This window comes from Myripristis murdjan, chromosome 6 (genome assembly GCF_902150065.1).
Source record: "Myripristis murdjan chromosome 6, fMyrMur1.1, whole genome shotgun sequence".
NCBI classification, from domain to species: domain Eukaryota; kingdom Metazoa; phylum Chordata; class Actinopteri; order Holocentriformes; family Holocentridae; genus Myripristis; species Myripristis murdjan.
This window is the reverse complement of record NC_043985.1, coordinates 26,373,917-26,500,936: the sequence shown is the minus strand read 5'-3', so window position 1 is coordinate 26,500,936 and position 127,020 is coordinate 26,373,917. Positions and strand designations below refer to the sequence as shown.

The following is a 127,020-nucleotide window of genomic DNA, read 5'->3' as shown; positions in this document are numbered from 1 at the left end:
GGGCGTTTTGAGGGCAATCATTTTCACACGGTGTATAGTGCACTCTGCGGGGCTGCAGCTCATGGCAGTGGAGTTAATATGTTATGAGATTTTGTTGGCATGTCAGCTTCAATCATGGATCATGGAGAGGGCCTGCTATTCCTCCTCTCCTACCTGTCCCAATTTCCCCCTTTTTTCCCTCTATAGTTCAAAGCTACTGTATATTACAACTCAGCAAGCGCTCCTTGCAGCTATATACACTATGTTACTATTGTCATGATTTTTGTTTCATGTTTCGCACATCCCAAAAATAGACTTTGGCTTTTGGCTACCTCCCCTTGGCTCCTGTGGTGAGGCTATCAATAAAGAAATGCTGCTGCAGGCTTCATCCTAGCTTACTCTTGCTTTTGTGTGGAAACCTTGTATCTCCAGAATGTTACTTTCTCAGGAACTATGAAAAATAGCATTGTTTTCTTAACTCGACTGCAATGCACTTTTCCACATCACATAATGGATACTGAAAGGGTTTCAAATACACGACAGGTCAGAGAATTTTCTCGATGCATAGAGGACACATGAGAATTACTAAAAGTGGAGTTGGGAGATTTTCACATGACAGCCGCGACGTGCAACCAGCGAAGGACAGAGATTTAAATGGGACACAGATGTAACTGGGTGCTCCAAATTTAATGATGAGATCAAACGCTTGTGTGCCAGTAAATCCTCTATAATGGATTATATCAGAAGGTTTCAGATTGTGATTTAGTGCAGTAAATATATTTTTTCAACAGTCTCAGAAAATGTGATGTGGCCTGGGGTACAATATCTGCACACTGACAGCTCTGCCCTGGCTGAACACGGCTCACAAATGTAGTTCAGGTCAGATCAGGTCAGTTCACCTTTCATTACATAACTGTCAGAAAGTCTGGGATGAACATCAGCCAGTTCACTGACAACAATAAAACAGCTGCTCAGCCTGCATCACCCTAAAAAGCAGAAGTCACCTCATAATAGCCACAAATACATATTTCTCAGTCGTTTGTCACTGCATTGTGCCACTTACTTGCTGCTATTGTAATTTTATAGACACAAACACTGTAGTCGTTGTATTTATCACTATATTTTGATTTATTTCTAGTAAAAGAAAAAAACAAGCTGAATCCTACAGGTTAACACATTTTTGGAAATGAACTTTTCATTACTCAGCCTACCAGAGACTGATACATCCAATAGTGTTCTTCAAGCCATTTTTATGTAGTTACAAGCAATTAGCAACTTTTAACTTTCTTATTTCTTGTTCAGAGTTTACTCCACCAATCCCAAGCCCTCTCTGACAACCTGCTGTTATTTATCAAAGCACTAAAGACTTTGTCTGTGTTGATAATTTCTAGTTTTTTCAAATGACGACATGTGAGTTTATATGACTGCACAAGTTTTACCCGTCAAAGAGAAAATGTTGACTGAATCAGGGTTCAAAATGTGGACTATTGAATTGAAACCGTTAGGAAGGTCAAAGACACACTCCTGAATGTTTTGGCTGGCACATTTTACAGTCGCTGCCGTAGAGTGTTTTAATAATCTTGTCATGGAAATTAGAGATGATTTGGTGGGTGAGGATGCTCGTGTGTTACCATGGCAATGGCAATCATACAAATTCACGCAGTGCTGTTTCCTGTCCAAGCATAAAATGATGTTAATTTACATGACATTATCAAGACTCTGTGGAAATCCTGTCACACGTACCAAAGGAAATTACCATGGCACCCTATGATTAGGGTTGCAACCAACAATTATTTTCATTGTAACTATAATTAACTATTATTAATTTATTCATCATTAATCAATAATCATTTCATCATGAAGATGTCAAGATAATGCCAAATGCTCACCACAGTGCAGATCGCAAGTTTTCATTTTATTAGAATATAAAGCAAGTTGTATATGGCAAATGCTTTGAATTGATCAAATTTACAAGGTTTTAAAATTTCATTTTACAATTAATTTTCTGTTTTCTGCTGTTTTCTCTTAAGTAATTATGCATTTCTAAAATTCATAGATTTCCCTTGGACCTCCATGCTGGAAGGTCAAGGCAGGTGTGTTTTTTGTTTCTTTGTTTTTCCATCAGAGGTTATGCTGACATAAAATAAAATTAATTAAACCTGTCATAATCAGGATTAGAGCTGGACCCACAATGCAGACAAAAAGAACCAAAAGATTGATGCAAAAAGAGTTTATTGCAAGGAGTTCTGGTTGTCTTAGCTGGTGCTGGTGGTTATTGCTGGGTGGTGAGGACATGTAGAAAAACCAGGGAGAATCCAGGTGAATGAGAGGAAGCAGGTTCAGGGTCCAGTGAAGTGGTGGCAGGGAAAAACAAGAACGGATGACTAGGAAAAAACAAAAACAATATCAGGCCACAAGACCGAGAGCTTCAAAGAGAATCTTTCAAAAGATACAATGGGCCAAGGTGCACTACCACAGAGGTTAGCAAACAATCTGGCGAGGAGTGGAGAGCTGAACCAGGCTTATACACTCCTGATCAAAATTTTAAGACCAGTTGAAAAATTGCAAGAATTTACATTTTGCACTGTTGGATCTTAAGAAGGTTCTAAGTAGAGCTTCAAAATGCAAAAAGAAGAAATGGGAGTGAGACAAAAAAATTTTAGTAAGCAATTTATTGCAAACAACCATTAAACTGAAATAGGCTGTTCATCAGCTGATCAAAAGTTTAAAGAACATATCTCAAAAAAAAAAAAAAAAAAAAAAAAAAAAAACCTTTCTTGTTAATCACCTCAAAAATTCGTTTCGGCATGCTTGATGCTAGTGTTTCCAGGAGGCTAGTGGGAATGTTGCTCCAGGTGGTAAAGATGGCTTCACGGAGGGCATCCACTGTCTGGAACTGGTGTCTTTTTTTGTAAACTTCCCTTGCCATCTAACCCCAAATGTTCTCAAATGGATTTAGATCAGGGGAACACACAGGATGGTTCAAAAGAGTGATGTTATTTCTCTGGAAGAAGTCCTTTGTCAGGCGGGCATTGTGAACTGCAGCGTTGTCCTGGACCATCAAGGTTAAAATTTTTCTCATCAGAGAATAAAACTTTCTTCCACATTTCAATGTCTCATGTTTGGTGCTCTCGTGCAAACTCCAAATGGGCAATTTTGTGCCGTTTTTTGTTCTTAAAACCCTTCTCTCGCAGATGCTGTCTGATGGTTATGGGACTGAGAAAGTTTTTTTGCCTTTGCAGGTCATGACAGTGTGGATAGCTGACAGAAAATGACACTGAATCCACATTTTTGTGAAGATTTGGGCTTTTAAAGGCTGTGGTCTTAAACTTATGATCAGCTGATGAACAGCCTATTTTCAGTTTCCAACTAGATCCAACAGTGCAAAATGTAAATTCTTGCAATTTCTCAACTGGGGCCCGTTGCACAAAAGTAGGATTAAGACATCCGGGATAAGTGAGTGAGCCGAGCTCAACGAATCCAAAACACGAGCGTCCAGGCTCAATTGATTGCACAAACACCAAGCCAGGATCAGCAGACACGGATTCATCAAGCCAGCTGAAACCTATCCTGGATCAGTGCGCGCACGCGGCTTCCTCAGTAGACCCCGCCATCGATCACAGATTCACCGATTCACCATAGCAGCGAGAGCAGCGTATTTCTCCCCCTCTGAGGCAGAAATCCTTATGGAGGCTTACGAGGAGGTGAAAGATCAAATAAAAAAGAAGGACAACACCGCCACTGTTATCAAACAACGAGAGAAAGCGTGGAAAAGTACTGCAGACCGCCTGAATGCGTAAGTAGTGCGCAAATACACACTCACTGTTCCGCTGAAACCATCACAATTACAATCCAAATAGTTAATTAACATCTCCGAAAACGTAGTTGTCCTCTGATTATTAATCAGTTGAAATTGTAAGTGAAATTTACTGCAGATGTGAGTGAAATTGTGTAAATGTAACTCCTTCAGACTGTATAACAATTTGATAAATAGATGAGCTCACTGACTGAATTGAATTTCACTTTAGGATAAATAAAGTTCCTCTTATGTTATCCTTATATTTGCCCCTCATGCTCCCCTGCATGCACATCAAGATAAAATCCCCCTCAGGTGCCCATGAGGTGGGTTTTGTGAATAGGAAATCCTTTCACAGCATTATGTTCAGGTGAACATGACTTTTTGATATTGTCAATTAATGAACACTGTACACTGCTTGTGATGTCAGTTGATTGGTTTAATAGTCTTCATCTTATAATTTCAGATTCTGCAATGCTGACTGTCTGATCAGCAATGTTGTGGCAAAGTGGCCCGGCTCAGTCCATGACTCCCAAGTCTTTCAGACCTCTGGAATCTATCAGCGCCTATCACAAGGTGAGCCACACAACCTCTATTAATAACCACTTTTTACATCATGGCTGTGTCAAGAATGTCACTCTATTTATGAGGTTGTGATGACGAGATTTTGTATTGACAGGTGAATTCTCTGGTATGTTGCTGGGGGGCAGGGGGTCTGCCTGCCAGCCTTTTCTCCTGACACCACAGACCCCCAGGGAGCACAGCAGGCCTACAGTCCTGCCCATGCCAGGACAAGGGCCAGGACTGAAATGACCTTTGGCCTCCTGAAGGTGCTTTCACTGTCCTCAGGACTTAAGGGTCAGGACTTTGAGGGCATGTGACATCACTGTGGCCTGTGCTGTTCTCCAAAGTGTGGCCTGCCTGAGGAAGGAGAGGGCCCCCAGAGTGCCATCACACAGACTGGGACAATCCTGCATCTTCCCTGATGACGACAGTGGTCGGCTGCTCAGGGACCAATATGTGTTAAATTATTTTAGTTAACATGCATGCTTTAAATTTAAGTTAAATATGTCCTGCAGTGGCAGAGATACATGCTGTGAATTTCAGTTAAATATGGCCTGCATTGGCAGAGGAATTAAAAAAAAAAATGCTTAATTGTATTTAAACTGATTTGGCCTCTTATGTCGTTTGTGCTGTATACTGTGTGTATACAAGTTTGCTACTGCATCCATTCATTTGTCTGTTCATTTGTTGTGTATGGATTTGTCCTGCATTTATTTCAGTGTGCAGACATGCAGGGTGTATTACATACAGACCTTTGAATGTGTCTTTATTCTTGTATTGTATAATATGCTTTGATTCTGTGCTTTCTATCATGTAGAGTCACTGTGTGAAGGAGCTGATTGTTTACCTGCTTTGATTTATCCTTATTCAATAAAGGAATGTCATGTTACTCTTTGATGTGTATTTATATTTATATGGGATGTGTATTTTATAGTCTATGGGAAACTGTAAATTATCTAATATTGCAACATCTAAAATCATCATTTATCATCAAATTAATGATCACAAATGTTTAAATGACAGGGGGTCTAGTTTTGACACTTTCCTAAAATAATCGCCTAAGTTTTTTTTTTTTTTTTTTTGTCAAAAATGAGTTTTTTGCCTAAATCATCTCCTCTTGATGCTGGCCACCTCTGGTGAAATCACCAGCATCAGAACAGGTGATGCCATTCTACCCCTGAAGTATAACTGCCTAAATCACTTGTGTGCAAAAACTGTGACTTTGGTAGTTTTTATTTTTGCAAAAAAAAAAAAAAAAAAAAAAAAAAAACGTTTTCAGGCTATTTTAAGCATTTCAAGATGGCAGCGGTATCAAGAAGAAAGAAAATTTTCTCTGCCAGTGAAGTTATTTCAATGATCCAGGGCTCATCCTCAATTGGTAAGTGATGAGGTTTAGTATAACTTTGGCATATAACATATTACAATTGCCTAAGTCAACAAAGGCATGTTCAGAAATTTGCCTAAGTCATTTATTTCTGTTATGTTACATAATTGACTGACATTGTTTTTAGTATGTCAGTAGTCATTTTTTTTTATATAACATTTTTGAGTGAAATTATCAATAAATATCATAGTTAATTTTTTCGTGAATTTTTTTGTGTCTCTTGAAAAACCTGAAAAAATGACTTAGGCGATTATTTTAGGAAGGTGTCGATGTGATAACAATGCGTAGTGGGCAGTGGAATAACTTTTAGTTTCCGTTTGTGGTGACTGCTGACTGAGATAAGGGATAAGATTAAATAAATCCTGGAACTTAGCCTGGTCTGGACCAGGCTAGCTCCACAGAATATATCTCCATGGTAACTTATATCAAAACATATCCTGCTATCCACTATCCTACTTTTGTGCAACCGGATCAAGGATAAGTTAATCCAGGATAACCAAGATATCCCGGCTTAATCCCTTATCCTAGTTTTGTGCAACAGGCCTCTGGTCTTAAAATTTTGATCAGGAGTACATGCAAAGAGGCTTGATTGCAGATGGCTGGCAGGTGGGTTGACTGTAGAGGACTAGCAGGTGTGCAGGTGGGTTGACTGTAGAGGACTAGCAGGTGTGCAGGTGGGTGTGATGCAGCTACAGACAGACAGACACAGAGAGACAGGGGAAACCAATGCAAAAAAGGGTAGGAAACACTAGGATCCTGACACAACCATGCAGAACAGAAAGTTAACATTTACTCTCCGTAGTGCTGTGCTGTGTGTGTTTATTGTGTTTATCCTGTCAGTTTTCTTGTCATGAAACAGGGATTTTATAGTAGAGAAGGTTTCCAGATGAACTGAGTCCACCAGCCTAAAACTAGTGTGTGTTTCTAAATAACTGGTGGGCATTTATGTACATGCAGCACCGGTCACATGGTAATTAGGGAATTTGCAGCTGTGTTAATTTCAGTTTTTAGCGTGCAAAATCGGCAAACACCCACAGGTTCAACGTGGTGCAAAATTCAGGGAAAATGGCGGCTCTTTTTGTAAATCTGGACCAAAGAAAACTGGACATAATCTCAGTACTTTTTGCTTCAACAGTATGATGACTGGTAAAAAGAGGTGCTTACAAGTAGGTTAGTTATTTTTAGGTAAATACAGGCAGACAAGGGGGAAAAAATGTATGTCGAAGAGCCCATGCCTGTGTTAACCTCAGGCCCCAAAATCACCAAGTCTGCCCCTGGCTTCAGGAATTGTATTTGGAGGTTTGAAACCAACACAGACAAATAAATGATGTAGTATACAAAACATTAAAAGGAGAAATTAAATTATGTGTCTCTTAACCCTCCTGTTACGTTTAAATTCACATTTTTTTTATCAGTTACTGATAAAAAAAAAAAAATGGAAAAAATTTTATCATTGGAAAAATTATCATAATAAAATTTATGTTCCAAGTTTATACGTCAGGTAATTTATGTTTCTTGTTGACTAACTAAATAGCCCTTTAAATAAAACACCACAGCCCCACTATTCTCCTCTTATACATCAAAGTTGATGTGGGAATCATGTATTTTCCCTCCCAAACGCCACATTAACTATCAGTGGCTCTCACTCTGCCACAGGTGTGGTTATATTCAGTTGGGGCCCTCAAGCAGACACAGGTTTTTTGACAATTATAAATGGCATGTTGTAGTTCCTCAGTGTCATTCAAAACAACTAAAACAAATGTATGTAAAATGTTTATATTTCTTGTATGTTTATGTTTTGTAAAGCTAATAGAGTCATCTCTTGAGTCATTTGACCCCCAGAAACACTAGCGGGTACCAAATGTGTACAGGACACCGAAAACATATCATGTTCATTATATGTTTACCCACTTGTCCGCATTAAATTCTGAAAAGTGATGAAATACGAAGCAAAAAAAATAAACTATGTTGATCATGTATTTGGATAAACACTGAATGGGGTTAAACTGACCCTAAAGATAACAGGAGGGTTAACACTGAATATTTTGCTTTGCAGTGAATCTTGAACTTGACTTGGACCGCTTGCTTGCTGTTCCCTGCTGTGCCTGCGGGGGGCGCTCCAGCTCCCAGCAGGGGCCGGAGAGCCGCAGCGGCAGCAGCGGCAGCAACGGGAGGATCCAGTCCACTCTCCATGTTGAGACGGAGCAAGTTGTGTGTCCGCGTCCAGCCGCCTGCCCCCCTCAGCCCGGGCTCCTCACAGACCCCACGCCATGAAGCGGTGCCAGAGCAGCGGGCTGCCAAGGAGCCGCTGAAAACTACTGCATGTGCGCCGCCCTGACCGACACACAGTAAGTTTACCTTTATCTAACTGTCCATTTTAACGGCACCAACAAATCGGCGAGAGGAAGAACTTGCTGTTTTATTTTTTATATAACCGAGCTGAGGTTACTTGTTTTTTCTTGAGATGTTTTTGCAGGACGTGCTAGCTAACGTTAGCTAGCAGTGATCTTCCAGATAGCGCTGGCTGGCACAGTGATGATTGTTTTGTAAATCCGTCAGCTTTTGGCGTCGTTGCGTAAGTATTTGGCCAGTGTTAAGTCGTATATATATATTTCACTTAGGTTAACGTGAGGTCGGGTGACAGCTAGTAAGGGTCTTAGCGACAAAGTAAACCCACATTAGCGAGTTAGCTGAGGGGACGATGCCCCATGCGGTTGGTGCTTGCTTGGTTGTCACTTGTTTGCATGGCAACCATGAGCCAAGTCGATGTCTGGGCTGCAAAGGAGGCTATCCTTGTGGGGATTCGCTCACATTTTTGGGATTTATCTGTCTTGACCAGCTTTAAATGTGGCTCTTCATGAAGTGGCCAACAACGGAGTGGGTAGCCTGTGTGAAAAGGCATGTGACATAGCAGATTAGTCATAGGGAAGCTAACCATACTAATTAATAACCTCTACTAACCAATGGAAACACACTGGGGCACACCACGTCATCATAACAAGCAATGCATTATGTATGGCAGAGCCTAGGCATAATGCAGTGTTTAATTGCAGAGGACTCTTAAAAGAGACCACTGAAGGTTGTATACATTTCAATGTCATCTCTGCAGCAGTGGTGTGTGTAGCCCCTCTGTTGTGGGTGTGCTGCCAGAGCTGTAACCTTTCTCATGTTTTCATTACCAACACATGATGGCTGTCAACAAGCCTTAATGCATGGTCCTCACTCAGGATGCCAGGCCATTTTGGAGAGTGACATCTCAGGTGGTGTTGATGCTCGTATTTACTTCTCATGACAGCCCACACTGTCAAAATGTGGTCAGCATGACTAGAAATGAAGAGAGGGGGGGTTATAATCTCTTTGAGAACATGAACTTAAATGTGGAGGTTTCTCACATGTGGTCTCACCTCAGCCGCCTCAGCCCGCTGCAGAGATGGTGAGAGCTCATCTACTTTATTGTGTGGTATTAAGTGTACTTGGGCTCTGCGAGAGAGGAGAATAGCACGGTGATGCACTTTAGTTAATGGTTAAGGTTTAATTGGAGCGTGTTGCAGAAAACACTGGAAAAAAAAATAATCAGTGGAGATGGCAGTCTAAGCACAAGAGGAAATGATTACCCGAGTGCCAGAAGTGAAATGTGTCCGTGTCATTTTGGAAATCGCTGTTGAGTGCGAAAAACACAGTTTAACAATCTGGCTCTTGTTCCTCCATTTTTCCTGGTACAGGCTCTGCTAGGTTCTTATTTGCCTTGTCGCCCCATTCTTTCCACCCTGTGTTTGGGTTTGGGTGGTACACTCCATCTTCCAGAGCAGCGTACGCAGGCCATTTACAAGAGGCTTGGTCTAACTTTAGAATTCTCTGTCAGACTCTGACTTGCATTGGGGAGAGAAAAAAAGATCTGATATTGAATGACCGCAAAATGTCAGACTGCAAATAGTGTCAGTAGCAGGGCTGGTAGCACACAATGCATTTGAAAGTCAATTCTACTGACTGGCACTTGTAAATAGGCCAAGAGATCCATAAAAGCACTCATTTATTGTCTGTCCTCTTTGTTTATTGTTTCTCATGGAGTCTCTGTAGCTTTAACTATTTGTCTTTACTTTTGTTAGATTATTATTTTTTTATTTTATTTTCTATGGTGAATCGTGTCCATCTAGGCACAGTTTTCACTGGGTCTCTCATCTCAAATTCGGGATCATTGAGGTTTTGTATTGATTTGTGGTTTGGTGTGCTGATGTGCTCCCGTCCAAAGCCGCATTGTGCCGTGTGAGAATCTACGCTGCGCTAATCAGGCAGGGAGATTTAATGGTGTTGGTGCCTAAGCCTATCAACTAGAACTGTGGCTTTCCTCTGCCAGCAGTGACAAAGGGATAGAGAGAGAGAGAGACGGAGGTAGTGAATGAAGGAAAGAGAGGGATGATGAGAGAGTGTGAGGAGCTGTCTGAGTCACTTTGTGAGGGCGTTGAGCGCTGAATCTTTCATCATTGATTTTTTTTTTTCTAGTGCGAAGCTACAGCAACAGATGTCCCAACTTCCATGCTCTGTTTAGAGGAATGCTCAGAAAACACTGTGTCCAATCACATACTGGGGGTCTGACCTCTGCGGAAGAAGCCGCTCTTACAGTGAATGTCATTATTTTGGGGAATAGCTGATCTTCCTGTGGAACATTGGTTGAGCACCATTAAGTCGTTAACTTTGCTTGTGTAACTGACTGCATATTAAGCTTTATCTGTTCGCTGAGTCTATCATGAGCCAAGTTGGATGCCAGAGAGTCAATACGGTGAAACTAAGGATGCACTGATTGATTTGCCAGTGACGGGAACTGTTAGATTTTTGCAAAACTAAAGCGATTGGCGACTAGCTTTTGCCTAGCTGGTCACCGATTGCATGTACTGATTATTTTTTTTGTATCTCTGACAAGCCCTTTGATAAGGTTCAAAACAGAAAACAAGGAAAAAGATCCATCCGTCATGTGACATACCCGTCCTGTGACACACAACGTGTCTGCAGCTTTTAGAAAGTGTGTACAGCCAATAAGAAATTTGCAGTTTTGTAATCTGGATGACGGAAAACTTAGCTGTGGAGAAAGTCCAAGGACAGCCAAACATTTGTTATAAATACAGAGACTTCTAACTGTAATAAAATAAAGCTGAAATGCCCCAGTAGCTCACCAGATAACGGCGTGTACCGTGTTTAAGAGTGAGTCCTGATCGCAGTGTTCTCGGTTCGAATCCGACCTCAGGCCATTTGACCAGACCATCAGACCATGCTGAATGCTGTGAATAATTTAGCTGTGAGAACGAAGTCACACTGTCTTTGACCTCCAGCACTGGCTGTGCTCACCTCCTCCACATGCAACATTTGTACTGCTTTGCATGCATGTATTTGTACGCTTCTGTATGCTTTGTATACTTGTATTGGTATTTCTCGTGTGCACACCAGCTTCCTTTGGTGTAGGATAAACCATTAGTTTGAATCTGACAGCTCTTTACTATGGGAGTGTCCTACTCCAGGGTTTGATAAGTGGCTCAGTGCCGTTCCAGCTCCCTCGAGACTTAAATGCTTTCCCCGACATCTAGTGGGGGAATCTAGGCTAATACTGCTCCATATTGAATCTGTCTCTCTCTGCCCCAAGAGAGCAACCGCACTTTTAGCAGCCTCCATTGTGCCAAGATCCCCCCTCCCTCCCTGCTCTTGCAGTTCTTTTTTTCTTTGTCCTGAGTTACTTTGCAGTGGTTATTTGGCCTTTATCTGTCTAAAAGCAAGTTCCTCTCTCACAGAATGTCATTCTTCCCTATTGAAACAGGGTTCCCTTTGAATACAACAAGAAACACTGATATGATTTAACTGCATTATTAGATTGAGAAAAAAGAGAGTGCACAAATTAACATATGGTCCATTGCGGAGAGACTGTTAAAGGTGTTAAAATGCACACCTTGTTAATGCAGAGATCACAGTGTAAAAGCTGGATTATGTCATTGTGGGCTTTGTTGCACCTGTTTGTCTGGGAGATGCCAGTTCATTCATGGCTAACTATTATCATCCTACCTGCTTTCTGTGTGGACACCAGGATTATAACAGCATATAGCATCACTAAACGCTAAGCCTTTGTGTGTGCATCACATTACATTCTCTCCATGAGCACCGTCTGGTTTTTAATCAGGGATGTAAGGTCACACTTGTCACCACAACACCACTTCATGGCCTGGGATTTTTTCACACTGTGTTGAGCAAGAACTGAAATTCTAACAGAAAATTTCCCCTATTTTGTGAGGGAAAAGGAAAACTGAAGTGCAAAACATAAGCTGGTTGACCCCTCACTTACATATGTGAAGTTTACATTTTGTTTAGAAGTTTTGAATCTTAGTTGAAACAAAAATTAAGGCCAGTTTCATCCCCAAAGAAGTCTGAAAGGTAAAACAAACAAACCAAGACTAAAGTATACATCTACAGACACAAACCACAGACGTTTCTTGCTAGAAAAGCAGTACACGTAGTACACAGTAAAGCTATTGAAACCAAGACTCAAAAGCTACATTTAACCATATACGGGAAACTGCAGTCTTGATCTTGCCTGTTGTTTTGTTGCTGTTTTCCTCTTTAAATGGAAATTCAAATTGTTGCCCTACTGCAGACTAAGATCCAAGCTCCACTGGAGCCACTGGACCTCAGCCATGGAGTGAAGGTTTCATTTAAAACCATCTGACCGTGTTATGGCCGTGTTGTGTGCAGCCAGAGAGTATCTGGTCTCAGGATTCACCCAGATCTTGACAGAGTGTCCTCGAGTCCACTTTTGCCACCGACGTCTGTCCAGTACTGGGAATTCATCTGGGCTCACCTGATGTGTGATGACCCAAGCCAAAACCTGCTAGCCTGCAACTCTTTAGTGTTCGAGTAATGTAAGATGAAAGATTATTCTCTTCAAATCACAACCATTTTCAGCTCGATAATGCAGATAATCAAATTTTGGCTTTGCAAAATTTGTTGTCACAAACATTTGTTGCATCCCAATTCTGTTCCCTTTGTGGCTGCAACTGATTATTATTTTCATTATTGATTATTAATCATTTTTCTATAAAATAGAGGTAATGAGTATTACAAATAACTAGAGTCCAATTTTTTACTTACTTACTTCTTTCAGCTACTCATGCAAGGGGTCGGCACAGCGCTTTTGATTTGGCATAGATTTTTTGTTGTTGTTGTTGTAGTTTTATCCAGGCTGCCGGATGCTCCTCCTGATGCAACCCTCCACATTTTATCCGGGCTTGGGACCAGCACTGGCTTGTGCACCCTCAGTGGCAGGGGAATTAACAAGGGTATTATTTCGTGATTATAATGATATAAATCAGATAAATACCAGCATTTGCATTTGTGAGGCTCTACTTTCTGCCTGAAACTATTTCTCCATTATCCAAATGATAATTGTCTAGTTTTGTTTCAGTTTTGTTTCTCTGTCTGTTATTGTCTCTCAGTCACGGTCAGGGTGTACACCTAAACCCCTGACACCTGACCTCTGACATTTGTTCCTAGCCTCCTCGTTTGGGTGAGATTAGCCTCTGTGTGTATTTATAGAACAGCTTTAAGATGCTAGATCCGCTGCTCTTCCCTTTACAGTGAATTGAAGCGAGTTCTCACAGCAGTGCCTCTGCAATCGATATCCACCTCTCACTCAGCCCTGGCTCAGTGTACAGGATGTGCTGTTCGCGTAAATGCTGCCTATTTTACTCGGGGCCTTGTGTTTGATCTTTTGTGGAAATTGCCGATGGAATCACAGAGTCTGAGTTTCATGAGGGAATTCAGACAAGTGTAAAGGACTGCATGATTTTAATGTTTTGTGGAAATTGTAGTAGAAATGGTTGTACCTTTGGTGTTTTGATTAGTTTATATCATGGAATTGTTATTTAAAACATGGCAGTGGTTTGTGGTGGAGGAGCTGTGTAAGTGGGATGCTGTGTGAGTATGTTGTGTGTTTGTGCTTATACACATAGGTAGGGATAATACACACGGTTTGTTGTATGATGGTAAACAGTAATCATAGGACTTCATGCTAATTATGTTTTTATATGGTGGGGTCAGGGTATGCGTCTGTGCTGTGCTCAGTATTCATCTGCATAATTTGTTTTTTTGTACACCTGCTCAGTAATCAAAGATGGTACAAATTGTTTACAAGTACAAGGCAATGGCTCATCTTTCCCAGGCACTTCTTAGCTGTCTGTAACCAGTTCTCACCGGTGATGTGTGTTACAGACTCTGCATAATTATGCACGCCAGTGTGAGTGTGTGCATCGTCATCTCGCTACTAATCCTGCTTGTTTACTTCTTGATTTATACAGAAGTTTAATGTCATAAAATTAAAGCACCATCTGTGACATAATATCCGTGAACATGATGATTAAAGACGATGGGCTCAATATCAAAGGATACAATATGTGGTAAACATATTATAAGTAAAGATATAGACAAAATATGGGATTGAAAGTAGTGTTGATTGTCAAGGAGGGTGTCTAGTATCTGGAAAATAAAGCTGGGAAAAAATCTTAAACCTGCAGAGAATATCATGGAATTTGGGTGATATTAAAGTGACTTTTGCGAAGCTCTATTCACTATATCCAGTCATTTAGAGTAAAATGTATAATCTTGTAGACTAATCCCTAAGAGAGATTTCTATTTCCTCCTTGGCTGAAACACTTAGGTCTATCCCTCCTCAACATTATGCTGCTGACAAGGCCACCATTTAAAGCACAGCTCATTGTAGGGTTTCCAAATTGTGATGCTAATGCAGTGTCTTATTAGACCCAACTCTGCTTAGTAATTATAGAAAATACAGAAACATTAACGATGGCTAAATGACTACCAAGCTCGTCTGACATCATCTGTTTTCTTCATCTGTTCCGAAAGCTGTTTCTCAGTCCGAGAGATTTTGTCCTGTCCCTGAAAATGATTGGCACTGTAGACACTCTGTGTCAGATGCTGATAATCTGCAGTTTTTAGGGCTAAGCTGCAGTTTCTGTGAGTTTACAAGAGCTTGTTGTCAATGTTTGACACACTTTCAACAGTTTTGATGCAGGGAGAGTGTCTTCTTAAGAAAAGAGGTATCTCTGAGAGGCTTGATTATGTCACAGTTTTAACATTAGGCTGTTTAAGCCTCTTTGGAGGGTCATCGTGGGACTAGGTGGGGTTGGCTCTCATTTTTGGATGCGATAACTCATATTATTCTGGTGCAATCATAAGGAATCACACTATCATTGGCTACTGAGTAACTGATCAAAGCTAACTGGAATTAATAGTGTAACATTACACCTTTCTGCCACTTTATTAAGTTAATTTAGTTTCCTACCCACCTTCTAGGGTCAGCATTGATGCTTGTGTGCGTTTGAGTCGGCATGTGGTGTCGGATTTTGAGGATCAAGTAAGTGTGTTAGATTACACTTAAGGGAAACTTGTGATATCCAAGCGTAACAGTCTTTGCCAACCTCCTCTCAGAAAAACAAGCATTGCCTTAACCCTCCAGATAGACCTCAGGTTTCACAGCAGGGACAGTTTCCACAGCATGGGCCTGTCACCTGACTACAGTCTTAGCACACGCACAGGCTAAACATAAGTATTACCTCATCTCCTCAACCATTAAGATAGGACTGCTTAGTCAACCTTTATGCCAAAATGTGATCCTTTTGTGGACACAGTGTGGCTGAGATTGTAGCATAATCTGACTGGTCTCTCCTGTATTCAGGAAAAATCAGGGAATTTAATAAATTATTGGGACAAGTCATGGAATGTCATGCAGTTTTGACAGCCTCCTTTCTCAAAATCTCAAAATTTAAAATGTATAGTAATACATTTTAAAAAGACCTCTGAATTTGGACTGTTTAAATTTTAGTCAAGGAAAAAGAGTCATTACATCCGTACAGGTCATGGAATTAAACATTTTAGTCATCCAAAGTCATGGAAAGGTCAGGGAATTCTACATTTACTCACACTAAGTGGTAACCCTGATCCTGATCCTCCTGATAGTTCCCATAAAACAAGGCTTGTCATGCTTTATTGGCTGCTGTGTTGAGTCTTGTGGGACTTGAGTGATAATACGTGATGCTTCTGCTAGTTTTTCATTTATATGCATCCAGGCAACTTTGAAGAAAACTTTGAGTATTATATCATTGAAAGTGGAAGTTTTTTAACCTTTATTTAACCAGGTTTGTCCCAGAGGGTTCTTTATGCTTTTGTTGGCAGAGTCATCTCTCATGCCGTCAGAGTTGATAGAGTACAGTTGAACCTCAGAGACCCCCGATGGGTGTCAATGCTTATGTATAAGAAAGAATCAAATCTCTGTAGTGGTAAACACCCTGCCTCACTCCTGTTTGTTCTGGACCTGAACTGTGATAAAGCTTCTTTGGAGTTCTGTCTGTCTTTTATATCTTAAATCACACTATCTATGGGCCTTGAAAGGTCTAAAATGCAGCAAACATGTTAGGTTTTAAATTCAGTTTAGGAGGTCTTAAGGTCTGTTCTCACTCCTTTTCTGATGAGAAATTACTCCTGTCATGCAGGTCTGCAGTTGTTTTTATTTTTAACTTGCATTAAAATGTCTTATAAGTCGTAAATGGAATTGGTCTGCAGCAGCTCCTGATTTAGTGATTGCAGCCTAATTCAAGAGCCCAATCACCCACTGATCAATTATGAAGATGACTTTCCATTCACATTTCTTTTTCATATTTTGGTGATTGTTGCTGGTCTCTGGGTTCACATGTACCAGAGAAGGCTAGTTTAATTATTAGACTTTGCTCAAAAGGGCAAAATATGCTCACAAAAGTCATGGCCAATATGAAACCCCTGTAAAGTAGTGGTTCGTCAATAGCAAATCTGCATGTTTAGGAATGCATTTCGACAGCAAGCTCTTTTGCCAGGGATACAAAACATAGGCCAAACAAAGTCAGGACAAATGAGAGATTTTTATTTTATTTTGACCTATAGCCAGCACATTTGGCTAGGGCTGCCAAAATTCAAATTTGAATGAATTTAAAATGACATGCCAATACATTGGAGTATATTCAAGAGCCCTCACTGTCTGCTGGATCGCAAGGCAAACTAACTACTTCATACAGTCTGTTGCACCCATGGGCTGTTTAGAAAAGAAATACGAATTTGAAACAGGTAATTACAGTTGGAACATAAACCTTTGTCCCAAAGTATAACGTTTTTGCAGGAACTAGTGCCACCTGAGCAACATATTTTATAAAAATCTGTTTAATCTTTTCTGAAGCATGAAGTTCAGAGACCATCATCATCATTATCATAATCATCATCTTCACTGACAACAACATTATGTATTGCGATGTATGGTCTGTTAAGACGGTTGCTGCTGACTCTTTGTCCCATGCTGCAGGTTCTCATAGAACAGCTGCCTGCCAGTTTTACTAACCCAGAATAAAACCTAATGGCACAGACACCGGGCCCCAGGGGAGGGACGACATGCAAAGAGCAATAATTAGTCTGTAAGGCATTTGAGAGCACTTACTGTTAAGTGCCCTTAGACCCAGCACCGTTCCAAAGAGCACTAATCTGCCGCCATTAGGAACCGCGAGTGCTCACTTTGTCTCGCCATGTCCCGGTCTTCTTTGCAGGTTGTTCTTTGCTCAAGGAGGGAGAATGATTAAGTCATCGCCTATTTGTCCCAGCAGTGTCCTGGCTTAGCTGGGCAAACAACCCTGTATATCCAAGGCACTGACTTTGACTTGTAAATATCGACCCACATTATCCACTTGGATTAGGGCCTATCAGATGCAGGACCAAATGAAGGACTTGGCCTAATCATTCACAAATTGAAAAGACTCACTTTCTAAACAAACCCCGACCTTCTCACAAGTGACTTTTGAAGGTCTTTGGACAACCGATGTCCGCCTTCACAAAAAGATTCTTGCTGCCTACTTTGGCCTTTCCTAAGTGATTGCATAAGGGTAAGTGGGCAGAAGGGCATAAATGGCGACAAGGACGGATGAAGAGGGAAGTGGAGAGGGCCGCTGATGAAATGCTTGAGTTTGAAAGGCTTTTTATAAGCAGAAGTAAGTCTGTAATAATTGCCTGGCCTCCACCATGGACTGTTTGGTGCTTTCCCCTCCTTTGCCACTCATCTAGTATTAACCACTGACTACCAACCACCTCATTATACCTGAATGTAAGATAATTGAAGTTAGATAAAAAATTGTGTGAGAGAAATAGACATTTTTCCTTGCCTCTAATTTCGCAAGCACTTTTTTAGCGTATATATATTCATAGGGTTGCAGGAATGGATTCCCACATCTGTGGTGACCTGGACAAGAAGGCAGTCTCAATTATAACTATACTAAAATTTGCTGTCTGTCAACAGGATATGCCAAAAATTAAGGAATAAATTTCCATAAAATTCAGTTGACAGATTTTTTTTGGGCCAAAGCACAGTTGGTTAGGCGTTGGTCCTGATCCAGATCTGGGATCAGGGGATTTTTTATAAACCAAAACAATGAAACTAACAGGTGTAGATCCTTGATTCCAGCTCCTCAGGGGATGTTTGCCGGGTCAAGAAAAATCAACTGCATTTTAAAATTAAGTGATAGGAGTGATATCTTTGTGTGTATGAAGTTGCTGGTTTGTTCAGCTGTTGGAGGGTATTTGCTCTCCGAGTGCCTTTTTAGATTATTTTATCTCAGTGTGCTACCAGAACAAACATGAAAGAGATGTTTGAAACCGAGGCATTTTGATGCGACAGGAGTCGTGCTGCAGCAGTTAATTTCCTCTCTTTGTTTTACTTACATGCCTATATTGTTGACTCATACAAGGAGCCCACATTTTAGGTCAGCTTGTGTTTCCATGTTGAAGCAATTTGAATGTAAAGCCATTTTGATACTATTAAATGTTTGATTGCATGGCTTTACCAGTTGGCTTTGACAAAGAAATAATTTTTCATTTTAAACTGTTGTGACCTTTCTGGTTTACTCAGAATGTAATCCTAATCAATCAAGCTTTAAATCAAGCTTTATTAAATCTGTTGTGGTTATCATCAAAATAGATCAAAATGAAAAAACAAAGGGAAAAAAAAAACATTGTGATAATGTCTTTGACCATGTTATCCATCCCAGTTGTTCCATGGGTGATTTAAGGAGTTTCAGATTATCCCACTCTTATAGATGCCTCTAGAGTTTCAAAGCGTAAGGTGTAAATGTAAAAGTGAGTGACAGTGACAGATATTCCCTGTTAAGCCAAAATAAGTGAAAGGAAGGAAATCAACAGGGAATAGTTGGGAAGGTAACTGGAGGTCAGAAAGAAAATGTAGAGATGGAAATAAGGCGACAGAGTAAAGAATCTAAATACAAGATCTGCAGACCGACAAACAGGTCTGTTTAAAATATAATAAAATATATGTAGATATTTCTATATGCAGTAACTTTATTTTATTACAGCCAGGCCTGGATCTCTTGGCTTCAACTGAGAATTAAATCCTATCTCAAATGTTCAGAAACCTACTTACTTTGCCTCTTAGTGTCCTATTATTGTAATCTGTCTCCGTTTTCAGCAGCTACTGTATATTCTTGCATGGCAGGGCCGCTTGTAGCCTAAACTTATTATTCATGTCCTTCCCATTGTTTCCGTCCATTGAGCCTCAGACCCAACTATAAATCAGTGGCGAGGATCAGGCCAGGGCTCTCTGATCTAAAACCCCTACTATGAATCACTCTTGGCTTTCTGGTAGGAAACTGTTGGCTTGCTCACAATAGTCTGATGTAATTGTTTTTTTTATTGTATGCTTCCAGAGGAGCATGAAGTGCATTGATTACAGTGCCGAATGTATGCATGTGGCACAATGTCACCCACCCAGAACTGTACAACTAGCCAGTGTTCCCCTTGATTAAATTTTATTAGTCCCATGGGCCTAATGATGATTTTTATAACATTAAATACTACAAATGTTATTGGACAGCATTGCGGAAGAAGGACAGAATGCAGTGCAGGTCATGAGCCGAATGTAAACTCGCAGCATCACAGTTACGTGGCATGCACTGTAGTCCATTGCACTGTGGGATGGCTCGGAGCCAAGCTGCTTCAGGATCTGGTCTGAGGAAATGTAGGACAAGCCTAGGCAGCTATTCCTAGGCATGACTCGGTCTATGTCAGAGTCATTTTGGGACCGAAGTGGTGCTGGAGTCCCTCCCTGAACACCACGTCACCTTCTGGATCCTGATGTCTTCCCTCTTCCTGGAAGATTCACTCTTTGTCCTGCACACACACACACACTTAGTCTCCTCGTCTCCCTCACAGTGCTGTATGGTTCTTTCTGCCCAGACTCCCTCTGTCTGTCTTCTCCTCCCCTCCTTCCCTTGCTCGCTCTCCATGCCTTTCTATTTTCTTCTCCTCTCTTTCTCTCTTTGGCTCCCGTCTCCTCCCCTGCTCCCTCCCTCTTTGTCTTTCTCCCCCAAGCGCTGTCAGCTCAGGGATTCTCTCTCAGTTCACTTCTTATTTAGGTTAGATGTACTCAAGTGTTATGGCCTGCTCCTTTGCTCTGCAGTGGGATTTAAAGGCACAGATTCTGCCCTCTGCTTCCCAGACCATTTCACACTCTTTGGTTTGCTATTAGCTATACTTGTTCAGTGATGGTCTTAAGGGTCCAGACTAAATCATCTTTAGAGCTGCTGTTGAATTATGTGCAAGATCTATAGGGTAAAGCTTTGGAAAGGTTAAGGGATTCAGGTGGAAACTGGTGATTAGTTTCTTTGTCAGTCAGTCAAGTTTTTTTTTTTTTTTTTTTTTTTTGCCTATGAAGGACTAATGAGGCAGTGACACATTTCCTTGCTGCATATTTCTAGTGAAAACACTCACCATATTCTCACACACAATCTTCTATTGTAAATATTTTGTGTTATCGAAGTAGTCATTGAATAGTCACAGAGTAAAAACCCTGAGTGGGTGCAGAAATTTCCCTGCAGCAAAACAGATGCAGTACTGAAATGTTAGGGTTTAGTGATTACAGTATTTGTGGAAGTGATTCCATTTCTGTTTGCAATGATATGAGTGCATTTGGTGTATATTAACGGTATGTGTGTGTGCATGTGTGTGTGTTTTTGTTTTTTGGATTTGTGGCTTATCACACATCCCAGCTGTTCCAGCGTGCATTGTTCTTCGCACAGGCAGGATTAAGCAGTATTCCATGGGAAAAAACAAAAGTGAGATGAGGACGGGACAGCGGAAACTGAATTTCAAGCAGGCAACAGCAGAACATATGTTACGCTATGCCCAATGATAATGAGTGTCACAATTTGTAATGAAAATGAGCAGGGGTTGCACTTAGAAGGGACATCACCCTACCCGCAGCAGTCAGCCTGCTCCTGCTCTTACTTCGGATTTTCCTGGATTTACCTCCAACTGGGGTGTGGGTTTGTTTGGTTTGAGAGCAGAGGTGCTCTAGGAGGAGTGTGTGTGTATGATTGGCTGTAACTGCAGCCCTAGATCCGTGTGTTGATTCTGTAAACACTGAATAGAATCCTGTTTCCTGTCCTTGAGGCGGCACTAAAATTGAGCACCATCAGTTATACTCATTGTCACTTTTAATGACTTTTCCAGGTCCTTATTATGCAGAAATTGGACTGGATTTAGAATAAGGTTCGGCCTGTTGTCCTAATCCTGCACAATTTGCAGTAGCAGTGATTGACTGACAGTTGTTGTGTGAGCACGTGGTAAACAGCCTGGAGATGTTAGCAGCTCGTTCAGGACGTGGACTGGGTGGGGTGTGGTGGGCTCCTCCCTCTAACTGCACAGGCTGTGGTGGTGTGACCAGGAGGAGCATGGGAAGGAGGGAGGGGGTTTGTGTGTTTGTACTACAGTACGTGAGTTAAAGCGAAACCTTACTCTCTGTTTTGTTTTCCTGCAGGTGAGACAGGCTGCTCCAACCAAGGCTTCTGGATGCGGTGTGTGCCGCGGCTCAGGTGAAAGGTAAGCTGAGCTCTCACCTGCCGGCCTGCACTAATGGTCTTAATAATGCACCAGCTCGGTTAAATGGACCAGATTTCCACTTCAAGTTAAGTTAATCAAATGGTTTGCATATGTCATTCACCTTTGGTAATCCCAGGTTACGACACACATGTAGTATGCATGCTGACATGGGGTGTGCTCATTTTCTGTTTGGGCATGTTGTCTCTCAGGTGTCAGTCTGCTTTCAAAATGACATAAGGCACATTGGTACCCCATCTTGCCAAGAGGGGTGACTCAGTTTTTGAGCAGGACAAGGAAATAGGGCATGTCCCTCAAGGTGTGTAGTACATTTACTTTCTATCTGTGCCAGGTTTTTATTTCACTCAAAGTGCATTTCCTCTCTCCTGCTATTTTGATCATGGAAATCAGTCAGGGCAGTAAAGCTCAGAATTGCACCCCTTTGATAACCATGTGATTTCCACGCCAGTGATTGCGTGGCTGCGTTGCAAAATCAGAGCTGAATGTAGCCAGGAAATCAGAGAACCAGTATGAGGGAACTGAGATCAGCAGGGTGTGTCAGATGCATTTGGGCTGGAAGGGAAGGAATGTTTGTGGCTGCTCAAGGACTACTGGCAGCAGACCGATACTTCAGAGAGAGGTACACAAATCTCTAAAACAGGCTGTTTGGCCAGAGTACATGTTCATTTTTCATACAGGGGTAGAGAATGTGTAATGACTAGTTACTATTTCTTCTTTCCAGTCTCCCATCATTACAGCAGAGGGTATTTTCATCTCTCCTGAAGTGTTCCAGGGTGTTTATCCATGTTGGTTAGTTGTATAAACAGTGCTGGAAATAGCCAGCTGTTCAGCACATCTGCTCTTTGGGTCTAAAGATGGAAACCAGGTGTTCTTATAACAGTAGAGGGCAAACTCAAATTAATCCATGAATTAAAGCTACTTGTACCTTTTTATATTCCAACCAAGCTGGCAGTACCCATTATTTTGCTCTGCTGTGTAACCCACGTTGGGGCAATTCACACCAGCCAATTGTTGGTGGAGCGGCCCATATGGAGCCCGTTCACACCAGACAACTGCATTTCCCACACTGCTCACCAGTGTCAGTGTCACTATCACTCTAGCTATCCATAAATTCTGTTCATCTGGCTTGCTGTTTAACTTGCTTCTCTTGGAGACAGAGGTGCCAGGTGTACATTTGTAAACAACAGAGGTTATGTGTGTTGTGCCATTACTTATAGGTCTTGAATACGGTTTGAGTGAAAAACGTTCACACCACATGTGATTAAGCTGCAAACGGCTATTTTATTGAAGGGTTTTACAGAAATAATATTCCTGCTGGTGTGGCGGAATGACAGAAAGCCAGGCACATTGCATGTTCTCTTGGTTTCTCAGGTCTGTCCTGGTTAAGTAAATGAGACATTGCTGCTTTGACATACTCCACAGCTTTCAAATGGTAGCAGGATATAGCTGTTCTGTGGTAGCTGTGAGAAAGTGCCAGTTGCCCGCTCGTATCAGTCAGGAAGTGTTTACTCTCAGCCTCGCCCAGGCTGGTTATCTTGGCATGTGAAGCAGTACGAACGGTTATGAGACTTAACAGCAAATTACACATTAACCAGGCAAAATGTCTCAACCTGTACTCTGAGGTCACACCCAGGCTACTATTGTCTCGTTTATGTCTGTCTGAACTCACGCACACACTCACACACAAACATACACACATGTACATAGTCACATTCGCATAGACTCTGGTTTACTGCAGTGTGGTCCTGCGATAAAGGTTATGAAAAGTTACTTCAGCTTTGTTTCTGTCAACTGACTTTGGTTACACAGTAATGGGTGATATAACCTGAGCTCCATATTAAAAACATATTGTCACTTTTGCCTCGGTAACAATAAAAGAAATTATGCCTTTTACCTTGGTGCACAAAGATCGCGTTCTCCATTAGTGCTGTTAGCTTTTGTCAAACTTGTATTCCCTGCCTGCTAATGCAAAACTGCATTGCTAGCTCTGTGCAGTTGTAACTAAAAAGAGTTAGTATCAATTATGATTCATTTATCATACCAGGTTATCCACTGTAGCAGCACCATGCAAATGAGCAACACACCCTCCTTTTAAACCCAGATTCATTGTTCAGTTTGCATGAAGGCAGGGTCATGCCACTGTATCTGTTCATATATGTCTTTTTTTCTGCGGTTTTAAGTTTATATAAAGACACCCCCTGATTTAATCCTCAGAGCGGGCAAGAAAAAATCTTGAAAGACCACTGAGAGGAGAGGTAGATAAAGCAGAACAGGTAATTTTCACTACTACAACTATAGGATTTAAGGTGTCGGCTCAGTCATCAGGTTTCGTATGGATCGTGTTGCAGCTTTAAATTAAAGGAACATTATTCATTGGAGGAACGCACTAATCAAACATTCCCGACGTGCAAAACTAAGTCAGTAAAAGATTCATTGTGTTGATTTTGATAAACTTTTGGTGTACTGCCCAGTTTTATCACAGTTCCTTGCCAGTCCTTTTTTCCATTTGTTTTTATTATTCCACTTAGTGCACATGTTAGAGTTCAGCATGTTCATGCACTTTGTGTCAGCAGATGGAAGATGGCTTAATTTCTGTCCACATGTCCAATCTATCACGTCAGCGCTGAATCACCCTTTGTTTGTCGTAATCATCCCACAACAGCCGTTTGAAGTCTCTACTTAGCTTGGGATTTGGTTTACAAAAGTTTAGAGTCAGGGAAGGCTGTCCTGATTCTGCGTACAGAAGCCCCACCAGCTCAACTTTGAACCTCTCTTTAATTGGATGAAAAAGGCACTTTGAGGTGCTGACTGAAAATCACACACAGTATCACAGTTTATTGCTTGCTCTTTGTCTCATGCATCTGATGGTCTTCAGTATCAGTTTCTGGGCCGTTTTTCTGATTTAACTTGTCTTCCTCTGTTGCAGTGAGGTCTCAATGCCAGCGCTTGTAGGAAATATTGAAATGTGATATTAGAGAGAGACATGGCAGCAATTTCCATATTTAGTATTTGTAAGAGCTTCATGCTTATCATTTTATCAACAGCATGCTTGATTTAGAATAATATAGCTGTGATGGTTTAAAATGCGCTGAGGTGAGTAATATCAGGCTATTACATGCATGGGTCATCCTCTGAATTAGCATATGCCTACATACTGAATGCTGGCCGAGAGCCAGGTCCTGAAATACTTGCCATGTGTTCACAATCTGACCTTGGAATAATGAAGCCAAAGGAAAAATAAATTTGGTGTGGGTGTCAGGGAGAATTCACTGAGGCCAGCTACTAAATTAATAGTATTTTTGCTACCAGGAATTTACCCTGGGTACTGTAGAACTGTGAAAACATTGGCCCCTTTTGATCAGCAAAGCACGGTGTAATTTAATGAGCCCTACACTGAGGCACCCAGAGTGGGATTTATGTTTATTCATTGTGTGTCTGATGGTTGGAGAGCAGCTTCATCCTTCTGTTTGTTTGATCTGAGAGTCACTCTGTGTATCAGTGACAGGAGCTAACCGGTAGAGTCTGTTTTGTTCCTTCAGAAACAGCATAATGACAGCAAAATTAACAGACCGCTTCACATTACATTGTTTTAAATTTTGTCATGGTTTCACTGTAGAGTTTTATATTTTACTGGTTAGCCGGGAGCGCTGTTCTCCAATTTGCACAGAAAGGACCAAATCTCCAACAGCTGAACCCTAAAAGTGATTAAAACATCTCATGTAATCACAGTAACACTCATACTAGAGTTACATTTTTTAAATGGACTGGAAAAAAAAACTCTAAAATGTTCTTGCTTTTCATATGTTCATTTGATTATATTAGTATGAATATACCTTAAATTTTTTATTTTTACTACCTTAGACTGCTGACATTTCTATATTTGCTATGCTTACTGCTTTTGTTGAAAGACTGGGAAATTTGTGATGTCAGGAGGGAGATGTTGCAGCCTGCAAGGAAGTCCCACATGTCCTACTTGCAACTATCAGTAGGTGGTCGATGTGAGCTGTTTTCCTCAGCAGGCAGTTCGTATTTACAGAAAATCCGATATTGCATGAATGCAGTAATAGAGTGCTTCCAAAGTGTGCATGCTGGCTAGCTTACACTAGCTAATATAACACATCAAATAGAGCAGTACTATATGCAAATTTCAGGTGATATCTACTCAGAAATCTGATGAAGACGTGTGCCCTTGCAGTGAGAGTCTCAGGAAAAAAGGAGGGTTTTTAACACCCATTGGGCTCAGCTGTTGAAGAGTGCCTTTGCCCTTGTTGTGTGTGATGGAAAAAAGAGCTCCTGGCAAACGGAAGGTACTTAAAGCTCTTGAGTGAAGTGAGTGACAGAATTTTGAACACAGCCGATCACCATGATGTATACAAAAAAACTTGGAAATGAAAACCCAGGTTGAAAATAACTGGAATTGGGGTTAAACTCTTGACGGCCAATCTCTGCCCTGATCAACCTTTCGGCAATGTTTAGACCTGCACACTACCAGCGCTGTAATTCTTGATTTTTGCGTTTGTGAGCATACTTGTTGAGGAAAAGCAAACTTGGTCTCTGCAGAGAGGTCCTTACTGTATGTTAACCCCCCTACCACCCTCCTTCCTCATCCATGATATTGAGTTGCAGGTCTATTTATTTGATTAGCACTCAAAGGCTTGCAGCCAAGACAAGCCTGTGTATCTGTCAGTGAAAAGCCTGTGAGCTGCTGCCAGCTTCTATTAAAGTGTCTGTCAGAATGGGATGGAGAGAGGGAGAGAGAAAGAGAGAGAGAACAGCAGTGACAGAGAGGATGGATGGGCTGCGGGAAGTGTGTGTGTTCACCCAAATCATATTGATTGCTGCCTTATCAGCACCAGTGGACAGGAGGTGAACAAAATGTAAGTGTGAGACAGTGGTAATGCTGGCAGCATCGGACAGATAGAGCCAGAGTGCCCTGAAGAGGAGACAGACACTAAATTTACCCTCCTAATGCACAACAAGTCAAGTAATCAGTTATATTTGCACTTGTCATTATTGCTCAGTTAACAGGGAATTTAACATTTTAAGGCGGCAAATCTTGCTCACTGCATCCCAGCTGACATCTCATTTGCTGTGTCGCAACGCTTGTTGCTGTGCATATTTGATTAGGATTAAAAGCAAGACAAGAACACGCTGGTCTGAAATCTGCCTTGACAGGATTGTAACTGGAGCACAGAGGCTGTTTAGCCACCGGATCGACAGAGAAAGCCCAGCCCACATTACATTACGTTTGTTTAGCTTGTGGGCTGGCTTGTGACACGACTATCAAATGACTACTTGGACAAAGGAGTGAACTTGCACTCTTACCGGGGATGACCCAATTACTTTCCACTACTTGTTTAAAAAATCATGAGAGGCTCTTGTTGTGCCATATCCGTTTATCTGGCTGTGTGTGAGAACATCCGGCAGGCCAGTAAGGCTGTGGATTGTCATCTTTCCTTTTGGGTGTTTTTCATGCAGTTTCTTCTTTGTCAGATAAGAGAGGCTGGCGGTTTACAGCAATGCCCTGAGGTCAGCTTGTACTTTTTCACAGTTCCTCCCTCTGAAAAAAGCCCCATGCTGAGATCAGAAGGTGGAGGACAGTAGCACAGTCTAGCTAGTCCTCTGAAGATTATCTCAGCTCCATTCTTGAGCAACATAAATACCGGTCAGTCGGTAAAAGCAATAAATGAAACCCTCCTGTTGGCAAACCTGACAGCGACCTGGTTAATGAGAATGGAGCCTAACTTGTAATTTTTTCCCATGCCTATAAAATTCTCAAGATAAGATAGTGATCAACCTGATGAAAACAGTAGTGTCTTGACCATGATCCAGGATGAAACTGAAGTTATAACATCACCATGAACTCGTGACCTACTTGCTTTTACCCTATTCCTTAAAAAAAAAAAAAAAAAAAGCCAGTACTCCATTAAAAGCTGGGTCTCCAATAATGGCCAGGGGTGTGGCCAACATGGACAAATAAAGGCTGGGTGCCAAATACTGTCTCTGTCAAACTGTATTTTAGAGTAACGTTCAAGTGCCACAAGATAACAGTGGCTGCAATTTAACATCCGTATGGAGCAAGTCATTGAATTCTCCACAACGCGGTCCTGCAAATATTTCACAATAAAAGCCTTGCTACGAAATGAAGGGACTCTTTCCACAGAAACATTAGAAGGCTTTTAATTTGAAACTGATACAGGAAGTGTTGAGTTTGTGTTAACAGCACAATGCAGTAACACAGCTTTAAGGACAAAGAGGAAAAAAAGGAGGCGTCATATGAAAATATGAGCAAATAGACTTAAGAGACAGAGGGAGTTAGAAATAAAGGCCTCTCTCAAATAAAAGCCTGCCTCCAGTGAAGGCCTGGTACCCTTGGCAGTTGAGGTAAATAAAGGTCCTGGCTACTGTTTGAGGAAATACAATATGTGAATACATTTTTACAACTCATATTAGCTTGCATTGTAGTTATGTGTTCATAGTATATTTATTAAGTTTTCTGAACACCCCAAGGTATTTTGGCTAACAGCCAGCTCATCAGTTGATCGACAGGTAAAATCATCAGGTGTGTGTTGCCAAGCATAGCAGAGACATACTAGCATCATACTAGCAGGACGAAGGGACTGATATGCTAAAAACTGAACAAATCCGAACAAAATTTTACAAAAGAAAGTGCAGTGACCTCTGACATATTTTACAGAGTCACGATTCTCTCATCTTCAGCAAGTAGCCATGGGTTACATGGGATCATTCAGCCTGAGGTGCCTTTTGAAATGATCTTAATGGGCTCCATGGAGGAAGCTAGCCTCTGCTTCCTGCTGGGTGGCTTTTTGCATGAGTGCCATTCATTGAAGTCATTTAACAGATGCTGTTGGAGCCAAACATATAATTTAGATAATTGTGGGGAACATGCATTCAGAGTTGTAAGTATGTTTTATGATTAATGGATGTTATATAAAGGCAAGAGCGCCTGTTTTCTTTACATTCATACAGAATGTAAATGGCACCTTACAGACACGTTGTCATCTGTTATCCCTGGCTTCACAGTCTTGCTTCTGTCCAGACAGGACAGGCAGCTTGCAGAAGTCTCCTGGCAGACATCTTGCTCCCAGCCCCACAATCCTCCTCTGTTTCCAGCAGCCAGACAGAAGAGCCCTGCCCTCACTACACTCACTCCCTCGAGGCCCGCACTTTACACAGCCCATAGCCTGCGCCGGCTTAATAAGACACAGGCTCATTTTCTCTTTCTTTTTCCTGTCTCTTGCTATCTCTCCTTCTCTGCAGCCTCCACAGCTTATTATTCCTTTTTCCGCCGTGGAGGGTTTCAGCTCTATAAAAAGGCCTTGTCATGATGTAACAGGGCCTTTAAATCGCCACAGAGACTGGAAATAGAGCAAGAGAGAAAATCTAATTTGCATAGCCCTTTATATATAATTCAGAATGCAGTGCGATAACTAAAATTGGCTGATGCATTGCTTTTTTGTGCCTCAACTTTTTCAGCCTTGGCAATAGAAATTGAGGAGTGGCATTTGGAGCTGAAGGCAGGGTAGATATGTCAGCACTGGGCTGCCTTTGCATGAACAAAGGCTTTGCTCTCCCATGAGAGGTGCAACTTCAATTTTTCACTTTTTTCCCACAAGACACTTAGTTTAAGAGGGTATCACTGAATTGCTAGTTCCTTAGATATAATCTTTTTTTTTTTTTTTAGGTTAAATGGAGTATAAATTTCAGATTGCTGTCAAACTCTGTGTTTTCAAAAACGTCACAAACACTGTGATCTTATGTGCCCGTTGTGTTATGTAGAGGAAATATCACACTCCATTTCCTTAACCATGGAAGGTTTTTTAGTAGCCTGTCTTCTTTACAGCAACATTTTGCCGTACTATCCTACCACTCCACATATTCATAGCTTGCAAATGCCTCATACAGACAGTCCTTTGTTGTTGACCATTGAGCTGCCGCTATTGCAATTGAAGAGTAAGTGCTTTGCTCAAGGGCACTTTGTCAGGAGTTAATTTGGGTGGAGAGGATATTACTCATTCACTTCTCCCAACCAGATTTTCCCAGCCAGCCAGAGACTCAGACAAGCATTTTTGGTGTTAAAAGCCCACTTCCCTTTGCCAGTTGTGAAAGAATGTCTAAAGAAAGGCTCCTTTTCATGCTACATTTAAGCTGTCACTTGGAGTGTCATCAAAATCTCCCTCCTCCAGTATTTGTCCTCCCATCCCATCGCTCATCCAGTTTTCCATCCATTTCTTCCCATCATTAGTGATGCCTTGGTGGAGCCATCCTAACAGACTGTGTGCTACACTGATTGAATGAGAGTGTATTGGGAGAATGGCAGCGGTGACCTTCACCCCTGACCCCCGAAACCATGTCAGCATTCACTTTAACAATCAGCCTGACAGTCATTAACACTGTTTTCAGGAAGCATTTAACACTCTTGAATGGTCTCAGATGTGGGCGATGTTTTGCTGTCACTGAATATGTAGCCTCAACTATTTGCTCTCTGATTAAAAGAAAATGAAATTCACACTAAAATGTTACTGTGAGAATGTTCTTAACTAGTCTGATGACCGAGTGGTCTGATCACACTGAATCACAACCAAGAAAACATCACATTTGAAAGCAGAACAGTATCCCTGCTGATGGCTAGATAAGGTGGGTGTCAGGGTGGCAGCAATTTGACCTTTTCTTTTTACATGACGATCTTCAAAAAGGTGACCCCACTATGTCCAAGATGCACTTTTCCAGTAGAAAACTGTTCTTTCTTTTGTGTTTATTTCCACAGTTTCAATTAATCATGCAACATGTTGTATGTCAGTATGTTCAGGTGGATCGAAATATGTCATGGTCAAAGCACTGCTCTTCTTTTTACGGGATGCCTCTTGGAAGTCATCAGTGTCACCGAGGCTATACTAGGCTATCCTGCTAACCACTTACCTAGTGAAGCAGGGCTCCGGTCAGGTGATGTTAAGTTGGCATATTCCCCAACTGTAATGTTAACTCTTGAGTGGGTCTTTTTATGAATCCAACATGATACCTTACCTTCAACCAAACATAGGTGAGCTTTTCAGTGTTAATTAATACTCCTGTGTCTCGTTGTGGGACAGAGGAGGTGTGTGGCTCAGGCTTGTTTTGGTTTTGTTCAGTCTCTGTCTGTTTCTGCTGCATGGACTCCAGGAACAACAGTTCACCAAGGAGCTGCATAAACAACATTTACTAAGATACCATTGACCACACTATTGTTTGCATTTGGGAGGTAGGACTTAGGATTGGTCAGTTAGGTGAAATTCTCAACGTATTTGGTGTCCAGAACACCACTGCTTGCATGTTGCATTTGCACATTTCCTAATCCCAGCAAACCCTCCTTGTCACTGTGCTAGTGTGTTCAGTCTGTTGTGGTTAAAGTTAGTTTTAGAAGTAATGATGTTGAAGGCAGCCAGAGTCAATAATCAAATATGACAGATAGTTGTCATTACATAATACTAGGCTGTCAACCTGCACAAAGCCCAAGAGGAACATTACTGGTGAGCTTGGCTTTTTTATTAGAAAGTATTGGACAGCTTCATTTAGATTCAGTGTTCCTACGCAGCGGATTGCAACTTGAATTTGACTCATCGCTCTGTTGGTTCTCCATGTTTTCTAGGCGGACACCTGATGGCATTCCTTCAGTCATTTCAATTAAGCAGCTCTCTGCATGAAGCCATCACACTGTTTACAGCTCATGTTTGCTTGCATATGCTAGCATCTCATTTGCTAGCATCTTCTCCAGCATGGTTATGTGTCAACTTTCCAGTCAGAGCTAGTAAAAATGTAGGTACTTAAAACAAGTATTTGTAATACGGTCAGAACTGAAAGGGAAGAGTTGCATTCAGCATTTCTTTGTAGTGACTGTGGCATCCAGGCTCTCTGGTAAGGAAACCAGTTGCATTATTGTGTCTAGTTTTTGGTCACCGCTAAGTTGCCTTGTCTGGTTCACACCCAGAATTGAGTCACTGAAGCTGTGTGATGTGTGCATACATGCGTGTATGTGCGTGTTGATGTGAACATGCCTACAGCAAGGGCGTCAGATGAGCGTCTCTAAAGCCGTCAGGTTCATTCCAAAGACACTGACAGAAGCCTGAATAGAGTGAAAGTGGCACTGAACTTTGGAGTGTCCTTGTGTGTCCTCGGGCAGAAAGAACAGTAAGAAAATAGAAGTGAGGGAGGCCGCATATCAGTACAAGCCAAAGTCATGGTCACAGCTTCTTATGGTACTGTAATGACTCGTTCCTATTAGGCGAGGTAACCATGTGTGACACTGAAATGAAAGAGAGTGGCATTACTGGGAGCTCCTCAGCCTTTTGCAAGTCAGTCTGAGTGGCTGTTGCTTATTGTTAATTGCCTAACTAAACACAGCCATGGTTGTGTGCTCCTGTCTTCTAAGTGTGTATTTGTGTGTACATGTACAAGCACACGTGTCTGCATATATGTGCTTGCTTGTATGTTTATGCATGCATGTGTAAACAAAGAGGTTATGCTAGGCAGCCCCCCAGGGTGCAGCGCCATGGCGGCGGCCTGGCCTGGCCTGGCCTGGCCTGCTTAACGCCCGCCCTCACAGACAGCCGCCCCGGGCCTGCATCCAACTGTACATACGGCTAACAAGCTCGTTCCATCTACCTGGTCAGACGGCTCCAGTGCACGACTCTGGACCACTTCTCTACATTTTAGAGATTAACAATGTTTTAGCCTCAAGTCACCCAAAAGATAGAAGTGTTGTGTAGTGCTTAAATGATCAGTCAATTAATTGGTGGGCTGACAGAAAATGTACATAATTTTGATAATTGACCAGTCGTTACAGGCATTTATCCAGTAAAAATAAAGTAAAATATCATTTACTAGGTTAAGGTTCGCTTGTCTTCCTTTGATTTAAATTGTTGATTTTTTTTTTTTTTTCTGGGCTGCCAATCAGACAAAGTAAACAGTTTCAAGATCTCACTTTGGGCTCTGGTAATTTGTAGGCATTTGTCAATATTTTGTTAACATTTTATAAATGAGATTTCAGATCAGTTAATTTAAAAAATGGATAAATTAATCAAGAGTGACAAGAGTTGATAGAGGCAGCTGTAGCGGTGATTGTCTTTGTTACTTTGTCATTTAGGCGTGGGTGTCAGTGGTTAAAGCAAGTCAGTGCATGGATGGATTGTTGTACCTGGAATAATACTGTATCCTGCAGCCTTGAAAGGTGTAACGTAATAACAACCACAGCAAATCTTATCGAGGAAGAGTTTCATTACTGCTGCATGAAGTGAGCCCAGAGTGTGAACTTTGAAAAGTGGATGGCGGTGGTCTTACTTAGCTTGAACTTTCAGAGCTTAGCTCAGACCAACTGCTGGGCTCATTTCTCACCCTCCCTGCAGGGAGTTTCAGGTCTCATTTTCAGGCTGTGTTTACCTTGCTTTTTCCCCATCGCCTCTGACAGAAGCCTCTGTTCTCAGAATTGGGCTGTGTGTACCAAGGGTTAGGGCCTACTGCCAGTCTAACCTGAGGATCACAACAATGGAGGCATTCTGCCCAATTAGCCTTCAGTTGCCTGTCAGTGCTGTGCCCCTGGATGTCTTTGGTAGAGGTATGGGGGAGAATAGAAAGAGACCTGCACCCTCTCTGATTACTGCCATCTTTCTCTCCCCAGCTGGCTTATAATCAGAGAGCTTCTTCTCTTTTAGAACAGGATCAGATATTTTCTGGAGAAGAGGATGTTTTTATGTACTGTATGCCTGTGGAGGTGTGTGAGGGGAGAGGATGGTTTTTGTTGTTAAGTGACATCTTGAGTTATCAGAGGGTCAGTTCATTGAGCTACAGAGACGAATTACATGTAGATACAACATCAAAGTATTACAGGTAGGCAAGAGACAAATTATATATAAGTTCACAGTCAACAGTGAGCTGTTGAAATAGAACTGACCTGTGGAGTTTGGATGATCAGATGGGTAGAGGGAAATGGAAATGAAATGAGGCAGTGAAACACAGTGTGGTGGTGGTGTTGCTGCAGCATTAGGGAGGGGCATGCTGGGTGGAGCAGGATGGAAATAGTGCAGAGATAGGCATTGCAGGGGGATAGTGAAGGGTTAGAGGTGATGAGGAGGCCTGCAAGGCCACAGAGGGGATTAGGGTTTGCATGGCTTGCTATAATAAGGCAGACAGAGAGCCAGTTGGGGGCAGGACAGGAAGGACCACTGCAGTCTGTCACAACAGGGGAGTTTCCTATTTTAAGTGACATCAAAGCTGAAGTTTGGCTGGAAGGCATTTCCCCAAAATATACCTGCACTCCTAGCAGGGTTCAGGATAGAGCAACCAAACCACACAACCTACCACAACCTGCCAAAAACTAGACTCCTGTGTGCATATGTGTGTGTGTTTTTTTTTTTTAATGCAGTAAAAATGTGGAATTATTTGACCATGTGTCCTTTTAGAAAGAGCATAATTACACCTGGCCTTTGCTTTGTTTTTGTTTTTTTTTTCTTTTCTTGACTGTGTTTACACAATAGCTTAATGGTTTACTGAGAGGTTAGAGGTTACATGATAATTTTATTGAAAAAAACAGTGCAAGGTGGATGTTAAGATAGACAGTATTAGTCTAATCTTGCAGCACCAGTATAAAGGCCTGAATTATGAATGCAAATGGAAATGGAACAATTGCCTGCACATCCAGCCTCCTTGGCGTACGTGTGCTTATGGTGGATGTCGTCATTGGTCTCCTGTGTGTATGTGTGTGTGTGTGTGTGTTTGTCTGAGTGTATTCCATTAAGAGGATGTTTACTGTATTCACTGTAGCGTTGCAATAAGCTGTCTGTCTGTCTGCCGTTGCTGTGCACTTTGCTGATGCGTAGACTTGGCAACAGTCCATTAGTGTGCTTATGTGGTTGACCGAAGCTCCGCCTCGTGCAGAATCTAGGCCATATGACCATCCGTTAATCCTGTTGTCGTTGGAGATGGAGGTTAGGGGGATCGGCGACGTTCAAGGAAGAGTAGATGGAGTCGGACTTAATCTGTGCCGTCATATTAGGAACAGCTGGCTTGGCGCTGGCTCTCAGTAGAGCAGTTCTCCCACACGCTGTTACATATGCTGGACAAACAGTACAGGGCGTGCATGTAAACATACATGTAAACATACACGTACACACAGCGCAGAGTTTGGGAGTCAAGGTCACACGTGTTGGGTTGTCCCTCATCTAGTGTCACTCATTATTGGCCAGCACTGATTGTTACACCGAGTGAATATTGGCCTGAGGTGCAACAACATTTTATTCTGTCTTAATCCAGTATTTAATGTGTTTATTGAATCCATTTTTAAACCTGTTTATGTACTTTGCTGTGGAGAAATAGAAATGGACAGAGAAAATTTAGTCGATATGAGTGTGACACATTACATACATTTACCCAATTTCCACTTGAGGATCAATAAAGTATTTCTGATTCTGATTCTGTTGTATTCTTGTTGAATTTTGAGTGTTTCCTCGTTCTTGTCGATCCGCCATGCTGACCAACACACTGGGAAGTGGAGACTGGTGAGGCAACACTATCAACAGGGAATAGGGTGGATTCAGTAAGACGATTCATTTGACTTAGTTTCCCAGTTTATTACCCAAGTCTTTTGTATGTGTGTGTTTGTGTGTGCGTGTGTGTGTCAGATTACAAAGCACAAATTTTAATGTGAAACGTAGGCTAATTCAGAGTACGTAAATCTGATGTGACAGTTTCTTCCTGAAATAGAACTAGTGTTAACAGATGTAACGTCACTGTGATGTAGGATTAATGGACACTAAAACAAAAGTAGGCTTCCTTTCAACATGAGACTGAATACCCCAGCATTTCTCGCCTGACGCAGATTCTCAGGTCACTATCAGCGTGCACATCTGCACCCTGGCACCTGTCTGTCAGATTGTGTGCTACTTTGAGCAGTCAATTATATAAACATTGTGCAGCTCACAACATGTCAACATGTTCCCTCCCAGACACCGGTCCTCACGTCTCCCCTTCCTCCTGCTCCCGTGTGGTCTAATCATTAATAAAAAGCAGCAGGCCCCATGTGACAACAAGATAAGTGCTTACACATCGACAGGGTAACTGCGAGTCAAACCCTTTTGTGTTTTTTTCCGCTCCCCGTCACTCATAGTTCAAGGTTATTGTAGGACACAAGAATGTTTGTGTTATCAACTGGCCAGCTCTTGCCACGTCTGTTATCTTTTCCACAGGTAGTTCTTTATAAGTCCATAGCCCTCGGTAAATATTAGCCTAGCGCCTGTGTAGCATAGCCATGGAGAAGAAAAGGAGGTTAATGTTAGCCGAGCCTGGCATGCAGTAGGTGCAAAACTGTGCAGTACGAGTGGTGAGAGTTGAGGTTTAGCGCTATCGCAGGTTGTTTTTCTGTGTTAAGGAAAGGTCAGTGAAAGGGTGGAATGGCTGCGTCAGTGCAGAAATACTCTCTGCTTTTGTGGTTTATTGTCAAGCAAGCACAGTAATGCCTCCCTTTTTCTCTTAAACAAATGTGTAGCCTACACTGGAAATGTTTCTCTCACCTTTTCTGCACTCTGAAGATATAAAAAGACATGACTTGAAGGAAGTGAGCATGAGACCTAACCCTAACCCTTTTGGGAGGATGCCCATCACCATGGGTGGCATTTTCACTCCTCATACGCACTCTTACCTTCGCACGCCAGGAAACACATCAGTGTGAATAATCTATTTCTGGCTTGTTATCTGAATTTATTATTATTGCCAGGTTAACTGGTCCCAGTGGTATTTTTTGACTGTCCTTTGCAGTTGCTGATGTCCAGTCATGTGCCCCCGCTCCTCCCCCCGCCTCCTCAGCACCTTCTCTGTTACATACACTCTGTGTCTACTGTTACTGCTGGAAAGGTCATTGCAGCACTTCTTGAGATCAAAGCAAAGACAAGCACAATCTCCTGATTTATTTGCTTTGGAATAACTGCAGTGTGTTTTCATTTAAGGTCTCAGATGCTCTCATCTTGACCTTTTGTCTGTAAAGTCTCTCTCCAGTGGGAAAGGCTCTGCATTGTTTAATCAAATTATGGCTCCTTCTATTTTCAGGTATCACTGAGGATAATGTTGCATGAGCGTGTTCTGCATGATGCAAACAACAAAGAGTTTCGCATCTGCCAGTATTTTAAGACATTATTTGTCTATATCAACTATAGACTACATGCAGTTGTATTGCATGAAGCAGCTTGACTTGATAAATCCATGTAAATTGCATTACTTGAAATGGTTACAAATTTCCATGGATCATGTTGGTATTTTTTTTTTAACATGGGCCCTATTTCCCCCTCCTTTTGGGGCCCAAATGACTGATAGGGACAGAAATTTTTGGAATTGGTCCAGTATTGAGCAAGAACTCTTCAGCTGGCATCTGCAAAACAGGCTGCAATGTAATCACATATGTCAAATTATGTCCACTAAAAGTGCTTGTTTTGCCACTGACAGGCTCAGGTTGTTATTACAAGTGTCTGACAACATGATGGAGAGGATCCTTACAGAGATAAACGTGTGCACCACCTTAACAGAAGTCCAGCTGAAGGACAAGTGAGAGTTGGAGAGAGGAGTCACTGAGAAGAGTTTGCTGCCTTCTTTTGTGCAGCAGAGATGCCATGGCTTACAAATCGTACTCTCCAGACATAAGAAAATATGGTTGTTCAACACAGAGTCAGACCCCAGGAAAAATGACACCATCATTTTAATAGTTTGCTGAATATTTGAAAACTAAAACTATACTGCAAAAATGATAGTTGATGCTAAATTTGTGAGTCATGTTGCAGTCACAGTATCAGCATTATTCAGCACTAAGACCAATATGTGTCAACTAATTTGATTTACCATCATACTGTATTAATCAGTGATGAAGTGCAGCACCATAGACATTTATTAATAGAAAAAAGTTATGAATTTCTACTTCAAATCAGACTATCACCATGATCTAATGATTCACAGTTAACTAGGGTGTTGTTTGTGCAGACTTGCTCCGTGTAGAATAAACTCCAGGCGGACTGGCACAAGTGAAACATTGGACAAAGTTGCGCAAGATGAGCTCTGATGAAGCAGTCGATGCACACTTCTGTTTTCTATTTCCTTACAGGACAGCTTGTGTTACTCGGGCCTCCCACAGACTGAAGCTACAGTAGTCAGTCATTTAGTTTCATATTATGTTACTTTGACCCTTGGCTGAGACTGGGAACCCCACAGCACTGAATGCCCTGCAGCCAGCCATCCTGCTCCTTCCTAAGACACCAACTCTGTTCTCTTGTATTGTGACAGATGGACACACATGATCACAAACACACACACGCACACCTACATACAAGTGAGCGAATGAATATGCTGCTTTTCTTGTCATTCACACTGACTATCCCTGGTCCTGATGCATCCTAATGTTCCCAGCACCCACCTGTAGGCTCTAGCTCACACCACACTGCAGGCATGTGTGTGTGTTTATGCCTTTGTGTGTGTGTGTGTGTGTGCCTGCTTCATCACTGCAGCTGGGATTCTCCGGTTGGAGTGGTGAGCGTTTCCTCTCTCCTGTGAAGCTACAGCCTGTGTAATCCTCCCTCCAGCCTGCAGCAGAAGCGAAGCAGGCGCACACACGCCATCACGTATGCTCAATTTCATGCACACGCCGCTAAACACACACACAGACATGGACTCTCACACATGTCCATCTGGCAGGCGTGACGCACATACATCGAGCATGCATGGATGCCACACCCATGCGAGTAGGAGACTAAAGTAACATTCTCATACACCCAGTAGTCGCTTTCTCCCAGCAAATCCCGCCCTGCAGCTGTGAGGACCGGCTGTGATTGGTTTGTCATGTCAGTCAGCATATCTGCCCACGATACGCTGGCCCTCCCTGGGGGCTGGAACTGTAAGTGGTATTAATTTTGTGTGTGTGTGTGTGTGTGTGTGTGTGTGTGTGTGTGTTTGCCAGTACGTTGTGGTGATTGTGCCACTCAAAACTAGAAGCTCTTTTACATGCAGTCTGCATCCCACCCGGGGTTCACAGCACTGTGCTACACATGAACACACGCACTGCAGCATTGGAATGCTATTTATAGACCAACCCAACAAGGACGGTTCAGGCTTCTTTTTGGGAAGACTGAATTCACCTTCCCTCCCTCCCCCTCTCCTTCCCTCTCTCTCTCTCTCTCTCTCCCCCTCTCTCTCTCTCTCTCTGTCTTTCTCTCCAATCTCTTCTGTTCTTAGCTCTCTGGAAAAAAAAAAACCCACAAAAAAACCAAAACAAAACAAAGGAGGACAGGGTGAGATGAAGAGGAGAATGGATGGCAAGATTAGAAATAAGGAGGCAGTCAGGAGGTTGAGAGAATGAGTCACAGAGGCAGGATAGGGAGTGGTATGCTGAGAAAGCAGGGAAGGGATACTTGAGTGTGTGTGTGTGTGTGTGTGTGTGTGTGTGTGTGTGTGTGTGTTTTACATGTGTCTGTTTGTATGAGAGGTTACATCAGGTATTACTGATCTATTCCAAGACACTGCTAGAATAATGTATGTTCCCTCCCTTTAAATTGAAAGTGGCTGACCTCCTCATAGTGCAGTCTTCTCTTTATTTCTTTCTCTCTCACACGTACGCACTCATACTCAGCGGTGTTCAGTAATGCTCTTACACTGTCACTGACATACAGGGAAGACTGCTGTCTGATACAAGGATTAAAGTACTCCCTCCCACCACTTAGATGTGATTTCAATTTTTTTAATGTGCTTTGCTGAATGAGAAAGGCATTGTCTACCTCCAGCTTACCGATCACCCGGGTACACTCTGATCACTTAGCAATACAGTATGTGCGCAGGATTTTGCAACATGCAGTATTGACATCCTGAAACGGTGTAGTCACGGCCGAAAAATGTGGGAGAGTTTAAAAATGAATCAGTTTGTGAGAAGACTGTCCATGAATGAGTGTTTATGTAACACACTGTTCCTGGATGTTGCAGCCCAGGATTGGTAGGCGAGACTGCTGTGTGTAGGCTGGGAGTCAGAAGGTCTAGCCTGACTATATCTGTTTCTTCTCCCAAGGAAAATGGAAAGCTTTATATTGATCTGAGCAGAACACAGCGTGGCCGTCCAGACAGACCCAGGTGGTAACAGCCACACTCCATTAACCCCAGCGTTTTACTGTCTGATCCGATGTGGCGCGATCAGCTCGCCAACCTCTTTGAATGAGCTTAATGATCTGTCTGGACACAGTCACGAACCTCTGCAGTTGTTGATACTGGGCTATGAATAGTTTGCACCTTGTCAATAACCTACAAAGCTCAGCGGAGGAGAAAACAAGAGCGAGGAAAGATGGAAAGAGCAGGAGGAGGGAGGAAGCAGAGCGAAGCAAAGTGCTGCGTCACTCTGTCTCCTGGGATCAAAGAAGAAAAACATCCCTCCCTCATTAACAGCAGACAGATGTGCAAAAGACTAACAGGCTTGGCACAGGTCTGTGTACGCCAGGCACTCATTGTTTCCTTTGTGTGGGGATGGTGGCCTGAAAACACAATATATCCACTCGTAGCTGTGAGCCCACAAAAGCACATCCTTTTTCCATCGCCAGCAGCAACAAGCATAAAACCACAGAGCGGCGGCATGATCATACACACATCTATAATGGCTGCCTTTATCCCCAACCTGCACGCATGTGGAGTTCGTCTCCTTATAAGGTGGGACCCATTTGGGTGTCAAGGGTGCAACTGCAGATGCACATTGCTCATGATCTGTGGGCTGATGAAGAGCGCGGAGGTGGGGAGGGGGGGTCATAGACAAGTGGCCCTGTGTGGACGGGCTGTGAACTTGTGTGGAGAGGCTATCTGTCACATGCACTGACACTGTGCAGCCTGGGTGGCCTGTCACTGCCATGTACAGTCCAGTTATAAGAACAGGCTGACATATTCTCGCACAGTGGGTCCTTGTTAGCATTGGCAACAAGGGAGAGAGAGAGAGAGAGGGAGAGAGAGAGAGAGAGAGGAGGGACCAGACAGAGTGATAGAATCACAAGGAGACAAAGAGAGGAAGAGTGTAAGAGCTAGAAGTCACAGAGAAAGAGAGATCAGATGTTTTAAGGAAGGACTGAGAGGGGGTAGAGGATAAACCACGTCACTGAACTGTGTGTTTCCCTTGTAGGTAAATCTTGTGACTGCAATCATTAAATTAACATGTAATTCTTATGACCATGAAAAAGTCTTGAAAATAGCATTTGCCTAATCAAATGTTTCTTTTCCCCATTTCCTCCCCTTTTCTCTGCCTTTACACCTCTATTTCCTCCTCTCCTCCACTTCTCCTCCCTCTCTGTCTGCCGTTCTGCCTCCAGAGGACGAGCAGGTTGTCAGGATGAAGGAGGAGAACTTGTTCCACCGGAGGTTTTCTCTGTGCCCTAATGCCACCTCCCCGCCAAAAATCGACCCCCGTGCCCTCACCCGAAACCTGTCCTACGGAGGAGACAATGACCTCTACCACCTCAGCCCAGGTGAGAGACCAGGAGGTCAAGGCTGGCAACACAGAAAAAGAAAATAACTCAAAAAACATGACATTTTAGTGTCCATTTCTCTAAAAATGGACACCCAAGTTTTTTTCTTGGTCTGCCATACAGCAGGTTTGTTCATTGAATATATTTTTATGTGACTGTGTGTTGTGTATTGTGTGTCCCCCACCAGGCAGTGAGCCAGACAGGGATGGTCTCTCCATGCTGAGTAATGAGCTCAGTCCTGCCCAGTCACCGAGCAGCAAGGTAAGAACCCAGCTTCTGATTGGGATGCTACTTCACAATCTTTAATTGGCTCATTAGGTGGACAATTTACAAATGGGTTTATATTTTAGGCATGCAGCAGAATATGCATTGTACAGCTTGTCTCAAATGTTCAGTACGTTGGTGTTTTTTCCTGACAGCAAGACCAGACTTTGGTGGGTAAAAAAAGACTCACTCACTCTGTTGGAAAAATCATTAACATAACAGGAATGAAAAACATCTGACGCACACTGACTTAGCTGCCACACTGCGAGCCCTGTCTGTAGCAACATCATAAACCAATTTCTTGACAACTCAAACCTTTATTCAGCTGCCAGATGTGATCAATAAAGGTTTCCACTGGTTCTAGTTCATTTTCTCTCCTCTCCTCCCAGCATCTCATTTGTGTACAGAATGGTTCAGAGACGCAGCTGCATCTCTGGCCCTTTGGCCTTTCTCCCATCCCAAAAGCCCTTGTGGAACAATGGGAGACTCAGCACAGCCTAACCCTAGCACCACATGCTGCCATTTACACTGGGTTGTAGTTGTGTACTACACACAAATAAGGGCCTCTTGTAAATATAGATGCGTAGGACTCAATACCAGTGTTGGCTCACCAGATAATACCGTGAATCATGCTGAGTAAGCTCATAAAGGAAAAGTAGTTATTATTTACTGATTACTTGCCACAGCGAAATCAGAGGAGGACTTTCCATTAAGATTATTTACTGACTGACTGGTCAGTGGAGTCTTTTGGCCCGTTGGTCTTTAATTTAGGAAATCAGTGGATTTGTTGATGGGGAAAAAACAGGCGGAATGGAGTTGTAGGGGTCATCCTCTGACAGAAATACTGACTGACTGCTGTGCTGCCTCGCTGGCTGGATCGGGCTGACCACCCACCTGCTCCACATAACCCAGGGGATAACAGCTGTGCTGCAGTGGTGTCAGCTCAAGACTGGGCATATGGGGCATTTTAAGAATGTGGTGCTCATTATCTGATATCAAAGATTGGAGTTAGTTAATGAGCACTGCATTGAGAGTTGATTGCATTTTTTTTGTTCTGTTTTTAGCTCTTAATAGGGCTGCATAATAATCCCAAATGTTCTGCTAGATATTGTTATCACTATTAATCAACATAATGAATCTGAGGAACACAATTATTTTATTGCACTTTCCAAATCCTCTGTCAAGATGTTGACAAATTACAGCCACAGTAGACATTGTAATTTACAGCTCAGTACTGTACAATTATGAATTCTGGAAACGAAAGTCTTGATAAATGGTTATGCACGATTAATTGTGTAGCCGTGGCGTGGTGGTAAATTGGCAAGATTTAAACTTGGTTCTCACTTATCTTCTCCTCTTCTCCCTCCTCCAGTCTGAGTCCAGAATGTTCAATGGTGTGGAGAAGGATTGCCCCTCCCCCACGGAGAAGCTGGCCCGGAAGGAGTCTCTCAAGGTACACATCACTTCCTGTCCCCTCTTGTAAGAGGCTAGTTGGAAATGTTTGTGACGGATGTTAACATTTTGTCAGCCATTTGAAATGATCACAGCTGTTTGATAAATCATTTTACACTCTTCTATCTTTGTAGGCTCAACCTCAGCTCACCAGCAACAATGTGCACTGACTCTTTGAGAATATTTCCTTTTCCCATATATATTCAAGTTATATTTTAAATGTGTGCCTATTTTTAAACAATCTTTTCAAACGGCTGCAAATGAATTATGTTAATGACAAGCAGAGGCAACCAACAGCATGCCAGCATGAAATGTGTTTGACTCTGCTTCCCCCTAGTGATTGTATTTTTAGATCTATCCTCCTACAAGCTGAAGACTGATGACTCATTCAGGTGGTTTTGTCTGTTTTCCAGCTCCAGAAACAGAATTACAGACAGGAGAAGAAACGGGCAGCCAAAGAACTGTTCAGCGCTCTAAAGGACCCCAGTGTCGTCATCATGTCAAACTGGCTAAAGGTACAAGGATCCTGTCAGGACGACTTAGTGTGATGCGACACTCTGAACGCTGCTCAGTTACACCCAGACGCTAACACAAACCATTCAGCCTGTCAGCCTAGTTGTGTTTTGCATATCAACTGTTACCAAACAGGCGTGAGCAGCATTTCATCAATAAGTTGTACCCCTTATTCTGAAATATTGACGATATGATTTTAATAGCTTGATAAAGAGGAAGAGAATTTGATTATGAAACTGACAAACTAAAAGGTTATGTGTTGAAGTGACATATTGTTATGAGCGGCTCATGCTGCACGAGGCCAGTCAGGTGTAGCAGCCACCAATCACCGAAAGGCCAAGGCCGATTTATTTCAGCCATCTTGTTTTTATGGCCTAATCTACTTTTTTACTAGTCAGAATATTTTAAATGATTTTGATTGTAGTTTAACTTTTTTTGACCAGTCTACAGTCTTGGTGTTCTGCTTGGCTACTGTTTAATTTGTTGTAGATCACTTGTTTATTGTCCACATTCATCTGCCAGTCATAATAGGTAATATGCACAGTGTTCCCAGTCATTTCAGTTCCTTTGTTAAATAATATTTGTAAAATAACTGTAGAAGCTTTTTTAAACAAATGTTCTTAACTAATTAATGAAGTAAAGTCAGGCATGAACATGGATATTACATGGTCTAGTTTTTTTCTTTCTTTACATCTCAGAGTTTAATCCTGTATTTTACATCTGTTCTGTAATGTGTCAAGACCAATTAGCAAGATCGCATTTCTTAGGAATACGTTATGTTTGGTAAATAAAAGCAATTCTTTGTGCTTCCTCAGATCCGTGGCTCTTTGAAGAGCTGGACCAAGCTGTGGTGTGCCCTGAAGCCTGGGGTACTTTTGATCTATAAGACCCCCAAAACCGACCACTGGGTGGGCACCGTCCTGCTCAACGCATGCAAGCTGATCGAGAGGCCCTCCAAAAAGGATGGCTTCTGCTTCAAGCTGTACCACCCTTTGGACAAATCCATCTGGGCTGTCAAGGTCAGCCATGACTTTTTTTGGGCAGAGTTGCTGACATTTTCTTTACTCTTCAAAAACAGACCGATGGAGCTCAAACAACATCAGCACTTCTCAGCTGGTTTGTACTGCGAAGACTGCTGTGATCGCACTGAGGGGGACAATAGGGTCGAAATGAACTCACTGATTCGATTATGCTCGTGGCCCTTGACAGATTGAGAGAGACATCAAATTAAAATCCATTTCTGTTGATACAACATGACTGTAATGGAGTGCAGTGTGAGTCACTGTTTGTTTCATATGCTCAGGGTCCCAAAGGAGAGAACGTTGGCTCCATCACGCAGCCTCTACCCAGCAACTACCTGATCTTCAGAGCTGCCTCTGAATCTGATGGTGAGGCATATGTGTGTGTGTGTTTGGCTGGGGGGGGACTGCATGTTCTCAAGTGTTGAATTTCTATTTTATTTTGCTGTTTGCTGAAAGCAATACCTCCTGCCTCTAACGTTTCTGCTGGTCTCTGCAGGCCGGTGCTGGATGGATGCTCTGGAGTTGGCTCTCAGCTGCTCCAGTCTCTACAAGCTGACAGCCAAAGCAGGCAGAGAGGGAGACATCAGCACCTCCTCAGAGTCCTCCCATATTCTCAACCTGCTGCAGTCGTCCGACACAGAGCTGCTGCAGTGAGTAATACAAGCGCACACAAAAACACCACAGCTTATCCGGCATAAATTCATTGCTATGCTCTTATTATACAACCATTCTCATCAGACTGTAAAAGCTCCACATGATCACACTCCAAGTTGTAGTAGTCCCAAAAGACTGATGGGAGACAAATGTCACTGTTGCTGCTTGCCATTTGTCTCTTGCCAGTCAGTCGAAAACTTTGGCACTGCCACCAGTCACATAATGCTGCGTTTTATTCAGACTCAGAAATCAGAATTAGCAGCCATTAGGTCTAAATTATAATCTCAGTTCGCTCGTGGGGGTCAGGTGTCCATCTCAGAAAAGCGAGGGACGGCCAGTGTTATCTGCATTATATGGAAAACTATTTGCTACACAGTTGTTTGATAGATTTGAGGTAATTTACTGCAGAAAGTGGAACCCAAGTGGATTTTGAGAATTGTCATCATGTTAGAAGTAATGATGTGTTGCACTTGCGGTGCGTGTCACTGTCTTGATACGGCATCACATAATTGCCTCCCTGAAAACTGAAATCTTGCCCGAGTTTCCAGTCTTAACCCGTGACAACTAAAAAGAGAAAGCAAAGTAAAGCTTCTCCTTTTCACGAGACAAGTGAAGTGTTCGTTATTGCCGCTGTATTGTACACTCAGTGCCTTGTGAGCTTCCCTGTAGTTACAAAAATAGACATTAAAGATCATCATTTCTCCTTTTGCCAGCGTGATTTTTCAGAAACAAGAAGCCACAATTATAATTAATAGGAATAGTGCTGTGCTCACAGGCGCACACACATACTGTGTTTTGGCTGGTCTCAGGATGACCACCTTTGCGCTTTCAAAGAATCACTCTGATTTGCTTGATCTGTTTGGTTTTCGTTAACAGATAACTCATTATGTAAGTTATTCAGAGGCAGGTTTAATTTGAGGACACACTCCTACCAGTAAAAAGTTGGAATAAATTGCAGGGATTTAAAATAGCCTCACTTAGGTGACAGTCACTGTTTTCTATTGTTCCACACTAGGGTACATATTAAAATGATCCTGAGTTGTTTTTTTTTTTTTGTTTTTTTTGTCTATCACACTGTACTTGTCTCCATTATCTCCAACCATCTCTAAAATTGAAAATCTTTGGAGAATCACATATTTTTAATTGTGCTATAGACCTTATCTTTTTACTTTTGTCATGCCATTCACTTCTCTTCCCAGTTTTGTGTCACAAAAAAAAAAATCAATGTGGAATTTCTTTCAACTCAGCGACAGCTCAGATGTCTGCTGCATGGCATCTTTTGGAAAAAAAATGTGAATCTGAAATTATAATTGAACTGTTTTTGTCCTCTGCCAGAAGCCAGTAATCACAGGGGATTCAAATATCCATCCTAAAGTGAAACGTGTCTACTTTTGTGAAGGTTTTCTGGATGCTTTGAATTTTATTTGTGACTGAAAGCGCTGGCTTTAGTGCAGTGTTACCAGGATTTAAGATAAGATAAGATAAGATAAGATATTCCTTTATTAGTCCCACGGTGGGGAAATTTCACAATTCAACATGTCAGAGCAACATGAATGGTGAGAATCCTTCACAGTGGAGGTGAATGAATGACCACAATGTTGAAGTGCCTGTGAGCAAAGACACTTCACTCCCTTTTGTTCCAGTGGAGATGTGGAGTGGTGAGCAGTAGTAAAGTAGTTTCGTTTCATTTAGCCCGTGTGAATGTGGAAATTTACATTATTTGCTATTAGTCTGGACAAGTGTGTGTGTGTGTGTGTGTGTGTGTCTGCTTGTGTTGTTGGTGTTTTTTGTGTGTGCGTGCTGAGGTCCACTGTGCCTGCTGTTTAACACCAAAGCAACAAGCCTGGCAGCGACACTGTGTTTTGCATGCAGTGTGCACCACACCCAGAGGTGATCACTCACACACACACTGATATGTGTAAAAGACAGGGTGTGTCTAGCTACATATTTACAGCTTCTGTTAATATGTTAATTTGTTTATCCTACCGCGTTTCCCTGTGTCTACAATGATTCCTCCCTATTATTCATGTGTATATTTTGTTTCCTCATATTGCTTCATTTGCTTGCGTGCCATTTGCAAACTGTACATGCTGGCAGTTTTGCATCATGCACTTGGCTTTTGCTGCCCCTGAGTGAGTGTGTAAATCGGTGCTTGTGTACTGTTTACAGTCTCCATTAGACATCCCTTCCTCCCCAGCCCCTCCTCCTCCTCCCATCTCTGCGGCTCAGTCCTCCCTCTGGCCATCCGTTTCAGCTCTCCCTCCTCTCCTGCTCCTCTTCCAGCCAATCCCAGCAGCCCGTCCTGGTCACATGACTGACAGAGGAGCAGGAAGATAGAGTAGAATGTGAACCTCACACCACCCAGAGAGAGACGGCAGCAGCACAGCCGTTGGATGCACACACATACACACACACACACACACACACACACACACATACACACACAACATGCGCACGCATACAAGTTCAGGAAGCAGGCGTGCCAGAGACAAGGAAACAAATCTACACCTTTCAAGGCACTAGGCTGGAAACATTCACACACACACACACACTCACACACACTCACACACACGCACACACAAACGCCCCATTCAAAGGAGAGGAGAGATAAGGACAGACTGCGCCTGTGGTTGGATTTATTCATAGCATCATTGGTGTTGTTTTGAGCGTGTTGAAGAGTTGCTGTGTGTATGCTGTATGTCTTTGAGGTAAGGAAAGCCTCCTCTGTCTCAGGGTGTGTTTGTGTTGATCTGTAACGTCTCAGTTTGGTTAGTGATCCACACAGTATGCAGGAATGTGATTTTACAGGTTTGTTCAGACCTCAGGTTCTTCGGGCTCGCAGCTCCCATTTCATTGTTGTTGCTTGGGGAAATTGCTGTTTCCCTTTTGATGTTTTATTCCTGTGTTTTTGTGGCCATGATGACCCATCCCTGGGTTTTTTTGCAGAAAGGATACGGGACTCTACAGTTGTCTTCCACAGTCATGAGATTTCTCTGTATTTTTCAGAACTTGAAATGTGGCAGATTTGCGTGATGTCTGACTGGAGCCTTTGTTTGAGTGTGAATACCACTGAGACCTGCTTTAATTTATGTCTGTGTGTGTGTGTGCCTGTCTGTCAGTTTGTTTGTGAGTGTGTGTTTTTTAGACGTGTGCAAGCATCAGAGAGTACAAAAGTCCTCTGTCTGACTTCTGTAATGGCTGTGACATTTGAGCCACGATGTTCCTCTTAAGTCGATTTCATCCCCATCCCTCTCTCTCTCTCTCTCTCTCTCTCTCTCTCTCTCCCCCTCTCTCTCTCTCTCTCTCTCTCTCTCTCTCTCTCTACTTTCCTATGGCTGTGGATAGGCTGATTTGCATCTGTTTCCACTGTTTTTTAAGTTTGTCGCGGTTGTTGAGGAAGTTAACAGATTTGATGATTGGTTTGAATCCTCGTCTAGACTGGAGCATTCCGCAGTAGCAAATATGCATGCATAATATTGGAAATTCAGCAAAGGATGCATTGTCAGTTTGCTGTGTGTGTGTGTGTGTGTGTGTGTGTGTGTGTGTGTGTGTGTGTGTGCGCGTATGTGAAAACATATATGATCGTGTATATGTCACCTGATAGCAGGCTGTGACATTCAGCCTCTTCAAGGTGATGGGGGTGGGGGGTTGTCAGGGCAACCAGACAGGTCAGATGCACCAGATACATCCAGGCCCTCCAGGTCAGCCTTGTTATTGCAGCTGCCTCTAAGTCAGCAAGCTTACTCATTATAGCCCTCAGTGGCAGCATTACAGATTCACAACACATTCAAAGGACATTCACAGCCTTGGAAGTTTCATGGCAGTGAATTTCTATTTTGTCAGTTTTTAGATATTTTAAGCCTGCGCAGCGGCGGTCAGGCTGTCACTGGGGCTCTGGCAGCAAACAGCCAGAATTGAGTGAGATATTCCTAATAATGTTCACGTCATATCCTGTTATTCATCTCTCATGCCACAAAAAGGGTCAGGAAAAAAAACACCCTCAAGCTCCCACACAAAATTAAATCAGGAATTAAATTATTCCCAGCCATGATTTACTGACCTTACATAAGCCTAAATCTGCTCAAATTAAATTAAGATACAACCATAAATTACAGATCAACATACAAAAATGTTGTGTAGGAATAATAAGCAACTCATTAAATTGTGCATTCATCATCCCTTTAATTCCCGATTCATTATGTAATTTCCAGGATTTTTTTCAACAACACTCATAGGTCCACAGCAGCACCTCACACATTGCGAATGACAGTGATGCTTTTTTTTTTTTTTTTTACTGTTGTGTATTATATCTCTAACCTGAGCGTGCGCCCCTCCTTCTCCGCCCGTCTGCGTCAGGTTTAATGACTCTGTGCTGCTGGGCAACCACCACATGGAGCATGACGGCTTCTCGGACAAATCAGAGCGTGAGGCTCACGAGGACTGGGACGCCGTGGCCAATGAGAACAGTGGCAGGCTGACGGAGGAGAGCGACATGGACCAATCAGACGAGCTGTCCCCGGGGCCACAGGCCACGGCCTACGTAGAGCAGGGCCCTGAGGAGATGGCAGAGGTGAGGCGCCACGTACACAGTTATTTAGATACATGGGCATCACTTTCTTCTGTCATTTGATTTAGTTATCTCAAGGAGCTTTACCTTTGTCTTTATGTTAAAGAAAGCAGCAACAAAAAGAAAAATGTATCTAGGGTTTTACAAGATTTTTATGTTTTATGCAGTGATCAGTGGAGCACATGTCTTAGCGGTAGCTTTGCAAGGGCGGCCTGGGAACGCCTTGGGGTCACTGAGGGGCCTTCAGGGCATCCTCAGCAGAATGAGGAATAGTTTAATTTCATTATAACTTATTGTTATAATTTAAAAAACATGTATTGATGACAATTTTAACAATTTATTTTACTCTTCAGACATTCACCATATTTAATCATCTTCAAGTATACTATCTAAATATTAATACTTAACATATGCCAGGATTTGTTTTTATACCGGGTTAGTATCTTCTCTTAGGTGCCTAATAATATTAATTAGAGCCTAATAATGTGATGCTTCATTGCTTTTCATAGGGAAATTATTTTCTCGCTTATTCCGCTGAAGACCTTTTCACAGGACCACTTAGACCCCTGATTTGACTCCTGTGCCTTTGCCGTGGTTTGTATGTGTTAACCTAGGCTGGGGAGTCGTCCCAGGTGGAGACTGTGTCTGAGGAGAACAAGGGTCTGATCTGGACTCTGCTCAAGCAGCTGCGGCCCGGCATGGACTTGTCCAAGGTGGTGCTGCCCACCTTCATCCTGGAGCCACGCTCCTTCCTAGACAAGCTGTCTGACTACTACTACCATGCTGACCTGCTCTCACAGTCAGTAACACAGTGTCTTCATATTTTTGCCTATTCACCGAGTTTATCCTTTTGAACATTTATCTTCATTGAAAGATGACAGAACCAAATTCTTTATGTTTCTATTCATTACTCTGTTTTTTTTCCCACCACAATACCTCCCTGCCACAGAGCTGCACTGGAGGAGAGCGCATATGGTCGGATCAAACAGGTGCTGCGATGGTACCTGTCTGGCTTCTACAAGAAGCCCAAGGTAAGATATGTTCACTCCCAGATGGCTTGTTATTTCTTCTAAAGTAAAGCATCAGCCGCCTCTGCAAGTATAACATAAAAGTTTGCATGTCTGTTGTCTACCTGCCATATTGTGAGCAATTTCCTGACTGCTGACTTGTCTCTTGCAAATAATCAATTCAATGTTTCCAGAGTTCTTGATTATCTGTTCAATAATTTAGTATTCTTCTGCAGAAATGGTGGCTGATATAAAGTTGAGTAAGTTCACCTCTTAAACCTCAGTAGTTGTAACAGTTTGTTATACCAGTACGTTATTCTTCCTCATTGCTGGATGTTGTATGAGGCTGCCGCAATGTTGAGAAACTTGCTCAAAACAGCAGAATATGGACAGACACCTAAAAACTTACTGAGGTGCCGACTCAAGGAAAACTAGAACATAATAGAGGAAAATAGAGTTGCACAAAGCCTTACCCAACTGTGACAGAAAGTTTTCAGCAGCACAGACTGGTCTAACAGGTTCCTCTTTTGGCTTAAAACAAAGAAACTGTGTGTATGTGTTTGCACGCCTGCCTGCCTGCCTGCCTGCCAGTGTTAAGTAATCAGTGTGGAACTGCGTTGTGCAGTGTGAAAAACCTAACAGTGTTTCACATGTCTGCATCTCGCAGGGTCTAAAGAAGCCTTACAACCCCATCCTGGGGGAGACGTTTCGCTGCTGCTGGCTTCACCCTCAGACTGACAGCTGTACTTTCTACATAGCTGAACAGGTTAGACCGAGCGTGCGCACATGCTGTAAAAAATTCATCCACATGTGGGCAAACACTCACGCAGCACACACCTGTGAAACACAGCAAGTGTGAAATTGCCAGAGGGTATCTGACACCTCTTTTTCTCTCTGTGCTTGTCTATTCGCATCTCTCTCTCCCTCTCTCTCTCTTTCTCTCCTGTGCCAGGTGTCTCACCATCCGCCCATCTCTGCCTTCTACGTCTGCAATAAAAAGGATGGTTTTTCCATCAGCGGAAGCATCCTGGCCAAGTCCAAATTCTATGGTACTGTACTCTCCTGAATATGATCTGTCTTATCTGTTTGGACCTGCTTATAATGATGTAGAGGCATTTCAAGCTTGCTCCAGATGATAAATAGGGCTGATCGAGTAATCAAAATATTATTCAAGTGCATAATTCAAATTGCAGGAACTGCATCTTTTTTTCATAAATGACAAAATACCATCATAAATGAAGTACTTTGGTGCTGCAGAGATGACCTGGCTACAAATCATTCTCTGCAGATGTAAGAAAAACATGTTTGTTTGGTACAGACCCATCAGCATCATTTTAATAGTTTTTCCAGTGAAAATAAAAATTGAGATGCATAAACACACATTCACACTAAAACTGTAATCTCAATATCTGTCAGAATAATTGCAAGTGCAAGGTTGTTTTTTTTTTTTTTTTTTACCAAATCATTCAGCCCTAGCAGCAAGGATGAATTAGTAATATTTGTCATGATGTGAGTCATCACCGTTCTTTTAATGTGGTGTAGCTGTGCATAGAAAGTCGTCATCATCGCTTTTTCAGAACTTTTAATGTGGATCAGAATGGTCTGGATTACTAGATCCACCGATCCACAGATGATCTCATGGAATTTGTCCCAGTTTTTCTAAATATTGTCAGACTGGATAACGCTGATCCAGATGGCACAGGATCCGGATTTCCAAATCTGGATTTGGAGTGCTTTAAAGTCCTCTCTATGTGGCCATCTGCTGGACAAATAATAGTTAATTTGGTAATGAAAGAGAACGCATCATTGATCTACTTTTTCTCCATCTGCAAACTTATGAAGTCCAGTTAATCTTTGCACATAATAAAACAACTGCATTTCTAAAGAAAGTGAAACCAGTTTGTCAATCCACTCTCAACCCAGCCCTCTAGGTGGGATCACAATGATCCAGATTCTTGCCTTGAGTCATGATCTTCAGGTTCAGAAAGTTTTTAATCTGTTTTGAAATACACAGGTTTCAGATTTAATCCAATGAGATCACTTTTATTTTGTAAAAACTGGCCTCTGAAGTTCAGCTTAATCAGATCAGCCAACAGATCACAGTACACATACACACATTAGAGGCAGCAGTGTGTCCTAGTGGTTAAAGAAACCATCTTGTGACACAAATGTCACAGGTTTGGTCATCAGTTTCATCTCCTTAAAGTCCCCATGAAATGACCTCACATGACTCACATGAAAGTAAGAGCCCATTTCATGGAGTCTCTAACAGCCCATGTCCATGTGAGGTGGAGTTCCCCCGCCTGCCTCAGAGATGCTGAAAATGGCCGTTGTTTATTGCAATGTATATCTGTAAGCTAATGTTCCTCAGGGGATCTATGAACAAGTTAAATATGTTTCAGTGCCCTTAATATCCTCTTTGCCTCCCCTCATGTTGTAGGTAACTCTCTGTCAGCCATCCTGGACGGGAAAGCCAGGCTGCTGTTCCTGAGCAGGGATGAGGAGTACGTCATCACAATGCCCTACGCTCACTGCAAAGGTAATATATCAGCTTATATGTTGACTATAAGTGTCCATGTTGCTGCGTTACCATGATTAGCATATTCACCACCATACCATGACCCCTCTTTGGTTATGAAATATTGCACAGTGCTTTATATTGTCACACTCTGGATGTTTTATACAACACAGGACAAAAGCTCTCTGCTAACACTGTGCCTCTTTTGGTGCCACTGCCCCTTTTGATGATGATCTTCTTACATTGGTCTAATATTGACAAATTCAAAACATTACAATCTTTCCTTTTACAGTCTTCCTAAGTATTACTTGTAGGTATTTACCACGTAACTACATGGTAAGAGTAATCAACCATAGATGAGTTTTTCAAGATTGTACAACAAAACTTGCAGTATAAAACACCAGAAGCCCAATAAACACAGAGCTCACCCCAACATTAGTTGAAAACAGTCGTAGTGTTATAACATGAATCATCAGTCATAATAAGTTCTCACACTTACACAGGCGTTAAACTTCATTTGAAAATAAAAAAATATAAAAATATTGATTGAGTTTTTTATAAACTGCTGAATTTGCCCTGTTGGGGGGTGAGCATAACAATCGAGAATGTCATTCCCACCCTCATGGTCTCTCAGAGATCACAGTTACAGTAATATTGACTCAACTCACAAAACACTACTATGTCTATTTTCATTAAGCCTGTTACTCTGCAGTTACCAATCCTGTAGAAAGGTTAGGAGGGGTAAAACTGAAACTCCTTTACCGTGGATACCGTACACCTTGTCCACCATGACAGGTCAAAATGTCACAGACAGACTGCCTGGCTCCACTGGAAACTGAATAACATTTTGCTCCGTTCTGGTCATGGTCTGTCAAACACCAGACTGACAGAGCCGTCGATGCAATCTAACTCGAAGCAAGTCTGTTTATTCCCTGCAGGTACTTTAGACATCCTGTAAATCCTCAAAATCACATTGACTTCCTCTCATTCCTGTGTCTTCTCATCTAGGTTTTATGCTGATTTATAAACTCCAACAATAATGTTTTACCGTCTGTGTCTCCTGAAGGTATCCTATATGGCACCATGACACTAGAGCTGGGTGGGAAGATAAGCATCGAGTGTGAGAAAACAAAATGTGCTGCAGAGCTGGAGTTCAAACTGAAGGTATACATTTGTCCTATAGTGGTGATTTAATTTAATTTAATAGTTTTGAGTAAGTTACAGTGGGACACAGAGTATATAACAGTCTCTGATAGTGCACCACTTTGCTAAGCAAGGTGTTATTTTTTCCACACAGCCTTTCCTTGGAGGCTCCTGCTCCGTGAATCAGATCAGTGGGAAGATCCATGTGGGCGAGGAGCTGCTGGCCACCGTTGATGGACACTGGGTAAGAGCAGCGAGATGATACGTTACGACTCCGAACATTTCCCCTGCCCTGTTCTTTCCCTCGCCGCTCACCCTCTTAATTCATCTTCCAGCCTCTCTCTCTCTCTCTCCGCTGCCGACACTTTGCCACTTAGCACTAATTAGTTCTCAGTAATTAGGAGCGGAGTCAGCAATTAGAGGGGGGGCAGGGTGGTGCAGTGAGCAGGGAGACACAGTAACTGGAGGAGCCGGCTTACAGGGTTCATATACAGGTTTGGGAAGTCTGAAGTAGCTGGAATTAATTGTATTATATCCAGGTCTTAAAAAGTTTGGGATTGAGGTACAAAAAAAAAAAAAATCAGCAAAATATCCTTGAAAACATCCTACATACTGGAATCACTTTACCTCAAGAAACAAATATTTTGACTGCATCACAGATAGGACACAAATCTTTTTTTAGTGAACATCCTTTTTAGTGAAAAACGAAGGACAGATTGAATCTCTCGCCAACACTACAACAGTTTAAGACTGTGCGTTAGCGAGCTGGACAGCTTTTTCAAGTCACTCGTGAGGTTATTCATGATCATCCTGGTAATGGAAATTCACCGCAATCAACTTTTAGTGAGTGTCGTCCCATCCCTAACTCAGAGATGCATCAAGCTGCAGATTTTAGATTGAGTTTTAGACAGCGTATATGAAATGAATGTGAAATGAATATTTTGGAAGCTCTGATCAATGTGTGGGCCTTTTTTTTTTTAAGAATTGTTTGCCTATACATGCCACTTCAACCGGGAAAGGATTTGCATACACTAGATGTTGTTTATATAGACCGACAGTTTTAGATGGAGGTGAAAATGGCCAGTTCCTAATCTTAACCTCATAAACCTCATGCTTAATTTAGCATTTACCCAGTTTAAGAGAGTCTAAAACTGGATCTGACGTTCTCCTTGTCCGACTATGAGAACCATGTGGACCCGGCCATTAAATTATGTACTTATCCCTTACTGAAATGGAAAATTTGTAGGATTCCTATGTCAACAAGCATCCACTCAATCATCACTTCATGTGCTCTTCTGCAGCAGCTCAGTGGAGGGGTGGACAGAGAAGAGCGAGTTAGCTGGGGATTAACTGAAAACTATGTCATTGTTGTAATTATTTTTCATTATAATAGTCATTAAGCTCAGGGAGGATGAAGGGTTTAATTGCAGAATTATTATTTTGACAGACTTGACACACGGCTGCTCTTCTTGGAAAATAATTAAAAAGCCTTTATGAAATAACTAATTCATAATGGAAGCGTGTTTGGTTGTTGTCGTTTGTTGTAAACAGGACAGCGAGGTGTTCATCCACGAGAAGCGTTCGGGGCAGCAGGAGACGCTGTGGAACCCGAGCCCAGAAGTGCGCAACCACCGCCTGAAGAGACAGGTGGTGCAGCTGGACCAGCAGGGAGAGTTTGAGTCTGAGAGGTAAATCACAGCCGGGGTTATTCACTCAGCCTGCATGACTCCTGCATGTGTCAGTCACTCATTAAAGGAGACAAAAGCCCAGTAAGAAATGGCACATGTGTTAAATTTGCTTCTTGCCCAAATATATTTCAGAAAAGTAGACTGATTCTCCATCAACTGATCAAAATAGTGCTTGCATTCATGTGATGTGTGTGTGTGTGTGTGTGTCTGCACTGCTCTTTCCAGACTGTGGCGACATGTGACCAGCGCCATCATGGATCGGGACCAGAACCGGGCCACCCAGGAGAAGTTTGTCCTGGAGGACGCTCAGAGGAAGGAGGCCAGGGAGCGAGGAGACAAACCGTGGTGCCCGCGGCTTTTCCATCAGGACCCCGTGACCTCGGACTGGACCTACAAGCACATAGAGTACGAACACACTCTCACGACACACAGCGCTGTTATTCATCAGAGTGAGAAGAAGAAACAACAGAGAGGATGATGTGCTCAGATCTAAGATGTAGTTTACATCCTCAGCTCTTACCGTGTTGTTTGTCCCGTCAGTTTGCGGCCGTGGGACCCCGAGTGCTGCCTGGTGCAGTTTGAGAAGGACGGGGTGATCCAGACCCACGAGAGAAGCCAGAGACGACACAACGGACTCTCCTACAGCCACAGCTGGGCCAGCCAGCAGAAGGTCAGCCAACACACACACACACACACACACATACACACACCTGCACACTTATGCACTTTAGACAACGCATAATTAGAGTCCTCAGTTCTGATTGGCTGAGTCACATTGAAAGCTGTTTTTAAAGAGGATTCAGGCAGACGGAGGAGGTGTAACTCAGGTCAAAATGAATGAGAGGCAAGTTCCTCAACAAATTAGCTACTGTCCATTGTAAACCTCATATTCACGTCCATATTGTGAGCAGAACTCTGTTACTTAATATTGATTCTGTATGTTGTGCATCGTTTTCAGGAAAAGCAAATCCATCCCTTTCATACGTGACACAGAGGACAGTTTAGCACAAAACATTTACTAACTCAGCGGTTAAAAGCCAAAGGAATACCACATGAAATCAGACCCAGATGACATTAAAACTTAAAAAAAAAAAAAAAAAAAAAAAAAAAAAAAAAGATCTACAGAATGACAGTCTTAGCTAAACACACCATAAGCGTAAGCTCATAAGCATTTCAAACATGTTGCTTAAACAAATAAGCTCTATGTACTTTTATTAGTAGGAGAAAAAAGTACAAGCCAATTAAGTTTTGGTGCTGAGGTTTGCTTAGAAATGCTGATGGAAGTAGCCACTGAGTGAACAATGTTAGTTGCTTCCTTTTTTTTTTTGTTTTGTTTTGTTTTGTTTTGTTATGTTTTCAAAATGCCTAATAAACTGTGACCAAAGGAGTATTTGAATAAATATTATAGTGAGAATTACCACTCATATGAGCCCCAGGACAGTATTGCTTGGTGGAAAAAAAACATTTAAATTTAAAAGTCAATGTTATCAACTTTCTTTTTTTTTTTATCACATTTGTGTGTTACTGATGTTTTGTCAGAATAAAATCCACTTCACTTTTCTGAAGTCATTGCTTGCACGGTGCATCCGCCAGCCGCCCCCCAACCAGTTTTCTGTTAGTTGGGAAACAGCTCCTGAGTTTTGCGTGTCGTCTGTCTTTTCCCAGTCTGAGGTGAACGGGAAGCGCAGGAAGGCCAGCAGCCAGCCGTCCAGCTGCAGCCAGAACACCGAGAGCAGCAGCACGACTCCAGAACCCACACACGAGTCCTCAGACAACGAGGGTAAGACACACACACACACACAGACACACACACACACACACACACACACACACACACAAAATACTCACAGCTAAACTCTGATTGCTCCGAGTTAACCGGTGTCCTGTACTGTGCCCAGCCTTCCCAAACCAGTGTGCACGGTGCAATAAGGAGGTGAAGGATATTGCCTTGATTGAGGCCTCCATCACTTCCATACAGAAGACACAGCAGGACATCCAGAGGTGAGAGCGCTGCAGATGCATGTGACCACTGAGGAAATAGTTTATTCTTGGAAAATGTGTCTCTGTCTGTCGTAACACAGAATCACTCTGTCCATAAAAAGTCCGAAAAAGTCTTCAGTCGTCTAAATATTGAGCCTTAAGCTGGATTTTCTGGGTGTATGAGAGCTGCTGCCAGTACATGAGTAAAGACGAAAAAATGCTTTATTTGACACAAATCTATGCACTTTCACATGTCAGACCATTAAAAACACCTTGTACCACATACACAAGTGCATGTGGTACAAGGTAAAATTGTCTGTCACTTGTTGAGGTTAAAATTAATAGATTAATCAGAAAATTGCCTCATAGAAGATGAACTGGATTCATTTTCGATGTGGAGAGCTGTTGGTTTTATTAGACTCAGTGGGCTCAGTTTTAATCAGTAAGTGCATTATGAAATATTTTACTTAGCCTCTATGTTGGGCTGTTTGTGCACAGCCACCAGTCAGTGATTTTAAAACACAGGAGAGCGGATCTGCATCAAGTCCTCTGCATTATGAGGTCACAAAGTTTTTTTTGTTATTTGTTTTACATCATACTTCGCTGGATGGTAATTTATGCTGGACTAAAATTCAAACAGCCATTAAACTGATTTGAAAATGATTTTAATGTTGTCTGATCAGCTAACAGGAAATCCTGCTAAGAAGGTATTAAAATGTTGAAAACAGGTTTTGGTGGTCTTCTTTTTCCCACTTCATTTCACTCTTTAATTTTTTAGAGATAGTGACAGATTCCTATTAGTCAAAGCGGAGCGGAGAGGAAGGCCGCAGCCACTGACTGTGTAGTTTCACCAAAAGTAGCATCAGCTTTATTTTCTTATTTGATTCATGGAGTTTGACCCACATGCCCTCATGTCATATGTCCACTCATAAATGAATAGAGCATGAATACAGTATGTGAAATGTTTTAACACATCAGCTTTAATAAACATAAAATGTCCGTTACCAGTAAATTTACCAACAAATACCAGTAAATTGACCACCTACTTATACTGTCAAACCTTTAACAACAATATTTGTGCTGTATTGGAAAATGCCCTGTTAATATCAGATGTTTGTTTCTATATTTTCAGGGATAAATTGGTGGTAAATTGATGCAGTAGCTAATCCTCCCTCCTCTCCTCGCTCTCTTCAGGAACCTGGTGGCTCTGAGCCGTCAGCTGGCTCGCCAGAGGGCGGCGGACGACGGCATGTCGCTGACGGGCCGCCACTGCCTCATCCTGTGCGTTCTGCTCCTCTCCCAGCTCCTCCTCAACTACGTGTTCACTTGAAGCCGCTCCTCCCCGGGGAGGAGTTTTCCCTCCGGCACTGATCGAGCATCAGATCTCGTCCACAAACACAGACTCTCATCGGCAGAGACTTCAGATCAGTGTCGCGAGGGCGACTCTGTCCCGTTTCCCCTCGAGAGGGGAGCAGCTCGGACACCATAGCAATAAAACACAACCACAGCCACCGCCTGTCAGTCATCTGCAGAGAGGAACGGCGCCCCCTAGTGTAGCCAGACTGAAACAACACCGGCACCCACGCACTTTGGACAGGAAAGGAGGGATGAGAGAACAGATAGATGAGCTGTGCGATGTTGAATGATTTTTCCAAAAAGAACAACAGGAAGGATGTTCCACCATTCCTTATGTAACGGACGTGTCTTTTTATAAACACCCTGCAATACTGTTGGTGTGTGTGTGTGTGTGTGTGTGTGTGTGTGTGTGTGTGCGCGTGTGCGTGTGTGTGTGTTCGTACTTATAGTAGGCCCTATGGGCGCAAATAGATCACCATGTGGACTTTTCCCACTCCCCTTCCACTCAAGATTTTGGGCCTTAACGCTAAAGCCAAAAGAGAAAAAAAAAAAAAGCAGAGAGAAAATTGTGACAAACACAAATGAAGAAGGAACAAAAGCATCTTCCAACAGTGCAATTCTGTCTATTTTGTATAGATGTGCGCTCCAATTCACTCTGTCTCGTCTTTTAGTAATAATGATGATGATCTTACCAAAACAGTATTTATAATCTGAGAGGACAGAGTACTTGTTTACAGGGTGTGTGTGTGTCTCTAATGGCACATTAGGAAGGAAGGATGAGGCAGAGCAGAGAGCCAAACAGAGTGTCTTTGTATTCGTGTGCCTGGGTAACAGTACAGCACTGCTTTGGTCTAGACCATGACACTAGTGTGTACAATCAAGTTATATTTAGGAACCACGGGTGGAGGAAAGGACAGATGGGACGAATGCTTAGAAATTAGAGGAAAGGATGAGTTTGATGAGCCTGGACAGACCGCTGCAGAAAGCCTACCAGAAGGGCGTCTCGGTCCACACCATTTTAAGATCGACTGTTTCAAGATGTAAACACTTAGTAATGAGTTTTCATTTGATTCGATTTTTTTTTCTTTTTTCTTTTTTTTTTTAAATCATTGTATCAATTTGTACATATTCATCCGGAGCACATTCATATACAGTCTGTGTTTCCAGAAGAGATTTCAGAATGTATTTATTGGGTGAATAACCTTGCTTTCCTGATCTAATTCAGCCTGGAAGACGGAGGCCAGGGGTGACAATCGCTCTCGCAGGGTTGTGTGCGTTCGTGTGTGTGTGTGCGTGTGTATGTGTGTTTATCATTGTCCTTAAGTGTGTCCGTCTGCCTTTACATGTGCGTCTGTGTGCGAGCGTGAGTGAGTCAGTGCGTTTTGTGCGTAACAGAGCCAGGTCTGTGATCCTGGTTTTTACCCTTACATTTCAGTCGGGCATGAGGATCCAAATCAAAAAGTCACTCGGATGGTCCGTTGCCAGTGTTGATTTACCCAAAGGGAGAGAGAAGGGGAGCACAAGAAGGATGTCGACTCTTTGAATGCTTTTATTCACCCTTTTGTTTATTCTTATACTTCATCCCCCACCCCCATTTTGTACTCTACTGCCATGTTGTGGGTATTCTACACGCCAGATGTTTGTCATATGAAAAAATACAATGAAGAACATGATATTGCCTAATGTTTTTGTTCATACCTGTTGCATACTGTAGCACTACAGTAAAAAGACATTTTAACCCTGACTTTGACTTTGGCCTACATTCATTTTTTTTTTTTTTTTAAAGACAGGAGATGAGCTCTGGTGTTAAGAATGAGACTGAAAAGAGAATGAATACATTTCCCTTCACACAGGCAATTATTCCCCTTGTAGTCGTCCCATTTTGTCCACTAGAGGGACATCTTGGCTTTATGACTGTGGCTAAATTTAGGATGCAATTTAAGACTCAAAACCAAAATATTCAACAGCTTTGTTATGTTGCAACCTTTAAACCTGACCGCTTGTCTTTTACTTGTAAATTTCCTTATTCTGACAACTATCATGGAGAAGTGTTGAGGTGATGGGTAAAATAAAATAGATGCACTGCTAAAATAATCTGCTTCTCGATGAGCCATTTAGTCTCATCTACAGTGTTCGTTTTTTGTTTCCATTTCCAGAGTTTTCTTGAATCGAGTGTCATTTCCTTGGTCCTAGTGGGCTGATCTGCCTTGTTCTGCCTTGTTTCAACAGATCTCCACTTGTTCCCAGGAACGATCTTGAAACAAACCTGCACCGGAACAAGTGCGATGAGCTCATTCCTCTGGCAGACTTTTTCACTTGATCAAGTAAAACAAAATTTTAACCCTGAAGATCAGATGAAATCAGGGGTTTTCAAACCTCCAGCTTGACTTTCATGTAGCTTTAAACTGTGTAGACGTCAAACTCAGACATTGCAAATAGATTCAATGTGCTGAGATTAACACAAAGTTAAAAATGGCACTCATGCTTTTTTTTTTTTTCTAACAATGTATAGTGATTACATTTATTGGAAAATTAAACTCTTCTCCATTTTGCTCCTCCTTGGAAGGCCCTCAAGGACCTCTGAAAGTCCCCGGACCCCACTTTGAAAACCACCGGACTAAATGACTGTTGTTGAGATGGAGACTTTTTGCAGTGTTGAGTTTAAACAAGACCAGACTAACCTAAACTAAATTACACCGTTACACCACTAGCAGGTTCTTTAAGTGTCAATCCACCCTCAGGCCCAAGAAAGTCCCCTGCAGGAGCCCACACACCAGCAACATGGGTGGCACAGCCTGTGTGTGTGTGTGTGTGTGTGTGTGTGTGTGTGTGCCACATAACTTGGGTGGTGGTTTGGCAGCAGCAGCACTGGAGTCGTCACAGGTGAAAATCCCTCAGTGGTCGCTTCACGGATCAGACCTCAGTCGCATCAAGACGTGTCTTAGGAGCTACAGCTGACTGTGTGTGTGTGTGTGTGTGTGTGCGCGTGTGGTGGGCAACGGGCACAACCAGCATAAAATACAGTAACATGTTGAGACAGTTTTACCATGAAGTATCATTATTCCACTTCAACAAGCTTCGACAATGGGCTGCATTCATTCGTGAAGATATTCAGGATAACGTCTGTGATCTATGGTCGGTTTCATCTTTCAGGTCGTTGGGGGGCCAGCTTTGGGTCAACTGGATTAAATCTGAAACCTGGGTTTTTCAAAATGGATAACAAAGTCTCTGCAGCTGAAGATCACAGCTTGGATTTAGTAATGCAATCCAGGCTTTTAATCGGGATGAAATGTTGTCTTTGGGTTTTTCAAAACCCGAGGCAAGCATCTAGATAAATTTCAATCCAAAAATCAGGATCATTTTGATCCCACCTAGAGGACTGGAGTCAGACCTTTACAGAAATCACTTGAAACCTCGATGAATACAGGGGCAAATAAACCTCTGCTCCCAGAAATTGATTGAATTTCAAGATTTTTACAATATATATGAGCTAAAAAGAGTTAACCAATGCTGTAATTTGTAATTACTGCATGTTGCTTTACACTGATAAGTACTTTGGCTCATCACATAATAGTAAGGCCCTGTCACACTGCAGCCAGATGGATCAGGTGGACTGTCAGTGAGGAGTGCTCAGTAAACCTTTACCTCTGAAAGTATTAAAAAAAAACGAAAGAAAGAAAAGAAAAGGGTCATCAAAAGAAGGAAAGAAACACACCTGGTTTTATTATGTCCAAGTTTGCAGACGGAGAAAAAGTGGATCAGTGATGATTTCTCTTTGATCACCATATTAACTATTATTTGTCCAGCAGATGGCCACCTAGAGGGGGATTAAAAGCGCTCCAAATCCAGATTTTGAAATCCAGATCCTGTGCCATCTGGATCGGTGTTATCCAGTCTGACAGTGTTTTGAAAAGGGGGCACGGTCACACCGCAGCACACAGTCAGCTAAAGTTTAACCGCTGTGTATCTCCAAAAACCAAGCAGTGATGTTCCTGCCTTCAGTCATACTTTGTACTTTTGCTTCCCTGATGTAACACACTCACCCTTTCCTCTAAATGACTCTCAATCTCACACTGCACTACTGTACTTCCGTTCCCATGCCGTGTCATTTTTACAGAGGATTCTTTTGAAGTGCGCTCAGGTGAATATTTGGAATATCTGTCTGTCCAAGGCGGACTCATCTCAGGCAGCTGGAATGTGTTTGTGATCCAGCAGCATAGCAGAGCTACCTGGAGCCTTCAGTCCAATTCAACCTCATTTCAACTCTCAAGCTGTATTTGTGTTATTTGAACCCGCCGACCTTGTTAGACTCGGGGTTATGAAGATACTTTAGATTTTTACTATTCCCCGCAACGGCTGCATCAATAACGCACTGTTCCACAAAGACTGTCACAAAAGTCACCATAAAGATGAAGCAGTGGGCTAATGAAAGGCCACTATTTATCCTCCGAGTCCCTGCCTTTCTACGGCTGTAAAACATCGAAATAATAAGGTCATAATTTATTAAACGCTGCAGAGAAATCCTCCTCAGGCTTTTTTCCACTTCCTCAGCTGAGGTCAGAGGTCAAGGCCAGCAGGACTTCAGCACCGAAAACTCTGAGACACTTCAGCAGGACAGTCGCAAGAATAAAATCTCATTTTACGTTTCTGCAAACCAAGAAGACATTACATTCAAATACTTTCTGTCAATTTTTCTGAGCCTAAAATATGTTGCTTATCGTGTTTCCTTAGCCACCAAAACCACTTGGGTAAGGTTTGGAAACTGTTATGGTTAACAACACATTGGGCTCTATTTTCCCGGCGCAGCGCAGGGTGGCGCAGTGAGGCGCACCCCGCGCAAAGCTATTTTCGACCAGCGCAACCCGTGGGGCGCACCGTTTCTTATTTTCCCAGACCTAGGTGCGCCGAGATGGGAGTGGCGGCGCAGCGGGGGGAGGTGCCGACAGATTCAACCTGGCGCAGTGACATTTTCGTGCCAAAAAGCTTCGCCGAGGTGCGCCAAAAGCTCGCCTCCTGAAACCACGTCTACTTTCGGCGCAAGGCGCAGCGGGGCCGGCGCAGTGGAATTTTGGCTGGCAGGCGGGCAGTGCGCACACGTCTCCAAAACCTCACAGATTGTCAGGCACAGTAACAATGCAATAAATAACCACAAAAAACACAATTCAGTGCTATAATCTCAATCAGCACATAAATGTATCTCCATATCGACTGTCCCGTCACATCTGATGTCAGATCAAAGGAGATTGGCACCGTTTGGCAGCGTCATGGAAACCCAATCTGATCACCTGTCAGTCAAACAATGTGTCCAGTATGGTGATGTCTTTTTTTCCGGTCATGGTGTCTGGCGCTGCTCCTGTTAACTACACAGTTCTTCTTCCATATATATAAATATTCCACACTGGGTTTCCGTTATCCGGTAATCACCGGACTATGACTGGTAGCCTAAAATCAGCCAAAGTCCGGTAATTTTTAAATGCCCGGTGAAAATATTCCCTCTAAGCACAATTTGAATTTTATTAAAACAGTCAATTTTCACGTAATTTTAGTTATTTATTTAAAAAAAAAAAATAGCCTGCGTGATCCCTGTCTCCAGTGTACCAGAGAGGGAGAGAGAGAGGTTTTTCTCTGCAGAACCGGATCAAAACAGCGCAGCAAAGTTGCCTCGGGAGAACAAGGTCACAAGACTGATGCGCATTGCAAGTTGCGGAGAGACACTTGAGACTTTCGATTTTAATTCAGCTGCTGAATTTAGTTTTTATTGCATCTATTTGATTTCAAGTTGGCAGCACACAGCGTTATTAAAATGGTATGAGCCAGTTTTTTTGTTTGCAAATTGTAGTTGCATTTGTTTGCAATTGTATGCAATGTTCATGTTAAAAGAGCACAGGCTTGTGCAATATTTATTTATTTATTTATTTATTTATTTATTTTAGACGTTACGCACTTGAGACAATTGACGGCACTCATTTTATTTGATATAGCCTACCTTTCAATAAAAATATTACGCTATAAATTGACATGCCTTGATGTCATTCTTATGTAGCCTGCATATAATTTTAAGCTCAATAAATTCAGATAATATTTGACCGGAATTTCAAACATTTGTCCGGTAAATTGAAAACCTGCCGGTCATATTGTCCGGTGCCAATTTTTTTTCTAGGGGAAACCCTGATTCCACACATACAGAAAATGTAAGATGCATCGGTTCCTTGCCAGACTCTGGGCGTTTAGAACAGCAAATGTAAAAGATTTCATGAACCGGATTTTGTTTTAATCTCTAGTATGTCGTTGCATCAGTAAGTGACGGGAGTCAAAAGTTGCAAAACAAACATGTATGAATACTGCGAGGATTATACTTTGATGTAAAAAGATTCATTAAAAATGGGGGCTTCACAGTTAAATTTATATTTGCTTGTAAAAATCAATAACTTTAACAGACGGTGACAGAGCTGGAAAAAAGAGATGCGAGGCAGCTAGGTAATGGAAAGACAGGGGACTCAGGAAGACGAATTTAAGGATAGATGCATGGATGGATGGATGGACAGATGGATGGCAGGTACCTCCAGCGACATTCCAGCAGCCAAGACTGGCCTCACTGTGTGTGTGTGTCGCGGCTGCTCTCTTTCTCCATGTCAATTGTGTGAACGTTCATTACGCCTTCGCGCAGCGCATTTTAAAGGTGAGGACAGGGGCTCATTTGATTGGTTTAAAGTGAATCGGCTGTGTCAAACCCACTCCACGCCTTCTCTCCTCCCTTGCGCCGGTAGGAGGAACGGCGTAGTAGTTGCGCCAAGGCGCACGGCGTGCCAAAATAGCAAAATCCACTTGGCCACTCCCAGTTGGCGCAGCGCAGCTGCGCTGCGCCTCCGCCTCGCCTGGTCTGCGAAAATAGAGCCCATTATGTCATTTTCACTGATGTTAGTCAGCTTTGTTGGCTAAAAACAAACAGCGATTGTGGCTAAACCTAGTCAGCTGAAGATCTCACTGTATCTGCTGTCTTGGATTCATGTTTAAATCAACTTTACGTGACGGATTTGTCACATAAATCTGAGTAGATCGTTAATTTAAGGTGTGAGATACATGGAATCACGGAATGCATGGAATGTCAGGACTTCTGTTCTCCCCCTGTAAAGGATAAAAATAACACATATGATGAATTCCTTAATAAACTACAGTGTTTCAGACCAACTTTACTGGAGGCAAGCATGCAGTCACCTTGCTGACTCTGGGAGGTCTGCTGCAGGTACAGGTTTTGGGTGGAAATGGAGTTGTGGGAGCAAACCAACTTGACCAGCAGCCGACTGAGAACAGGGAATCTGTTAATGTTCTCATCCAGTCTCACCTTCAGTATTAAAATCTTGTTTGTCTTCCAAAAAAAAAAAAAAAAAAAAAAAAATCTGCCAGAGGGATGAGATACTTTTTCCAGTGCAGTTTCATTTGTTTTTGTTTTGTTTTGTTTTGTTTTTTCTAGGAACAAGTATAGCTATGTTGAAGGAAGGCAGAATCAGACAGATCAGTCCTCAAGTTATCAGGAAAATGACTCTTGATTCAAGGAAATTCCTGAAACAAGTTGATTTGCATTGGAAACAAGTGGGATTATGTCATCCCACTGGCAGTTTTCTTTCTTTTTTTTTTTTTTTCATGTTTTAAGAAAATCCAGATTTGAAGATGGAGTATGAGACTAAATGAGTTGTTAAGAGGAAGATTTTTTTTTTTTTTTTTGGATGACATTTAATATGAAGAGGTCTTCAGGGTGAAAGTGGCAGAGGGGGCTGATGGGTAGCAGGGCACAGACCAGCGTCCTCCTCCTCCTCCCGGCTGATTTCTGCTCTCCAGAGTTGGCCCGAGCTCTGAGTGGGCGCACATTGGGCCATTGTGTCGTAGGACACATGGGGGGGTTTGACGGAAGAGGTTCAGACAAGTCCAAATTAGGCCATAAGAATGTGTGTGTGTGTCAGTGTGTGTCAGTGTGTGTCAGTGTGTGTATGTGTGTGTGTGTTTATTCACCAGTCAATAAGCACCCCATCCAAGAAGGAAATGCTCATTTTAGTGGGTGTCGGGCATTATGCTCAAAGGCTGTTAATCTCAGTCTGTCTGGCTGCGCTCGTGTGTGTGTGTGTGTCAGTGTGTGTGTGTTTGCTCCTCCTGGCTCTGGAGGGGTGAGGAGTGTGCCTGCTCTCTGCCCAAACACAGCATCCCACACACACACACACACACACACACCGCAGCACACCCTGAGTCATGTGGAAGCGGAGGAGTTCCTGTGTATTTGAAGAGTTTCTCCGAGAGTCCACACTGGAAAATTCAAGGCTCACTGCTAAATGTACAAAATAAAAGCACGTACAGCTGTGCACACAATCTATGCTTCCTTTCAAATTTCACAATTATCAAATATGTGTATGTAACGTTAACGTTCATGTATTTCTCTGTATAACACTATCTCCCATTTGTACGTCCTTCCTTGTTTGAACATTCACTTTAATGTCATTCATTTGTGTGTGTGGTGTGTGCATGTATGTGTGTATTTATACGTATTTGTGTATTTGAATATTCATTTGCACATGCCATCTCTTAACGGTCTTTCTTAAAAGCCTTGTTGAAAACCAACACTGGCTATAATCTTCAGCTACATGAGCTTGTAAAAATGTTGCTCTGCCATTTTTTTTTAAATGTCATTTTTTATTTTGAAATCAAAGTTCTTAAGACCTCAGTTCCTCAGTTTATGTTGCATAGTGGGATTTTTTTTTTTTTTAATTGGGATAAATGCTGGCACAAAGCTCTTCATTTGTTCATGTGCTTTACAGCTTGACTGGGCTATAATTAGACAGGAAGGGTTTTTATTGTATTCCCATCTGTCTGAATCATGGACCACACCCCCTGCCCCCCCTCACACACACACACACACATGTACCCTGCCTTTTCTCCGCAGGTAAGTGTGTGAGAGGCCAGCTGCACCCAGGTGTGTCCTGCCTGTTTTGACTGAAGGGCAGCACAGTCAGATCGGATGTTGGCTCTGCGGTTTGCAGTTCAGGCCCGTCCCGAGTCATCTGCATGGAAAGAACAAGAGACAGGGAACTTGTCTGGGCTTGCCTTGGAAAGAGAGGACAAGAGTGTGTGTGTGTGTGTGTGTGTATGTGTGTGTGAGAGAGAGAGCGAGCGAGCGAGAGCGATCCAGCTGACAGCTATCTCTGGTCCGCCCTGAGGCGCTGTGTGTCATGTGTCTCCTTCTTTATCTGTTGTTGCTCCCTGTTTGCCTCCTCTGTGCTCCTCTGTTGTTGCCATCGCTGGAGATCCGGTGGTGTCAAGTTCACTGCAGCAACAAAACCAATAAAACACCCATGCAAGTGCTCGTTTTAAGACCAATCAGTTGAGACGTCTTGAATTTTTACCTGGGGTGCTTCAGCGTCTCTTCATCTGGTGCGGAGCTTGGTTAGGATACAAAAGTATGATACATGAAAGAAAGATTTGACAGCTTCCTTATCAAACAATCTTCTGATGATAGAGAGCTGTGTTTTTACTGGCTGCACGTCAGACTGAAAGTAAGCTTTGATTTTAATCATCCTGAGCGAAACGCTTTTTGGTTGTTTATTCTATGATCAGATAAAGCTCTTGATTCTGAGTTGCATATTTAGTCTAATTTAAACAAATCTCTCGTTTATTCTGGTGTAATGTATGAAGTGTGGGTTTGCATTGTGATGCTATGAGGCTATTTTTACCATTACCTCACCGTCTCCTTAAGAAGATGTGTGTGGTTTGTCAGTGAGGTGTATTTGACTGTGTCTTTATCTGCCGATTTCCTGTTAACACTGTGGTTTTATTTTACCAGAATTTCCCTGAAGCGTTGCTAAATCAAATGGCAACTTTTTTTTTTTGTAATTTCAGATGACTCAAATAACTTGGCTGCTGCTGCTGATATAAAAAACCCCAAATAAATCATAAGCTTTCACTCTAAAAAGAAAACTTAAGGATGTGTTGAAGCGTATTTGGCATGGCCCTGCCCAGCTGTTGCCATGCCGACCACCTACGGACTGTGATGTAATTACGAGGAAGAGGAGGCAGGGCGGTTTTGTCTAGACAGGATTCAGGGAAGTTCTCCTCCAATCGGTGTTTTCACCACCACTGAGGTGAGAGGAGACAAAGCCGCTGCGAGGGGTGTTGATGAACAATCCTTAATTTATCTTTAACCACTGTAATCCACAACACGGCAAACACACGCAACCCTCAAAATACAGTTGTCGCCGGTTATTTTGTGTGTCATGCCGTGATCTGTTGTTTTGACAGCCCTGCCTGGAGGGTTTTCGTGAGAGGTGAGGAGTTTGATCTGCTGTTCTCGGTGCAGCGCTTGTTGAGTCTTGTCCCCGCGACACACAGTCTCAACCCGTCCCGTCCCGTCGTGGCCCTCCCACAGTCAGGGAACACGCACAAGTGGCTGGGTGTATCGCTACACACCTCAAATCCATGCAACACGGCTGCCAGTTCACCTTAGAAATGAGGCCATGATGTTCCAGCCTCCAAACGCAGTGTAGATCACAATGAGTGGACTAATCTGCCACTTTTATAACACAATTGTAGTGTTGTTGGAGGACTGACCTTTGACCTTTACTGTATGCATGAAACTCTGCAGCAGCTTGTGGATGCACAGCGTGTAAATGAGTCAGGGCAAATATATATGGAGCACGGAGTCAAGTACATCTTGTTCTGTGATTGATCCTCTCCTGCAACACGTCCATCTGGTTAATCCGGACATTAAAGGCCCATCATCCTGACTCATGTCCTTAATGGCCTGTTGCTTCACGCTCGGCTCTTTCTGTCCGTCAGTCGCTGCCTCGTCACTTTGTTTACGGCCTGTCAGCACAGACACAGGTCAAGTTAAGTCAGGAAAGTCTCATTGTTCTGCTAAGCTGTTAAATTTGAGGTCTTATCGCTGTGCAAGGTGACTCTTTCACCTCACTTGATCACTTCCTCTTCTCTTCTCTTCTCTTCTCTTCTCTTCTCTTCTCTTCTCTTCTCTTGTCTTCTCCTCTCTGCCTGTTTTACTGTCCAGCAGTTGTTCATGGTTTAATAAACAGGAGAGTGAAAGCTGTGACATGAGGTCACAGCTGATGTATGTATGTATGCATGCATGTGTGTGTGCATGTGTGCATGTGTGTGTGTGTGAAATTCTATACAGACGTCACACTCTCTGGCTGGATCACTGTGGGCATTAACACAGAGATGTGGCACGAAGGAGACATTTGCAGCTGGCAGGTTGTCGGTGGCGTTTGAATGCTGATGTTTTTCTCGCTGCTGTATCGGCCCTGTTCTGACACATCGACAGTCATGATCGTGTCTGTCCATCATGAAAAGCAGTTGCATGAATCCAGAACATGCTTCGGTAGCTTGGATGTCATGGCTAGCTCCCGTTCATGTTTAAAAAAAAAAAAAATAGACAAAAAACAAACAAAAAAGACATATTTACTTTACATTAGCCAATTACAGCTGACAAAGAGGAGGAGAAAACATTTCATTCACTCACAGCATCGGCTGTGGTGCTCTTGCTCTGAATTTCTCCGGTCAGGAAATACTAATTTATGCATTATTAACGTGAAATGGCAAAATGATCATACATTTGGCCACGTTTTGGCATCATTAATTGTACATCGTACACAGGGCAAAATGATCATAGGCTACATAGCACTTACCAACACTCGACAAACTGTTTAACAACAAAAACAGAGAATAATAGTGAAAACAGACAAAGAGTAAATGGAATAATATCCAGAAAAAAAAATCACATAAAAGCAATAAAAATGAGTGTCAAGAAGAGATTTAACAGATGAGACTGACTTGGCGATCCTGAGTCTCATGGGCTGGTCGCTCCACAGTTTTATCTTCTGTCCGTCCAACTTCCTGTCAAGCACTTCACTGACATACAAGCAGGGGTGGAAAGATCCGGTAAACATCCTATCCAGGTTTAAGTGCTGTTGGTTTGATGGTGGCAAACCGGTGCTGAAATCTACTACAAGCCAAAGTAGCTCATTTAAGACACGCAAACGTTACATGTGATTCTTTTTCTGCAGTTCTGAGAGGACAAACTAGATTCTTGTGCTCGGATGATCTAGAAATTGCAACACAATTTTCACAAAATAACTAATTTCTCTTTGCTGACTGACTGCTCTCTGCAAAAGTCCTTTTAAAAATGTGATTTAAAAAGGAGGTAAGTGCAACCCTGAGGCAAAAATGCACATCATGTACAAAAGTAAAATGACAGACTTTAAAAAATACTGCGAAAAAAAAGCGACTCATTCACTGTAATGGCAGTACATGCAGTTAGTTTCCTCCATCCGTGCAGACAAGACACACTCTTTCACACTATGTACAGTGTATATAACTGTGGAAAGATAATAAATTGCATTACACTCACATACTGCACAGATTCACGAGTACACACTGGCACCCTTCAGATTCTCCACAGAGGAGGCCATTGTTGCAGGGGCCGAGGATTTGACAGGGAGATCCTGACCCCAGTTAGAGCCTAGAGTGTGTGTGTGTGTGTGTGTTTGTAGTTGAATATGCACGAGCCTGTGTATGTGTGTATAGCTGACATTCATATGTGCATGCACGCTCACTGTAGCCCACACAGCTCATCATCCACACAAGCCCGGATTCCAGCGGACCTCCCTGGTCAGGAGGTGGGGGGGGGGTCAGGCTTTGAAGGGGGCTCCAGTGACTCATTACCCAAGTATCCACCCACCCTCCGTGCCCCCGCGCCCCGATCCCCACCACCTCTCTGTCCTCGCCCCAGCCCCTGCCCTTGTCCTCAGGCTCAAATAGCCCAACCACCAACTTCGCTCCCGGACCGAAGAAAAGAGATTCTGTTTCCACTTCCACAGAACAGGGATCGGCTGAACTGACCCACTGTGAAAGACTCCTCTTTATATGCGTGTGTGTGTGTGTTACATGTGCATGCTTACACACATACACACACAACATGTACATCCCACTGTCTGGATTGCCTCATCTATATTTCAGCAGAGCAGGTTTGATCAGTGAGGCTCTCCATGTCAGTTTTGCATCCTGATGTGTTTCATGTGTTGACCCTCTCCTTATCTTTTGCTCCATCTCTCCTGCTGGAGTAATTTCCTCATGTATCTTTGGGGGGGTTTGTAAACCTACACCACATCCTGTCTGTTTTCCCACAAGCCTCTCTGCTTCCACAGCACACATGTTTCATACCCCCACCATTTAATGGTGTGAAACACATCTATTTACCATGTGGGGACAAAGCAGACCTCTGCGCCTATGTTTTAACCATTGGTACTGTATGTTTTTCACATACTTTGCAGACGTCTGCATTTAGTGTGTTCATTAGAGATGACATCTATCGGAGGTGACATCATCCCGACTTCCTGTCTGGTGCACAAGGGGCAAAATTAAATTTTCAAATATCCCTCTCACCCACAGAAAATGCCTCTGCTCCTGCATTGTAATAATATGTCTGACAATAAACTCAAACAGTCTGTGTTGTGAAATAACATTAGCGTGAATCATGCTGCAAAGCTCCTCTAATAACTTCCAGTTTGTGCCCAGTTTTTGCTGCTTGGCGTTGGAAACAAAAGCAATTTCGTCTGACTTGCTAATGTTGGGCTCCCAAACTTTATTTGCAAAACCTCTGCCACACAAGAGAGATTTTCCTTCTTTTTGCATGATATAACTTATTCATATCATTATCCAAGATATGCATTATCGCGGATTGTTTGAAATTATTCTGACTCCACTACAAATGAGAAAAGTATGAAAGAGTCTTTTTATAGATGAGGTCCAAGGGTACAGAAGGTGTATGTGCTTGTTTGTGTAATCACCTCTGATTGTATTGCTGAAGTGTGTTTGCGTTGTTCTGTCTCAGTGGCGTCTAATTTGATTAATGGTGACCTCCTATGTAGTCGTGGCTTTTTTGGCACAAGGTTGCCACTCTGCTGCGGCCTGTGCCTCGTCGTGGACAGAGAGGACCATTGTGCGTTACCCTGGTCCTTGGGAAAGACCCTTGAGCCATGAAAAACAGGATTTCCCCCTATTCCAGCCTTTAGTCCTCGTATTTCCGCGTTCAATAGAGCTTTTATAAAGCGGTCACTTACAGCTTAATAAAGTCACATAAATTCAGCTTTACACAGCATCATGCGTGATGAGCCCAGGGTCTTGCTGCGATTTGAGATTGATGAGCTCTGTGTTTTTCATTACAAGTTCCATCCGTATTGCAGATTCTGTCATTTGTTACAAAAGCTGCTATTCAGCTCAACCACAAAGCAACGCTGAAATCTTCACATAGAAGCACAACATCGTAACAGACTATACTGACTCATTCCTCCAAATGGGTGCAATTTAAATCCCTCTGACATATTTGAGTATTATATGTGGAAAATGTTTGCCTACACAATAAAACCCTTGTTTTAAATGAACACAGATTTTCATTAAAGTACAATTTCTATTTCCCAAGAGTGATTGAAAGTAAATCTCCCAGAGTCTGTTCATTCAAGTACATACAGGAATAAAATGCATAAAATCATATGACAAACTAAGGCAATACAACAGTTTTCTTGTTTCTCATGTATTTGTAATCCTCGTGACACTGAGGACTCCCCTGTCAAGTAAGGGACTTTTCCACAAAGCTTATGATTTTCAGGAAGCGATGGCAAATAATGGCGATGTTCATACCTGTATGTCAAAGAATGGATTTCAGAAATGTTTAATTATTACCCTGACTAAAGGCATTCAGTGGTTTCCCATGTTCTCCACTGGGTTGTCATAGTTGTGTGATTAGACTCTTGTGGGCTTTTGGCTGCGCTGCTTGCTCGTTATTACTAATATTATTATTAGAATTATTAATTTTTATTGTATCAGTATTATTAATCAATATTATTGTTTGTATTATTTTATTGTGGTTATTATTATTATTATAATATAATTATTATTATCGGTACCACTCTTTATTAATACATACAAGGGCATCTCATTTGACCATCCGAATACACACACACACACACACACACCACAATAGAAGCAAACATGTACTGTTATTTTATTATCTCTTTCTGTTTTTGTTTTCTGTTCTTGTTTGTCTTTTTTACACTGTGTATCTGTCAACATTATGTCATGTCTGTCTAGTTATGTCAATATCACCTATGTTAACTGTCAAAATAAAAAAAAAAAAGACTCTTGTTTTTGGACTTTGTGTTTGGTTTGGTTTCTCCTTGTGTTTTGGTGTGTTTTGCTTTGCCTTGCTGTCGTCCTCCTCCACACCTGTTCTGTGTCAGCCTCATTTTCCAAGCTAAGTGCCACACCTGCCCTGAGTCTGTGTGATTATCCCTAATTGGTCTGTTCCCTCCCCGGTGTTTCCCTCAGCCGATCCTCTGTGTTCTCCAGTTTTAGGTTCCAGCCCCTTCTCCAGGTGTGTCTTGTTTCCCCAATTAGTTCAGAGTGTATCTGAGTCCTGTTTCAGTTCGGTTCTTTGTCTGTTCCTTAAAAACTTCTGCATTCTTCCAGCCTGTTTGCCTGCCTGCTCCTGTGTTTGGGTCCTACCAACCTCCACATGCGACCCACATAAACCAACAGCATCAAATGCAAACTATATTTCCCAGAAAACAGCAGCATAGCAGCACCTGCAACACGGCGACCTCTCAGCGTTTTCTCATGCAGACTGAACAGGAGGATGGGCGGGGCCGAGTGATTCCCTCTCCCTTTGTGCAAAACAGCAGGTTTACCATACAGGGCAGGGTTGACATTTTGTTAGAAAACAGTCTGCAAAGCTTTCCATCAAGTAGAATTTGTGAATAAAGTTTATAGATCACACATCCCGTGGGTCAAAAAGGTCAAGAGATACAGCATAAATCAATCTGACGTTAATCCTGAATCAGGAAACCATGGAGGCCACACAGGTATAAAGCACATTTTGAACAGTGAGTGTTGTAACATGGTGGCATGCGTCCCGTTTTTTAATTTTTAAAAACAGGATTTAGATAATTACTTTTTCTGCAAGTCAAACCAAAATATTCTAAATATTTAAGTCCCTCTGTCTCCACTCAAAAAAATGCATTTTCTTATGTTTCTTATGTCTCCTAATAAAATGCCTGACTTGTATCTGTGCAAGTTTTGTCACTAGAGACGTATTTTCACACAGGTGACTGTGCAAATCTGAGATTCAGACGTACCTCATGCCAGCTAGATTTATTTATAGAATATTAAAAACATGGAAAATGAATTGTTCATCCAAAAAGGCACTCCATTTGGAGAGGCGACTCGAAAGTATTAAACACTTACACAGCTATCACTACCACTATTACTTTTATTATAGCTGCTATGACTACTACTACTGTTACTGCATCTGTATAACTATTGTATTACTGGAAAGGCTATTATTATTACAGCTGGTAGTACTACTGCTGTTCTAAAACTACTGGCAAGGGAATAAGGATAAGAATATGAAAAGAGAGAAATAAATGGTTCTGGGTGTTTCTGTCTTTCTGACCATCAGCAGGCAGGTTCCTGTGTGTCGGACCGGAGCTTCCTGCCTCTCCATCCGTCCGCCCACTCAGGCCCCGCTCTCTGCTCAGCCTGAGTGTTTCTGATTGATCACAAAGCCGCAGCAAAAGTACAGGCGCATGCAGAAACGTGACCTTACACATCTGTGATCGGCGGTGATGAAGCCGCCACCAAAATGACTTTGAACAAGATACCTCTGTAGTGTCCGTTGTGATGGATGGACACGTTTGCGCTGCTGAAGTGATCAGGGAGCCGCGGCCGTGCAGGGGAACAATAAGTGAGATCCGGGACGGGTGGAATGTGTTGAACCTGTATTGTAGTAAAGGGACTTTCCAGTTTCCCCCGCCCTTCTCCGTGTAGTCCTATCACACTGAGAAAGACATTCTCAGACAAGCAGCGTTAATTTCCCTGTAGCGCTGTAAGGGGGAGGAAGAGCATTTCCTGATGATGAAATCAGGTTGGTTGAGAAATGTAGGAGAGCCCATTGCAGGCCTTTGGGGCTCCGATGTTAAAAACATACCGATTTTTAATATTGTTTCATTGACATTTCTACTGTTTTCACAAAATAAAATGAGAGGGTTCGTGATGATTAAAGTCATTTGGATCCATCATTTCCAAATTTGTAACATTTCTTTATTATTTGTTGTTATGGAAAACATCAATCAATTAATGATGCACACAATTCTATAAGATCATATTATGTAATAAACAAGGCTGTGACACTTTAAGGTACACATTTTTCACCATTATTATTCCTTTATGAGAGCAGCTGACTAGTTATATGATGGATCCTGCTGATGTTATGTGGAGTTTTCATGTCAGAATGTGGTTTCTATGAAAACAGCCCTTCTGCATGTGAGCTAAAGTTGAGGTCACTCCCGAGTCTGTTTTGATAACCGCGCTCGTTGTTTTGAGAATATGAATCTCAGTTTGGGGAAACGTGTCAAATCAATTTACAAACTTGCTCTGAAAAAGATTTATCTCCCCGCGCCGCCTAAGACATAATGTTTTTCCTCGTGTCATATCTATTTACTGAGGGTTAAGGATAGAGCGAGCGATGTGATAAAATTCATTTCTCTGATTGTTTGTCCAAGGTGCAGTGTCCGCGCTGAGATCATTCATCTGGAGGTGGTATGCTGTTAGCTTTGGTGTGGCTTGGGGAATTCCTGCTGCCTTTTTTTTTTTTTTTTTCTCCTGTTACTTCTAATATTCTCTCAACTGGAATTTTCCCACTCTCCCTTTATGTGCCCATTTATCTTTATTCCTCTTTCACTCGGTTTCCTCCGGTGTAATATGTACAGTGAACTATAATTTCCTCTTGCCCTTATTAGGGCTTTGGACCCGGGGTCATCATTACAGGTTATTGCAGCCATTCGTTTCATCTTCTGTTTGATTGCAAGCAAAAAGGAAAAAAAAAAAAAAAAAAGGCTCATCTTGCAGCCTTATGGCTACACTAACATTTCAGTATAATTTATATTTCTCATACAGGTGAAGTGGTCATCAGCTGCATCCTTATTTTCTCAAAGAATTTCGCAACATCTCTGGTGCTAAGTGAATATTGTTGTGATTTGTGTGTGTGTGTGTGTGTGTGTGTGTGTGTGTGTTGCACATTCTCACAGAGAATGTCAGAGCATCCCTGTGCTTTTTCTATTATTTTCATTAATTTTCTATTACACCTCTAACTAAGTTCTCCTACGACTTTTACATAACATCACTATATGTTTGCCCTACATGGGATCATCTTTTATATTTGCATCTTATTGGTTTACATATTTGGTTCCTTTATTTAAATTTCATCTTCATATGAGCTTATTTCTTTTATCTGCATTCTGTGTGAACTTCTTTTGTTGTGCACCATTTCTTTATGCAGGGGCTGCTTACAGTGATACAGTGATATATGTACTGTTTATCCTTTAAACTGCAGAGTCTATGTCCTCAAGCTTGAGAAATGCTATATAAATAAAATGTGTTATTGTTGTTATTATTATTTCATGCAGACTGCCATTGGTGCTTTTCCCAGGGAAGGCTCATCAGTCACTGTGCGTCTTAAACAGCAAAATGCTAAAGGCTTTCGTGAAGCGGGTGCACTGCAGGTTGAATTGCTATTGTATTCTAACAATCGGCAATAGGCAGAAGCGAAACGCACACTTTGCAGAAAGATCACAGATCATTACTTTTCAGAAAGTGGATTGCACTTCAATTCTAAATAATGACTTTTAAATGTGTTCTGGGAAATGTACTGTGATGTTATTGTAATCTGTTTCTAGTCGTCTCTTCACACGCCCACTCAGGCAGGTGGTCGGTAACTAAGCCTCCCCTCCGGAGCTCAATCAGACTGGGATCAGACTGAGGCCCGAGCCCCCCGATGCTCTGCTCCGCTCCATGCAACTCTGCCCTGCTCTGCTATCGCCCTCATCACGTCTTGCCTCTTGTATTCTTCCACTGTACTATTTTCTTTCACAAACCAAACATCGGATCACTCCACCTGGCTCCTGACCTGCAAAACAGTCAGGTACCTCACAGCATGGACATACCTGGATTAGGAAAACTGCATGTTACAAAGGCAATACTAAAATTACACAGCCTGATTCCATTGGATCGATTTAAACGTCTCTTCCATGACACTGTGCGATCAAACTGCACACACTGTGCCCTGTCAGCTGCTGTCACAAGTCATGTCTGTCCTTTGAAACCTGTGGCTTGTGTGCTCGCTTTGCACTTTTGTTCCTCTTCAGTGGAAGTTGCACTTCCTGTAATCAGGCCAGGCATTGAAAAAGAGAGCTTGTTCTCAAGTGGCGTTTCAGAATAAATAAAGGCAATGATGATGATGATGATCTTGATGATGATATGTCACAATCCTCTTTCTCTTTCTGTTGCTGGATCGAGATCTTAATCTCACCTCTCGTACATTTCTCTCTCTCTCTTTCTCTCTCTCTCTCTCTCTCTCTCTCTCCCTCGCTCACATGTGTAATCAGATAGCGAGGATGGGGCAATGCCTTGGCTCTCCACTTGTTTTCACTCGGCTTCCCACTTTCCGAGGCCACAGAGTGCACATGCAGCTATCTCGTCCTCCGCCGTCCGCCCCCTCACTCCCCGGTAGACATTCCTAACAGCGTCTCCTCTCTCTGTCTGAGGCTTCTCCGGACAGCTGGGCCTTCAGCAACATGATCCCCCCCACTCGCCACTGCAGCCACTGCCAGCACTCTCTGTGTGTTTGTGTGTAAGTGGATGTGTATGTGAGTGTGTCTGTCCACTACATGTGTCTTAGAGATGCGAGGTGCCACATTCATAAGATTCTCCTTGAAAAACATGGCCCACAAAGAGAGAGGGACTCTATATATACACAGGAAATAGCACCTTAGCCTGACATGTGTTGACTTTACTTGTTGTTCTAAACTTTTTTTTCTACATTGAGGAGCCGGAGATTTTGTCTGAATATGACAGCAATATGGTTGTATCAAATTATAGATGTCACAAAGAAAGACACACAGTCACAAATCACCTATCTCTGCTGATGTTTTGGTGCGGTAATCTCTGTCACACTAAACAGTATCTCACTCTATGAACAGCCACTCATCACACACTGTAAAAAAAACTCCATCTTATCAAGTCATTTACTGTCATATTCAGTCTTAAAATAATGTTTTTTTCTCAAACAAGTGAAAGTTTCTGCCAGTGGGATGAGCTAATCTCATGTGTCCAATGAAGCTTCACATGTTTCAGGAATTATAAATATGGAAGAATGAATAAGTTGAAACAAGGCAGAATGAGGCAGAAAAGTTTACTAGTATCAAGAAAATGGCAACTGATTCAAGAAAATTCCTCAAAAAAAAATGGATTTGCTTTGGAAATGAATGGGATTATTTCATGCCACAGACAGATTTTTTAGTTGTCTTAAGATAAGCGAGAATTTAAGACTGAATATGACTGTGAATATACATGGTTGACTATGTGAATATATATAAATCTCTATCCTTTGACTTTGACATGGTTTCTGACAGTTTTCAACGGTTTTGAAAAGTATTTTACTGCTGCCTCATTAATCCAACGTGATTCCCACTATAATCATCATGTGGGATTCAATATTTCATGTTTTAAACCCAGTTCAGCATTTTGGCCCACTTCCAGATGTATTTTTTTTTTTTTTTCAGATTTCATGGTTTTGGGTTCATTTGCAGATCTCTGATGGGCTGATTGAAGCCAGAGTGTGGGCAGATATAGCTGAAGATGTGAATCAGGGGAGTTCTTTCCCTCTGACTCAGCAGGCAGAAATGGATGGTCCAACAAAAAAACAAACACGGTTGTCATGGGTACAGACGATTAGGAGAATGACGCCTTTGTGGATGAAATGAGGACGAAATACGGCCGATGCATCCTCAAGAGCCGATCTGGGAATCAGATGACCTGTATTTGGATGTGGGAGTGATAAATGGGAAACAGCGGTGAAAAATGGAGGGTGGGATTCTGGTCGAGCCGCCAGACTTTTACCCCACTTACACCTCCCGAGCAGCGATCCAGTGATTGTAATAGACCTTGTGTGGCGTCAACCATAGCCCGAGGGCGTGTGTCTCTCTCTGTATTTGCTAACCACCGAGGTATGCACTCAGGTATGTTCTCATGTGAGCCATGCGTCATAAAGTGAAAGACCGCTTCTTTCTTGTGAAAACGAGCCAGTGAATAGCATTGTGTGGAGATAATCACATCCCTGTGGTTCAAAAATGAATGAAAAGACATTCATGTTAGAAAACTGCTGTGATGATTTGAGCTCACAAGGCCACTGTTGTTATTAGTGCTATTATATAATTGTTATTGAGAATTCAAACTAACACTGATCTGTGAGGTTTTTATTTACCACACTGAGTCCCATGGCCTTGCCTAACATCCGGGTTGGCCCACTCTGTTTGGTTTAAGGAGTTCGGTATTTACACGAGGCCATCAGTGTTGTGGCTTCCTGGCGTCACATTGGACACTGACGGGAAGAGCCCAGGAGTGAAGAAATTATAACAAAAACGTAGAAGTGAAAGAAAGTCTCCCACGTCACAGGGGCTTACGGGAAGCGGAGCGCGGCGCGGAGAGCTGCAGTGAGTCATGAGGCCTACCTGAGCGACCCTGGAGCTTACACACTATCGAGCACGTCGGCTGCACTGTCTGACTTGAAGTGCTGATACTTAAAGCAGCTCGGACAGATGGTGATCCACAAGGTGTAAGGCTGTTAAAGCTGCAAGATTTTTATGAGAAAATCCACCCGCCTTGTCAGCCTATAAATGAAAAAAAAAAAATCGGGTTGACTATTTCATCCCCCCGAAATCAAGATGTTGCAGATTCCCTATTTCCCCTGCAGGATGTGACAAATTGAAATTTAACAGCAAAAGTCAAACTTTCTCCTGAACAGCACCAAGCAAACGCACCATCCACAAAAATCTGGACTCACCAGTGTTGGATCTGTTGCCTCTCTTGTCCCCTTGGCATCTTTTGGTAAAAAGCATCACAGACCTGCCGGGATAGTAAACATGAGTGTGTCTTGTGTTGTTTACTGAGGTTACACTGCAGGATGTCTGGGTATTGAAATTCAAGATTTTCAAACAGTTACCCCTCACCGTACATTTGGAGTCACCAGCATGCAAAGTTACCCAGCACCGCACTAAAGGAATCATTCACTCCATAATGAAAACTCAATCTCCTCCAAGTTTGTAGGGCCACCAAACACAAAGCAGGTTAGCCCCAAAAATACTTCAGTCTTAGTGAAGCCAAACATTTTTATGACTCCATAAAAAGGCATAAAATGTCCATCAAATTTTTCCAAACAGCTCATGCAGCATAATCCGTGTATTTTATAGCCAAATGATTGCACTGTGGGTCCAGAGGTCCAATATTTACCTCACTTCTATCCCACTGAGTTAGCAGTTTAAAAGGCTTATAAATGGTTATAGACATGTAAGCTATAATTAGGGTTGGGTATAAATACCGTTTAAAACTTAAAGTTTAGTAGATGTTGACATCTTAGACTATGTCGTGCATATGAATTTTTATATTTACAGCTGTCTATTTATTATTTAAATATGTAAAATTGTGCTTACTGCTTGATCTGGTCTATATGAGAGCAAAGCCTATACAAGATATTGAAAAGACTTCTAAAGCCCAGTAGCATATTTTCACCACTGACAATGCTCTGATTGTGTGTGAATGAGTGACTGAGTTTTAATTCTGCATGGGGGCATCTTAAAAAAAATGTTTTTAAAAAAAAAAAAAAAAAAAATGAAAAAGATTCAAGAGGAAGATGGCCTTTATTAGTGCAGTTTAATGTTAATGTCAGTGTTTGTATATGAGGAAAAATGGCTGTTAAGGACATAGGGAGAGTCAACACACCACAAAACACAGATCACAAAAACTCAGCAGGGTTCCTGCCGTCACACACCGGCACTGCTGTCAGAACCTGAGAACCGGGCATACAGGGTCTACGATGAATCATGGCGTTTTTCAACAAAGGTTAAGTGCAGATCTGAATTACATGCCGTGGTCTAGCTGGTCGACTTGGCACGCCCCCTCACTTACATCCCCTCTCAGCATTCACACTGTGTTTCCATCCACATAATGACAGCCTATGGACTGATGACGCCAAGTGCAGAAGTATGGCCTGACTGTGTGCCAGGTCTGCGTCAGAGGATGTTTATACAGCTACAGACTTTGGGGGAGACACAGTGTGTGTATGTGTGTGTGTGTGTGTGTATGTGTATGTGTCTGTCTGATTGGTGGTGTGTGTCCAGACCAGTGAGGAAGTAAAGAGGACAATGTAACTTTACATTCTGTGGGCAGAGATGCACTGTATAAGCCATGCAGTTTGAGAGGTCTGATATTAGCCTGTAACCGAGTGATCACATGGATTACATTCAAACCCACAAAACGAATGCTCTGGGTTTATACTAAAAGAATGGGATCTTATTATCTAAAAGCAGTCCGCCCCGGTCAGGGACAGTGGTAGACCTCAACCCCAGTAATCCCTGTGTGACCTCTGGCCCCTTGGCTCAAGGGCCAGAGGTTTGTGCATGTGTTTGTGTGTGTGTGTGTGTAAGAGAGAGAGAGAGAGAGAGATTAAAGTGGTGCCAATTTGTGAAATGGTATTTTTAGAAAGGGGGCCCGTCCGCTCTGGTAATACTCCTCAGATCAGGCGATCCCTTTGATGCACTCATTGTAGTGTGATCCTACTTCAAAGCCGCAGGGACGGGACGGGACAGGGAGCGGAGGGAGGGGACACTGGGATACACTTCATTACTGCTGGTCAGAAATTTGGCTGTGTGTCACCTCTGACCCCAGGCATTTGTGCTCATAACACACTTCCACTCTGTAAGACCGGCTACCGGAGGCACGTGTGGAGGCTCAGGGCAGAGAGGACAGAGATTTAATTTATTGCCTCACAACTCCCGTCTCATATGTGCTTTTCATAAAAAGTACTGACAGCTAACTGGAAGTTTTACAAGGGGTTTTATGATACAGGCAGTGGGAACCAGCAATCAGCACGTACAGCCACACTAAGTGTTTTTGTCATGGCTCGATGACAGAGCGCTGCATAAATGCATTTTCACATTAATGTTTGGTGTTATGTCTGCCTCATAAATTCTTAATGAAAGTGTTAATATAATCAATCCTAATCAGTCCTAAGTGTCAGTATGTGCATCTGAGGAAATGTGTTGAGAGTAACACAGACACTGCCACACATTCCTCTTTATCTCTTTACCATCACAGCTGGAAAACACTGATGCCCACCATGATGTACAGCTGCTTGAACTTTACCACTTTCCTCCAACATTTCAAGCTCTATTTTCAGCACTTTGTGAGAATTACATTGCTTTGTAAATACAACCAAGGCAAATCTGTTTTAGCAGTGCTGTTAATTATATAGGTGTGTGCCCTGTGTCATATTATTTCTATGGGCAGAGTCTTTATTTCAAGATAACAGGGTGATAAAATGGGCTTGTACTTCCTGTGTGCATACTGCGGTGTGTCCACAGGAACAGGTGCACTGAATAACAGAGAGGTCTGATAAGGCTGGAGGGCACAGAGGAATTTATCATTATATGAACACCTGTTACAGAATTGCCCAAGTATCAAATAGAACCACTTTCAGGTTTTTGGTGAAGTAAGAGAGTTGCCTCAAATCCTTTCAGCAGTCATTCTGAGTTCAGTGTAATGATTAAGCACTTCCTGCCACATGGACTCCAGCAGGAGTTACATACAGCACCACTCCTTTGTGAAGGTGTGTTCAAAGGTGCCGTCAAGGCTTTCAAGAGAGTCTTGATGACTGAGTCCGCTCTACTTATCGGTTATAAAGTATGACTAAAGCCTGACACCCAACCGGAGACAATAAAGACACACATTCCACCTGAGACGAGGGCGGAAAGGGACTTTCCTGTCTTCCACTCCCTATTCACTTTGGCATGCCTGGCATTTACTGTAAACTGCTGCTGTGCAAAACCTAAATGTCACAGAGTGTCAAGTCAGACACTAACAGACCTTTACATCATGTGTCAAGAGAGTTAGGAATTGAGATGTTAAAAAAGCAGAGGAAGAGCAGGAGGTTATGTCAAAAATGAATGATTATTTATTCAAATAAATACACACTCAACACGCACACAACAGTAAACAGTAAATAATTTAAACAACACAAGCGCTTTGCCAAGAACACCATATCCTGGAAACGAATAAATTAAAATGTTGCAAATGCTATTTTAAGGGAACATTCCTGCGAGGAGAGCAAACTTGAAATAGCTTCGACAATTCAGAGGTTCAGTCCTGCGTGTGAAATTGTCTCTCTTGTCTTTTTTATTTTTTTGGAAGCCTTGCGGGATCAGTTGTCTGTTTCCAGACGTTTCAGAGAGCTCTGTCCCGAACAATCCTTCATCACTGGACCGGATGACTGCGTCTCCCTTTGGTCCAAGTCTTTCTATATGGTCCATATATTGACACTGTGTGAGAGAGAAAAAAAAAGTCGGTTAGTATTAGTTGGAAAAGTACTTCACAATAAAAGTAAAACTGCCTTAATTCTGCAGTTATTATAAGACGACACAAACTCTCCGGTGCGCTAATTGCGCGTGGAATTTAATTTCCATGATCACATTACATCTATATGTGATAGCAGTTGAAATCTCACGATGTGTATCTTACCATATTAGGAGTAGGTAACTGCCAAAGTCCCATCCGCCGCTCAGGGCGCCCTCGCCATGCGCCTCTCCTGCTGGCCGGGCGACGCGCTCTCGTTGTCCTGTCGCGTTTTAAAGTCCTGGATGGCCTTTTTGTTCTGGAAGTCTATCAGGGCCATGGTGATGACCGCATTCCAGCAGTTATCCTCCCCGCTGCACCGGAAATCGATCTCCTTGTTGTCTGTGGTAACGATGGTGAAGTAGACGAACTTGCCGGTGCGCTCCACGCAGTCCACCTTCTTGATGGACTGCAGCTTCAGCTCCTTGCCCTTGGAGCGCTTCTGCGTGTCGGCGTAAATGTTGAGGCTGTCCGTGGTCAGGACGCACGTCTTCCTCTTCCAGAACTGGAGCAGGTTGTCGCTCCTCTTCTCCAGCTCGCCCTCCTTCAGGACTTGGGAGATCTCCTCAGCGGACATTTTCATTGTCTTGAGTGGACTTGGAGTGATTTTGTGAACCTTCGCCTCTCTGCTCTGTCGTCCGAAGACCCCGAGACTGGAGCTTCTCTGCGAAGCGCTTGATAATCCAGAGTTGCGTTGTGAATGAGCGCGGTGACAGAGGTTTTTTATACCCAAGACTGGCCCGGGCCCTTCCCACTTGACGTCAGATGGTTTGGGAATGCAGCAACAGTTGCCAGTGGAGTAATTCATGGTTGGAGTGTGGGCGGAAGCTGTGGCGCAAAGGAGGGAGAGAGACTGCAGAGGAAGTCCTAACGTGGACCTAATTACACTGCCAAACATGTTAATTAGTAATCCACATCCCTCTGTGGAGATCAATCCAAATATTTGCCCACACTGCAGTAAATGATTCACTTTGCCCGCTATTATGTCTAATTACCAGATGCACACAGTAAAAGCCTTTGGAGCCTACATACTTAAAATTAGTTTGCCCATACTAAGAAAAAAATACATTTATATATGTGAAAGCAGAGAGTTTGTGATTTTTCCTATGAATATTCAGTAAGCTGGTAATTCACTCTTTATAATTCCATAAACTGTGCCTCCTCTCTCCAGTGGTTATCTTTGAGGTAACATCTCAACTAAACCTGTTGCTGTTTCACAGACAAACTGCTATTTGTGTGTGTGTGTGTGGATGTCACAGTTGGGTGAAATCCACCCAAACAATCTCTAAGCACTGTTTCCATTCAACGGGCGGAGGTTTCATCAGATTGTACGTCAACAGCAACACACAGAGTGGGATTCAAGGGTCAGCCCAGGTGTTGGCCAAGACAGCAAGCAGCCATGCAATAGCTTGGCAGGTAGTGAAACAGCCAGACAGAAAACAAGGAGAGAGCAGTTTTTTTGGTGAAAAACATAAAGAAAGAAAGAAAGAAAGAAAGAAAGAAAGAAAGAAAGAAAGAAAGAAAGAAAACCTATTAGATGTGGAGGCAGCAAATTACATTTACTCACATTAATTCAGCAGTTTTTTTTTTTGTGTACTTTTTCATTTCACATTTTTGCCTGAGTATTATAATCACCTCTGTTACAGACTAAAATGATGAATGACAGACTGTACAGTCTGCAGAGACGAGAGGAGGAATCTGCCTCTACTTTGTTGATTCTACTTTCTACTTCCATTTCCAAATTTCCAATAAAAGGTGCACAGTGGTAAGTATGGAAAATATGGAAAAAAGGGGCATAATATCAGTGAGCTGGCCTGGGTGTGTGAACCATGTACTCTCATCCTTTTACAACCGCATGGAAAAGATCACACCTAATAAAGTAATTGCTTTGAAAAAGTAACAAAGCAACTTTTACTCTGAATGCATTTTAAATGAGCCACTTTTACTTCAGTAGATTTTCACAGCAGAACTTCTACTTCTGCTTAAGTAAAATATAACAGTAACAGCACTTCTGTTTTAGTAGCGATGTGTGGTACTCTTCCCATAACTAAAATTATACCCTTGTTTTATTATGATTATGATATGATTATAATACGATGTGATAATTACAATTACAACTGGGGGTTGTCACTTAAAGCATGTGACTCAATTTGAAAACTGAAAGTAGAGGACACTGAATGACTCAGATGCCCTTTGATATCTCTTCATAGGCGTGTGCACTCTGATATCATCTTCCTCTACTACTTCACAAATTCTGCCACTCCCCTGCTTGTAAGTGAAGTGTTACTCGGCCGGGTCCCCCCTCGCTGACAGAGAGTCAGAAACGATAGCTGTGATCTTCCCCGCAGAGCTCCCAGAGCCTGGATGAAGCGGCGAGAGGAGGCGGTAAGAAGGCAAATGTCATCAGCTCTTCCCATGCAGTCTGCCCTGACGCCAGCCTGCCTGGGGGGTCGGCCAGCCACACACACGCAACCCTGACCCCAGTGTCCAGCTCAGATACACAAACTAGAGTGTGTCACATTGCTCTCTCTGTGTGTGCGAGTGTGAGTGTGTGTGTGTGTGTTTGTGCATCGTGTCAGTGGTGAACGTGCATCAAGCACCCACTTCAGGCTCTCGAGTCTCTCCCTCTATCAGTCTCCCATGTCAGACAGAGGGAACATCGACCCACCAGGAAGTGAAATGTCAGCCGGTCATTGTGGCCTCCCCTAACAACACACACTCACTACACACTCCTCAAACACACACCAGTGATCCATAATTATGCAAAACTGACGGATGCCCAAATGAGGCTCAAACCATTTTTTCCTACCCATTGACTGAGAGGACCACCCGTACTGCTTTACACACCAACGCCCCCACAATCATACAGATTTAATATAATAGCAAAGGCGTCGCCATGGTGAATCATTTTCTACAGCTTCCTGGCAGTCGGTTTAGTTACCCCAGCATGTGTGGACTCTGATGCAGGAGGTGGTGGCCAATTTAGCCTCCTGATCTCAGAGCAAAGGAAACCACATGTGTGCCACTGACTCAACACACCTGCTCTCCTCCGGTGGCGCCATGCCGGCTTCTGTTTGGTAAAGAAGTGCACCGCCACCTCTCTACCGCCCTCCACCTTTGTTACATGTGCTTTTCTCCCTGTTGCCTGGCAGTGTGTGTGTGTGTGTGTGTGTGTGTGTGTGTGTGTGTGTGTGTGTGGCTATCTATGCATATATCTGTTTGTATTTGAAGGGGAATTGCAGTGGAGACATGCCCGGGCAATGACTCAGCATGGCGTCGTGCTTTGCCGAGGAAGACTCTGCTTGCTAAGGGAGCGTCAGGTGTGTGTGTGTCTGTGTGTTCAGGTGGGGGCAGGGTTTTGTGGGTGTGCACCGGCATGCGTGTGTGTATTCATTTGAGTGTAAATGTGAGTGTTTGTGTGTGTGTGTGTGTATAACGATTTTTGCCCTTTTCACCTGTGTAGAGGATTAGAGAATAATGGATTGAAATCCACAGGATTACAGTCCTCTGAATGCAAAAATAGATAATATGCTATTTCTGTAAATAGATTTTTATTGTAAGGCATTCTCATAATGTTTCATATGGTGAACAAAATCTTTTATAGAGTTTTTGCTTGGTCTTGTATGGTACTGGGTCTTATTTAGTTATTTAAATAACTGTCAAGCGGTTGCTGAGTGAGGGCTCTTTAGTCTCAACTAACAAAAGCATATAATTAGCATGTAGGGGAGGCATGTAGACTCAACCTTCAAATTATATGCTTATTAAATGTTTTTTTGTCAGTTGATTCTAAACACTCTCACTTGAAATGAGCCACTGACAACTTATTTTTCACAGGGTACCCCGTCTTGTTCAGTCATTGGGTTGCCTGCTCAAAGTAACTGTCGCTAAATTACATAACAAGGAATAGGACCCACAAACAGTCACTAAACCCTCGGCTGTCTCCATGTCCACATGTTGCGTGTCTCCCCTGAGTCGAGCGCTCATTCCCAGAGTGTTATTAGCGTTGTTTAGGCAGGTCCCACATCTGAGTGGTGAATCAGCTGAGGTGCCTCAACAAACCGCATAGTGTGTGTGACTGTTGACTCGCAGTGGCTGCTATGGCTGGGATCTCTCACTGTTTTTCTTGTTTGTCAGCCTTGTGCGCTGGAACAGCTCATTCTGGAGGCAGTCGGGCTGTGCGGATGGGATCCTGGCGGTGTGTTGGATTCAAATCAACGCCCTCAGGTTCTAGCTGTCTCCTCATAGACAAAACAAAATCCCAGCGAGGAAACAAGATGAAGTGTCAACTGCGAGAACTGAGGAGGGTTTTGATTGCAGCGTGCCCCCCCCCCCCCCCCCCTCCTCCAGCAGCGAACCTGATACAAGCTGTGCAAACTGAGGATGGGGTTGAGGGCATACCTGCAGCTCTTATACGTTGTTGACTTCAGTATCTCTGTGCCTTGTAGTCATACACGCTTGGCTGTTACAACAACACAGCAGGTGGAAGGACAAGAAAGGCCCGAAGCAGTCCTGTCAGGGCATGAAGCTCCTGAGTGTTTACTGTGACTCATGCAAAACAGCCTTGAAAGACGGAGGAAGTCAACTTGTAGAGCCCTGTTTGAACTGCTCTGTTATGTCTTTAAGGCTCACATCAAGTGGATGTTTTTTTTTTTGCTTTAGTACATCCATATTCTTATGGTAAGTGCTTGTGTGTACAGGATAAGGGAGTGAGAGTTAACATGATGCAACAGGATTGTAGCATTCTGAATACAAAACAAGGGGTAGCTACTGTTACAGATGATGAGAAAAAAAGTGATCACATGAAAGTTTTTAAAAGCAGAATGAGTAGGATTTGTCATTTACCTAACAAAAAAACAAACAAACAAACAAACAAAAAAAATATTGTCCCTCTGGCACCTACCTGTCCAACTTAAAACAGGCCAGCACTGCGTTGCTCTTCATCCTCATCCTCAATCCCAGATTCACTCTCATTGTGGAACGAACTTTGTCTGCTTGGCATTTTGCCTCGCTAGATTTCCTTTTTTATCCGCAGTCCGCATCTGCATTTTTTCACAGCTTCCTATTGGATGTCGTGCTATTGATTTGTCACCGTGCGCTGTGATTGGCTGGGAGCTACACAACCCACTGCCCAAAGGCAGAGGCCCAGAAGAGTCCCGAGCTCAGCAAAACAAGAAACTCCAGGCAGATGGCAGGGTCTCTGCAGACACACACGCACTAATACACACTTCTAGTGGCTCATAAGTGATGACAGAGAGATTATTTTTGTATGAGTCTATACATTGATTTGTTTTGTTTTTATTCTCATGAAAATCCTACTAATTCTGCCTGTAGGAAACAGATGATTACCTGCTGTGCAACAATCAAATGCACTCTGATTATAATATTATGAATAAAATGTTTTGCACCTCACATTTCCAACTAATCGTGGATAGTGACTTCAGAGGAAAATCACACTGTTCAGATTGATGCAAATGCTTAAACTTTGAAGTTGTGTTCATGGGACGGACATAACACTGGAACAACCCTGACATGATAGCGGTGAATTTCACGAACACAGACAGAACACTAAAGCAGACCAAGCAGGCAAGGTAAGGTGTAAAAATGAAAGTGTTTTATTTTGAATAAAAGGTGACGAGGAGGTGAGGGCTGGCTGGTGCTGGGAACACGGCAGAGAGGGTGAGAATAAGTGGGGAGGTCCAGAGCTGAGAGCTGACTGGTGGACTTGATGAATGGCGAGGTGGAGGGCAGATGTCAGATTTGCAAAAACAGATAAAGGGCAAAACAGACTTGCAGGCAAAACAGGCAGAGTGACTGAAGCTTGTAGAAACCGTGCGTTGCTCAACAGCCCGGCAGAGACTGCAGGTTGCAGCAGAGGACCTGCAGACAGACAAAAAAACATACAGAAAATGCAGAAATCAACAATAAACACACTCTCGCGGAGGGCAGACAGGAGTCACGGAGGATGGATCGTGACAGTCATGAACACTGATAAATATGTATGACTCGTCATTAAATGTTGCTCGCTTAATTCTGTCATTTTCCTTGCACAGTTGGCATCGTCATGACAAAGAGGGAAAGTGACAAAACTGACAGAAATAACATTTAATGACATCGGCCATAAATCATCATTAATGTCAACAACTACATGTCATTTTTATGACAGTGTTATGTTGGTCTAATGAACACAACCTCAAATACAATGTTTGCAATTTAATTTTTCTCGCAGATTTTGCATTTTGCATTTTTTGTTTTCCAATAGTTTTACAGTCAATTATGTTACAATTTCAAGCAGGTGGCCATTTTTTAATTGGAACTCGAACAGATTTGGAAACTCAACCTCAATCTCACTTACGAATTTGTGCATGTGTGTTCATACTGGTGCATGCACAAGTACAGTGGGCTTGTGTATGTTGTGTTCACCAGTGAAAGCCTCCCTCAGACAATGAACTATAGATAGTCAGCCTCAACAATGGGCAGCAATATGGATGAGCTGGAAATGATGGCCTGTTGACAAGCACAGGAGCCTGAACGAGGGCCAGCAGGTAACAGCTGCATAGTGTGACACGTTTACGACTTTGGCCCTGTCTCTCACACACGCACACGCATGTAGACGCACACACATATACACACACGCTGCACCCTATGCTCTCTGGTGACATGCCCTTGTGATGAGACTCTGGAGCTATTTGAGGCATTGTTCAGATAAGCCCTGTGTGTGTGTGTCTGTGGCCACACTGGCATTCACCAGCGTGGGAAAAAGAACAAATGGCTGAAGAGCTGGAGAGGCCAGAGACAAGCACAATGCTGCAGGAGGAACCGTTGGGAAAACAATGCAAGCAGAAATAGTTGCTGTCAGATACACAATGCATCATATCTCCAGAGGAACTGGGCAGTGGTGATGCCAGATCTCATACATGCACAATGACGGGGAAGATACTTCGGAAGCAGAGTTTTGCAAGCAAGTGTCACACAAGAAGAAGCTGAAGAAGTTGAACTACAGCAAAGCTCAGAAGTTTTGTTAACTAAAGCTTGGCCTCCCTAGAGAAAGTAGATCAGGGTTGCTCACCTGGTAGAGTGTGTACCACGTATCAATGCCCAGTCCTCACTTCAGTGACCGGAGGTCGATCCTGAGCTGAGCCACGCGCCGCATGTCATCCCCTCTCTTTCTCCTGCCTTTCCCATCTCTCTCTATTGTCGCTGTCAAATAAAGGATAAATGCCAAAAAAGTAGATCATACTCTGTAAAAAATGATCAAATTGACAATTTAATGCAACTATATAACATTTGTTTACTTGCCCATTTGTTTGCTTAAATGTTCCTGCTTGCAGGTCACACATAAAAATAAATACATTAAAAATGAAATAAATCAATAAAGTGTGCCTGGGAAGGTGAATGGGATGGCAGCTTTGATTTTAGATGTGATGCTGTCCAGCATTCACCTGCCTCCCACTAATTAGCGTCCTTATTACACCCATGATTAACAATAGCAAACTAGCTTATCAAAATATATGTCCATAATTATTAAAATTTATGTTGAATTGGGATCCTATCCATTCAAATTTAGCTTTGCAAAATCAGACTCAAAAGATTATAAACTACGGCCACATGTTGCTCACAGTAATCCAATTTCTTTGAATACCCCTGGAGCCTAAAATAAACAATCCCATTTGGGTTCGAAAAAAAAAAAATGTAAGGAACGTTATATTTTTCTTGTATGTAAACTTGTATGTAAACTTACAAACAGTTATGGATATCTGACTTGAACAATTTTCACAATTAAAACAGAACCAACCAGAACCTTTTACGGCCCAAAAATTTTGTAGTTTCAGTCGTTAGCTCCACCAAAAATGCAGCAGAAGTAGATTAGCTGCTTAGCTCACAATCTAAATGCATAGTTCATCGACTGGAAAATGTTGGAAACGTACTAGTTTATTTACATGTAGTGAATGTAATCCCCAACACTGCATATGCACAGCATCACATAGTCTATCAGTTGCTTGGCCTTGGCTCACATGTACAGGTCGCTGCTCTCATTGCAGCACAGCCAGCACCCGATTACTATGGGATATATTGACAGAACACAGTTTAGACCGCAAAGCAGTAATGGCACACTGTGTGCTCATTTGCTATTTCCTATACTAATTAAGATATATACATAAACCTGCCTACACATTGCATTCTCCAGTAACCACCCTCCCTTCACACACATTATCCATTCTTAGAAACTATGCAGGGCGAGGTGCCTTCAGTGAAAGCCGGACCGGTACGAGATGTGGTTTAATGAGTTGCTGTGAGCGTCCAACACCTCATTCATGCCAGTTTAAATGTGCGAAGAATGGCAGGTATGCAGGTCTGCAAGCCTTCTGCCTGCCAGGAATGCAGCATTCACTTTGCAGTCTGGATAGCTTCACCGCGGCTTACATGATAAACCTAGAGTCTTTCCATAGATTCATAACTAATCTGTGTTGGGAGCAAGGGCCCATTGATGGGATCCGAGCTGTAGATTGGGCTGTTAGACCCACTTTTATGTATTTCAGTCTCTACGGCCTTGTGCAGTCCAACTGTAAGCTATAACTAAAGGCATCGTTTGACAGATGTTTTATCCATCACGCTGTCTAGTAACGAGAAGAATTTATGGGGAAACGCAGAGGAAATGCTCCATTGTTAGAGGATACACCTGGAGCCAGGAGGGATGTTGAAAAAATGACAGATGAGTAAGGAAATTCTCCTGAATTTCCTTCCAGCGTTTACAAAGACAAAGCAGCAGTGACTCAACAAACCTGAGTTTGACTGGAGCCCAGGGGTGCTGAGTGGGTAAGCAGGCAATCAAAGACGCATCACTGCCTCAGATCTGCCTCGCGCTGCCTGACTCCCCTAGACAAATAACCTCCTCATGGGAATTTCAGGATTGGATCAAAGCTATTCTATATAATAATGCGGGTGCAGCTGAGCATACACATCTCCATAATTACACAAAAATATGTAATCTAGTCAATATCTGTCAGAGCTGCCAGCATCTAACTCAGATGAGCATGAGGCAGCATGCAGAGTTTGCATATACAAAGACAGAAAGTTTAATTTTGCCTTTGCCATCAGGAGGTCATGACAGTGTGGATACCTGACAGAAAATGACACTGAATCCACATTTTTGCGAAGATTTGGGCTTTTAAAGGCAGCGGTCTTAAACTTTTGATCAGCTGATGAACAGCCTATTTCAGTTTAATGGTTGTTTGCAATAAATTGCTTACTCAATTTTTTTTTTTGTCTCACTCCCATTTCTTCTTTTTGCATTTTGAAGCTCTACTTAGAACCTTTTTAAGATCCAACAGTGCAAAATGTAAATTCTTGAATGTTCTCAACTGGTCTTAAGATTTTGATCAGGAGTGTATTTAATCCTGCCTGGCTCCCTTTGTGATGGTGCTCACTTTATATAACCGAGTACTTGTTCATGAAGTGCAGGTCTGACTGCCGCTTTAATCTGTGTTCGGAAGTCAAACAGTGTGATTCAGGTTAAACATGCCACACCTTGTGCCCTGCTCACTCACAGGCCCATTCATAAATCCAGACAAAGCTATGCCTGCCATGCTGTGATTGGGTGTGAAGCTTTCTTTCCCACACATACCAAGCGGTCTCCAGATAATGCGGCGAACCAAATAAGAATTGGCACAATTATGGCGTCTATTGTCTCCTAATCATAATCACACAGAATAATCTACACACAGATAAATGTAATTAAACATAAACTACGTCTGAGCTGCAAAGGAGGTTTGATCTAACTGATAGTAAAGAGCTTTTTGACGGGCTGGAATATACTTTCAATGATGCAAAATCCATTTGGTGATGTAAGATGGGTTAGGTAAGAGTAACAAAGCCATGATTTAAAAAAAAAAAAAAAAAAGAAAAGAAAAGAAAAGAAAAGAACATCAAAACCTTGACCCCTGACGTTAAAGTCATAATTTTGATAATAAAGTTGAGAATAACTTCAAAGTTTTATCCTTAGTAATTTGAGGATAAAATCGATATCTTGAGATTGAAGAGAGAATTTTCCAAAATAAAATTCAACCTTATTCTCAAAATTCTGACTTAAATCTCAAAGTTTTGATGAAGGACATAGTATTTTTCATTTTTTTTTTTTTTAAATTTTATTATTCCTTTTCATAATGGTCCTTTAACTCTTCTGCAGATGACTCATGGTGACTATGTTCAAATGTAATTTACTTTCAGTCCAGGTTATTTCCCACAGTAAACAACTCATATCCATGTTTCTTTACAAGAAGAAGGGCCTGAGTTTGATTTCCCTTCGTGGGTCTCTTTTGAGTCACGTTTTCATATTTCCCCTCTATTTGCATGGATTTCCTAAAACAGTCCCTGGATATGCCATTCAGGACTGGAGACTGTAGATTTCCCACAGGTATCAATGTGAATGTGTTTGTGTACCCACTGCATGCTGGGACAGACTCCAGTTTCCGCCATCCTGAATAAGCAGGGGGAAAAAAATGAATAAATAAATTTTGTTTAAGAGCCCCAGTTACCGCACTTGTTGCATCATCTAACCCTAACAAGCAGCACAACCAAACAACGCAAGGTGACTGTCTGATTTGAGGAAACTTTGGCGTGAGACGAGAGAAAAAGGCGCCATTGTTTTGGTCAGGAAGGCCCACGCCGAAGCTTTAGTCACAGCTTTGTTTGGTCTCACTTGTGAAGGAGAATGCGCATCGCTTCCCCTCTTCAAGGACGCTGCTCCCTCAGCGGCGTTTCCCGTGAGTGATCTGCAATGTGACGCAGAGCTGAGGCGCTGAGGAGAGGATAAGGTGACAGCAGAAGTGCCTCATTTGCATGTTTATTGTTCTTTGATTGGCTGACCTTTGTTCTGTGACTATCAAGTGTCATTTCCCCCTGAGCTCTGTCTTCACTGCCGGCCTGTTTTTCATCTTAAAGAGATGAAATGAAAAATGGCTTTCAACTTGCAAGCTTATCACACCAACATTTTTTATTTTCTTGTATTTCTACATCAAAATCTATTGCATTTATGTTCTGAAAACAGTGTAATCTTTAGAGGTGACTTCATGCTGTACAAGGAGGCATAAATAATGACTCCACCCAACATTTTGACCCATCCACCCCACCCATCTAATAAAACTAAACCTCTCTGTCTAACCACATGCTTGTGGATGATCCAGTGCTGTGTTGTGACCCAACTCGGTACATTATTTCAACAGGAAATCCATCAGATTTAGGAAACGAGGTGCTCTCTAAATGTCATTTAATTGGGACTTTAGAAGCATCATTCTCTCCACAAGGAAAATTCAGTCATTACCTCCTCACACCCATGTCAGCTGGAAATCATATCAGGGCAATGTTTAAAGCTCAGACAACACCGAAAATGTCCATCAAATTTTTCCAAACAGCTCATGAGGCATATTCCGAGTGTTTTATAGCCAAACAACTACCATGTGGGTCCAAAAGTCCGGTATCCACCTTTTTATCTTCTATTATTTTCTCACAATGCTCTGGTCATGTGTGCAAAAGCACCGAGGTAGAATATTGCTTGTTCCTGGACTGAACAAAATGCTTTCAGTGTGTAAAATATGGGAGACAAGCTGGACCCAGAGTGCATTTGATTGGCAGCAAAACACTTGGATTATGCTCCATGGGATGTTTGGAGCAATTTGACTGTTTTACGTGTTTTTTTGAGCTGAAAATCAATGGCCCTGTGTGCATCAATAGTTGGGATGAAGGCTGGCAAGGAAATATCAGCGCAAACCTGCTGTGTGTTTGATGGTACTAGAAAATTTAAGAGGCATTTCGACTGACATTGAGGTTCGTTTGAGTCTCTTCAGAAAATTAAATAGAGGAAGGAAAGGGAGGCGAAAAAAAAAGATAAATTCTGGATTGCACTTCAGTTTTTTTGGGTTGTAAACTTTCCCGTTCATCGAAACGTCTCCAAATTAGACACATCTAACCAGCGAGTGTGCGCATGGCGTCTGTATCTTCCTGTACCGTTATCAGATCTAAGAGGTAATGGGCTCTTTATCACGCTGCCAGTTCAGCTCATTCAGCTCTGAACACAAAGCCGAGGCTTCAGCAGCATAAAGCACCTCTCTATTCCCCCCTCTCCCTGGAACTCAATCTGGCCTCCAACACTTCCGACTTGGGGGGGTGTGTTAGAATAGACCCCACACACACACACTCACACACACACAGAGACCTATACGTGCACACACATACACACTGAAGCGCTGCCAGATGCACCTTGTGGCTGAGAGTGTGTGTGGTGGGTGCAGCTGCAGCTGGGAGGAAGGTCAGAGGAAGACTGCGCCCTCACACTTCTCCTGGATGAGGATGAGACGATGGCAGAAGGAGTAGCGCGTCATCTGGGGATAATCCCAGTCATCTGAATACCTTCCTTTGTTCTCCTGCTTTGAACATGTGCACAGCATACAGATCACATCCTTCATTTCTGAGGAACTATGCAATGATGTCCCCAAGCATTTTTTTAAAATCTGCTTTGTTGTTTCTCTCCACCTTCCTTAAGAGACTGACATTATCTCTCCGGCATTTGACCTAATAAAAATCGAGGAATCGCCCCTCAAACTCTTCAATGTGCTCATTCATTTCTTCTTAGTGTTGTGATTTGGAGGGAGGTCTGAGGTCAGAGGTCAGCTACAGAACAACGTCCCTGACTGGGAGCAATCTAGCAGGCAAGAGGAGCCACAGGTGCTTAATAAGTGTCGCGTCAACTATTTTAAGGTCACCAGGAGAAGACATGCCAACCACAGTCACACAATAACTTAAAAAAAGAAATTATGTACCCACTTACCCAGAACTTATAGCAATAATGACCAGTAGAGTGACCAAACAGAATCTAATGTCTTGTCAAAATGCAAATAAACTGAAATGCTAAATGGAAATGTGAAGCCTCATTTAAGGTGGTGATGTGGGAATATGTGTGTTAACGATCTTTATTGTGGGGCCGTAGCTGTGGCCCTCGCAGTCCCCTTGAGACGACAGGGATTAAATGTCTTGCTAAAGGACCCTGCAGGGACTCGGGCACTAATCGAACCCGCGCTCTACCATCTGAGCCGCTGCCCCTCCCCTTCCCTTCTTCATTCTTCCCACCTGCCTCAGGAACGCCGACCTGAAACCCGAAGAGTTAAACCCTCGAATAGGAAGACTTTCTGTTTTTCCAGCTGAATTGTCAACCCTTGTGACCTGAACATTTAATGACCCAGCACTCCTTAAGGCGAGGTTAGATTTGCACCTGGTTTCTGTGTATGTGCACACACACTAAGGATGTCTTGACATGAGAAAAAAACCATCAAAGCAGAACAAGTGAAGAGGTGTGTAGAGAGGATCTCCAGCAGAGCACAGGCGTGATAAAGCCTCACTGTATTATTTTTTTCTCCACTCTTTCTTTTCATCCGTCTTTCTTCCAGCAGGACTGAATGAGCTGCCCTCTGTCGTATGTTTGGCCAGCTGGGTGCCAGACACCCACCTCTTTCTTTCGCTCATGACGACAATCTTTCTTTTCTTATCCCTGCCCACAAGTGCACAGTGTGACAACTGGGGTTATAGCGGGATTTGCTAAATGTCAAAAAGTCAACCTAAAACACATCTTTCAAAATGAGGACCGAGTTGTTTTCTTTTAACAGATGGAACAAACGGTGAGAAATACAAATCTGCGGGTTTCTGGTCTGGCGTTCTTGTTGTCACGTCGTCATGGCTTCACAAGACAGGGGTAATGACAGCCTGATTACTTGGTGAGACAGGGACTTGGTCACCTGGCTCAAATTGCTGAGCTGCTTTCGGAAAGACACAAAAATGGATTTGCCTACAAACACTGTGAATATTTGACTGACAGGTTGGGTAATCAAGGGCAATTTTCTTTTTTTCTAAAGGTTTTTTTTTTTTTTTTTTGCATTTCTGCTTTATTTGATGGCGACAGTAGAGAGAGATAAGAAAGGCAGGAGAGAGAGAGAGAGAGGAAATGGCATCCAGCAAAGAGCTCAGGTTGGAACTGAACCTGGCTCGCTGAGGTAAGGCTGACAGCCTTGATATGTGGTACACACTCTATCAGTATAACTTTTAATGAAGTATATTCAGAGTTGTGTGAAATTTAATTAAAATGTTGTGTTAGAAAAATACAAGTCAAGGGCTTCCCATAGACTGATGGTTTTCAAAATGGGGTCTGGGGGCCACCAGGGGTCCTTCCAGGGTTCCTCAGCAAAACAGTTTTATTTCACTATCATTTAATTCACCTAATACTTGTTATATACAAATGAAGTACGAGTGATTTAACCATTTTGTTTTAATCTTGCCACTTTGAATGCATTTGTAAAAGTTCAATTATGATATCATATCAGAGTTCCAAGTACAAAATCACTTCAAACGGGTGTCTGTGGCATGAAAGTAAACTTGGGTGTCCAAACTTTGGAAAAAATTGAAAAGGACAACAGGTGTGGTATTCATCACTTGTGCAATATTTAGGTAATCATATGTAAACTGCATCATATCACAAGTGGATGTCTGTGTCGATTAATTAGGCCATAATCAGCACGATATGTCCGCACACCGGTGTACCAGTCTAATATTGTGGAGCTCCGTTTTCCTCGCCTGCTTACTGACTGAAGGGTAACAGTTTCTCGAAAAACAATCGGACTCCTTGTTACAGCGCGGCTATCACAAACCCCCACGCAGCAGCTTCAGCATGAATGGTGTCTTGTTCACAAGCCTGTAGGTCAAACCCCTGGAGTTACAGTACGACACTGGAGAGATTCCACTGTTTGGTTTGCTATGGAAGAGAGAGGGATCAGAATGCACCGCTGCCCACTCTTTCCCTCCACAACAGCATCACACCCCCTTCTCCTGCCTCGCTCACGTCGCTCTTCACCAAAACGTCAACAAATCTCCAGTGTGTGTTGACGGCCCCCTGACCTCGTCGTGACCTTGATCTACGCCAGACTACCATTTCAACACTCATGCTTTATGAGGTGACATGACAAGGAACCACCTGTCTCTCAGCGCTTAGCAGAAAAACCCCGGTTGCTAAGAGACACATTTCACCATCCTTCTCCAGACGTTTCACAGCACTCAGCTATTATCTCCCAAAATGCATTACAAGGGTCTCTCAGAGGACCTTTCATGCCTTCCCTATCTGCCAATCAAGACAGAGATTCCAGGCATTCTGGTTGCCTAGCCTGATGTTTGGCGGGCCGTAAGCACATTCCTGTAGCCTGGATACCGCCCCGTTGCTGCTCCGGCGAAGTCGTCATGGCAGATTCGAGGTCAGCTCCTCTGCCGTCGTGTCATCGCATGGATGGAAGCAGTGATTGTGCGTCTCTCCCATCTTTTCCAAATCATCACCAGATTCCTATTTGTAATGCCAGTCTCCTTTGCAAAGCGGCTCATTGTCCAATCCCATCACGCCGTCCGGTCAACGGCACGTCAGAGTTTCCCAGTCCCAGTCCTCAAGAGCCCTGTCCTGTAAGGTTTTGCACCAGCTCCTCTTGCATGCCTGATCCAATTAAGGCATCAATGCTGATTGGCTGAGCTGTAGAAATTGCGAAACCCTTAACGTCAATGGAGAGATGATGTCGTTAATTGCTTTATAAATAGATTATGTGTGGTCTTGTATGCCTCATTTCTTGAAATTTGTTGGAAGTTGGGCAGATTTCCAGGACGTCGTCAATGTCAGCAACATCCAACCAGTGACAATTTAAGAGAAAACATGAGCTCTGATTAAATAATTTCATCACTTTTCCGTTTTCTTTGCCTCTGCAGTCACCTTGCATTTGGTTGCACGACTAGCAGGTTATATTTCTGCATTATTCAAGTGATCCTCCTCCCTCTCTGCATCTGTTGCTCACTTGTCCACCCCCTCCTCCATCAGATTAATCATGCCTTCGTCCCTTGTCTGTGCAAATCCTGGTTTGGAGGCCTTGCAGGACAGGTGGTATTTGAGGACCAGATTGGGAAACATCGGCACATTACCAGTGTTTGTGTACTGTTACTCATTCAGGAAACGCTGGCTGGATACACATGCACACTTCCTAGACCACGTCCCAGTTCCACAAATCCATCTGTGGGGTTTCCCCCCCTCTCAAAGCAGCACAAGACTGTTAATGTAATTCAGTCACATGTTGATTAGTGCTAACACAAAATTTCACAGTCTATAACACTATTTAAAGGGTGTCTAACTTACTAATTCTTTGTTGCTCAAAATGATCTTTTCCTTCTGGTCACCGAGCAGCTCCACTAGAGCAGCTGAGAGCCTTGCTCAAGGGCTGTTGTTGAAGGATGCGTGCTCCTAATTCACTTTCCCAGCATACTTTTTCCACAATAGATTTGAGTCACTTATCCTCTGGTCACTTCTCTAGCCTCTGTGTGGACAGACATGAGCACAAACACACAAACGCAAAGGAAACACAGTCTTCTTTTCATGTCGCACAACTTTAATAGAATATCTTAACTAATTCTGTACAAATTGAAAAGAAATATTGCGCAAGTAACAAATTGTGAATAAGAACCAGATAAGGCCATTGCTAGCACACGGTCCAATGTGGGAGATTTGAAGATGTCACCGTGGCTTTGAGAGATCGGTCCAAGATTTACAATCTTTCTTTTAAAAGGAGAAGAGGGGAAGGTATTATCATCTTGTCACTGCTATCAATGACCACTATTACCAGGTGAAGGTGTCCACAGTAGCAACCAACAGACCAAATCCAAGTGCAGTATAAAGTACATTGGCAACCTCTTACATTTCATTTGTTCTCCAGAGACATTCTATTGAATCATTTGGACAGTAACAGAGAAATCTTAATATAATAATCTCATAAACAAGTTTATTTTATGACTTACATTATAGTGGGTGTTAACAAGAGAACTGGCAGAGTGCTTAATTGAGTGAAGAGGGTTTTTATGTCATTTTGGCTTCTTGTTAACACAAGGATATATATGAAAAAGTCTCAACGGTAATGTTAGATCCTGCAACCTGTTCCATAACGGACGCTAAATGACATATTTGTTAAGTACTAGATAAATATCAGAGCTGATATCTCTACGCCACTATAAAAATGTAAACAGCCAGTCACACAGACTGTTTATACCAGTCCACTTAAATGAAATGTCCACCAGAGAGCCAGTGAGAGACTTGGGCCAGGGGGGAAATGCGACAGGTTGAGAACCAAGTGCCACTTGTAACAGCTTATATCAACAGGTGTTAATACAGAGGAGGTTCTACCTCAAACATGTTCTGATGACTCGTGTCCACTCTCTTAATCTCCTTAACACAAGTTGAAAAAGCATTTCCAGGGTGAAAGGGCAAAGAGAGAACACTCAAGCAATGTAAGACAGTTCTGAGATTCAACCTTTTAGGCACCTCTGCAAATGTCAATCTTGTGACCTTAACTGGTGTAAATGTGTCCATTTAAGTACTTTATTATGTTTTAAATGCTTGTTTATCCCAATACACCTGGGCACAGGTAAGCAATATCATTATGGAAATGAATTCTTTAATGCTTTAAACACGCTTTGATAATAATAATAATTAAAAAAAAAAAAAAAAAAAAGACGACATAAAACAAAAAAACAATTTGGCAGTACACAAATTTTGTTGATCTGCTAAGCCCGAATGGGATTTGAGCCAATGAGAATGAACCTGTAAATGTGGCTGGGCTTTATGTGTTCCCATAATGCACCACTTCATACAACTGCATGAAACCAGAATAAATAGTCCAATGACATGACAATGAACATTAAAAAAGTAAATCAAATTATACATTGTGTGTCTCTTAAAAAACACCTTAACAAAAGAGAACAAAAACAGTTCAGCAACCCCAGTGAAAGATTAAGTCAAACTTGTTCAGCAGTTTCCTGGTAAACTAACACTTATCTTGTTGGCATTAAAAAACCCTGAGTAACTGATTTTTTCCATGAAAACTAAAGTTGGATCCATTCCTTTCCAATTCCATATTATGATATTCTGAGGTTCTTGGCAGTACTCACCTACTTCACCTTACCAAAGAAGTAGACTCTCCCTCAGTGATGCCATGGTATTTTAACTAGAGTCAAGTCACTTCAGCTCTGAGTATGAATGAAGCCAAACAAATGGGGTGGGTGGGGGCGCAAGACAAAAGAAAAGAGGTCATGCACATCGTAAAAACACGGTTTGGTTGTGTTCTATTGCGTCTGGATGAGTTCATAAAGGGCGGAGCCTGCAAGGACAGGAGGACTTGCTGATTGGTTGAGGACTGATTTGACGAACAGCAGGTCTCCACCAATCTCCCCTGATGACCACGGTTACTGCTGCTTGCATTCGGCAGGCTGGGGCTCTGCTTTCTGTGAGGACACGGAGAGGAGGGGAAAAAAGGGGGGGGATGAACAAGATGACAGAAAAAAAGATATTAAAAACAAATCTGGCTGACGCTGAAGAAAACAGACAGCTAACCAAGCCACGGGGCGCTAGCTAGCAAACAAACTTTACAAAGAAAGCAGACACCAGAATATGACAGTTAAGGGTACTCTTCAGGGTGATACGGTAAAGGAGATGTTAGAAACCAGGAACTATGGGTGGAACAACAAATAACCAAAAAAGGGAAAGATGGGGAGTGAAAAACTAATGTGACTTAGATGTTAGTTGAGGGACTTAAAACACCTTGGACTATTGGGAGAATCAAGGATGTAGAGATAGGAGTGGAAGAGAGAAAGAGGCAGCTATAGAAAAAAATGAGCCAAAGCTAATGGAGGACAATATATACTAATGTGTGTGGGACGCCATCCTTATTTCTCCCTTACCTAGAAATGCATGGGGTGAGAATGATTGATTATGCCTGTAATGGAAGGGAATCCAGGGAGAGGGAGAGACAACAATATGCACAAGTTTAAATGTCAAATTCAATCCATGGGCTTATTCTGATAGAAATGTCACATGCAGGCATGATACACAAGTTGTTATAATCATCACATGTCTAACTGGGCTTGGCGAAACATTCCTGAGCTTGCTGAATAAGCACCATCCCCGAAACACAACTCCCAAAGTGCAAGCCTGGCAGCAGGCGCCACATCAGGGAAAGTGCACAACAATACACTATTACGACAGAAACACGCATCAACAATGCGGCACTGTTTGTTGCTGCTAATATGACTACATATAACACACGCGATGGAGCAGGAATAATTTAGAAATGTGCTCATATCAACTCAATTGATTCCACTGACTGAGAGCACATGACCAATGGTCTGAAAAAGTGACTTCAGAAAACTGAAAAAATAAATACATAAATATTTCACCACATATGCCATTATGATCAATCAGGATGTAATAAGAGTAATATTATTTAGGCACTTTCAGGGAAAAAAAGACAACTGATACACTTATGTAAATGACCTCATTTTGTGAGTGAGTGTGTGTGTGTATGTGTGTGCACTTGAACAAGAGATCAGACGACTTTCACCTTCACTTGTTCCTTCCCCAGAGTTGACAGACGAGTGCTCAAACCCAAAGCAGGAATGAACTTGACTGTGTTATTTGCACTTAACACAGCACTCTGTTCTGGTGAAAATAATTTAAAGGATGTGCTGCTTCTGAAATATCACTTGGTGAACTTATCCTAAACATGGCAAGGATTACCATGGAGCGACTGACAGACAATACATCCTACATAGTCCACCACAAACAAAGTTTTTGTTAACTTAAGTTTGATATGACCATGCCACAATAATAACCATTTGGTGGATGCTTTTAGCCAGTGCACTAGAGTTGGCTGGGCAATGACCAAACTGCTCCTTAAATCATATCATCAGAGCAATTTTCAGAAATCATATATTTAGGTTACTTAATTTTCATGTGAAGGAGACTTTTGTATAACAGCTGCTGGGATTACAGCTCAGCCAAGTCGCCTGGTTCTCTGCAGAAAGTTATCAACGTGAAAGAGCAGAGAAAGATGAGCGAGTTTGAGAATACTGGAGACGACTTAGTGCCCAAGAAAGGGTGCACATAAATTGTGTGGAATCATGTTGGTTAGAGGAGAAATGATACTGAGCAAAAACAAGGCGTGTTCTGCAAGCACTGCCATAAAGCCGTGTCAATGTCACAAAGAAACACCGGTAACCTATTCCGATGTTTGAGATGCAAACACTGAACTTTTTTCGACAAACCGTGGAAAAATAATCACCAAAGGGTCCGGTAATGGTCAATATAATCATGATTGTTTCTGCCCGGATCACCCAGCTCTACAATGCACCATAAAATACGATGAGTTTAAAGATGTACATCATCAGCGGTCTCAGTCAGAGTTGAGACCTTAAACCCGACAGTGTTACCATCAGGCTCAACTCACTGAGCTACAGGAAAATCAGTTCAATGCGTGCATCAATAAAACCACTCACATTATATAAAACCTCCAACAGAAAGAGCCCCATGCTGTAAGAGGAGCATGCACACAGGAAAAATATAAAGCATGAAAGAAAAGTGAAAAGCACAGAATGGATACTGACCTTGGGGTCATAATCTCCCTCATCATCTTCATCGTCACCCTCCTCATCCTGCTCCTGAAACACACGTGGACAAGACGATGGTGAGATATTCAAGGACCCTTGCAGCCTCGGGTAAAGATGTAAATCAGCCAGTCAGAACACAAACACTCAACCAACCTCTTCATCGCCCTCTTCCAGCTCCTCCTCTTCAAACTGCATTAAAAACAAAACAAAATGCTCAGTGAAAACAGACCGAACTGTAACACATCTAAGAACAACAGTGTAGCTTACAAAAGACGGCCTCCAAAACTGTTTGTTTCCAGTCTGCAAACATCTTGTGGCTTCTGTGTTGGAGCTTTATTTTTGTATTTGTGTATTGCAGTGCGTGTCTGAGGGGAACACTCACACTCTCGTCGTCCTCCAGGGCCTCTCCAGTGAAGTACAGCACTGCTCTGGGAACTATCCTCTCACGGAAGAAATGACCAATCTCAAAGTCTGTGGCTAGAGTGAACTCTGAGTCCTCATCCTGCAAGACAGAAAGACAGACAGTTTTTGAAGAGATCCAGCAGCCTGATGGTGAAGGAAAGTCTAACCAAAGTGGTGATTTTATGAAAACCAATCTACAGATTACTCACCATCTCTCCATCTGGTGAAACTGTAAGAGAAAAAACAACAAAATGAACAAAAAGTCACTCACCATCACTTTTCAATGTGTTCTGAGGATCTTAGAGGTATTTATAAAGGCATGTGGACATTTAGCCACTCTTGAATACACAGTACTTCAAATGAATAGCAAATAAAAGATCATAATTAAATGTTATTTTTTCTGCCAATGAATCCGACAATGAGAGGGAGTCTCAGTCACCACATTAATATTTAAATTACAGGTATGCAAACAGTCACAGCTCAGCATTACAGTCAAACAGAATTGAGGAAAATCTAATATTGAATTTAATTTCCTCTGTGTATTTCCATCTCAACGTTGCAGACAGTTACAGATACAGAACAACCAAAGCCTGGAAACCCATTTAAGGCAAAAACCACGCTTCTTCATGACATCACCTCATGAGGTCACGTCGTCCTTAGGAAGTGACAGACCTTAAGAAAACAACTGTCGGCCTCCACCCTCCGGACTGACTAAAGGTGACATCATCCTCTCCCCTCTCTTTTCCATGAATACAGTATCCATGGGAGAAGAGATGCTAACATTATTCCTATAGAATCGGTACATCTTCAGCATATATTTCCTCTGTACTCATTATTGTTATAAGTTTTTTTTCCTTGAAATTTTTGATACTTTTTAAACACTTCATATTCAGACACCTTACTGAAGTTGATTATTCTATTTTCATTCTGTCGGAAGTGAACGCAATGGAAAATAAAAGTTACATTTGGTGAATAACTAGATACTGATTTTTTTTTTTTTTTTTTTTTTTTTTTGACTGGGTAGATGAATTGCATGATATTCCATGACTAAGACAAAGATTGTTTTTTGAATTCCCTGACTTTCCCTGTCTGGAAAAGGCTTCTCAAAAAATCCATGTGAAAACATTTGGACATCTTATCATCTTAGAAATATTTCAATATTCAAATGATTCCATATCATGCTGACCTTGAAAAAGTCATTCATGCCTCAGTTCCTCCTACTGCAGCAGGACCACTGGACTATAGGACACATTCGCACAATTTCAGCATCCCTTCATTGGCTGTGCCTCAGAATTAGAATTAAAATTTTACTGATCACTTTTGAAGCACAGATCAGCCTCGCCCCATTTCACATCACAGACTTGCCTGATGATATCGGGCAGGCACACTCAATAGCTTCCTTTACACCCTTCTTAAAACACATTTTTGTACTTGCTTTTAGTGCTTTTTTCAAAAATGTATCCTTTGTTCATTTGTGGGTTTTCAATGTTTTGCTCTATTTTAATTTCTGCTGTTCTCTAGATGTTACTCTGATACTGTTACTCTCTAATGTAACCGCCAAAGCGACAAAAAATATAGCAGCGCTGTATACAGTCTTTTACTAGCCACTCATAAGCTACAGACCCAGCGTGACTAGAGTATGCACACCTTCATCAAATAATTTCACAGACACGCCAGTATGTACACATACTTGTGCGCACACACACACAGGAGGACGAGCCTTTTCTACACCAGGAGCTGACGTTGCAGCATTCCAGCGTGTCTGCTCTAAAAAGGCTAAGATCCGGTTAACCGCTGGTTAAACACATTCCTCCAATACTTTCTCACATTATCTGATAGAGGCGATATGAGCGGTGACAAGAAAGTGACTTCCCCTTTGAGGGCGGATAAAGACGGAAAAGGTTATGTTCATGTTTGATCCATGTTTGTTTCGTCATGAAGTAAAAAAAATCTGAGCTGTATTAGTGTCCAATTAAGGAATAAAAATCTTTGGGTGTGAGTTGAGACAGAGGGCTGATCCATGGTTTAACTCCTCAAGAGCCAACCCCAGAGCTGCATGTGTGAACCCATATGACAAAGAGCTATTTATATCCGCCAATAGTGCACCTGGAAAATGAGCAAACCAGAAAGACAAACATCTGCTCATCTGCTCAAATGACTGATCAGGTATCTCAACTCCACAAAGTCAGAATTAGTCCTGGCATGTTTGACAGGAAAGTTGACTCTACAGAGAAGGTGATTCAGCGATCACATAAAATGGTGTCTACCGCCTAATTCACTGACCGTTTGATGAGGAAGAATTAGTCATTCAGCTTACCGGGATAATATCTCCATTAAGCACCAACTGTTCTTACAACTAAATAGTAGAGAAATGAAACCGAACTACAAGACTGTCTAGTCTTCAACTACCTCACGTTGATGAGAGCAAATTAATCACTCATGCTGTTTAGTGTGAGAGAGAGACTAGAGCTTTCATTTTTTTTTTTTTTTTTAGCATTTCCAAACAAGCTATTCAAACATACGAGTTTTGGTAGACTTCTACACAAAGGTAACAGTTATGTGTGAAATTGCAGACTTTCAATCGTGACCTAAATTTGGAAATAGTTCGGTATGTCTCCATGCTAGTTAATACATTAACACGTAATCTGAAGGTGAGCTTGGGTTGTACCTCAAACAGTGCTCTAATGTAAGGGATCACGCAAATTAAGCCGGATTTTAATGCCTGAGCCCCGATAAAACAAAGCCTTCAACTCCACAGCCCATGTGAGCGCCTTGGACTTTGAATCACTTTTTGATACATAATGAATAAGAGTATCAGTAATAGGGTAGTGGCCGGGGCTGCGGGAAAGTTTCTATTTTCATATCACAAAATAATGTCACAGACACACGGTCCACCAAGCACACAAGCGTCGTCTTCTGTTTAACATTATTATTTGTCTTTAATCTCTCAATCTAAATCATATCTGTAACATAAACTACTCTTATGGAGTGCAGAGCAAAGTTTTGGTGAGCAGGCATAAGGAAAACGCAGATGCAGTGAGTCAGATCCATGGAAAAAGAGACGGCAAACTGGTCATAACTCAGGACTTAAAATTCATTTGTCATTCATACTCAGTAACAGAAGACATGCTGCTCCACCAGAAACGTCTGTAAATGCACAGCGAGGGCGCAGATTCTGGAGATCTGTTGGTATTTAGTTATAATCGGTGTGGGAAAAACCAACTGTCGATCACCCCTTCAATCGCTGATATATGATACGATTACTAATCAGCACAAGCCTGGTAGCAACTTCACAGACTGACAGCTGTTCTGTCAGTGGTCTCACAATTTTGCCTTGACTCCTTTTCTCCAATAGGCGCAAAGTCCAGTTTTAGTAAGCGCCAAAATTGCTCACTGTTTCTCTTACTCACAGTTGAAACAGAGCCCGGGTCCTTGTGTACACATGGCTATTTGGGAGTCTGTGAGTGCAAAACAACTCTGATCCCACAACGCAAAGGAAAGAGTCTGGTGCCACCTGCTGTTACATTCAACACAGAGCCCTCACCAACAGCTGAACGCCACAACATGCAGGATAAGGTGGTGCTGTACTGATACCTGTGGGGAAAAGCTATTTTTGCAATCCTACTCTCTACAGGGAGGTCAGAGTACAGGCTCAGCTACATAACAATGTCTCTGGATCTCTTATGGATTCAGTGTCCTGCTCACAAACACAGCAGGGGGATGTTAGCTGACACAGGGGCATGAACTTTGATCTGCTCGCACATTCCACCCAGCTGCCACAAATACAGTATGTGCACCACATTTTAATTTAGCGCACTGAGCAGTGTCATGAGTAAGTATAAATGTATGTGGTAAACATTTCTAAGAACACAAGTGTGAAAATCTGCAAACAGAGAGGTGTTGGAAAAGGTGTAAGGAAATTCTTTCCACTGTTACATTTAGACTGCGACAAATTCAAGTGCCACAATAAAGTTGCTTTAAATCTTTAAATGCATAAAAAAATATATGTACTTTGCACCGATGAGTAATTAAAAGAGATCTGTGTCTATTTTTTGCACATTCTCACCTTTGATAGGATTAAAGAAGTTGAAGAATGAGTCATTGGGGACCTGTTTAGTAACAGTGCGGACGGTACCACGGCCTTTATGCTTCTGCTTCTTCTTAATAGTTTTCACCGTCACGTCCTTCCCCTTGTGCCAATCTATCTGACAGCTAGAGAAAGGAGGTAGGGAGGAAAGTGAGAGTTGGCAGAAAACCAGTTCAGAAAAAGAGTAAAAGTTGGAAGGAGTGCAAAGAAGAGGTGGAGATGTGGGATGGAAAGGGAAAAAAAAAGAGTTAGCCAAGTCAGCTTATATTAGAAACACAAATTCTCTTTATTCTCTGTAACATTCAACATTAACGTTTCTAAATCCGTGGTATGGCAAGCATGCGTGCTCCGGCTCTCACCCTTCACAGTCAATGATCTCTGGCCCCTCAAATGAGAAAGGGTCTGTAGCATCAGGCTCTGACTTCATCTTGTAGACTTTAGTGAGGACTGCATTGTTAAAGAAACCATTGGGCTCAAAGTGGAACTCTAGTGTGAAACTCTGCAAGCAGGAGACCAAGAAAATAATTTACTCCACAAATGCTGCCACAGAGATAACAAAAAATTTTCCTTCCCTGGTTGGTTCCCTGGTATTAATCTGATATGATATCAATGATATCTGATACTAACCATTGGTTGTCCAGGCTCCGAAAACTTGACTTGGATATCTTTCAGGTGCTTTAGGATGGGCTCATCATGTTCCTGATGATAAAAAGGTATCATCAGTACAGAGACACATGAGGTGAGGTGGGCTGTGCTACCCATCATCTCAAACTCGGACACTGGTCAGACGTACCTGTAGCAGGTCGCTGAGCATGTCCACACTCTTAAAGATGGTGAGCCAGAACTCTGGGATGCCTTTAGGGTCCTCCTCTGGGGTGGCTTCCTCCTTCTTCTCATCCTCAAGAGCAGCTTTTTTCTTCATTTCCTCCTACAAGCAGTGGGCAATGCACTTGTCAGAATTCATTGCTCATACAGCGGTACCTTTCAGGTTTTTCTATTAACAGACAAACTCATCGGAGCTCTACGTACGGCTAGCTCCTCCTCTTCCTCTCTGTCGCTGTGCCACTCACACTCCTCGTCTGTAGGTTCCACTGTTCCTGTGACAATATCTCGTCTCTGTAAACACACATAAAGTAAGATAACTGTTACACTGGCAGTGGTATTTCTGAGTATCAGTTTCCCACACCTGCAAATAAACAAGCTTTCATTAGGTAGAGCTGAATTATTTACAGCTGGCCTGCTGAAACACACATCCTTTGAGAGAGTGACACACACACATAGATGCAGATAAACACATACACACACACACACACATACACACACACACACACACACACACACACACACACACACACACACACACACACACACACACACACACACACACACTCGCACTCTCCCAGTAAAGACAGGTGTGGAGGGATTATGCCTGCCAGTCTTCAGTGTAACTCAGCGTGGCTGGGTTCTTGTCACCTGCTCTGGAAATAGCCACAACTGACTGAGGAACAGTTGACTACTCATTGCAGCGGTATTTAATTTAGCACCATGGATGCGTCTTCTCTGACCTCGGGTCAGGACTAGAGTGACATACATGACACCCTGCGGTGCAAGGAACAACAGAATGGAGCTCAAATCTTTGATGCTCATGTAAATGTCGTCTTAACCTTCTTCACTTCGTCTGCACTGACAAAAAAAGCAATTTCCTAGACTGTAAATTCCAGTCGTTATTTACATGTAATAAAAGGTAGAAAAGATCCACCACTGACACAGAGTAATCTATGACTGAGGCAAAATTACTTCTCAAACGAGAGAGAAAAAAAAAAACAGGGTGAGTACAGGGTGTTCTGCTCTCTCTTGAGGGTAGCTGGTGTCACAGCAAAGCACAATGGAATTAGACACAGCAGAAGATCTGGTACCAAACAACGCTGTTAGAGGTACCTTGTCAAAGAGAGGCTGATAGAGGGTGGCGTACTTCCTCTCCAGCTCATGGACTTCCTCGTAGAACTTGGCTTCTATGTTGGCACACTGCACCTGTAGCCTCTTCAGGGCATGAACTCGCCTCTTCACTGCCTTGGGAAGCAAACTGGGAAATAACAATGAAATGAAAACTGATAAGAATTAAAAGAGCTGACGGGAAAAATCAGGTCATGAACTAGGTATTTGGGGGGAACAAAGGATAATCTTGACATGGTTTTCAGGGACTGCAAGATTATTTGTGTTTATTTTTTGTTTAGGCGAGGAACATCTGAGGAAAAAAATGCAGTGATAAATGCCACCTGATGTGTTAAAGTTAAAGCCTCTATTCACCTTTCCATGTTGTGGTAGCTGTCAGGTCTGTCCATCTGCCCACCTGGACTTTGCATCCCTTGATCTCCTTTACCTGCCAAATCAGCAGAGACAATCGATGTAGAACAAATGTGCCACCCTCCGACTCCAAACAGCGTGGTTCAATTACAGCATCGCCTATTGTGTCCTTTTTATTTATAGCTGCTCAACTGAAAAATCATCACCTCATCATTTTCATTGTGGCGCACTGTGTCACGGCATTTCATGACTGATCTTCACTCATGTGTACACACAGAATTACAATGGCTATACAAATGTATTCTGTAGGATAGAGAATACATTTGTTGAACATCCTGTAGAACATAGTTTAACTTTTAATGTGTACATGGTATGGGCATCTGGTGTCTAAGAATAAAAACACACTATCTAGAACTATAAACATAGCCTGTAAAATTAGTGGAAAAAAGCAAATACAACTAGGAGATAAACACATGTATAAATGCACACACACACACACACACACACATCAAATGACAAACTGTGTCTGACCCTGTTCATCCCCTCTTTAAAGAATTCAGGTTTGGGAAGACGCTTTACAGCCAAAGCAGCAACCAAGAACATTTACAACACGTCTTTCATACCAAATGCAATAACTCTGTTAAGCTCATCTGTTATTATTGTTGTCTGTACTCTGCATGCTGTGTTTTCTTTATTACTGTACGTACTGTGAACTTGTGAATCAATAAAGATTATCTAGTACACTGAAAACAGACCAACTATATTTCCTCACATTGATAAAATCGCATGAAAAGATTTTAAAAACTACCTTTGTTGGCGTCCATTACCGAGTGAAGCTCCTTCCTCTGTTAGAAACAGGTTAATGCAATTAGACAGATGCTCTTCAATCATGACAATGATTTAGCAAGTAAGACTGACTGCTGGCAACAAACTATACCCAACAGACAAAGTTTGGCCATTTCAACTTGAGCTGACTTGAGAAATGATGAACGAGAAAAAACCCCAAAGTCGGCTGTAGGTCGGCGGACACAGCCAGAACAACAAAATGACAGGCAGACCCTGTGAGCTCACTTCGATTGAGAAATCAACAACAGCAACAGCAGCCTTGAGCAAGCGCAGGCCGATGACGCATTGGCATGCTAACGACGGCTAGGCTAGGATCTGACAGCTGGCGGTGGCATCTTTCCATTAGCTAATATCGATATCCTGACCGCCGCTGCCTCTGACACCAAGGGGACATTGCTGACAATATAATGTGCTCACACTAATCTAACAAACGGGGTGACAGGCCGGCTAGCACATGCAGCAAACAACTACTATCCACCGTTAGTATGGGCGGTGCCACGGAGCTGTGACAGAGGCTAACCGGGGCTAGCTGAGAAACTACGAGCCAACTTGCTAGGAACAATGACTTACTTAACAGACATGTGAGAAAAGCACTCCGTTTAGCCCCTTTTCTCTTTTAAACAAACCGTCTTAGACAAATGACAACACAACAGGAATGCGTTGACGCTATACATTTGACATCTACAAGCAAAGCGACGGCGTTTTCTGTGGATAAAAAAACGCTCGGTAGCCGCATGGACGAGCTAAGCTAACCCGCTAGCGCAGCGTTAGCTCGCGCGTTAATCAAAGCAGCGGCTCGAGATAAGCAGCTCGTCAGCTGTCTGTCAAACCTCGTGTGATATCTCGCGGCGGTGATGTTGAACGCCTCGCCACCGCCGCGATGACACGAAGTGATGGCTGAAATGGTGTTAGTTGCTTATTAGCTTAAAGGTAGCTGTGTTTTACCTCTCACTGAGCGGAATTCTGGTCGCTTTCCTCACGCGTCCTAGCTTCGACCACAACGAGTCAGTCACGCACGCGCTCTGGCATCCTGGCGTCTGATTGGACCGCTGGTCGAGAAGGAGGCGGGGCCAAGGTGCCTTCCAGCGCGCCTCAAGAGCTTCTATTATTATTCTTTTAAATGTCTATACTGGATATAAAGTGCACTAACGTCTTTATTGGAAATCACTTTATAAATAAATATGAATATATAATTTCAAATAAAATAAATTACTTTCTGTTAAACAATGTTCACTGTAAAAGGTAATATTAAACAGCAATAATAACACTATTACTGAACAACAGTTGCACTTTTTGCGATTGGATTGTGAAGGGGAAAACTATTGAACATGTTTGTTGAAGCTAACAAAGACTTCTGTTACTCTTGTTTAACAATACCAATTTTAAGAAAGACAGATTAATCTTATGTGATTAATTTGATTATTATTTTGCCTTAATAATATATCCAGAAAATGGTTTGGCTGATGGCTGATGATTTGGTAAAAAAAAATAAAAAAATAAAATAAATAAATAAATGAAAACTTACCATTAAAATGTTCAAACTCAGAAATCACAAATTGGCACAAACTGTTAAATTACTTAGATATATCAAATTTACTTCAATTAGTCAGACTCATAAGTTTGTTTGTTTGTTTCTCTCTTTCTCTTCCCTACATATTGTTGTATATTATTATTTTTATGTTATTTTTTATTATGAAGTATATTTACAGATTCTTTTGTAATGAGAAAATGTATGCAACATGTATACTTCATGTACTTGACCTGAATTTAATCAAATAAAGGAGAAGAGAGAGAGAGAAAATGCCCTTTAATGGTGGGTTGTATTCTTCTTCTCCTTTTAGCTTACTGGCAGATTGCAAACAACTTATGGTGCATACCGCCACCTGCTGTACAACAGTGTGTAACATCAGGTCATCTCATCCTGTTTGTTAAATTCTACCCTCCAACCTCGTGTCACTTAACAAGGTAAATAGTCCCTTCCTGGTGCTTCCTACCCTATTCTCCCTCTCTCATCCTGACCCCTGCAGTGTCTCCTCCCGCCTCTCTGACTTTATTTATATTATTTCTCTTTCTGCTTTACCCATGGTGCATTGCAGTACGAGGTGCTCAGTGTTTTCTTTAACTCCACAGCTCTCACACTCGCTGCTGTTCCTTTTCCTCCAGTGCAAAGTGCCATGTAAATCTGCATGATCCAGCCTGAGTCTTGTTATGATGATTTCCTCCCTTCTGTTCCTTTCTGGATGGTTCTTTGTCATGCCCGACTTTTGTATTTTGTGACACCCGCCCTCTCCTTCCTGGTCTTCCTCCCACATCGCCATTCCTCTCTTCTTAATCACTGCTTTTCCTTCTCCTTTTCCAAGTGGAACTGGTTCTGTTGTTTCCTCTTGCAGTCCTCGTTTTGCCTGTTTATCGGCTCTCTCATACCCAGCAGAACTGTGCATCTACACCACCTCTGTGAAGTTTTAGCAGACTTTGGTAAAGTTCAATGAGTAAATCCTCTTGGGACGATTTTATTGACTGGGCAAACAGTGTTTAGTGTTTTCACTGTCGCCTCAAACTGATTAGGAGTGTGAAACAGATAAACCATAAATAGCTACACAATGCAAACTGTGCAAATTCAAAACTCAAATTCTGTGCATCAATGCTGCAGACTTAAAAACTCAAACAGAAATTTAAACTTTTTTTTTTTTTTTTTTTGCAAATATTTATTTGAGATTCATTCACATGCACCTATTATTCTGCCTCTGTCTGTTCTGCATATTGAGCTCCAAACATCAAATGCTCCACTAGATGGCAACAGTCTCACCTCCTGTTCTGTTGTTTCCTAATCATGAACCATGGGCTAATTTAAGATGATATAATTCTCATCATTAATGCCTTATTTCCCTCCTCTGCTTCATTATAAACTTGTATTTTTTTAATGCTTCCTTTGAATATTATGTCACCCCTCACTCCATTCTTTGTCCCACTCACTTTGCCATTTCATTTGTTGTGCCTTTTTTACTGAGTGTAATATTAATATCTAACCTACTGTATTATTCTCAGAAACATCATAGAAAATTTCACACTCGTTTTTACCACATTAGATTCTTTCCCACTAACGTCATATGTATATATACTTATATTTACAAAAGTGCAAGGCAATCGAAGAGAAACATGAAGGAGCAGAGATGATGCATATGCACAGTATAGAAACAGTCAGAGAAGGGTCTTTGGCCTGCTCTATTGATCAGAGAAGAACAGAAGTATAGACTGTATAATGCAGTACATAACCCAAACATTCAAGACACACGTATTCAACCAAACTATAGATTCATAGAAATGGAAGGGAGAATGAGTCTTGAAATGCATTAAACAGAGGCAGCTCTATACTGAGCTTCCTAGCAGCAGATTTCTGTTTTGTTGCTGTCTAACTACGGTCAAGGAGGCAAATGAGTCAGCCTCAAGTCTGACAGTGCTAGGCCTGGTTGTTTGACTTTAAAAATAAGTAGGTGTTTTGAGTTGAAAATTTCAACAAACTCTAACTTACAGTGAAGACTGGGAGCTCAGGAGGGGAACGCGTGGCTGCCTGCTGATTTGTTAATGATTTTAGCTTTTCTAGGAACAGCATGATAACCAGGGGTCCTGTGGTTGGAGGGCACAAGGGCATACTTAAGGGATGATGAGTTTGGGTAAATGTGGCTGTGAAAGTCCCTGTCACAATTCATGTTAGTGGTAATGCCCTAAAGGTGCAATATGCAAAAAATGCTGAGGGTCGATTCAAGTCAGGACCTGATGCAGTGTTTCTACTATACGAAAAACTGAAGGCCTGTGCGCCACATCAGACCAGTGGCATAATAATATCTGCGAGATGATTTTTGATTTACTATTAATATTACAAAAAGTGGAGAACAGGTGTTTTCATGAAAGGTAGGAGGTCGAGTGCCTGTTTGCTTGCATTAAAGATAAATCTGTCCGCGTTAATGAAAGAATATAACCTTAGGAGACATTGTGAGACAGTTATTATGTTGTTTTTGTTTTGTTTTTGCATTTGTTTCTTGCAATCATCAGCTCAAATAAGTTGGCATAAGTATTTGTTTAACATGAAAGAAAAAAGGGAAAAAAAAGAATGACGCTGTGAACTTTTCATGTCATTTTCCACTCTGCAATCAAAAGACATTTTGCGGAGGAATCTTTCATGTAAAGTTAATAATTGCACGTGCGTAATTATTTTTACACAGGACATATTTTGACCACTTTGAGTCAAAAGCATTAAATAAATAAAGGCCCTGCTTGGCCCTAGAATTGGTTGTGATTTTTTAATAATTAAGATGTTTACATCTCAGCATGTATATGAATGATGATTAAGTTTGTAATCTATCAGTGAGGGAGGCCAGTGACAAGAGCCATGTAAATCCACCCTCAGAAATTTTGCATATTGCACCTTAGAGACAGATCTAACTCTGAACTGGGAACGAATGAAGGGAGGCTCGATCAGAGTTTCTAGCTCTGGTTGACACTTTTGCAGCAGGATTTTGTACAAGATGAAAGTTTTTAGACCAGAAAACATGATGTTACAGTGACTGAGTCTAAACATGCGTCAGTGTTTCAGCATTGGCTTTATTTTTCAATTTTCACAATTTTGCAAAGGTAGAATAAGTGTTACATCCTCAATGTGTGTGTCAAACAAATGAGTTGAATGTGATGCCAATATTTGCATGATTAGTGTGGCTCTTGAGAGAGAATGACGGGCTCTCTGAGTTTTCTATTTTTTTAAATTTTATTTATTTATTTATTTTTTTACAGTAATACCTATATGCTATGTGTAATGGTGTTCATGTCAACAGAACTAAGGAGTCATGGGAAAAGAACTTGGGTGTTTAATTTGATGCTGAGCTATGGTCGGATGCCTTTGGATCTGCTGAGAAAATCTGAAAGTTTTTCCTATGAATCACCACAGTGCTACATTAAGTGGTAATGACAATATCTTTTTATAATATTTGGAAGCCTTTACATGATTATCTTTCCGGGGATCTTGCTTGCCTGCTGCAGAAAGGGCGCCCATGCTTTGCTTTTACAAATAATTCATAGATGCTGTTTTTCCCCCTTTGACATGATTTTCCATATATCCAAAAATGTACTTACTCAATACAATTTTTATTCATTTTTGGCTTGCAATTTGTTGCAATTTCTGTGCTGTCAGGGTCTTTAATTGAATATGTAAACACAATTAATAAGATATTATCAGTCATACCCATGTGGAATAGATTATTACAGATAGTCAAACCACTGATGCGTGTTCTGGAGGTGTGCAGTAAAAACCACAAGGGGGCTTCATGCAGCTGTGATCCTCGACATGTAAACAACAGCAGAGTCTGAACACTGGACAGACTTCCATGGTGTAAAAAATTATTAACACATACACAGGTAATATCTTCAGTGCGGTGTTTCTTATGATGAACCTGTGAATTATATGGTTTATATTCTGCTTGGCACCAGTTGAAGATCAGGGTATGACTGGTTTCCATCAGGATTATATTCAACAAGCCCCAAAGAGTTACATTTAGTTTATGAACACATTGATGATCAGCAGAGCAAAATTAAAGTTGAGGTGGACTGACTTTGCACTTTAATTACACATAACTGTAGCTGTAAGAAAGGAGACGAGAAGTCCAAATCCCTTGAGTTATTTTGGCAAAAGTGAATGTAAAATGCTGTCAAAGTGCCCTTGAGCCAAAAGCAGGACACTGATTGTTCTGCATGAATGTGGGAAGGTGTGTAACTTTATGGATGACAAGTAGAGCATCGCCGAAAATGAAAACCTTCCTTAGATGATGAAAATGATAATGATGATTATGACAGGAAAATAGTCTGATCTATTAGAATTTTCATGAGGACATTTTGCATGACTGGGCATCTCAAGGTTGTTGTACTGATGTTGTATTTGTGAATTTACAGATAAATAAAAACAATTTAAAATATTCTGAGGCAGAAGGACAAGAGCTATCATTTACCTGCTTTGTCAGATAATGTCAGTGTTTTTATCAGACCTAAGGGCTGACAAGAAAGGAGATTTTGAGTTTGTGTGACAGGGTGGTTTTGAAGTGGGACGTAGTAATGGCTCTGAGTCATTTTCTGTCAGCCTCCACAAAAGGAGGGACATTTCTGCTTTACTTTCACGTCACTAGAAATTACATCTTCAATTATATGATCCACTTCCAGACAGCCTTTTGCACATGAAGTTTATTAGGAAATGAAGTCTTTAAATGACTTCCACCATTAGTGCAATAAAATGTCTCAAAACTAAAGCCTTTTAGTCTACATCATTCACGATAAACAACAAAGTCAATATTCAAAATTCAACCGATCGGTTTGACGTAAGCAGTAATTCCTCTCTTACTTTTTTCTTTCTTTTCATTTGAATAAAATAATAAGAAAGAGCCTGTCAGGTTAAGAGACAGAAAGTCACCAAATCCGGTCTCCCTTCTGTTTGCTATCAACCACTGCATAGTCCACGCACTTGAGAGGAAGTGACAGCAGCCGGGGCCCTCGGGGTACGACTGTGGCGACCAGGCTTTGTGCCTGTCACAGTGTGACATTTACCAGTTGGGTCTGTACTCACAGAGGAAATCAAATGTGATTGTGTAGCATTTGGGATGAGACAGAGATCTAGAAGCTAGAGTACAGTAATTGCTGATTCTGGAAATGTGGTGTGTTTTTTTTTTTTTTTTTTTTTTTTTTTTTTTTGCAATGGGAACATATTGGGAAGCTCAGTTTTTATCCCTTTTCTGTAGTTTGGATCTTTGAGTCGCCGCTGATAAATCAAAGCAGACAGCACAAACTACTTTAAACACAGTCATTTGAACGCCTTTGAGAGTTTTGTGACTGTCTGCGAGCTCCGTCTTTGTAGGAGGTCATGTGTTGTTGTTAAGACAATAGTAACACCTGCAGCTCTCACACAAAGCCATACTTTACAGCTTCGGCCCAGACCAGACCAGCTCGTGGATTCCACCCCCTCTCGCTCTCATTTGTACCCTCCCCGGGTGGGCAGAGGCACACACCTGGCTGTCCAACTGTTGCATATTCTGCTGCCTCTCTCAGAGCAGTCTCCACAGTGAAGCTCACTATATCTATTTCATTGTCTGAGTGGTGGAAATGTTTACTTTGCACATATGGTGATTAAAGATAAACTCTTATCACACTGCGGTGCATTCTGTCAGATGAGCTGATTGTGGGCAGACGCTCAAGTATCTATAACATCAGCAGCTCCTCTTTGAAGCAGAGAACCAGGATACAATGGGGGTGCATGTTTAAAAGTACAAAGTGAATATCAGTGGCCCGTACACTCATTTTAAGTCATTCTTTGTCTTGAGTAGCAGCTGGGTGGAGGCTGGAGTTCACAGCTCTTGTGACTCCTTTGCCTCAGTGATGCAATATGAAGTACAGCTCCGAGGCAAATCTCCTGGCCTCGACCTGCATTGGTCAAAGGTATGTTATCTGTTGCCTAATATAGACCGTCTGCCTCCTCGCCCTCTCAGTTTGTCACTAATCTGTCGACCCCACATTCACACAGCCTGCAAGCAAGTACCGGCACTATTGGATGTCGGTTCTCTCTTGTCTACCGAACAAAAACTGCACATGTTATTTATTCTCATCAAGAATATCCTCCTGGTTTTGGTCCTTTCTGAGCTGATTTGGCATGTTATTCCTGTCATTTTTTCATTGCCTGAGTTTCTCCAGGTGCTCCAGTTTTTCTCCTCACGTCCAGAGTCAGATGGACGGGAGACTTTTAATTTCCCATCCGTGTGAAAGTGAGTGCGACCGTCTGTCTGTCTGTGGTTCTCCTGTGATGGACTGGCAACCTGGCCTGGGTGTCCTCAGGGCACCCTCCACCCAGTGCATGCTGGGAGAGGCTCCAGCCACACTGTGAACCCAAATCAGACCAAGGTACTAAAGAGAAGGAATTGATTTATCTTTGCATGCAATGAACCTCAAAAGTCTATGCACAGATTAGTTAAAGGTACACTATGCAAAATTGCCAAAGGTCTACTGAAGTGAGAACAGGTTAGGCTCAGCTGACCGAAACTAAAAAAAAAACACAAAAATTGATGATTGAGTTTATGGTTTTCACTGTCCAGTGACAATGACGACATGTAGACTAAAGTGACAAAAAAAAAAGTGGAATAAGCACAAAATTTGGTGTTTGAGTCTATTCAGCTCACTGATAAATTCTGTTCTTTATCTATGTTTTTTTTTGTCAGTTGGGTCTAAAGATCAAATTGAACTTAATTTCTGCAAAGTGCACCTTTAATGTTTAACCCTTTGGCTACTCAGAGGCCATCTTTGAAACATCCCGGGCAGTAGCATGCTGACCAACGAGACCACACCCCAATCTCTTTGAATTGGGAGTTGTCTATAGCTAACATTTTGGCATATGTATTGTCATTTGTTCTCCATATTTAGAGACACTGTGAAATTGTGTACAACATGGAGTCATAAAATTAGTTCTGAAGGACATAATGCCACAGAAAAACAATATTTCACACTACACCTTGAGTGTGCGTACTGCATGAGACTGAGGTCAGAATAAGACGTTACAGGTCATTGTCGTGTAAATAGGCCTCACACAGCATAGATTAAAAAAAAAAAAAAAAAAAAAAAATATATATATATATATATATATATATATATATATATATATATATATAAACAGAAAACTGGGCATTTTTTTTGTGTTTGTAATGCATACACTGGTGCATACACTCTGATGCTTGGTTTGGCCAGTTTCATTGGTTTTAGTTGAAATGATCCCAAATGGAATGGACACATGACATGCTCAGTGGGGAAAGGGCATAATACAGAGTCTATTTATTCTTAATAAACTCCACATTTCAATATCTTTGTGCAAGGAAAGAAACGTATTATGTTTATTGGTTGTTTTGGTGCTGGTTTGTAATAACACGCAGTTTACTCTGGACTTGGTTTTGACTCAAGCTCAGATGGACCTGATCTTTTAACTTATTTGTACTAAACATGTGTAGTTCTTTCCTTTCTTTCTTTCTTACTTACTTTCTTTCTTTCTTTCTTTCTTTCTTTCTTTCTTTCTTTCTTTCTTTCTTTCTTTCTTTCTTTCTTTCTTTCATCATGTTCTCTTACACATACATGCGCACAATGACACCCTCCTGAAAATGATCATCATGATTGCCCTTTCTTTTTCTCCGTTGATTGAACATGTGGCAGCGGCCTCTCCGCTGGTCCTTCTCATCCCAGCAGGTATTGGTTTTGTGAATGAAGTGGCCAAACTCCCAGATGGCAGTATTGATATGGCCATGAGAGCAGAGCACTGTTTACTAGCCATCCTGGTCCTGCATCCTCCGACGTCCATTAGGCCCCTCTCCTCCTAACACATGGGTAATGGCCTATCTGTACACCATAATCAGACACACACACACACACACACACACAGACTGTAAAAGGCCATCAAAGTGGGACCCGCAAACAAGAACATGCACAAACGGTGAGTGGCCACATCGGCACAGCTGCAGTCATTACTCACAGCAGGAGGTCTTGGGCTGGGGGGGGGCAGAGGGATGAAAAATGGCAAGAGGAACTACTATTTCTCCTCTGAGGTGGCTGCGTCAGAAAGCCCGTATGCGTAACAAATTCAGCCGAGCCATCGATCCAACTTATGGCAGGCAGAGTTCTCTGCTCACGCTTTATGCGATTTGAGAGCAATTTACTTTCATCTGCGTCGATAAGCAATTTCAATCGTGACGTTTTGTTTGGCCATTTTTTTTTTTCTGTTTCATGTCCTCTGCAGGCTCTGTCACCCTGATTCTGCAGCGACAGCTAAACCTTTTAGCCACCAACAAAAACAACGCACAACATGTCCTACCACACGCACGCACACACATACACGCACACACATAGACACACACAAGACACAATGACAGATTTTGACAATATTTAAATGACTAGTGAAAATTGTATTTACTCTAATTTTGGCATCACAAACTCGACAGAAAACTGTGGTGTAACCAGAACATTCAAACTCTCACAGTCTGGGATGTCCTATGAAGGGCACCCTAGCATCTCATTGCATAATATGTATTAAATTATTCATGGAAATATTCTAACTGAATAAAACTGAATACATTTTAAAATAACAGTACACTGGGCTTTATAGGTTTAGGACTCCTTACAGCAAAGAGAGAGAGGAACTAATGAAGATACAGATATAATAACAGAGCATGAGTTGTGTGCTTTATGGCTTTTGTACCACTAATTTTTTATCAAGCAATACCAAGTCATTAGGCGCAGACATAGTGCTGTTTTCTTTTCCCTCTTTGTTGTCAAAATCCAGCCTGAAATGCAGCTCTGCCCACTCCTCCCCTGTAGCATAAGGCTGCATTCAGACCAAATCCAGCAATGCAGGAAAAATGCAAGTCCTCTCCTTCATTTGATTGGCATCAAGCGGCCGTCCAGAAAAAAAAGTGGAACCGGAATCAGCTTTTGCTAGAACACAACGCTGCTTTCAGAGGAAGCCATTTGCTGCCATTCAACAGGTAAAATATGAATAACAGCTTGCACAAACATGTCTTCCCTCAAAAACATGTCATCTTACTTTATTGTCACATCCATGTTTTCTTATTTAGGGTGTCCTTGCTAGCTGGGACAACAGCTAATTGATAGCTTAAAAAGATAATAATAAACATGCTTTGCATACAGTATGAATTGCAAAATGTGAAATATAAACTACACGCAAAGATTAAATGTCCTGTGACCACAGATGACGCTAATGTCTGTCTTAATCAATAAATCAATAATCAATAATATGTGTACCTCTGACACCCATAACTAATTTTATATACTAAAAGGGGGAATTTAAAGAAGAATCGAAGAAGAATCTAAATAAAAAGAGAGTAATTACATTCATATCTGTCATTACCAAAATAATAAATGTCACTTGAAGGGCAAGTTGACATTTTGGCTCAAAAATAATTGCCCTCCCCATCCTCAAAACAGTACAAATGAAGTGCTTGTACACTCGGCTGCTGGGTCAAACATGGGTATTTATTTATTTATTTATTTATTTTTTCTAGTACTCACTTCTCTCAGTACTTATTTCAAATTGCTGTTGCTGCTTTGGAAAATTCCAGCAACATCAACCAGATTTAATTTTATTAGAACTGGAAATACAAAAGCTTTCATGTACTGGGTGTAGATTAATTTACTATTGCATTGTATCCATTGCAGATTTATCAATTTATATTAAAAAAAAAAAAAAAAAAAAAAAAAAGACTTTGGATCATTCCCGCAAACTGTAAAGTCAAATGGGTAAATGCTGACTGGTTACACAAGTGACAGTAAGTGGTGTGGTAACACTGGAGGTGGTGTGTGGGCTCCAGCAGCTTGATTTTCATCACGTGTGGCTGTTACGTGGCCCCCCGGGCTGGTGGCTGACAGGGGCCCATTAAGGAAAGGTAAATCTAATCAGGAGTCTCTCCATCCGCAGAGCTGTGTCACCGCTGCAGGGGGAATGGGTGCTGCTACAACATCATTATGCTGCCGCCCTGACCCCGCAGAACAAATGGCTGGATGAGAGTCTAACATGGTGCTTACTTATCTACAAACAGGCTTCTGGACACTTGAGGAGGTCAGAAGGGTGCTGAGTTGTGAGTGCTGCCTCTCTAGATTTGTTGCGGGTTTAACAAAACAGAGTTATGTCACAAGCACATCTGCAAGCGCTGTATGGTGTGTGTACATGTGCCTGTATATATGGTAATGAGCACCAATCCCAACACAAACATGCAAATAGTTTATTTTAGTTGAAAAAACCAGATTTTTTGGGAGTCCGAAAGAAGGTAATTTGTTACTTGTGAGATGTCAAACCACTTGCAGCGATTGATGGAAATCATTACTGAGTGATTTATAATTGCTCACATGAATTTGTCTCCTCCTGGAGAGATTCAATATGACACACAGATATCTGGATGCGTATCGACCATGTTCAGAAATGATCAGAGATGACATTTAGAAAGACACATGCAGCTACAGAGAGAAAGGGCGAGAGAGGCACACACTTTGCCGAAAGCGTTGGAAATGCAGCAATTAAGACCAGCTTTAAAAAGTTGCCTCATTTCACCAGCACTCTGTGATGAACTGGAGGAAAAAGCTGTATTGCCATGTTGCATTTTATGGAGTTTAAACGTCAAAAATGTTGCGTCTTGTATTGTGTTGTTTATGTTTAATGCTGTTACATATGGCATTGTACCTAATTTTTTTTTTCTTTGTACATTGGTGTTTCCAGTTTTCTACGTCACTCAGAACACAGGCTCCCTCTGCAAGGCTGTCCAGTGTTATGACACGGCTGCACAATATTAGCTTCATGGGATAATTTGATTTGTTATCACCGTAGAATAACATTAGTAAGCTATTATAACAGTATAATAATAAATTCCTGCTTTAATCACATGACGACTTTTCAGTGAGATGATTTAGATTTTTTTTTTTAAACAGGACATGACAAACAGATCAACATTAAGTCCATGGACACAAAGAGATGCACAGAGTGTGTTAAACAATAGATAAGAGCAATGAGAAAGTTTAAACAAAAGCTAATAAAATATGAAATACCTCGACTAGATCAGACAAATGTAAGGAATAGTACATATGGACAACAACACCCTGCACAACAGCACAACGTTTTATACAACAATGTAACTTTGGCTCAAAATGAACACATACATATAGAGGAGTGTAATTTTGGCATAAATGAAACCCCATAGAATTCCTTCCTGTACATTATCCCTTTGCAATTTGATGCCTCAGCTATTTTCCATTAATGTACATTAATTTTATGGCGTTTGTTTCTCTGTTGTCTGAACCTGCTGGTCCTTTTCTAAATGGGTAAATGCGCATGATTGCAATGATCTGTTCCCTTCAATTGCAAATGACGATAACCAGTTTAGTTATTCTGGCTAAATTGTGAATCTTCAATCAACCCACTCTGTTTAGCTCTAATGGGATCCCATTAAACTACACTTGCACATATTATAATTGTGTGCGTGTGTGCATGTGTGTGTGAGTGTGAACATGCAATAGATAAGCGCCTAAAACCTCAAGGACTGAAAACCAGATTAAAAACCAGTTAAAAGTCCCAGCGGTGACAGTCTGGGCTGTGACGGGGTCCCACCAGCCTGTTGATGTGTTTGGCCGTGTCGCAGCCACAGCTGTAGTTATGGGCCACTGTGGCACCGATGTAATGACAGCAGCCGACATGGACCATTGAGCATCACTGCCTCAACCACTCGCCCACCCAACAAACACTTTCTGCCACCGCTGTCAAATTACACATGGAGGCAACGGAGGAGCACTCTGTGTGATTACTCATTCCACTTGGCAGCTGTATTTTGACACATGCAAAAGCAATCACTGCCATCTCCAATCACACCGCCAGTTTATATAAAAAACAAGAGAGAGGATAAGTAATGACTGTTGTTCATCATTTCATGAGAACACAACACTTACATGGAATAAAGACACTGTATCATCAAGTTATATAGTCAGTAGGCATACATGTGCACTTTTCAGTGTGTGTGTGTGTGTGTGTGGGTGTGTACTGATTGTATACGGTGAGACCCAAATACAATTTAATCCCCGACACAGAAGAATCAAACAGACTTGACCAGACATCAAATGGATGGCTTCACCATTGCAGTTCCCCTTTCCTCAGCATGTGTTGAATTTTATTTTTTCCATTAGGGTTCAGATATCAAATGTCATCAAAGCAAACACAAGAGTGCATGCTGCTGCGTGGAGAACATCTGAGAGATAAGAGCGATCCAATATCAGGTGACAATGAGTGACACTGTCACTGTGCCAGAGGTGTACACACTGTTAATCATCATCACCGTCACTGTCGACATCATCATCATCATCATCTTTCTTGCTCTTGTACAATCTTTCCTTGTACTTAAACACATACATAT

General features: G+C 42.1%; 3 protein-coding genes across 9 annotated transcripts; 1 reads left to right on the top strand and 2 right to left on the bottom strand.

Annotated features, from left to right (window-relative positions):
* Positions 1–6,347: 6,347 nt before the first annotated feature.
* Positions 6,348–61,111, top strand: osbpl5 (oxysterol binding protein-like 5). Of its 3 annotated transcripts, none has more exons than XM_030053018.1 (24): positions 6,348–6,363; positions 7,780–8,071; positions 21,613–21,674; positions 41,048–41,203; positions 41,391–41,464; positions 42,840–42,920; positions 43,333–43,434; positions 44,248–44,451; positions 44,736–44,820; positions 44,951–45,104; positions 49,465–49,678; positions 50,290–50,474; positions 50,625–50,706; positions 51,350–51,448; positions 51,635–51,731; positions 53,123–53,221; positions 54,267–54,364; positions 54,498–54,587; positions 55,895–56,031; positions 56,257–56,436; positions 56,572–56,701; positions 57,697–57,811; positions 57,930–58,032; positions 59,206–61,111. In XM_030053018.1, exons 4-24 carry the CDS (start codon positions 41,068–41,070, stop codon positions 59,339–59,341), a joined length of 2,601 nt encoding a protein of 866 aa, XP_029908878.1. In that variant the 5' UTR covers positions 6,348–6,363; positions 7,780–8,071; positions 21,613–21,674; positions 41,048–41,067; the 3' UTR covers positions 59,342–61,111. The 3 variants fall into 3 exon arrangements, with proteins under 3 accessions (XP_029908878.1, XP_029908877.1, XP_029908879.1); XM_030053017.1 differs by lacking the exon at positions 6,348–6,363 and adding an exon at positions 6,380–6,397; XM_030053019.1 differs by lacking the exons at positions 6,348–6,363; positions 7,780–8,071 and adding an exon at positions 21,326–21,344.
* A 23,591-nt stretch (positions 61,112–84,702) lies between these two features.
* phlda2 (pleckstrin homology-like domain, family A, member 2) lies at positions 84,703–85,715 on the bottom strand. The gene is made up of 2 exons (XM_030053020.1): positions 85,042–85,715; positions 84,703–84,842 (listed from the first exon to the last, which is right to left on the bottom strand). Exon 1 carries the CDS (start codon positions 85,496–85,498, stop codon positions 85,082–85,084), a length of 417 nt encoding a protein of 138 aa, XP_029908880.1. The 5' UTR covers positions 85,499–85,715; the 3' UTR covers positions 84,703–84,842; positions 85,042–85,081.
* Positions 85,716–101,345: 15,630 nt separating this feature from the next.
* nap1l4a (nucleosome assembly protein 1-like 4a) lies at positions 101,346–114,088 on the bottom strand. Of its 5 annotated transcripts, XM_030053682.1 has the most exons (15): positions 113,996–114,088; positions 113,013–113,049; positions 112,208–112,280; positions 111,839–111,983; positions 110,930–111,016; positions 110,694–110,828; positions 110,528–110,599; positions 110,260–110,399; positions 109,880–110,025; positions 106,023–106,042; positions 105,794–105,913; positions 105,565–105,600; positions 105,409–105,462; positions 103,708–103,742; positions 101,346–103,251 (listed from the first exon to the last, which is right to left on the bottom strand). In XM_030053682.1, exons 2-14 carry the CDS (start codon positions 113,026–113,028, stop codon positions 103,737–103,739), a joined length of 1,050 nt encoding a protein of 349 aa, XP_029909542.1. In that variant the 5' UTR covers positions 113,029–113,049; positions 113,996–114,088; the 3' UTR covers positions 101,346–103,251; positions 103,708–103,736. The 5 variants fall into 5 exon arrangements, with proteins under 5 accessions (XP_029909542.1, XP_029909539.1, XP_029909543.1 ...); XM_030053679.1 differs by lacking the exon at positions 103,708–103,742; XM_030053681.1 differs by lacking the exons at positions 103,708–103,742; positions 113,996–114,088 and adding an exon at positions 113,881–113,899 and having other exon boundaries at positions 103,213–103,251.
* Between the last annotated feature and the right edge of the window lie 12,932 nt (positions 114,089–127,020).

Coding starts and splice junctions, on each gene's coding strand:
- osbpl5 (XM_030053018.1), top strand. CDS start 41,068: ATGAAGGAGGAGAACTTGTTCCACCGGAGGTTTTCTCTGTGCCCTAAT. Junction 45,105..49,464: donor TCCGACACAGAGCTGCTGCA/GTGAGTAATACA, acceptor CGTCTGCGTCAG/GTTTAATGACTCTGTGCTGC. Junction 56,032..56,256: donor GGAGAGTTTGAGTCTGAGAG/GTAAATCACAGC, acceptor TGCTCTTTCCAG/ACTGTGGCGACATGTGACCA.
- phlda2 (XM_030053020.1), bottom strand. CDS start 85,498: ATGAAAATGTCCGCTGAGGAGATCTCCCAAGTCCTGAAGGAGGGCGAG.
- nap1l4a (XM_030053679.1), bottom strand. Junction 110,400..110,527: donor CGGAGCCTGGACAACCAATG/GTTAGTATCAGA, acceptor TCCTGCTTGCAG/AGTTTCACACTAGAGTTCCA. Junction 106,043..109,879: donor CTTCTTTAATCCTATCAAAG/GTGAGAATGTGC, acceptor TTTCTCTTACAG/TTTCACCAGATGGAGAGATG.